This window comes from Coffea arabica, chromosome 8e (assembly GCF_036785885.1).
Source record: "Coffea arabica cultivar ET-39 chromosome 8e, Coffea Arabica ET-39 HiFi, whole genome shotgun sequence".
NCBI classification, from domain to species: Eukaryota; Viridiplantae; Streptophyta; class Magnoliopsida; order Gentianales; family Rubiaceae; genus Coffea; species Coffea arabica.
Genome location: NC_092324.1, coordinates 45,689,895 through 45,834,073, shown reverse-complemented (window position 1 = coordinate 45,834,073; position 144,179 = coordinate 45,689,895). Strand labels below are relative to the sequence as shown.

Below are 144,179 nucleotides of genomic sequence, written 5' to 3'. Positions count from 1 at the left end.
TTGAAGGTTGTTCACTGGATTCATTCACTTGGACGAGTTGATATTGGGGGCTCATTTTTTGCACATCAACTTCCTTTTGAACTGCATCTTTAGATTCGTTTCCTTGAAACTCTTGCAGTTTCATGTCATTTGGCCGGATAATTGCACTCTCATCTTCCTCAATGTTGATGTTGGTCTGTGAGGGCAATTTTTCACAAATATGAGAAGCCAATTGCGTTATCCTGGATGTCAATAGATGCACTTGATCTGCCATCTTGGATGTCAATAGTTGCACTTGATCCACCATGTTACGAATACTCGTTTGTGTCTCCTGATGAAATCGATATGTATTAGCAACTAGTAATTCAATCATTTCTTCAAGAGACATACCTGACATGGATGATGGTTGTTGAGATTCTTGCTGTTAAAAATCCATTGGCCCGTTCGCATAATTAAAATTGAAATTATCCCACCATACTTGATCATATTTATTTGAGTAAGGGTCATACCATGTTTTAAATCGAGGTAAAAAATCTCCAAAAGTATCAATTGGAGCACTTAGATTATCTTGAAATGTAGGGCATGTGTCGGTTGAATAACTTGAGGCAAAATAAGTTCCGCAATTTGCAACAACCCATTGATCATTAGGAAAAACAAGAGTCTTATAACCCCATTCAGGAATAAAGTCCAGTCTATCATCAAAATACGGAATATTAGCAGTCATAAACTATATAAAAAAATAAGAGAAAAATAAATAAAAAATGAAAACACGATGAACTCAAAAAGAAACAAATTAATCTGGCACCAGTCCCCGGTAACGGCGCCAAAAATTGACAAGTTGTCAACCTGTGCAATAATAAAAACCTGCTCAACTAAAGTTAATTTTTGTAAATAGTGGTAAGTAGGGTCGAATCCACAGGGATTGGGTATAACTGTTTCTTTTCAAATTCACAGTAACCAGGGGGTGTTTTTGTGCAGAAGATGACAAACAAAGAAATTCAAATAAAATCTAAGAAGTTACTAAAAATTAAATAACGAGTTACTTAAATCAAATGAGTGATAATTAAGGATCTAACCAAGAAATAACTTCAGCAATGGTTCACCTAATTGATCATCGATGTAAAGCCAATTTCAATTATTTACCAATAAATAGGTTAAAACTGCCAAACAAACGATGACAGTCAACCCCTCCTTACTGTATCGGTGATTAAGGTACGCCCGTTAACCACTATTCTAATTGAGAAATAATCTTAGATACGCCCGTAAGATTTAATTCTCCAATTGCCTTATGTATTAGAAGGGCTCTATTCTAACCAAATAACGCATTACCAGGGTTATTTTAGATTAACTCGCGTATTCCCCTGACACAAATTCAACATGCCAGTTGTCACTATTTCAGGGCAATTAAACAATTACGGATTTAACGCCCTAATTGACAATAGATTACCAAATTAACTAATCATCCAGATCCAAGACAATCAATTAATTGGACAACCATAAGCACTGTAATCAAGGAATATGCGGATACCAATGAATAAAAAGAAAAGATAAAATTAAATCGATCTCACAATTTTTAAGCGAACCAAAGCCTCCGTTGTTCCTTGACTAGAGTGAAGAAATTAGTTCATATTTGATGCGAAACACCCATACAAAATCGAAGCATCAGTCGCGGCCATAGTCTAGAAATTTGGGAAACTTCAATTCGATCGAAGGAATAAAGAAAAGTAAAGTTACAGAGGATGATTTAGTCTTCCCATGGCTCCTGACACACGTAGGAGGCAACCACAAAAGGCCAAAGGGAAAAGTCAAAAGGAAAGCTAAACTAAAGGTTCTAATTACGAAGAAGGAAAAGTTACTCAAGAAAAGTCAAAAACTAAAAACCTCCAAGTAGTGCTAGTTCTCTGCTATTTCTATTTCCAATCTAAGTAGCCTACTGCTACTGTGCGACGGGCCCCCATGAAGTCGAAGACTCCAGCCTTTTCTTCTTTTTCAATGTTGTCTTTCGCAAATTACCAAAAAAGGGTCCAATTTTGATATTCCAAAAATTCCCCTGGGTGTCTGCTACTTGAACTCTTTCCTGATGACTGCCAAATTGGCACTTATTATGATATTTTCTTTCTACTCCCTAAAATAAATGTAAATTGTCAAAAGTGAATAAAATCTAACAATTAATCCACGTCGGGCCAGGTAATATGGAAAATTAATAATAAAATAAATGATAAAATTGCAACCTATCATTACTTCATTTCACTTTTGCAAAAAAAAAAAAACATAGTGATTGTGTACATAATTTTTTAGGTATATCGTTTATATTATATGTTTTTTTTTTTTTTTTTTTTTAAATTGTAGTCTTTTATTGATGAGAATAATTGTTACACACAGAGAAACATCATTTTGAAGTACATGATCGAACTATAAAGACAGCAAATGAACCAGAGATGTTTGGTGCTTTGTTGAAAAGCAAAGTAGCTCCAATTCTCCTTAATCCTCAGCCCTTCATAAGCTTAATTTTCCGAATTGAAGGCATCCCTAATCTGTCGAGGCGAATTGCTCCACGAGCCATAGTTGGGAACATATGGAAGGAGTCGTATAACTTGAGTTGATGCTCTGGATGAGAGACGCCCACATTGGACAATGCATCAGCGACTGTGTTAGCTTCCCTATAACAATGTGAAAAACGATCAGGATCTTCCACGAACTGCCAAATCTGCCTAATCTCTCGTCGAATCTTCCAAGGGCAGTGTATACGTTTCTGAAGAATTCCAATTAATACCAAAGAATCCGATTGAATATAGAGATTTTCAAAACCCCTATGTATGGATGTTTGAATGCCAATAAGAAGAGCCCGGGCCTCTGCACTTAGACATGTAGTTTCTCCAAGATATGCCGAAAAACCAATCAAAGGAATACCATGTGAATCCCGAAGAACCCCACCTCCTCCACCCAAACCTGGATTACCCTTAGAACAGCCATCTGTATTTAGTGTAAAACGACCAGTTTCCTTTGGTTCCCAATAAACAAGTTTGTACGTGAGATAAATGTGAGATGAATATGGCCAATCGTACAAATGATAGAATGAATGAGCCTTGAAAACCTGTTTGAAATAAATTTCCACAATGGTCTGAATTTCCAAGGAAATGGCAAGACAAATGGCGCGCGATCTCATGTGGACATCCTCAAAGATATATATCTCAATGCTTGTCTGGTTACATTTACGCATTACAGTTACCTCTACTGAATTACACTTCTGGCTCTGTCACTGTTATAAAATCATGCATGGCCATTAACGAAACAAAATATTATCTCTTCCCATACATGACTTGGCTAGCCTGAATGATACAATTATTGAGGCAAATAATAAGAGAAGCAAATGACAAGTGTTTATTTCTTTGTAAAACTTACATTTCTCATAACATGAAATTACTCTATTTATAGAGTTTAAACCAACTCCACTAACTATCCCACTAACTCCACTAACTATCCCATTGACTCCACTAACTCCACTAGCAACTCCACTAGCCACTCCACTAATTCCACTAGTTATTCCACTAACTCCACTAATTCCACTAACTCCATAAATAAATATGATTAATTAACAACGGTAAATATTTCTAACAATCCCTCCCTTAAACTGAAAGTTTCTCAAACATTCAGTTTAATAAGACTTATCAGCTGTGCAGACTCCAAGTAGCTTCCTTAATTTCTGAAACGTGGATAACTTCAATGGCTTGGTCATTGTGTCAGCAATCTGATCTTCACTTTTGCAGTAGAGAAAATCAATTATTGCATCCCTTGTGAGCTCCCATAGAAAGTGAAACCTCACGTCTATGTGCTTGGTTCTTCCATGTAAAACTGAATTTTTAGAGAGATTGATGGCAGAACTATTGTTACAATAAATTGTAGTAGCTCCTTCTTACTGAAAATGCAACTCTTCAAGAATATTCCTTAGCCAAATTGCTTGACAGGCACAGGTAGTTGCAGTTACGTACTCTGCTTCAGTTGTTGATAACGTAACAATTGGTTGATTTTTTGAACACCATGAAATAGCTGCTGAACCCATTATGAATACATATCCAGACGTACTCTTTCTATCATCAGAATCGCCTGCATAGTCACTGTCAGTAAAACCAAACAAATCTGATTTTTCTCCATTCTTGTAAAATAATCCATACTCAATGGTTCCCTGCAAGTATTGAAGAATCCTCTTGGCAGCTAGAAGATGTGTCTCCCTTGAATTTTTCATGTATCTACTAATAAGACTTACAGCATGCATAATATCAGGCCTAGTTGCTGTTAAATGCATTAAACTTCCCACAATTTGCTTGTAAAGGGTGCTATCAACCCTCTTTCCTCCTGGGTCTCTGATAAGTTTTAAACCCATTTCAACTGGCGTACTAACAGAATTACAATTCGTCATTTGAAATCTGTTCAGAATTTCTTGCACATATTTTCTTTGAGAGACAAAAATTCCATCAGCAGATTTCACCACTTCAATGCCCAAAAACATAATGCATCTTTCCAAGATCAGACATATCAATTTGGCCATAATAGATTTCTTGAATTTCTCAAACATGGCACTATCATTTCTACTAAAAATAAGATCATCAACATATAAGCAAACAATCAGCAATTTACCTCCATCTCTAATCTTTATGAAAAGTGTATGCTCATATGGACATTTCTTAAATCTCTCCTTAGAAAAATAAGCATCTATACGACTATACCAAGCACGTGGGGCTTGTTTTAACCTGTATATGCTTTCTTGAGTTTCTATACCTTATGTTCACTTCCAACCTTCACATAATCAGGAGGTTGATCAATAAATACCTGTTCCTGTAAATCACCATGTAAAAATGCTAATTTCACATCCAACTGGAAGATAGACCATGAATTTTGTGCTGCCAATGCAATCACCATCCTAATTGTGTCATGCCTTGCGACTGGAGCAAAGATTTCTCCATAATCCACCCCAAACTCTTGCTTATAGCCTTTAACTACCAAACGTGCCTTGTACTTGTCAACTTCTCCATTCTCTTTTAATTTCGTCTTGTACACCCACTTGACATCTATAGATTTTTGTCCTTCTGGAAGATTGGTTAACTCCTATGTGTTATTTCGTTCAATAGCTGCAATTTCTTCATCCATTGCCTTTTGCCACTTCAAATCTTTGATAGCCTCTTCAAAAACTGTAGGATCACAATCGGAAAATAGTGCAAAATATGTAAGTAGGTCTTGAGATTGATCAATTCCAGGTACCTCATAATCAATCATCCGTGCAGGTCTTTTTCTAATACGTTGAGGCCGTCCTTCATCTTCTGCAACTGTTTGGGAATTTGATACATCATCTGGACCATTCGGTGGAATTTGTTCTGTCAACTGCTGCTTGTTGTGGAATTTGTTTTGTCAACTGCTGCCTGTTGTGGAATTTGTTCTGTCAACTGCTGCCTATTTTCTTCATCAACTCCATCAAAATCAGCGGGTATTTGTTGTTTAATAATATTGCTGCTCCATGGCCAAAAATTTTCCTCATCAAAAATTACATCTCGACTGGTGATAATTTTCTTGGTGATAGGATTATAAAGTTTATAGGCTTTTGACTGATCACTAACACCAAGAAAAATGTATTTCTCCCCCTTGTTATCTAATTTTGTCCTCTTTTGCTCTGGAACATGAGCATAGACAATGCATCCAAAAAATTTGAAGTGATCCACTGTTGGTTTTCTTCCGCTCCATGCTTCCTCAGGCGTCATATTTTTAACAGCAAATGTGGGACTTTTGTTCAACATATGAATGCTCCAGTTGACAGTTTCAGGCCAAAAATTTTTTGGAACACCACTTTTTGTCAAAATGCTCCTCACCATGTTCAATATTGTACGATTCTTTCTCTCTGAAACACCATTCTGCTGTGGCATATAAGCTGCTGTAAGCTGCTTCTGAATTCCATACTTCTCACAAAAATTTATAAATTCTTGTGAATTATACTCTCCACCACAATCACTGCGAAAAAATTTTATGGATTTGCCTGCTTCCTTTTCGATAAGAGTCATGAAATTTTTGAACGTTGAAAATGCTTCAGATTTTTTCTGCAAAAAATAGACCCAAGTTTTCTGACTATAATCATCAGTAAACGTCATAAAATAGCGTTTTCCACCATCAGATGACGGATTTATAGGTCCGCATAAATCAGAGTGAACCAGCTCCAAGACGTTTTTTGTTCTCCACTATTTTCCTTTTGGGAAGCTATTCCGATGTTGTTTGCCAATAACACACTCTTCACAAACTTCTGAAAGAGTTGTGATTTGAGGTAAACCAGCTACTATATTTTTCTATTGCAAAGTTTTCAATCCACCAAAATTCAAATGTCCATAACGAAAATGCCATAACCATGCCACATCTTTCGATTTTGCCGAGAGGCATGAATGAGTCAAGTTTTGCAAATAGAATGGGAACATACGATTTGCCGTCATCTTAACTTGAGCAATTAAGCCCAACTTTGCATCTCGAATCTGATATACACCATCTTTGATAAAAATCTCGTACCCTTTTTCAAGCAACTAACCCATGCTAAGCAAATTTGTCTTTAAGTCTGGAACAAAAAAAACATCAGTAATAGTGTAGGTAGAAGAATTTCCTTTGGTTTGGATAATTACCCTTCCTTTTCCCATAACAGAAATTGTAGAGTTATCACCAAACTTGACAGTACTACGGAATGACTCGTCCAACTCAGAGAATGTCTTCTTATCTCCACACATGTGATTGCTGCAACCGGTGTCTAAATACCACATGTTTTGTTGAGTTTCTTTACTCATGTGACACACCATCAAAAGAGACACTTCTTCTTCTTTTTCTGCAAAATTAGTCCTTTCTCCATTTTGTCTATTCAAATTAGTTCGAAATTCGGACTGATAATGGCCATACCTATGACATTTGTAGCATTCAACATTGGACTTGTCTGTTGACTTTGGCCTTTGAGTTGTTGATGGATAGCCTCCTCGTCCTCTTCTTCTTCCTTGAAATTGATTTTCTTGCTGCTGGTATTGTTGTTGTTGGTTGCCACGATCATTATTTCCTCTACCTCTGCCTTCTCTCCATGTTGAGTGACTTTCTGCTGAAGCCTTCAGTGCTTGCACCTCTTTCTCTTGCTGGTTAATTTTTTGCTCATGAACTGACAAAGAACTCTGCAACTCATCAATTGAAATTGCATCAATATCTTTCGATTCCTCTATACAGCATACAACAAAATTAAATTTTGTTGTCATCGATCGAAGAATCTTCTCGACAATAGTGACGTCCTCCAAATTTTCTCCATGGATCCTCATCTTGTTAGCGATTGCCATCGTTCTTGTGAAATAATTAGTGACCGATTCGCTTGACTTCATACGTAAAGTCTCAAATTCGGTCCAAAGAGCTTGAAGCTGCACCTGCTTCGCCTTTGCATTTCCTTGATACTTTTTCTTCATGGAGTCCCAATTTTGTTTGGAGGTATCTTTGCTAAGAATTGTCTCCAAAATGGCTCGATCAATAGCTTGAAATGGATAATTTTTGGCTTTAAGATCTTTCAGTTTCAATGCTTCCAACTCCATTTTCTGCACCTCTGACAATATTTCTCCGGTTGTTGGCTCTGCTACTCCAGATTCGACAACCTGCCAATACTCCTTAGATCTCAAGAAATTCTCCATTAGCATACTCCAATGATCATAATGACCATCAAAGCGAGGAATTGCTGGCTGCACAAAATTGTCGGTGGCCATCGTAATTTTCCAACACAATTCTCACAACTCACTTTTGTTTTCACTCACAAGCCTAACTTTGATACCACTGATACAATTATTGAGGCAAATAATAAGAGAAGCAAATGACAAGTGTTTATTTCTTTGAAAACTTACATTTCTTATAACATGAAATTACTCTATTTATAGAGTTTAAACCAACTCCACTAACTATCCCAATGACTTCACTAACTCCACTAGTTACTCCACTGATTCCACTAGTTATTCCACTAACTCCACTAATTCCACTAACTCCATAAATAAATATGATAATTAACAACGGTAAATATTTCTAACACTGAACACTGTAATTATATTCCAAATACCTTAAGCAAATTCGCATAAGATGACGCTGATATTTTTCTTGCCTACCAGAAGTGATTAATTTTCTTAGGGAGCAAAGATACGTGGAAACAAATGTCAAGAACTAGAGAGTGTACAGGACCTGAAATGCCAAGGCAAGCAATTAAATTTATGGTTTAGAATCTACTCAAATTTTGGTATTCCTGCATAACGTTATAGTAATATTCTTTTTGCCACCTACCCATTGCCTAAATTTCTTTGCGGAGCAAAAGTATGACACATTTCAAGAATTTATGAGTGAAACTGACTTCAAATGCACATGCGAGAAGTGAAACTGGTGGTTAGAATTTACTCGAGGTTACTTGTCGAATCACCTGTGAAAGGGCGAATTTCACATAATATTGCTAAAATTAAAAATCGTCACAAAATTAGTGCTGTTTGATGGAGGGTTCTTAATTAGGGGTTGCCGCAACTCCGATATGCGGTTTCAAATAAAAATAATTTTCATTTTCATTTATTTTGGGTTGCTTCAATTTCCCTTTTTTTTTTAATTCCTTCAAACTATCGCCGCTCAATTGATTAGCGGTGAAGGTTTTTTTTTTTTTAATTTTTTTGCATTGCCGCTCATGAGTTTTTTTTTTGAGATGAGCGGCAATAAGTTTTTTTTTTTTAAATTTTTTTTGCATCGATGCAAAATCTTGTGGTATATATTTCATAGATGGAACAATTCCTATTCATGTAAGGCAATGAGTTGTTCCAAATAATTGTTCCACAATGCAATCAGAGAGGGGGAAATCTGGTGTACATATATTCAAGACGGTTGAAGACGTGGTGCTTTTTCCATTCTGATTTATGTTATATCCTATTTGCCACGTTGAATGAATTATATGAAATGAGGATCTCAGGCTATGTCTTACTTATTGCAGCCTTCATCTTATTCACTTGTGGAACCTGGAAATGATCACAAAAGCATTGCCTTCAAGGCTGGGTTTACTCCTTAGTATGCCGCTTGCGTTTTATTAAAAAAAGAAAAAAAATAAGGAGAAAAAAGGTATTGCCACTCATCTCATGAGCGGCGATGCAAAAAAAAAAATTTAATATGAAAATTTAACTTAGTCAAAAAATTCTTCATGATTAAAAAAAATAAATAAATATGAAAAGAAATCTACATTGTTAAATGCAGAATTTGTCAAAACTTGGAAATTTTTTGAAAAATCTACTGTTTTATATACCGATAAATGTTTATAGTTTGGATAAAAAGATTATTTAGAAACCCTTTTTTGAAATTAATATGTAATACTTTTCTTAAATGTGATATATGAAAGATGAAAATACAGTTATAAATGTGACACTTTTTCTGATGTGATATATAAAAGATGAAAATACAGTCATAAAGGTAACTAATAACGCATTTATATATAATAGAAAAATCTTTGCAAAAAAATATATCGTATGTATAGTGCAAATCTTTCTTGTTTATCTGTTCACTTAACTATAATTATCTAGTACATAAGCTGGTCAAATTTATGATTAACAAGATATAACATTTATTTTTTCACATCATTGTGCGGGACTGCATGACTTGCGTTTAACTTGCAAGTGTTTGATGGCACCTTGGAAGTCCTGTTCCTGAATTTGTACTTTCTTTTGTTTGGCCTCTTTGGCAAATGAAATATATATCTCAATAAAAAAATGAAGAAATATATACCACAAGATTTTGCATCGTGCAAAAAAAAAAAAAAAAAAAACTTCGCCGCTAATCAAATGAGCGGCGATGGTTTGAAGGAATTAAAAAAAAAAGGGAAACTGAAGCAACCCAAAATAAATGAAAATTAAAATTATTTTTACTTGAAACCGCACATCAGAGTTGCGGCGATCCCTAATTAAAAACCCCATTGAATAGCACCAATTTTGTGACGATTTTTAATTTTAGCAATATTATGAGAAATTCGCCGAAGTGAAAGTGATTCGACATAGATGATAGTATGCGATAGATGGTTGGTTCTTACTATTTCCAAACTTAAAGTTTTACTATTGCTATCATTTTATATCCTTTTATAAATTATTTATTCCCTATAAGTACTTAATTTGCCCAGAGTGAATATCATTTGTAGCCACAATTAACAATTTTGTTCATCATGATTCATGCAACTTTTCTTGCTTGAGTCTAATTAGTTAAAGTATACAATGATTATTCTCTTCAAAGTCTCCAAAACCCAACTTGATTTATAGGAATGTTAAGTAGGTAGCCTTCAAGTCCATCGTGCTCATTTGTTAGGCATTTATCTTTCCTCTGCTCTTTGTAAAGTTTACACTCCCTCTTGTGTAATATAAAAAAAAAAATTCTTCTCAAAAGCACCCCTCCTATTTGTATACAGTAAGTAAATTCCTAAAACCCAAATGAAGAAACCTTCATTCTATATTGAATCCTTTCAAAAGTTATCCGATAATAGTTTCATTCCAATAGAAAATAAATGAATTCAAGTTCGTTATCTATAAGGAACATTTCCCCATGATATTTTTAATATTTTTGTATGTTAATTCCATTTTTCATCCTTTTCACATTCAGATTGAATATAATCTTTCTCTTGGTGTTTAACAATTAATCACTAATTTTCTTTCCCAATTTCCTCCTATATAGCAAGAAACCAATAAAACTAAAGGAAAAAAATCCCAATTGTTAAATGATGCAAGAGAATTTAGATGTGCCAATTTATGCATGAGGGGGTCTATGAGTTATTATTAGTATTAAGTGCTAAGGTAATTTGAAGGGAAATTTCAAACTCATAAAGTTGATAACCACTAAATTTGACATAATATGCCTTCTTTGTACTCCTAGAAAAAAACAAAAAAAAAAAAAGAAAATGAAAAGGACACAATGTGTCCTCTAGAGGCTTCTTATACTTCCATTATGCTAATTCTCAACTCTCCAGAACCAAAAACAAATATATAGTACTAGAGCTAGGAATACAACTCAATATACTTGGGCAAATACTAATATCCAAGCGAATGAATAGCTTTATTTGTCATACTATCGATCAGTATTTTAGATTACCATTATAAGTAGGTGGCAGGAACAAAATCTCTAAATTCCTTTTCGTTCACTTTTAGTGTTTAATCTACCTAACATAAAGAATGTATACAATTTCATCTTCTATTTCGTGTAACACAAAAAAAAAGGAAAAAAAGAAAAAGGAACAAAAACGATGAAAGAAGGGAAGAAAAAAAATGAAAGAAACACAAAATGTTTCAGATTTCCTAGTTGAAAAGAACTCTCTTTTGTATTTATATTTAATTTAGAAATTTCTTTGTAAAACAAATTTCGAGTAGAACTCGATTTTATTTCTAAAGTAAAGCCTAAATATTTTTCTAAATCAAATTCAATTGATAAAGTACAACCACAAAGCCGTTATTACAAAAATAATATCAACACAATAAAATTAGGACGTTAGAATTACAAGTACAGCAAAATCGTTAGAATCTCTAATGAGGGTATAATTAGAAAGTAAAAATTAAATCACTAAATCACTAAATTATATTGACACATTTTAATATAGTACAGATATAGATGATCACGGCATTATGCTTTTGCCTACCAGCGACTAAATTTCTTTGAGGAATGTCAAGAACAAAATAGTGGAATGCAAATCTAGCATTGAAAAACTCTTAGATGTCACGTATGATATAAACCTGTGAGGTCATGCTTGACCATTAACGAAGCAAAATATTATCTCTTTCCCACGCATGACTTTGCTTGCCGGGCCACTGTAATTATATTCCAGATCACTTGAGCAAATTCAGCACATGATTATGCTGATATTCTTCTCGCCTACTAGGAGCGCTTAATTTTCTTAGGGAGCATAAGTATATGTGGAACAAATGTCAAAGAACTAAAGAGCGTATGGGAACAGAAATGTCAAGCCAAGCAATTAAATTTAGGTTATGGTACGACACAAGTCAAGAATTGATGAGAGAAACTGACTACAGATGAACATGGGAGCAATGAAGCTTGTGGTTAGAATTTACTCGGTTGTTACCAGTCGATTCACCTACGAAGTGATGATCATTAATGAAAAAACATTAGTTTGCAATAAAAAAAATAATTTAGAGTGACTCTTCTCCTTTTTAGTATCAAGAAAAAAAATCAAAACATTAATCTCTTTCTTCATGGAAATATTATTAATATTGAATAAAAGATAGAAAGATGGGGGGTGGGGGAGGGAGAGGAAGAGAGGGAGCTCAATTATTTTTTTTAAAAATAGAAATAAGAAAGAATTCAATATTTTTATTAGTTTAAAATTACTTTACTATTCTGTTTACCATCCAATTTTAATTCTAATGCCGGCGACATTAAAGTAATATGATAAATATTAGATTCTTTCTTATTTTCTTTCTTTGCAAAAATCTAATTTTCTGTCTCCTTCTCTACTATCTCTTTTCCTTTTTGTTGAATTCAAAGCCAAGCCTCAATTGATGACTTTTTCAAGCCAAAATTGAGGACTTTGAATTCTTTGGCCTAAATTTCTAAATCCCACATCGGTTAAGTTTAACATTTGAGAGGTTGTTTGAGAACTATAAATAGCTCTCAAACAAACCAATTCAAGTACACCAAGCAAGAGCCAATAACTTGCTTTCTTCTCTCTCTTTGTAATATTTCTTCTAGTGAAATATTAAATTGTCGGTAGTGTCCGAGGACGTAGGCAAATTAGCCGAACCTCGTTAAATTCTGGTGTTCTATTTTATTGTCTATTTAGTAGCTATATTTGTAGGTATATTTGTAGTGAGTTATTGTGCAATTAAGTGCATATATAGGTGATTCTGTCTAGGAAATTGGTACTTAAGCAGGCCAGTGTGCCTCACCAAATATTTCCTGGGAATTACCATTTTGCAATTTTAGGTACAATAATTTACTCGTTATACCTTAACTTTGGTAGGGCTTCCGCAACAATTGGTATCAGAGCTCGAGGTTTCTTAGTATGCTCTGTGGTTGCAGCATGGTCTGATCTTCCACATCAGAAAAGATTTCTTGGGCTATTGTTACTCTACATTTAGGAGCTACTAAATATAATTTGTAGAGATGGCCGAAAGTAGATCTTCATCTACAATGCAAGCATCAACAAGCTCGTCATTATCTATTATGGCGAGAAATGTTATGACGAATACAAAATTAAATGTGGAGACATTTGATGGTACCGGTCATTTCGGCATGTGGCAAAGTGAGATTCTAGACGCGCTCTTTAATCAAGGTCTAGACATTGCCATCGAAAAAGAGAAACCAGAAGAGATTGAAGAGAAGGAATGGAGGACGCTAAATCGTTTAGCGTGTGGTACAATTCGATCGTGTCTTTCAAGGGAACAAAAATATGTGTTCTCAAAAGAAACCTCTGCAAATAAATTATGGACTGGATTGGAGGAGAAGTTCTTGAAGAAAAATTGTCAGAACAGGCTCAACATGAAGAAGCGTTTATTTCGCTTCACTTATGTTCCTGGCACAACTCTAAGTGATCACATCACTAATTTCAATCAGTTAATCACTGATCTGATGAATTTAGATGTGACATTTGAAGACGAAGATTTGGCTCTCATGTTGTTGGGATCTCTTCCTGAGGAGTTTGAGCATCTTGAAACAACTCTACTCCATGGGAAAGCTGAGGTGTCCCTCAGTGAAGTTAGCTCTGCCCTGTACAGCTATGAGCTCAGAAGAAAAGACAAGCAAAATAGCAGAGATGGAGCAGCAGAAGCTCTGGTAACTAGAGGACGCTCACAAAACCAGAGAAAGGGGACGAGAAGAAGATCCAAGTCAAGAGCCAGACTAAGTAAAGATGAGTGTGCCTTTTGCAGAGAGAAAGGGCACTGGAAGAAGGACTGTCCAAAACTGAAGGGTAGACCTGACAAAGAAAAAGCTGTTGCGGATTCAAATGTATCTGAGTGCATTGATCAAAACTCAGATTTTTCATTAGCTGTCATGCCTACTGGTCATTCTAGTACATGGCTATTGGACTCAGGTTGTAGCCATCATATGACGTCCAATAGAGAATGGTTCTTTGATTTCAAGGAAAAAGAAGGTGGAGTCGTCTACACGGCAGATGAGACCACATTAGCAACAAATGGGGTTGGTTCAATTCGGCTGAGGAATCAGGATGGATCAATTAAGATTCTAACTGATGTCCGATATGTGCCAGAATTGAAAAAGAACCTCATTTCTGTGGGAGTACTAGAATCAATGGGCTACAAGGTGTCGGCATATAATGGAGTGATGAAAATCATTTCAGGTGCATTGGTGCTGGTGAAAGGAATCCGGAAAAATAATAACTTGTATTACTATCAAGGTAATGCAGTTGTTGGAGTAGCGGCCGTGGCTTCCAGTGATGATCGAGAATTGAAAGTAACCAGATTATGGCATATGCGCTTAGGGCATGCCGGAGAAAAATCTTTGAATCTTCTGATGAATCAAGGACTATTAAAAGGAGCCAGTGTTTGCAAGTTAGATTTTTGCGAGCATTGTGTCAAAGGAAAGCAGACAAGGGTAAAATTTGGCACTGCAATTCACGATACCAAGGGTATTTTGGATTATGTGCACTCTGATGTGTGGGGACCTTCCAAAACAACTTCTTTGGGAGGCAAGAATTATTTTGTTACCTTTGTCGATGACTTCTCTCGAAGAGTATGGGTGTATACTATGAAGGCGAAAAGTGAAGTATTGGGAATTTTCATCAAGTGGAAAAAGATGGTGGAAACTCAAACAGAAAGAAAGATCAAACGCCTTCGAACAGACAACGGAGGTGAATACACTAGTGATCCGTTCATGGAGGTCTGTGAAAATGAAGGCATTGTTCGGCACTTCACAGTCAGAGATACACCACAGCAAAACGGGGTGGCAGAGCGTATGAACCGGACATTGGTGGAGAAAGTTCGGTGTATGTTGTCCAATGCTGAGTTGGGCAGACAATTTTGGGCTGAGGCCTTAGCATATGCAAATCACCTCGTTAATCGCTTACCATCAACTGCTATTGGCGGCAAAACGCCATTAGAGAAATGGTCGGGAAAACCTGCTACAGATTATGATTCCTTACATGTGTTTGGTTCTACTGCATATTATCATGTTAAAGAATCAAAGTTGGATCCAAGGGCGAAGAAGGCGCTCTTTATGGGGATCACAACAGGCATTAAAGGTTATCGCCTTTGGTGTCCCGAAACGAAAAAGATAGTTTTCAGCAGGGATGTCACCTTTGATGAATCTACCATGTTAACAAAGGTAGATGTACAGCAGAATGATAGTACTCCCCAACAGGTGGAGAGCACTCCTAAGCAGATGGAGTTTGAAAGAAGCATTATCAGACCAGCAGTGGATATCGGAGTAGATGAAAGGACTCCTATGGTAGAAGAAGAATCAACTGAAGAAAATGTTCCAGTTGAAGAACTTTCACAGCAACATGAATCAATTGCAACCAGTAGGCCAAAGAGGACAATCAGAAAACCTGCTCGTTTTGCTGATATAGTGGCCTATGCATCCCCAACCATAAATGTTGATATTCCTGCCACTTTCAATGAAGCAGCTCAAAGTTCGGATAAAGAAAAGTGGAGGATTGCAATGGATGAAGAAGTACATTCCCTTCATAAGAATCAAACATGGAGGCTAACCAGTCTTCCAAAGGGAAAGAAGGCAATCGGATGCAAGTGGGTATATGCAAAGAAGGAAGGATTTCCTGACAAGTCTGGTGTTCGCTACAAAGCAAGATTGGTGGCTAAAGGCTACGCTCAGAAGGAGGGAATTGATTACAACGAAGTGTTTTCTCCAGTCGTGAAACATTCCTCCATCAGAATTTTATTGGCTTTGGTAGCACAATTGGATCTGGAACTTGTCCAATTAGATGTAAAAACTGCGTTTTTACATGGTGACTTGGAAGAGGAAATCTACATGACTCAGCCAGAAGGATTCAAAGTTGCTGGTAAAGAAAAGATGGTATGCAAGCTTGACAAATCGTTGTATGGATTGAAGCAGTCTCCAAGACAGTGGTATAAGCGATTTGACAAGTTTATGATGGGGCAAAGGTACACAAGAAGCAAATATGATGATTGTGTATATTTGCGCAAGCTACGAGATGGATCCTACATATATCTTCTTCTTTATGTTGATGATATGTTGATAGCTTCCAAGGATCAAGGTGAGATTGAAAAATTGAAATCTCATTTGAGTCGGGAGTTTGAAATGAAGGATCTCGGCGAAGCCAAGAAAATTCTCGGCATGGAGATAAGTAGAGATAGAAGATTGGGGAGGCTTTATTTGACACAGAAAGAGTATCTTAGTAAAGTATTAAAGAGGTTTGGTATGAATGAAAAGACTAAACCTGTTAGTACTCCACTTGCTCCTCATTTCAAGTTTAGTGCATCGTTATCTCCAAAGAATGATGCAGAACGAGAATATATGGCAAAGGTACCGTATGCAAATGCGGTGGGTAGCTTGATGTATGCTATGGTGTGTACAAGGCCCGACATTTCACAAGCAGTTGGAGTTGTGAGCAGGTACATGCATGATCCTGGCAAGGAGCATTGGCAAGCTGTGAAATGGATTTTACGGTATATTTTGAACACCGTAGATGTTGGATTAGTATTTGAGCGGGATGAGAAGATTGGTCAAGGCGTAGTTGGATATTGTGATTCCGACTACGCAGGAGATCAAGATACACGTCGATCAACGACTGGGTATGTTTTTACACTTGCTAAGGCACCAGTCAGTTGGAGGTCTACCTTACAGTCAACAGTTGCTTTGTCTACTACAGAGGCGGAGTATATGGCAGTTACGGAAGCTGTTAAGGAAGCAATTTGGCTTCATGGATTGCTTGATGAATTGGAAATTGGACAGAAGTCTATCAAAGTTCATTGTGATAGTCAGAGTGCTATTCATTTAGCAAAGAACCAAGTTTATCATGCAAGGACGAAGCATATCGACGTACGGTATCATTTTGTGAGGAAGATTTTGGAAGATAGTACGATACTACTTCAAAAGATTCAGACCAAGGAGAATCCTGCTGATATGCTTACGAAGGTTGTGACAACTATCAAATTCCAACATTGTTTGAATTTGATAAATGTTGTGCACGACTTGAAGATTGGCGCTTGACAACGCATTTGAAGACACCACCGAATTTGAGGGAAAAAAAAATTTGTATTTTTGGTGGGATTAGAAATTATGCCAAGGTGGAGATTTGTTGAATTCAAAGCCAAGCCTCAATTGATGACTTTTTCAAGCCAAAATTGAGGACTTTGAATTCTTTGGCCTAAATTTCTAAATCCCACATCGGTTAAGTTTAACATTTGAGAGGTTGTTTGAGAACTATAAATAGCTCTCAAACAAACCAATTCAAGTACACCAAGCAAGAGCCAATAACTTGCTTTCTTCTCTCTCTTTGTAATATTTCTTCTAGTGAAATATTAAATTGTCGGTAGTGTCCGAGGACGTAGGCAAATTAGCCGAACCTCGTTAAATTCTGGTGTTCTATTTTATTGTCTATTTAGTAGCTATATTTGTAGGTATATTTGTAGTGAGTTATTGTGCAATTAAGTGCATATATAGGTGATTCTGTCTAGGAAATTGGTACTTAAGCAGGCCAGTGTGCCTCACCAAATATTTCCTGGGAATTACCATTTTGCAATTTTAGGTACAATAATTTACTCGTTATACCTTAACTTTGGTAGGGCTTCCGCAACACAACTAAATTTATCTAAATTAGTTGAAGACTTATTGAGGCATCCCACACTGGTGTTGGAAGAGGAAAGGAAAGGCTTAAGTGCTTGGGGCTAATGACTAATTTGAATTAACTATTTTGGATCAATGAATTTCCGTACAAAAATTACTTGGCCCAATCTTTGGACCCAGGTCATAATAGTTTGTGTCAGAACGAACTTCCTTTGTGATAGACAGTCTGGATATAAAGGTAGAGAGAATGAAGTATTCCACGTCATCAATGATGGGAAGAGAAAAGGAAATGTTTAAGTTCTTGAGACCTTGGGCTAATGAATAATTTGGATTAATCATTTTGGGCCAGTGAATTTTGATTCAAAAATTATCTAGGCCAACCCTTGAACCCAAGTTGCAACACTTATAAGCAAAAGTCACGTAGTTGAAATGGTCGGGAAAGTTGAAACTAGGCTTCAGCAGTTAATACATATCAAACTTTTTGGGTTACACCACATTATTCATGGATTGATGAAGCAGATACCCCTTTAGAACGTGGAATTGCACCTCCCGGGATGAAATAAATGGTGTAAGTAGGTACTCAAATTCCGACTATTGTGTAAAGATTTGGGTTCCAGAAAATAGGGAGAAAGGAGAGAAAAAAGAAGGAGAGAGTAATTTGTGAGACTAGAATCAGAATATGCAGAGGAAAGAGGAGAGAATTGTATTATTCAAGAAGAAGGAGATTTTTTACAAGTCAATTCTTGGCTTTTCGACCCATGAGTTTGGGACAGCTGGTAAGCGGGTTGCTAACGTCAACAGGAGGTCGTAAGTTCGACTCCTACAAGTGGCGCCTTGAAAAGTTCTGAGTCAAGCCTTCATCTCCAAATAAGAGCTGGACTCTGCGGGTGCTCCCCAAACTGAATTCGGATTAGCGCCTCACTGAGAGCGGGGATACTGGGTGTTCAAAGCCAAAAAAAAAAAAAAAAAAAACTTGGCTTTTCACTATATAGCTTTTCCTTGGGTCCTTACATATCGCGTGCACCTTATTAATGAGTTTCTAGTACTCGTTTAACCTGCTATCAAAACAATGATATAGATCAAATCGTGTTGGACGATTTTCAACAATTTGTTAATAAATTTGTTTTAATAAAAAAGGAGTTTCAATATGAATTGAAACGATTGAAATGGTTATAAATCATGATGATGACTATGTTTATGCCATATACATTGTATATAGGTTCTCACTCACATATATTGTATGTAGTAACTCAACCCGACTTTTTCAAATGATTAAACATGTGTACGGTGTGAAAAAGAAAGTCACAATACTATGGTATGTTATTGCTGGAAGATCCAGCACGGGAGGCAAGTGGTGCTTGTTGATTGTACGTTGCTCAACACATGTTTTTCATATTTTTCTTAATGATCGTTTATGTCAAGAAAGATAAAGAGTGAGACAAATAGATCAGAAATTGGATTTTAGAATCATGGATTAAAGTATTAGCAAGTGTATTAAGCATTAAGAGATTGCATTCTCCCATGTTGAGTTGTCTAAAGCTCGATTGATTATTTAAATGCTTGTTGGCTTAAGTAGTAACGTTCTTACCATTATTGAGGAAATTGTAAGTTTTAATTTCCAGTGGCTTTTGTCATGAGTTATTTAAGATTCCTTGTATTTGTGAGAGAAAGTTTTTAAGGTATGGCGTCCCACATCTTAAATCCAGCTTATGGACCGCGGGTTCAAAATATGACAAGAGGGCTTGTCAAACTTTCCTTTGAAAAAAGAGATATCAACCATTCTTTGGTAAAATGCCTTTTCCCATTACCTTGCTTACTTCTAAGCAGCTTTTCTCTTGTTTTGTAAACACTTAATGGTGTGATAATGATTTATAAACAATTTGGTATATGCAGCATGTAATGAATTTTTATTAGATTGATGGTGTGTTTTTTGAGTATTTGTATAAAATTATACTATACCTTACTGTAAAATTTGTAGAAAATTTTTTAGTGGAGAATTTTTTTTTAAAATTTTTTTTTATTTTCCTTTTTTCTCTTTATTTTCCTTTCTTCTTCTTTCCTGTCACCACTACTGCTTCAACCACCGTTACCGCTGCCTCCTTTTTTTTTCTGTCTCTGTCTCTGTCTCTCTTCCTTCTTTCCCCTCCTCTTCCCTTCCTTCTCTTCCTCTCCTCTGCTTTCCCCCATTCTCCTCCTTCCCCCGTCACCCCCTTCCCTCTCGCCCTTCACCCCAACTCCTTGATGCTTGTATATTGTTTATATTATATGTAAACGTACATATTTTAATGCTTGTATGGTTATATTTAACCATTACATTTGCTTTCACTGAATTACATTTCTAGCTCCGCCGCTGTAATATAAGATCGTGCATGATGATTAACGAAACAAAATATTATCTCTTCACATGCATGACTTTGCTAGCCTGAGCACTGTAATTATATTCCAAATACCTTAAAAGCAAATTCACATAAGATTACGCTGATATTCTGCCTGCCTACTAGGAGTGCTTAATTTTCTAAGGGACCACAGATACGTGGAAAAAAATGTCAAGAACTAGAGTGTGTAGGACTTGAAATGCCGAGTTAAGCAATTAAATTTATGGTTTAGAATCTACTCAAATTGAGCTAGTCATGCATTATGTTATGGTAATATTCTTTTTGGCAACTATCTAATGTTTACATTTATTCGAGGAGTAAATGTATGACACATGTCAAGAATTAATGAGTGAAACTGACTTCAAATGCAGATGCAAGCAATTAAACTTGTGGTTAGGATTCACTCGAGGTTACGCATCGAATCACCTATAAGGTGATGATCATTAATGAAAAAACATTTAATCTTCACATGCATGATAAGGCAAGCTAAATCATTTAGGTTCTGTTGCTATTTTCTTACTAAGTCCAACATAATTTTATGGTACTTATTCTTTATGCCTATTAGCTCGTGCTTAATTTCTTTGGGGGATCCAACCTACGAGGAAATGGCAAGAACTAGTGTGGAAATGAAACTAAATGCAAAAGCAAGCAATTAAAATTTCATGGTCACTTTCACTTCTTTTTTTTTTGGTTAGGAATCATTTATTGTGTCTACCTGTTACGTGATGACTATAACTAAGAATATTATCTCTACATAGGAAGTAGGACAGAAGATCTGTTGCGCTTTCGTGGAGTAGTTTCCACTTTCCTATCCAAAACGCATCTAGCTTTGTCAATTTAAAAGGCTCCTAATGAAGGACCACTTTCTGATAATCAGACTTTTGACTCTAGCCATTATTTTGACGCCTGCACAATATTGACCGTTAAGAGTTTTCTTAAAAAGTTAGCAAAAAGAAAAAAGGACTAAGTATTATACGATTCACAGATTACAATTACTTGTTTTGCTCAAATATGTGCTTGGATATCTGATTTCAGTGTGAAGCATGCCTTAACATTGATCTCAGAATTTAGAGTTTAAAACCGTTCTTGTAGTCTATTTCTGATAAGAAATTCCTAGCAAACTTGTGAGGTTCTTGCAAATTTCCACGGGGGTAGAATCCCTAAGGTAAAAAAGAAACAGAAAAGAATCATGATTCTTGTTTACTTGAAAAATTCAAAAGAAAATAAAACTAATTAGAAATACTTTAATTGGAGTTGCTTTTTAAATAAGAATCTTAATGGTATTTATTGGACACTCGTTAATATGCATTTCAAGTGTTAAATTTTTAAATAGTTAAGGTTAATTACAAAAAGTGTATAAATGTAAGAGAAGTGACATGTGTTGATTCTATGCAATAATAAAAGTCCTACTCAAGAAAATATAAATTTGCATATAACAGTGAGTAGGGTCATCTTCACAGAGACTAGGGAGAAATTTGCTTCTTTTGAGTGTGAGAATTATAGGGGAATTTTTGAAAATTTAAAAAATAACTAATTAACCAATCATAAAAGCAATTTACACAAATAAACAAGAATTAAATCAATAATAGACTCGACTCTAGCCAAAGATGCAACTTTAGGGATACGATTCGCACAACGAATCATTAATGCAAGAATAGTTCAATCACTCGTTACATTGGTTATATCTATTAACAAACTCTGACAGCCAACTTTTCCTTCTTTTATCGATAGTCAATGTATGACCATTAATTATTTTTCTAAACAAGAAATAATCCTAGATACGACTGTAGGATTTAATTTTCCGATTGCATTAAACACTAGAAAAAGCACAACTCTAGCCAATAAACATGCTACGATGATTTATTTAAATCAGATCATACGTTTCTCTAATATAAAATCAATCATGATAGTTACCACTAGTTTTAACCAATCAAACAATTACGAATTTCACTAATTAATATAGTAGTAGATAATTAGGTTAATTAGAATATCTGGCCCTTGACATTCAAATAACAAAACAATCATAAGAAATTAAATCAAAAAACATATGAATATCAATGAATTAAAAGAAACAATTAAAAATTCAATCTCATAGATGTTTGGGAACCACATCTTCAAGTTGACCTTTGACTAGAAGAGAAAATTAGTTGCTCCTCATGGAGAAAAATTCCAACGCAAAATATAGGAAAATTATAACAAACGTCTCCTCCACAAAAAAAAAAAATACGATGTATATTTCTTGACCTACAAGAAAAGATGGTCAACAGCTAGACGTTCTCTCCTATTCCTTCCTAACTAATTTCCTATTTTATAGCTATCAAGATAAGGAATACTTTCTATTGGAAAAAAGAAAATTCGAAAAAGATAACATAAACAAACGGTTCCTAATATGAATTGGAAACTAGTGTCTTGAAAGAAGAATCACGTTCACACATCAGCCCAAGAATCCCAACTGCTATAGGAACCCCTTTGCAGTAAAAATCCGAGTTTTCCGAATTTGACTGCAGAACTTACTTTGACGTGTCCATGCTAAATTGTACATAGGTCTTTTGGAAATTCACCCTTTACCTTTTTTTTTTTTGCTTTACATTCCTACAATTAATACTATTTACCAAATATGAATAGAATCTACCAATTATTCACAAATTTATTAACAAAATGCACCCCATCAAGAAGGTAATAATTGTTAACATATACATATACATAGTAGGGTGAGTGGATTTTAGGCATGTTAATGAATACCCATTAGATGCCTATTAGATAAACTCTTTAAATAATTATGACATTAAATCCAAATTTGTATAAGAAAGTAAAATTTGTGGTGACACGAAGTTGCAGTCTTCTTATTATCGATCTATACTGTTTTGTTTGGTCACAGATCCCCCAAGCAATTACTTGCACGTTATAAATAAGGAATCAGCAACCCGAAATACATTCTTAGGATAAAATGAAGTATAACTACGAAAGAAAATGCTACCAGAAATGGGGTTTTAAAAAAGTATTTTACCTGAATAATCTATATTCATGTCCAACAGATTTATTCAAGGTGAAATTCAACAGATATTTGATCTTCAGCGGTGTTATACTAACCGAATAATTGACCTTGATTAAGTTACTTAAGTATATGTTGTACTAAATCGAGGAAAACAACCGCCCTCTACTGCAAGTTGAACTTTGTATTTATTATTATACCCAGCAAACCTCTGCAGACAACGATATAGTAATGTCGTTTATTTTTGACCATTCATGCGTATCCCTCTAAGAATATCTTTTCCTTGAAAAAAATTAATAGACTGAATAGACAGTACATTAGCAGAAGCTGCCGAGGATTCTCCAAGAATATGAGCTATTGGTTTAAATTTCCTTGCTCATTTCCCACTTCTTAAGTTTCATTCCTTTCCACTGGAAAAAAAAATTAAAGAATAAAACACTAGCACAAGCCATTGGAAGAAATTTAACAGCATAAACATTTTATATTTCCATTCTACCTTTCGTGAGACAGGAAGAAAATGGTAGTCACTTGAAAAGATCAAGGGCGATCGACATTAATTTTTTTTTGATCATCTGGAGACATTCAACAAAGACGTTTTCTGCCCCTCTCATTTTTTCCCCCTTAATAATAAGGGTAAATATACAACATCTCTCTAACAATGACATTCACTTTTCTAATTTCTTCCTAATTTTTATTAATGTTGTGGATGCTCGTAACGATGTACGTGCATGCCAGCACATAGTATTTCGTAGCATGAAAATGACTTGCCAAAAAAATATTTTTTTTTTAGGCCAAAACTGTGTAATTTTGATTAGGTCAAGAATGAAAATTTTTTTACAAGAAAAAGATTCAAATACATAATGCAATTTCCATCCAGGTACAATGTTCAAGCAACTGAAAGCAGTGGAAAGACAGACCCCATTGAAATGCTAAATTTCAAGTTTCATAATTTTTTGGAATTTTTCCCCAAACTAGCACAGCATGATGCTTGTCTCTTCTTCTTTTTTCTTTTAAAAGAAAGGCATGAATTAAAAAGGGAGGAAAAGAAAAGAAATGCCTGAATTACACTCGTATGCTTGTGATTTAATCTAACTAATAGTCTTCATTTCAAGGTTCTTGCAGAATTAGTCGAACAATCAATTGCTTCTTTCGTAGCGCATACTATTCTTAGTCTCCCTATTAAGTGAATATATCTACCATGTTAACATGTCAAATGTGTAATATGACCACCATTTTTTTTTTCAGTTATCAACATTCTTATCATCGTCATCAAACAAAATGAATTGCTTCCTAAATTAGAATAACTGTCCACCGTTAAGTTATTGCGGCGACCAGGATCTGCATTCCCATAAATACCAATCGTCAAGCTAAACATTTTCACATCATCCCAAAACCAAAGAAATGGAACATTCATATTCATCAGGCACAGTTCCCTTAAGCTCTAGCGCCAGGGGCTGGGTTGATCGAGTCAGCAACATCTTCCGCACAGAATTTGCTATCGACATCGACCATCTCCCTCCCGTTTCTGTTTTTGAAGTCCCCAAAATACTGAAACTTCAAAAACCCGAAGCTTATACTCCTCATCTCATAGCCATGGGGCCTTACCATCATTTACACCCCGAGCTCTATCACATGGAGAGGTACAAGCTCGCCGCCATCAAAGAGATCTCAACCCCAGATCAGCTTTCCAATTTCCAACATGTCGTGATCAACAGGTTGAAGGAGATGGATCCCTCTATCCGGGCTTGTTACAATAAGTTCATGGACTATGATCAAGATACGTTGGCGTGGATCGTAGCAATAGACGGTTGTTTCTTTCTCCACATCTTGCATTCTTATCTTGTGCAAGATGAGAACACGGACAAGAGATTGTTGGACAACACTATTGTCACGAGAGATATCGTGATGCTCGAGAATCAAATCCCATTTGTTCTGTTGAAAAAGATTCGCAAGTCTCTCCAAGTCTCTCCTAACTCTAATGGTCAGGAGGAAGGAGATGATATTGAGCTGACCTTGATGTTATTTCAATTGTGTGAAGCACAATCTCCTGTTAAGTTCTCAAGTGATAAGACCAACCAAGACCGTTACCGTAGACCTCTGCATTTGTTAGATATGATGTATCATCTGATTGTTAATGTCCCAGGTTCTGTCGTGTCTGGATCCTTAGGAAATGGTCTCATTCAAGCCATACCAACTTATACAGAATTCAGGAACTCATTGACCTCTTCATCCTCGTCCTCCTCGACAGATGGGGAAAATCCAGACGTGTTTCGCAATAATAATTTGGGAGCAATCTTGGAATTGGTGGAGACCTTTGGTAACAAGCGTACCCAGGACCTTCTTCGGCCTGTTAAGCTTGTCTCAAGTATTCCGTGGTCAACTATTTCGGGACTGTTCAGAAAAGGCAACGTAGGTACTAAAGAGCAAAATTCAGAAGATGATGAAATCGAAATTCCGTCGGTATCTCATCTCTGGCGCTATGCTAAAGTCCAATGCAAACCCTTCATTGGGAGCATTAAAGAGATCAAGTTCGTGGAAGAGGAAGCCGCTTTGTACCTTCCTGTAATGAATTTGAACGCGAGCTCAGAAGTGATAATGAGGAATCTGGTGGCCTACGAGGCTGCTATGTCTAAGCCAACCCTTGAATTTGCTCGATACGTCAACCTCATGAATGGGATTATAGACACTGCAGAAGACGTGAAGCTGCTGAAGCAAAATGGGGTGATCAAGGGGGGTCTCACGGATGATGAAATTGCTGATCAATTCAACGGTATGAAGAGATGTTATGCTGGCTCAGATCACAAGTCCAACATCGAAGTTGCCGTTGAGAAAGTTAACAAATTCTATGGCAAGAAGCTTTTGGTCAGGACGGTTAGACGGTTAAAGAGGAGTTTGTTTGCTTCATGGAAACATCTGGCCCTGGTTTCCACTGTGGTGCTGCTGGTCGTGCTTAGCTTGCAGACCTTTTGCGAGTTCTATCAGTGCAGCAAAATCTGGAACTTCCACCAGGAACCATCATGATCATCTCAATCAGCACCAGGAATTAAAATGCCTGTTTTCATTAAACAAGAAGTATATGATACATTAATTTATTCTTTTTTCCTTTATTAATTTATTGTTTCTCATGGAGTGTATGCTCTCATCTAGAATTCCAAAAAGGGAAAGAAATGCAAACAAACATATACATGTTTGCTGATTCTGTCTCGTTAATTGTATCTTGTCACTCTATTGTAGTTGCTGTTGGCTCAATAAACAGTTAAACACACACAGCAAAAGTGTATATAATTTGACACCCCTTCCTGGAAAATTTTTAGAGCTACATAATTTTGAACATCCAAATAAATTCGAGGCACAAAATAATGAAGGGAAAATAAGTATTGAAAAGAAAGGAATGGGAGACAAAATGACATCTCTTTTATTACTCAAACCTCATATTACATAATTTTTTTTAACTAACAGCGTTCCAAGTTGGTTTAAACCAACCACTGAAATCGGCCAAATGGTCATGGGAGGGTTCTTATGGTCTTTCCTATTTTCAAGTTCGAAATTCGAATCCTATGCCTAACAGTTAGAGATGGGAAGGGTTTAGGGGAAAAGGTGGAAGGATTAGAAAAAAAAAAAAAAAAAGAAGATCAATTTAAGCCGACTTAGTAGACCCACGTTAGGGATGCCAATGAAAGCAAGTACCTGCTCCGCAAGAGGTGGTGATAGGGGGAAATACCTCGAGAGAGTTCACTAAAGAGCTTAATATATAAGTCAAGAACTCAACTCTAACCCAAAACCTTAAACTATTAGGTCTCAAACCCTTACTTACATATTAACCGCTCTTTCTCTATCTCTTGGACCAAATATGGGACATAACCATTTACTCATGAACCTAACAAATCTCCCCCCTCATGAGTAACCCCCACTTTAAACCCAAATTTACAAGTTCTTTTTCGAACCCACTTTAATACTCAACACAAGCTCACCTTATCACCTAAGGTAACATCTTCTCCCAAATATGGACCTACTCTTTTTCAATATCCAAACTACATTTTGAATCCCTACTAACCTTTGATTCGTTGGTCTAACACCAACCGGACCCCCTGTCAAACCCATGGCGCACCTGATCCAACACTAACCAAACTCGTTGGCACTTCGGTCTGCCATTAAGAAGAGAATTTTCACCGGTCCAATTCTAAGAAGAATCCACTTGCCAATGAGTAGTAGTATAGTCTCACAACCTGAAACTCTGATACCAATTTGATTGGGAAAAATACCTAGAGAGAGTCTACCAAAGAGCCCAACACGTAAGTCACGAACCCAACTCTGACCAAAAAACTTAAACCATTAGGTCTCAGACTCTTCCTTACATACTAACTGCTCTTTCTTTATTTCTCGGATCGAATGTGGAATATAACCCTTTACTCGTAAACCTAACAGGTGGAATAGGACAGGGGAAGAAGGAGGGGGGGGAGGGAAAGGGAAATTCTTCTCCCCCCACCTTAAATGGGAAGGGAGGCGAGATAGCATACCCCTGCCCCATTCCCCGCCTCGCCTCCCGCCTAAATTTTAATATAGTATAACATATATGTATGTTTATATGTATATACTATGAAATAAATGTTATGTATATACTATGAAATAAATGTTATGTTATTGTTATTATATAAATATATTTGTATGAAATAAGTAACATGTGTATATTGTTATGATAAAATGATATAATTTTTTGCTAAAATTTCAAAAGAATGATTAATAAAATCATTATCAGATCTACATAAATAGAAAAAATTAAGTTGAATAAAAAAATAATAATCGTAATGGAGCGGGCCGAATGGCCCTGCGGAGATAGTGGGCAGGCCAGGTGTGTTGGGGGATGCGAGGGACGGAATGGAAGCAGGAGGAACTTTTGTAGAACGGTGCGGGGTGGAAAAAGCTTCCCTCACTCCAAAATAGTTACGTCGCCATCCTTATCCTACTTTGCCGTGATTGAGTCCTAAGACCACAACTTGCAGATTATCTAATCGAATAAACACGCAAAAACATTCATGAAGGAATCAAGTCCGCCTAACATTTAGTTAATTAACTTGCGTCTAATATTTAACTAATAAAATGGTGGCTATTCCAACCAGTCAAAATAGTTTCTTAACAACTAATCCACACAAACTGGTCGTATCTAGGCCTGTCAACGGGTCGGGTCTAGACCCGGATCCGGACCGGATCCGTGAAATTATTGCGGGTACGGGTAGGGATTTAATTCCGTTTCTCGGATCCGGATCCGGATCCGTTTTGTCAAACAAAAAACGGGTCGGATACGGAATATAGTATTCCGACCCGTATTAGACCCGGATCCGGATATAAATAAATTAATAATTTAAAAAATATATATTTATCAATATAATTTGATTAGGGTGATGTATTTTAATAAAGTTAATTTGATTTCTTTTCTTATTTGGTTTTTTCTTTGCATTAGTTAGCAATTAGTTTACAAATATATTTTTTTCTCATTTTTATTAGAAATTATAAATTTTGGTAAATTTGTTCGGGTAGACCCGGATCCGGATCCGGACCCGCCGGATCCGGATCCGGAACATAGGATAAAAGACCCGTCGGGTAAACGGGTCGGATCCGGATCCGGCATAGTAATTCGGGTCCGGGTCCGGAATAATGAATTCCGACCCGGACCCGACCCGTTGACAGCCCTAGTCGTATCTGATTGATAAGAAGAAGCCCACATGAACCAATGGAAATAATTGATTGGAAGACTTGGTTTAATTTTTTCCACACAATCTTGCTAGCGTTTCGATCATATCCCGTAGTTGATGATGTTGTGATTTCTCCAAAGTTCAATTTTTGGTTTGTTTCGTGCTGATTTACGATGTATTAATACATGCAATTTTCCATTTCGTAAAGCAAGAGGAACAAAATATGACTTTAGACGGTATAAAGTCGAGAAAAGCCTAGTATGATACACCAGTACTAAAACGTGGAAATTAATTTTTTTTTTGGTACGGTGGAAGAAAATTTGTGTATTTGTTACTTGTAATTATTAATCAAATTCTGCTCCTCAAAATTGTCATTGTCTTAGTCAACCAACAGCTGAACGTGATTAACATTTCCTTTTACTTTGTGGCGAGTTCTCCAATATGCAGAACATGAAGTAAAGAGAAATATTCATGTCTTTCTCAATTTTGAAACGAATAAATAAATGTACAATTACGAATGCAATATGCAGATGAACACCCTCAGGTGCTTGAGAGGAAGAAAGTTAACATAGCTTAGACAGTGGAGTTGGATGTTAATGGTAAAGGACGAAAAAGAAGTAAAACTCTACAGAATGGGGCTCTTATTTTGTATTTGAGTTGTACAAAATGGAAAATGAAGAGGGTACTGTGAATTAGTTTGATCACAAAAAAAATTGATACACAATATAGAAAACATGACTTAGGGAGCATTTGATAAAATTAAAAATTAAAATCTGAAAGCTAAAACTCAAGTATCGATGTCTGAACTTGTTGTTGAATTCATGAAGTTAAATTTATTTGATAATCTGTTGAATTTGAGCATTGAATTGAAGTATTATATTTTACGTTTATTATAAAGTTCACTACCCATATTTTATTTCACTTTAGATGGAATTAAGTTTTTAACTATTACTTTTTAGTTTTGATAAAATGAAACTAGTATAAAAACTGAATGTTATGTGTATGAAAATGTGTGTATTTGGGGGAATGAAAAGATGCATGTTTTTATTGTATAATAAATGTATGATATTTAGAAAATATGTGTAGGTAATGAAAACGTACGCATTTGTATATGTATGTTGTGAGAGAAAGTGTGTGCGTTGCGCGATTATGTGGCAGAAACATATATGTGTGTGAAAGAGAAAGAGAGCAGTGTATTTGTGTAAAAGAGTGTAGGACTGTGGTGGGAGGAAATAATTTTGAGTGAGTATCATTATACTAATTTGAACATATAGTAAATTAAGTGATAACACTTTCGTTTTAAATTTTGTAGAAAAATTAATTTGATTTTAATATATTCAGATGCAAGGGAATTTTGCTGCCAAACAAGCTTAATAAAACAATATTTCTTAATTTATTGATTTTAAGTACTTAAAGGGATTATCGAGCACCCTTACTAACTAAATAGTAATATTGCCCTTAAGAAATATGAGTAGATTATTTCCTGGAGACCTTCTCACGAAACTACTACGTCCTTTAATTGCTTCAAGTAATGTATAGAGACAAGTCAATATTTTGAACCTGCCGTTTTCACATGAAATTAGCAATTGACGATGAGATTGCTTGCAGTTGATAGAAGGGGCTTTTCTAACAGCTGCCTTACGTCACCTGTTAACACACCTAACATTCACATAAACCTATCGTATATATGCACATACTAACAATTATTATCCTTTCTTGCATTTATATATTTTTTCTATTTAATTTTGTCTACCCTCCCTTGTATTTATTTACTTTTCCTAATTAATCTTATATTTTCAAAAATATAACACCTGAAATATATTTTAACGAGTGCCCATATATAGAGTACCTGTTCCGATGTGTGTGTATTAAATGGAATGGAGTAGCTCATTTGGGGGTTATAATAGTATAATATATTATCACTGCATAATATAATGGGAGAGGTAGGTGTTACTTGCTAATATTATAGTATATAGTTATAATCAATACCTACATTTTCAAATGGTTAAACATGCAATACGGTATGAAAAAACAAAATGTTATAATATTATAATATATTATCACTGCTCCAAAATATAATTGCAATAATATGTTTTGCTTTATTTCCTATCGCACTATGCATATATGCTCCTCTAAGTATGTAGCAGGTGAATTGATTCCATCTTACAAAAGTAGCATTAGGTACGAGAGAAAACTTGTCTGAAGGTGACCTCAACTTGATAGCTGTATCACTTTGCAATTTGATAATCTTTTCGGTACACCGATGATTGTAAAGAAAGAAAAAGGTGGCTCTCAAAGTGACCTCAATTTTTGGTGAAAGGAGTAATAGTTTTTTGTATTCAGTTTTCTCTTGCTTTTATCTATAATGATCAGAAAGAGGTTTGGTGAAAGGAATAATAGATTTTTGTATCCAGTTCTCTCTCTCTCTCTCTCTCTTAACTATAAACAGAAAGAGTTTCGAAATCCATGCGAGAATTGCAAGGTCCAGTTCCAAAGACAAAAATATGATTGTAATTGAAAAATATTACATAATTCAACTTCTCCGGTTAAAAATAGATAAAGAAAAAGGGCGTTTGGTGTTAATTAATTTTACCATTTTACATCACTTCTTAATGTTTTATTTCTGTCGTTATTTAGTGTTTCTTACAACAAATTTACCAAGAATAAAGCATTAACTTATAATGACTTACATATTGTTTTAGTATTAATTTTGTTTAGTTTAATGCATATAAAATGTGCCTTTCCAATTAATTGCAATAAACTTCTAAACGTGTTATGCAAAATGTCAATACTAGTTTACCATAGAAGTAATATATTAGGTACATTTTTAAATTTAATGTTGAAAATGTGACAGATAATAATCGTTCCATATATGTGTGCTTGTGAACCCATATGGACGTTATATAGCCAAAAGACACATAGAAAGTACTTTGAATTTGACATTTTGTTCCAATCTCTATTCAATGCTTATGCTGTTTTAACACAGATGGACAAGAGGAAACCAAAATTGAACAAAACAAAACAAAACAAAATCGTTTTTTCTTTTTTGTGCACAGATTTTCAACTGTTTGTGAGGTTGTAGCTTTCACTTTCCACATGACAATTGTTTCGTCCTTCTCCCAAACTTTATGTAACAAAACCTTATTTTCCTATGCTGCTAGATTAGACCAATTACCAGTTAGATGATGATCAATAATGGGTTTGGGTCCTCTCAACTAGTTAAAGTATTTAAGAATATTCGAGACTTAGAAATCGACTTCCTTACTCCTCAATAAAGCCAAAATAAACTTGATCTCGACAAGTACCAATGAAATTCGTAAGAAATATAGATGATCAATCTTGAAAAGGGAAAAGGCTTTCATGACGTTTACAGCACCAAAAATTAATAATTTTTTACTCTTATTTCACTCTTGTCAAACAAATCACAACGCTAGGATCTAATAAATATTTTATAAAAGTTAAAAGATGAAATAAGCAAGAGTCTGTCCAACGGGTGCCCATCATTAGTATATATTTCAGGTGTTATATTTTTTAAAATATAAGATTAATTAGAAAAAATAAATAAATATAAAGAATGGTAGATAAGATTAAATAAGAAAATTGTATAACTGCAAGGATGGGTACTAATTATTAATATGTGTGTATACATGATAAGTTTTGTAAATTTTAGGAGTGTTAATTAGACACCTATTAGAAAAACTCAATAAATAACATGTAAATATTTTAAGAACTATTGCAGTCATGTACCCATTTTTTTGAGGTCTTTTAACTTTGGACAAGACTTAACTTTTATATTCTTTTGAGGGAAAGCTGACCTATTAACCCAAACTGGTCAAACCAGCTGGTTCTTGGTCACCGGTCCAGTCACCAGTGTTAAAGATAATGTGGCAGTATATATAATTAAAAGCAAATTTCAATCCCCGTCCCAAAAAAATTATGGCCCTTTTCAATATGTGCTAAAGTTTAGGTTTTTCACAACTTCATAGGGCTCAAATACTCGAAATTTAACTCTAATTCCATCTTTTTTCATATGCCTACAATTGGGTTAGGGTAGCCGAGGGTTGTTAATGCTCCTTGCAATAAATGTAGAAATCTTTTTTTTTTTTTTTAAAAAGGAAAACGGATATGCAAGCAAATTGTCCTTACGCGCTTGGGAATTAGCGATTGTCAGATACTACCCAAATTTACGGATTTTACAATCAAAATTAATCTGTACTTTGGTGGCATTGATGGATAATCTTAGGAGTATGTACATTGAAACGAAAATGTACCCAAAATGGATAATTATAGGACTGACGGTGACATTCAATCTTCAGGTCGTGGGTCTCCATGCAATAAGTACTTAACTTTTTCTTGTCTCAATTTCTTATATCTTATGCAGGATATTCTAATTGTTACCCTTCATTTTTGAGGTTTCTTCTAGAAAAAAAATAATAATAGAGGTTTGTTCCATTTGCAGAATTGTGGTCCTTCCTAGCGCAATAAGAAATGGGAATTTGGTTCTCCTGTTTCACTATAGGCTGCTCATAAGTTTATATTGCTGAAGTCGTTGCGAGTTGAGTTAACTGTGAGATTGGATATGGATCCTACTTCACTAGGTGATGTACCCTTGTGTTAAGAATATTCCAAATTTAGAACCCAAGATTCCATTAAAGGTTAATAAGCCAAAAGTAGCTTGATATTAATTATTAATAATTCTATTTTACTAACAGTTATTGAGCATGTCAATATGTAAGATTTAGGTTAGATTCACTTGATTCAAACCTAGTGTAATGCTCCGAGTTGAAAAATTAACAAATTGAAGAAGATGAAGGAAAAAAGAGAAGAAGAAGTAAGGAAGAAGAGAACGGGGAGGATAGGAAAAGATAAGAGTTAAAAAAAGAGCAAAATTCATCTATGAAGGGAGAAGATTACAATTCACATATAAGCTGATCTCATTTACATCCCATGGATCCTATATATAGATTCCTCTAAGTAAATTTCTTCCTGCTGCTAATTGAGCTATTACAAATCCCAACTGCACGTAGCTAACTACTCTAGTAATATATCAAACTTCTTGAAATGATGGTCCGGCTTTGATGATCTCAAGATGAACTTTTGATATTGTAATTATCAGATTTGAGTCATAACACCTAGACCCACTACATCTTTTAATCCCTAGATTCAAACCCTCAAATGGGTTGAAAAAAAAAATCTAGACCCGAACTCTATGAGGCTTAATACCAATCGGTATTCATGAGTAATTCTAAACGTGCAATGGAAATTAAATTCAAAAACAATAAAAATTTATGAAATTCAAAGATAACAGAAATATAATCCAATTATCATTTTCAAATAACAAAATCAACATCTAAGGGTGTTGCATGTAATTGTGAATTCAGAGCATAAGACATTATCAAGTAATTCTATTTGTTTAGAAATTTTTATCTGTATTGAACATTTAAACTTGCATGTATTTATGTTTCTTGGATGGGTCTCAGATTAGGGTCTGAATTTAGGCATGGATTATACAAGATCAAATCCTATTTAAACCCATGATTCTTTTATAGGATTTGAATTTGTATAGGACCTAGATTTTAAAATATGGACTTGATCCAAAAAAAAAAAAAGATATAATGAAGCCGGGTTAGATGCGGATAATATCTTATCCCTTGACATGCATTATTATTGCTTGTCTGATTTAGATTGACAAAGCATTTAGAATTTCTTATGCTGCATACTCGACACCATGTGGCATATACACTTCCCGACAACTAGTTAAAAGATGCCCTCATGTGTTGAAGGCTCATCCCCTCTATAAATCTTCCAGTGAAAAGATTCTAAAAGTAGAAAGAGATTTCTAGCTGAGACATAATTGTAAGAAAGAAATGTCAACTTGTAGTTGTACCTTTAAAGTATGTAGCTCCAGCTCCTCTCACATACCTTCTTCTGTCGGGCACAATTATGACCACTTCAAAGATCGAAGCTCACTTTCGTTTCAGCTTAAGGTAATTCTCACGACTTTTCTCTTTCCTTTTCCTTCTACAACCTTAATTTTCTCAAAGATTCATCAAAAACATACAATTAAATATGTTTCTTTATCTTGTTCATTTACAGCCAATGTTGGGAAAGTTGGAACACATTCTTAAGGATGTAAATCAAACAATGAAGATGATTCCGGTGAAGTTGTTGGATGCTTTTGTCGATATAGCCTTTGAAATCGTTGATCAGCCATTACTCCCTTCTCAGGTACATAAGCTTAATTTCCATGCATGGCTTTGGAGAATATATGCTAAGAACCATGTCTATATATACCAAAAAAAAAACATGTTGAAATATCATGATTTAGCAAAAAAAAAAAAAAAAAAAGGCATCAGTTCGTTAAAAATATAACAAGAAAATAAACATGTTTGAATTGTATTACAAATTGAATGTCCTAAACCATATCCAATCCCAGAATAATTTTGCTCCGGTCGAAGAGTTGGGAGAGGCATTTCGTATCACTGATATTGAAGGGACAATTCCTTATGATTTTCCGGAGGGCGTTTACATAAGAAACGGTATGCATTTCGCTTGAATGTGACGACAATTTTAATATCAATTCGGAAACTCGATTTTTAACCAATAACTTTCTGATGATTTTCTTAATAGATAAGGCACTATCAATCGTCATTTAGTTCCCCACCTGTCAATTTACTCGACAAATCTGATTTAGTCTAAGGAAAAGGCAAAAACTATGGGAGAGAAAGAAAAATAAGATACAAGACATTTGCTCTTGCAATGATTGAAAAAACAAACAAATCACACTTCCATATGCTCCATTTGGATTAGGAAGGGAAACAACGTTGCTATGTCAACTTCGTCAAGAAGTAAGGATGTTAATTTTATCGATGTACGTAGTCTAGGAAATATATTACATATAGTTTACCATGGCTGTTATACTTTAAGGACACAAGATTGTCCCTGAGTCATGTATACTTGAATTTCCGTGATCTATATCTCTTATCATCTCCATTATATTTATCCGGTAGCAATTCACTACTCGGAGTCAAGACCCTAAAGTTAGAAAGTCAAATTTCGATACTACAAGAAATGTAGTAATAGAAGAATTTAAAACTAATGAATACGTCTATCTTAAAAATTTATTGTTTTTATATATAGATATGCTTTCAAGTCTAAATTGTGCTTAAGTTTTGCTGTGAAAATTTCTTCTCCATTGACATCCATATTTAACTTTTGGTAGTTAGGTCTAATACTCTTGTGAAATTTCAATTTTTATGTTGGGGACAATGTATGATACGAAAGAGAATTTAAAAATTTTAGGGGGAGAGAGGGGGGAGGGGGAGAAATAGAAATTTTCTAAGCTTAAAATATAAATTTCTCAAAATTGAGTGGGGATAATTGTAACCTCTCAACATATATGGTTCCGCCACTGACTACTCCTGAATTTTTTTAAAAAACTGCATTTCTTGAACTTTGTGTTACGTGATGAATTAGTAGATTGATATTTTCCTATTTAACTTTCAATAAAAATGATAAATGTTGTATTTATGGAGTCCAATAAATTTCAAGTATGGTATGGAAATAAGGAATGCAATACAATTGTGTAGTTTTCGGTGTTCTTCTCATTAATTCCATTAAATTTTTGTAGGTCCAAACCCTCTATTTGGAGGATATAAATCTGCTATCTCGATATTTGGAAAATCAAGCCACACATGGATAGAAGGAGAAGGAATGCTCCATGCTATGTACTTCAGTAAATCAAACCGAAGCAGCTGGACCATTTTCTACAATAACAGATATGTCGAGTCAGACACATTCAAATTAGAAAAGCAAAGAAGGAAACTGGCATTTCTTCCTGCAGCTGAAGGGGATCCGGCTGCTGTTTTTTCTGCTCATCTGCTAAATTTGGTAAGAAGATCGTATATTGACACTCTAATTGTCATCTTAAGAATTCTTTTTTTTTTTTTTTTTTTTTTGTCATCTTGAGAATTCGACATCAAGTGAAATGTACAGAAACCATAAAACCAGGAAAATTCACAATATGCATTCCCATTTCTTTAAAGTTGGACCTTGGATATGTCCCATTTGACTTGGCTTTGAGATTAATTACTAAGGAAGGCTTCATCATTTTGCTAAAACACATTTTGCTTCCTCATTTCGACATGCATCTTTATTTCCAGTGACCACCATAAGGCATCTCAATTTCCAGGGCCCAAAAAAAAAAAGGAAGATTATTTGGATATAGCACATTGGACGGCTGTACGTTCAGATGTGCACGACTTTTTGTTAGATGCCATATACTAATAAATGAAATTTGTTGATATAGACCAAGCCTACATTGACAAACTCTCACATTAAAGTAAACGGCCTAACATGAATTTCACATATGGAGCCTGCAATTTATGTGAGATGGTTCGTGTAAACTAGTACTTCAAATCTTGCTCTAAGCTTTACTTTTGGATAAAGTACCAAAATAATAGTCGATCTCCTGCATTGTCATTTTCATTTTAATATGTAATCTAATCCAATTGAAGGGGGGTGGGGTGGGGGCGTAGCTGAAATTGATGTTCACATTTTTCCCCCAAAAAATTAGTAAGTCCGTTTGTATAATAGGAATTTGTTATATATCTCACTTATTTGTTAATAATTTTTCCTTTCAGTTGAGATTTGGCATGGTAGACAAGTACCTTAGCAATACTAATGTCTTCGAGCATTCGGGGAGGTTCTACGTGACTGCCGAGAATCATATACCCCAAGAGATTAATATTAAGACACTAGAAACTCTAGGGAAATGGGATGTTGATGGAACTTGGACTCGACCATTCAGTAGCCATGCCAAGGTATACTTTGCACTTGATTCACTGTCCTAGATTATCTTGATGCCCAAGAGGTTAACATCATGTTACGTTAAGTTCATATGAGCCCAAGTTGTATATGGGTTTCTCATGTCACTAGTTTTGAGTGATGCAGAAAGTTCGATCTACTGGAGAACTAGTTACATTTGGGTTTTATCCGCAAAAACCCTATTTTGAAATCGGAATTATCTCAGGTAAACTTTCAGGCCTTGATTGTGATGAAGCATAGGAATTTAGAAACTATTAATCTTTTAACTTAGAATGAAGTACTTATACTGCAAGAATTGAATTTGATTATTTTGCATTTTCATAAACTGAATTCTCTCTCAAAATGGACGTCTTTATTCACTTCATTCGTGGCCTATGGTAACAGCTGCACTTGTGTAATTTTTATCAGCTGATGGCAAGAAAGTAGTTCAGAAAGTTGATCTCAAATTCAAGAGATGTACCCTTAGCCATGAGATTGGCATTACACAGAGGTAGAGTGCAGTTCGATTTTATTAAACAAAACTCAAAATTTTCCCGTGAAGTGTGATTTTCTGGTACCTCAGAGCTTGACATCAACATTTGTTAATCGAGCAGGTACAATGTGATCATGGATTTTCCACTCGTAATAGATATAAATCGACTACTAGCCGGTGGACCGTGAGTGTAGTTATCATATAACGATTATCCTCTAATCCGTGATTAATAAAGTAATGAAAATCAAATTTAACTATTTCTTGGATTTCTCTCTACTAAATTGTAGATTAATAAAGTACGTGAAAAAAGAATACGCAAGAATTGGAGTAATGCCTATATATGGTGATGCTGATTCTATCAAATGGTTCGAGGTTGAACCTGCGGCAGCATTTCATATTGTCAACTGTTTTGAGGATGGTGATGAGGTAATTTATTATCCAGGGCAATGAATTAGCTAATTTAATTAAACTTTTCATAGCTTATATCATGACTATTTTAATTACTTTGATTCATGAAACCAGTAATATAGTACATGACTGTTGGAATTGATTATTGTTCAATACAAAGAACAGGTTGTTGTGATCGCCTGCAAAGCTCGTGAATCAATTATACCAGGACCAGAATTTGGATTGGACAAATATGAGTGGTTTTCTAGCGGTTTCAAGCATATAAAACCAGTACGTAAATCCGATCAAGATTCACAGGACGGAGCATTTTTCACTCGGGTTTATGAGTGGAGATTGAACATGAAATCTGGAGAGGTGAAGGGGAAATATCTCACTGGGACAGAGTTCTCTATGGACTTTCCTATCATAAATGAGAAATTTACTGGAGTTAAGAATAAATATGGATACACACAGGTTATTGATTCTGCAGCAAGCTCGATTTCAGGTACTAATTAGCCTGACAGCGTTAACTTCGGGGGGACTTATTTATCTTGACCAGTATCTTGACCAGCTATGGCTTATTGAAAAATGAAAATTTTCAGGCATGGCAAAATACGGGGGACTAGCGAAGCTTCATCTTGAAGAGAAAACATCTGAATTTTGTCAAGTAAAACAATATGCTTCAACATATATTGCGTTTAACTTTTCTTTTCATATTTGACTATCGAGTACTTATTAGTTTTTGATTTGCTACACTTTTGGCTAGGCGGATCAACAACCTGGGGAAGTGACAAAGATTGAGTATCACAAGTTTCCTGAATGCACATTTTGCTCAGGAGCTACTTTTGTTCCTAAATTTGGAAGTCTAGAAGAGGACGATGGCTGGATTACCGCATTTGTACACAACGAAAAGACTAACATATCTCAGGTATCTATATGTGCTGAAGCTCAAAATTATCGAAATATCCAGCAATACTGAACAAGTTCCTGATATGGCAGAAAAAAACCAAGTTGCTGATATGGTGTACGGCTTTGCTGCAGGTATATATAGTTGATGCCAAGAATATTTCGAGTAAGCCAATTGCCAAGATCAAGCTACCCAGTAGGGTACCGTACGGTTTCCATGGGGCTTTTTTTAGCGACAAACACAGCGACGAAATCAGGATTTTTGGTTAGGGGCAAACTTAGATATGTATAAAATTATCAATCTATACACAAGGGTAAATTTAGAATTTTTGTTTGCTTTTTTTTTTTGAAACCATAATGTCTAAGTACAACTCAAAGTAAAAAGATTTTAATCAGATTTTCATTTTTTTTTCGCCACTAGATCATTTTAACAAAACAATTATAAACTTTGATGCACGAAATACAATAAGAAGCTATGTAAAGCAAAAAGTTATTTATATTGACAATAGAATTTTGTCAAGATTTGTAAAACTCAAAAAAGTTAAACCCCCTCTTATTTTAACATGCATATTATATCGCAACAAAAATAAAAAAGATATTATATACGGCACATTACAAGATTTATATGATGTATATGACATAAAAAAGATTAATACATATTAATTTTCTACATATCCAGTGTTGCCCGGGAAAACATGAAATCAGATACCAATACAATGTGGCGTTGCACGAATATCTGATACTTGACACTAATGGATAGCAATTGCAACTGTTGTGATGAGAAACTATAGAAAATTCAGCGCCAGAGACCAAAGTTATTAATGCTGACCCATGGAAGGCAAGTCTGCGATTTAGAATGTAATCTGCTGTAATGGTATTCACAGGCAAAACGGACAGAAAATTCTAGCAAAAAACGATTTTTGGGTTTGACAACGTTATCATGTCGAAAGTTTCCTAACTTTTGTGCTATATAATTAACTGCTGATAGTTTGATTAGTAAATCTTGTTTCTTAATATTATTTGATTAATGGATTTTTCCTTGATTAAATAATGGAAAATGGTCAAACGTTAGAAAAGAGACCCTAGGAAGAGATGCAAACAGAAAATCCTAGGCATTCTTTAACGGATAACAATTTTTTTCTCTGTTTCTACTTGGAAGAAATCAAGAAATATCTGCTACTTTGATTGGCTTGACAAACATGAAAATGTTCACTCAGGAAATTTTTGAGAATTTTCCCGAACCAATCAATGGTTTGACCAAAACAACTTAATTTTCTCTATCTTCCTGGCAAAACGATGATTAATTCTTTTATTTACTGATATTCGTAAGTTCTCCGATTAAATTTCTTATGGTTATTATATTATTTGAATGTACAGGGCCCGGTATTTGAATTAATTTAATAACCTAGAACTAATTAGATTAGTTAAATCCGTAATTGTTTAATTGCTTTAAAATAGTATTAATTAGCATGATTGGCTTTGTGTCAGGGGGACAAATGGACTAATTTAAAATAACCCTTGTAGCGTGTTATTTGGTTAAAACTAGGCCTGTCAATGGTCCGGGTCTAGATCCGGATCCGGACCGGATCCGTGAAATTATTGCGGGTATAAATAGGGATTTAATTCCGTTACCCGGACCCGGATCCGTTTTGTCAAAAAAAAAAAAAAAGGGTCGGATACGGAATATAGTATTTCGACCCGTATTAGACCCGGATCCGGATATAAATGAATTAATAATTTAAAATATATATTTATCAATATAATTTGATTAGAGTGATGTATTTGAGTAAAGTCAATTTGATTTCTTTTCTTATTTGATTTTTTTTTTATTAGTTAGAAATTAGTTTACAAATATATTTTTTCCTCATTTTTATTAAAAATTGTAAGCTTTAATAAATTTTTTCGGGTAGACCCGACTCGAATCCGAGACCCGTCGGATCCGAATCCGGAACATAGTGTAGAAGACCCGTCGGGTAAACGGGTCGGATCCGGGTCCGTTATAGCATTATTCCGGGCCCGGACCCGGCCCGTTGACAGGTCTAGTTAAAACAGGATTTCTTTAATTCTTAATGCAATTGGGAAGTTGAACTTTAAGGTCATACCTAGGGTTATTTCTTGAGTAGGGTAGTGGTTAAAGGTTGTACCTTAATCACCAATATAGTAAGGAGAAGTTGACTGTCATTACTTGTTTGATAGTTATAACTTGTTTGTCAGTGAATAAATAGAATTATTATTGCATTAAGAATCAATTGAGTGAACTATTTTCGAAGTTATTTCTTGGCTAGAATTTATCTATTATTATTTTAACTTTAGTAAATTTTCATTTAATCATTTTTATTTGAGTTATTTAATTATTCTCAAATTTTATAAAAATTCTCCTTACTCTGTGCTCTAGAAGAAACGAATTTATCCCCAGTTCCTATAGTTTCGACCCTACTTACCGCTATATACAAAATTTGTATTTTATTTGACTAGATATTTATTATTACACAAACTCGACACCTATCATATATTGTTACTGGAGCAGTTAGTTACTTACAGTTGGGATTTGTAATAGCTCAATTATTTGCAAGAAGAAAGTTAATTAGAGGAATCTATATATAGGATCTATTGGATGTAAAAGAGATCAGTTTGTAAGTGAATTGTAATCCTCTATTTTCATCAATGAATCTCACTCTTTTCTGAACTCTTTATCTTTTCCTACCCTCTCTGTTCTCTTCTTCTCTCTCCTTTCCTTCATCTTCCTCAATTTCTTAATTTTTCAACTTTGATCATTACACTAGGTTTGGATCAAGTGAATCTAACCTAAATCTTATCTATTGACATGTTTAATAACAGTTAGTAAAATAGAATTATTAATAATTAATATCAAGCTACTTTTGGCTTATTAACCTTTAATGGAATCTTGGGTCCTAAATTTGGAATATTCTTAACAGAAGGCTACATCACCTAGCGAGTAGGATTCATAGTCAACTCAACTCGTGACGACCTCAGCGATATAAACTTGTAAGCAGCCTACAAAGAAACAGGAGAGCCAAGTTCCTTTTCTTATAGAGCTAGGAAGGACCCCAATTCTGCAAATGGAACAAACCTCTATTTTTTTAGAAGAAACCTCAAAAATGAAGGGTAACAATTAGAATATCCTGCATAAGATATAAGAAATTGAGAAAAGAAAAAGTTAAGTGCTTATTGCATGGAGACCCACGACCTGAAGATTGTCACTGTTACTACTTTTTTTTTTTTAATGAAAACAGAAACCAATATTATTAATAAACTAGCTGATAATTGTTCAGCACGATTTGCTTGATAAAGAAATCTACATTAATGGCAGAAAATACATGCAATATGTCACAGATATATGTGATCTAAAAAATTATTAAATTGAATAGAGTTACAAAAAAATATATATCTTACTAATTTTGATAATTGTCTTTATTGAGGAGTAAGGAAATCGGTTTCTAAGTCTCGAATATTCTTAAATACCTTAACAAGTAGATTGGACCCAAACCCATTATTGATCATCTAATGGGTAATTGGTCTAATGTAGCAACATAGGAAAATAAGGTTATGATACATAAAGTTTGGGAGAAGGACGAAACAATTGTCATGTGGACTTTGAGTACCGCTCCATGCTAGGGTTTGGGGTTGAGTTATGGAAGCCACGGCTGCCCTCCAACAGATAGCTGGAAGGCAATCCACTTCTCCTACCTTCTCCAAGAAATCCTTTTCTGAGCTTTTCTCTACTTTTGTCTCAGACCAACCTTTGTTTAAAGTGAAGGCCATTAGATCTTCACATCGCGGCGAGCCAACTATCACGTTTGCACAGGCTGATCTTGAAGTGTTGTCTGCCCTATTTACGTTTGCTTTGGTTGGCAAATTTTCAAAGGGAAGGGCTGTCATGGACGTTATATGGAAGTTTTTTCTCTCCTTGGATCTCAAGGAAACAGTTTCGGTGGGCTTGTTAGATTCAAGACATGTGCTAATTCGATTGGGGAACGAGATGGACTTTCATAGGATTTGGTCTAGGGGAAACTGGTACATCCATGGAGTGCTGATGAGAGTGTTGAAATGGTCTCCTGCGTTTCATGTGGATCGTGAGCCTTCTGTTGTTCTGGTATGGTTCCAATTGCCGAAATTGATGATTCACTACTTTGCCAAGGAGTGTCTCTTCCAAATAGTGAGTTGCATAGGTAAACCACTGTTTATGGATTCTGCTACAGCTTCTGGTGTTCGCCTTAGTGTAGCTAGGGTTTGTGTAGAGATTGACTTGCTCCAAACTCTTCCTGTGAGGATATGGATTGCTAATAGGGAGCACGGAGGTTTCTGGCAACAGCTTATCTCATAGAGTCTTCCTAAGTATTGCAGCCACTGTTTCAAGCAAGGGCATGACAAGAATAGGTGTCATGTGCTCCATCCAGCACTGAGGATGGAAAGGGTGGAGAAGAAAGCTAATCTAGCAGGGAGTCATCCAAAAGGCCCTCATTTTTATCTGCACTTCTGTAATTCCCGAGGGCTTCATACTGTTGCAAACGACGTCGAACTCTTGCAAGTGCTTGTAGGGCTCCTCACCTTGTAGACCATGAAAAGATGGCAAGAGATGAATTAGACCAGATTTAAGTTCAAAAGGAGTATTATCATTCAAACTTGGGAAAGTAATGCATAAAGGTTGCTGATTTAAATTAGGAGCAGCCAACTCCCTTAGTGTTTGTGCATTCGCCATGGTGACTTCCTCTTGGTCTGAATCACTTGAGTTATCATTACGCAAATCCGTCAACTCAACCTCTGGATCAAGCCCTTGAGGTGCCACACTGGATTGCTCCTCTCTGAGTTGTCTGGTTTCATTCCTCGTTCTACGCGCGATCTTCTCTACTTCAGGATCGAAAATTAATTCGCCTGTACGAGAAGAACGAGGCATAAACTAGAAAAATACCAGAAAATTAGAACAAAATTGAAATTAAAAAGAAACAAATAATTAACGCCAGTCCCCGGCAACGGCGCCTAAAATTGACAGGTGCCGAACCTGTGCAATAATAATAAAAATACATAACTACCACTAAAAGCAGTCAATAATCAATTCTAGGTACTGGAGCAGGGACTCTAGGTGTGCAATGAGTTACTTGATTCACCTTGTTCCCGAAGAGTTTGTTTAATCCGATGTACCAGAATTAATTAATTGACAGACTTTACTAACAAGTAGACAGTGGCAAGCAGGGTCGTCTCCTCAGGAACTGGGGATATTTGTCTCTCTGAGATTCCAATTGGTAAAGGGGGATTTTATCGGAATGAAACTAAAAATAATTAAGCAATTCAACTCAAAATAAATAATTAACTAGCACGAATATAGGCAGGAATTAAATCAAGAATAGATAAATTCTAGCCAAGGATACAACTACTCAGACACAGTCCACTCACCCGATCATTGATGCAAGAGAGGTTCACTTAATTTATTAATAGGCTAGTTATAGTCGCCGACGAACTCTAACGACCAATTTTTTCTTAATTTATTGATAACCAAGGTACGACCATTGATTACCCCTAACCAGAAAATACTCCTAGGTACGACCGTAGGAATCAATTTCCCAATTACATTAAGATTTAGAAAAACCTAACCCCAATCAATAACACGCTACGAGGGTTATTTAAATTAGATTGCACGTTCCCCTAGTGTGTAAACACGCTAGTTGCCACTAATATTAATCAATCAAACAATTACGGATTTAATTGACTAATTTGGCAGGAGATTAATAAGTCACATTGAACATCGGGTGACAGGTCGTCAGCCTGTGCAATTATAAAAACCTGCTCAAACTAAAAATAATTTCTGTAGATAGTGATAAGCAGGGTCGAATCCACAGGGACTGCGAGTAATTGTTTCTTTTCAAATTCACAGTGACAAAGGGGGGTGTTTTTGTGTAGAAGGTGACACTCAAAGAAATCCAAATAAAATCTAAGAAACTACTAAAAAGTAAATAACAAAATATTAAAATCAAATGAATGATAATTAAGGATCTAGCCAAGGAATAACTTCAGCAATGGTTCACCTAATTGATCATCGATAAGCAAAGGCAATTCCAATTATTTACTAATAAATAGGTTATAACTACCAAACAAGCGATGACAGTCAACCCCTCCTTACTGTGTCGATGATTAAGGTACGCCCGTTAATCACTGCTCTAATTGAGAAATAATCCTAGGTACGCCCATAGAATTTAATTCCCCAATTGCCTTACGTATTAGAGGAGCCCTATTCTAACCAAATAACGCACTACCAGGGTTATTTTAGATTAGCCCGCGTATTCCCCTGACACAAACCTAATCATGCCAGTTGCCACTATTTTGAGACAATTAAACAATTACGGATTTAATTTTCCAATTGACAATAGATTATCAAATTAACTAATTATCCGGATCCAAGACAATCAATTAATCAAACAATCATAAGCACTGCAACCAAGGAATATGCGAATACCAATAAATAAAGGAAAAGATAAAATTAAATCGATCTCACAATTTTTAGGCGATCCGAAGCATCCGTTGCTCCTTGACTAGAAAAAGGGAATTAGTTCATTTTGGTGAACAAATCCCACGCAAAATTGAAGAGGAAACTGCAGCCATCAATTGGAAAATGCACAAATTCGATCCGATGGAATACTGACTGAAAAGAAAAGCTACTGGAAGTATCCATTGTTTTTGCTTCTCCTAACATACGGAGAAAGGAAAACTACTCAAGGCTAAAAGGAAAAGTCAAAGCTAAAGCTACCAAAATGCTTCCTGACATGCCAGGGAGACCAAAAGCTAAGCTAAGTTGTCTTTTGCTCCTGCCATGCCCGCAGGAGGTTTTTTTCAAGCCAAAGGCCCCCCCCAAGGGAAAAGTCCAGCCTTTCTCCTTTAAGCTACAGACGAGAGACTCAAGATAAAGCCAGTCGTCAGATGTGCGGCGGCTCTTAGGAGAAAGAAACCCTTCGTCCGTCATTCCTCTGCAGAAATTACCGAAATGGGCGTGACATCTTCTTTTCCAAAAATGCCCCTGGGGCAAGCTCTATCACTTGGGCTCCTTTCCTGCCAAATTGGTACTTATTATCATATTTTTGTTCTACTCCCTGAAATAAATGTAAAATATCAAAAGTAAGTAGAATCTAACAATTAATCCACATTAGGTCAGGTAATAGGAGGAATTAATAATAAAATAAATGGTAAAATTGCAACCTATCAATTCCCCCCACACCTAAACCATGCTTGTCCTCAAGCATGAGAACAGTAAACAAGCACCAATATTTGATAGTGGCTATTGCTCTATCCAACAAATTGCCAAGATACCAAGAAAAATAATAATCAAGCATCAATGGTCAAGTCCAAGAAACATCACTCTGGTTAGCTTCTAAACCACAAACTTCTCTAATTTCATGTTTAACTAATCTAAGAAAAAAGAATGACGCATAACATTTATCAGCAAATGGTCCAACTATTAACCAAAATCTCAACATTAAATCCATAAATCGGCAAGCTGACTTTTATTATACACTAACACAACATTCACTTTTTTTTCACATTTTTCTAACTTTAACTTTTTTCTTTTTTTTTATTCTCTTTTTTTTCAATAGTAACAAAAGACTTAGTCGCTAGCCATTAGAGCCTTTTGACGCGAACTCCAACATTGGCCAGATGAAGGAGCCCGGTTACTCAGCTTCTATCGCCACGTGACCACGTACTCATAGAAATTACTATCTTTTGACGCGAGAATCAACACTTTTAGGTGCAGATCCCCGGTTACTCAGTAGTAACTAATAGCGGAGTACAGTCAAGTTTATTCATAGCTAAAAATCACAAAAACTCAATATAACACAAAAATCAAAAGAAAACTTGCATCAGCTAGCCTCATTTTCAAACATGGAGAACTAAAGTTAATAACCGGACCAATTCACACGAAAATGCCAATAATCATTCCCTATGCCTAGGAAAGTTAACCAAAAATTATAAGAGTAAAACAATCATTGATATTCACCAAAGAGATGTTTTTGGATTCAACCACATTAACTTGGTACCCTTTTATTATTAAAACTTGGCAAAAGTAGAAATAGAGGCAATAATCCAACATCAAACCTTGGTATGCACTTACGAGCCAATCACTAAAAAGAAGAAAATGAAAATGAACGAAAGATACTAGCACCATAACTGCTCCTCCCACACCTAAATCCTACATTGCCCTCAATGGAGGAATTAAAGCAATTAAAGTGAAGAGGACAACGAAACTTCCCTCTTTGAGTGGCCAAGAGGTAGGCGGGGACGGTGGAGGAAACCAATGTGGTGGAAGTACACGCCCAAGTTCTGAGACATCATACTCAATTCAACCAGCAAATGCAAAACTCTGTCCTCCCAAAATCTCAACAAATAGCTCCAGTTGGCCAGTTAATGCCTTAACTCAGAATCAGAAATTTCAACATTGAGAGTTTAGGTATTTGACAATAACAATTCAGTCACAAGTTCTTGGCTGTCAATTAGACAGCCAGTCAGATGGAATTACCAAATCTAGTCAAAATATCCCAACCAGTACCATTGGTGCACCCCACAGATAATGAAACAACTTAAATGGCAAACCCAATCAACAAAATGTACATGTGAGGCACCCAAGGTCTATACAAATATCCCAAAAATACAGCAATTTCAATCAATACTCACGAGTGGCCCCAATTGGGTCAAATGCAGGCAGTCCAAAATCGCAACAAATGCTCTAAAGATTTAGCAATTGAAATCAATAGGTAAAATACTCCCAGCAAGTCAATTAGACGCCACCAACAGCAATAAGCAATGGAAGTGGCACAGTAGCCTTCCAATTCAACAAACAAATGCAGAAAATACCCAACCAAAGGCACTTCAAGGGACGCAAGACAGAAATCAGCAAAGTAGAACCCAAGTGATACCAAAAATAACCTTAACAAAGCAGTGAATTCAACCAATTTGAATACGTAGAATACTGTCAGAAATGCCTCCCAAAGAACAACAAAGAGCGGCAAAACTTGCCCACCCAAAATCTGTCCAAATGGCTCCATTTGGACAAGAAATTGCACAACTCAAACGATCAAAACTTAGCAATTGGGCCAAGCAACAGGCAATGGCAACAACCAATGGTTAGAATTCGAGAACAGTTTAGGCACCAAAACCCAAGAATCAAATAGGCAGGCCAGTACAGAGGATTAAGAAATGGAAAGCAACATTGCAACCAGTACCACTGGTGCACAGACAGGAAAGAATTAAATTCAATGGCAGCAACTCAACCGTAAGAACTTAAACTGAAAAATTAATCAACCAGTACAACTGGTGAGTCACAGGGAAAAATAATCAAGCGGCCAATAATTCAATAAATAACAGAAAATACCCCCACTTATGGCAGCAATTAAACCCAATTCTGTCCAAAAAGCACCCCCAGAATATGCCTAAATCACCCCTGCTATTAGCTATAAAGAAACTCAAACACAGGGTGGACTGGAACGACTCAACCAAAAAAACGCCCAATAGGCACAACTCGCTTAATTAGGCAATCCAGAACACAGGATTATCAGATGTTAAACAACTACCATCACCAGTACCACTGGTGAGTGCATAGGGAGAAATTAAAGCAAATAACCAATCCAGTGAACAAAATAGATTCGAACACCCAAACAGCGCCAAAAATGAGCGGAAATTAAAGCCAGAAGCAATGGTCAACTACCTCCCAAAGTACCCCCAAATATCGCAGCAGTTTAACTCAACTCTACCCAAAATTAGACCAGAAAATGCCCAAAATTACGGCCCGCTGTTTTCCAACAAGAAGCCCAAGCAAATGTGCAAAATTTTGCAATTTAGGGTTCAGAATAAGACAAATTGAGGCAGGAATCGCAATACCTCCACCTGCCAACAATTGACAGGTGGTAACGAGTTGGGGTGGAGCTGGCGGAGATGAGAGCTCACGAGCTGGTGGTGGGCTGCTGGACTTCGTCGACGAGCTGCAGGGGGGAGGAAGCGCGGCTCGCGGCAGGGCGACAGGCAGCGGCGCGCGGGCCTGCTGTGGTGGTGGTTGTGGAGCTTGAGCAGGCGGCGGCGCGCAGTGACGGGTTTTTACTTTAAGTGCAAGTTTAATTCCGAATTTACACCCGTTGGACTGCAAGTATACAGGTCGCAATTGTAGTACGAGATGTGTATCGGGTCGATCCCACGAGGAGCAATTTAAAACACTTATTAGATACTAATTTACTCTATTATTTAGACTCACAATTAATTTGAGCAGAAACTTCAGATTTTAATTCAACTACAAGAGTTCTTAACTAGATAAATGCAATTTCACAATAGGAGTAGAATTCACTAAATATTAAGATCTAGGGATGTAGATTCCACTTATGACACAAAAGATCTAAAATGAATTAATTCAACACTTGTTACTGCTCTTGTTTCACCAAGGATTCATTTCCAGAAATACCAAAATCACATTCTCATGATAATAATGGGTTAAAACAGATTAGTTTTTCCTAATCTCTTGGTAAATACTAAATCTGTTCTTATTCACACATGAAATGCAGATTTCATCCACTTGAATGTATTTCTATTCTCATGAATATACAACTCAAGTTCTACTTGTGTCATTCCATTATTTTTACCATTTCTCAATGAATAAAAATAACTATAAACCTGCTATTGGTGATCAAGCAACAACAAGTAATCCAACATACACAAGTAGATAAGTTAATACAAGACATAACAGGCATGAATAACAATCACTTCATATCATTTGGCCATAAGCTTCATCTACTCCCTAGATAAAGAAAATTAGCTACTCATGAATGATAAAACACTCATAACTTCATTAATGTAAATCATCATGAATTACAAATACAAACAGAGTAAAGAAAATCTTAGCCAAGATATGGTAAAGCCTTCCAAAAATCTCCTTTGTCTTGAACTTAGATGATTACAAGATGAAATCCCAATTGCCCCTTGCAAGTCCTAGGTAGAGAGAATATGTTTTTCTGTAAGAAGCTAAGCTACGAATGGATCTCAGACCTCTCCCCATATTTCTGCATAAAAGGTGGTAGAAATTCCATTCCTCTCACTTCATAATTTCCTCCACTCAGATTTTGTAAAAAGAAGTCAAAGATATGATGTTTCCTTTTGTCCACACTCATTTGGTCTTCTCTTTTATTGCAGAAGCATGTGCACCGAATTCCCTTGCATCTTATAGCTGGAAAGTGGTATGAACACAAGAGAATTGACTGAGTCAAATTGCAGAATTTCGGCTATAAAACGCGCCTACACAAAACGCGGCATAACTCGCGTTTTGTCTACTCGCGTTTTCACTCTGGCCTTATTTCAACTGCAATTTTCTGCATGATTCAGGCCGAACTAGCTTTTGTGCAAAACACAAAAGTTGTAGCCCTTTGAGTTAGCTTTCCAATGCTTTAAGAATCATCCAAATCGGAGCTTTGTGGCCTGAGATATGATCGAAATACTGTCACCTGTTCAAACCTCTGTTTTAACTTCCGACCACAGAATGCAGCTTCTGTATTCCAACGTTTTGCCCATGAAGATGGCAGAAATGGATTTCGATGTCTTCATACGAATTGTAGGTCTCTTTCTTAGCTTTAAAATGGTATAAAGATCACCTCAATCCGATAAGTGTAACTCCAGATATGGTCAAAATACTGAAGAGTGTCAAAACTGACTTGAAGTGCAATTCTTCATTTGAACGTTTTTCACTTCATTTTTCTTTTCACCACTTAATTTCATCACCAAATCTCTATTTTTCATCTCATTTGCCATCCTTTGGTGATTGAGTCATCATTCCTGCATAAAAATGAAGGTTTTACCATTAAAATCACTAAAAATGCAATATTATCCACTTTTACCAAAAATATATAATTTTACCAAAAACCTCTTTATTTTATTTATAAAACTAAATAATCAACTCAAAATTAACTAATAAAATGCACTTAAAAATACGTAAAATAAACTCTTATCAAATACCCCCACACTTGAATCATTGCTTGTCCTCAAGCAATATAAAATTCTAACCATCAATGATCCAAAAAAATTGAAAATAAACATATGTAGTATTTCAACTCCATTTCCTTGAATCAAGGTAAATAACCCTTATGTGATCTTTCCATTAAGTTCAAGTACTCATAATATCAAGCAAAGAAGAGCCAAGTATACCATAATTTTGCCAATTCAACTCAACTTCTTATTTTTATCCAATTTCGCAAGCAAGCAACTCCTATAGTCAATAAAGATGCTAACTAATCTCATGATCAACTTCTTATTTTTCTTAAAGAGGGATTTAATTTACTTTTTATTTATTTATTTATTATTATTTTATTTTTTTTATATTTTAAGGGTTAAATATTACTTAAGTTGTGAAAAATGCCTTTTGACGCGAAGATCAACATTTTTAGATGCAGATCCCCGGTTACTCAACATTTCATATACTCAAGTTGCTTTGCATACTCTTAATTCAAGTACCTTTTTACGCGAATGTCGACATTTGTAGATGCCAACCCCCGGTTACTCGGTATGAGAATCATTGGAGTAGAATAACCCTCTTTTTTTTTTTTTTTTTTTTTGATATATATATATATAATAAAATTCCCTCTAAGAGTAATCATGAGAAGAGTATGACACTTATTAACCATATTAATTTCTTATCTTATAAGATTAGATAAAAAGAAGAATTTTCATCAAATATACAAAATGTAGGCATAATTTTCTCCACTTTACTAGATATACTTTCCTATAGATGTAAAAATTATAATCACATAAAAATCATTTCCAAATTTCATGAGAAAAGAAGTATCAAAACCGCATATATTTATTTTAAAAGGATAAGTGACAAAATTTTATTTAAGGTTTTGGAAAAATTTTGACAGAGTCTCCCCTTAAAAGTGGACTAAAACTCCCTGCCAGCAACCACAAGAAACACCATTTAAGCACAAGAATTATATCAAACACAACTAAAACCACAAGTCTCCCCTTAAAAGTGGACTAAAACTCCCTGCCAGCAACCACAAGAAACACCATTTAAGCACAAGAATTATATCAAACACAACTAAAACCACAAGTCTCCCCTTAAAAGTGGACTAAAACTCCCTGCCAGCAACCACAAGAAACACCATTTAAGCACAAGAATTATATCAAACACAACTAAAACCACAAGTATCACACATATTTCTCCCCCCACACTTAAATTACACATTGTCCTCAATGTGTAGGGAAGAAATGAAACAAAAGAAGAAAAGAAAAGAAAGAAGTACTCCCCAAGTCAATGGCTGAGATCCTTATCAGCCACTAATCACGAACCACTGTCAAAATACAAGTACCTACCACATAGAAAACAGAAAAATAAAATGAAGTTAAACATCTTAAGTTCCACAAGTTAAGATAATTAGGCAAGCAAGTTCATCAACTAAAGATAGCTTCTGCAGTGTGCCAAGTCAGTCATCTCCCTCAGCATCATCGTCATCCTGTGCATCACGATTGGGCGGTGGATGAATGCCCAAATGATCTTCAATTCGGCTTAGACGATTCCTAACGTCAGCGAACTGGAATGCAAAGTCCTCCATATGATCAAAAAGTCGCTGCCAATTAGTTTGTGGTGGAGGAGGAGGTGGTGCTGCAGTAGATGGTCCAGCTCCATCGCGACCATGTCTAGCCTTTTGTCTCCGCTCCTGAACAGGGCGTGGAATGTCTCCCGTGCCAATACCAAGGCGGCGAAGAGTAGTGATAGTCATCTCAGCACGTGGTGGAACATACTCCCGCCGCATGCCTTCCAACGGAACTTCAAAACGGGGGAAGATTAAAGTCAGTAGACGAGGAAATGAAAGTTTGAAGGAAGTTGTCTTACGCCTCGCCGTAGACCTAATGTGGCTGATGATGATGTTAGGCAATGAAATCCGAGCATATGGAGATGTCCGGTTATGGAACATGTAATCCAAGAAGTAGATATCGCTCTTGCGGACGTCCGTGTGCCCCGTCTTCTTTGGGATGACATTGTGAGCCATCATGTAAATGATAAGACGATGACGAGGTTCGAATACATTCGCCAATATGGTCTCCTTTCTGGTAGAGCGAAAAGGTTGGTACTCGAGACCAAACCTAGCCATGGCCAATGAAGGATCCCATCTCCTATTCGGGGGAACAAACTCCTTCTTCAAGTCTACTGGACGTCCGTCATCCATACACCCCAAAATAGCAGCCAAATCTTGCCGTGACAAGGTGATTCGTCTTCCACGCACCCAGGACTCAACTATTTCTCCACTATGGCGCGCCTTACTTTCAATGTTGGCGTAAAACTCGCGCACCAAGTCTGGGTAGTAATGGTTTGGAAGGGTGAGAATCGGAGCCCATCCTAGCTGAGCAAAAGCCTCTGAGATGTTGTACATCATCTCAACTGGTGGACTGACGTGCATCTCAAACAAAAACTCCAAATTAGCACGCGCCTCATGCCACTCCTGATTCCTGCGAGTATTGAACCTAGCACTGTCAAATACCGATTTTTCCGCTCCACGGGAGGTGCCCTCACCAGGTCGACGGTTAACTGGTGGAGGAGAAGGTGAATTCTCCTCTTCAGTCACCTCCATCTCTTCATTAACCTCCCTCTCCTCACTACTAGAGGATGAAAGTACCGCTCTTCTTCCCCTTGGCATAGTACCTAAAAAATATTTCAATTATCCACATGTACTACAACTCATTATTTGGCAACAAAAGTTCAGCATTAATCCAAATAACCTCAAATACAATTGCTCAAGTTCTAATCATTCAATGATCGTACAAGACATATTTTCTGCCTAAAGTTGCCCAAAATCACCAAATTACACAAGATATGTATCAATTATAATTTAATTAGTGAAAATAGGAACAATTATGATTATAACTATTTAGAATTAACAATAATAATATGCTTTTAGCTATAATCATGTTTAGGCAAAAATTAAACTAATTAACTCACCAAATCAACCAAATTACTCACTATACACAATGCACATGCTTAAACATCATCAACTAACCATTTTTAATCATAATTTAACATCACCAATGGCTCAAAAACATCCTAAATCCATTTTCCAATTTCCTCCAAATATAGCAATTGTGAAATTTTTAAAGCAATAATGACCAACAACTTGCTACATTTAAACATGTAAACATACTTAAACAATCTTAATAAGCATGAATAAATTCAAAAATGGTCAAATACATCATCAAATTTTCGACATTAAAAGATGTCAGATAGCTCAGGATAAAAAAAATATGACTTTCTAAAATCAAAAGATTTGATGAAGAAACTTACCTCAATCACGTAGAAGGATGTTTGGTGATGCTAAAAATGTCAAAAGCCCTATGAAACAACCACCAATTGACCTCAAATAGAAGAAATTAGAGTTTAAGAACCCTAACCTTTAATCCGTCAAAAACCTGATTTTAGGTGTTTTTCTTGGATTTTAATCGGTTAAAAAGGGTATATGAAGCTCAAAAGGTGTTGGGGTGATGATTTCTAGCAAGATTATGGAGTATAAATGAAGATTTGTGAGTTGGGTAGAAGAGAAGAAGGAAAAACGCGGCTGGAAAAATTGAGAAGAGAGGAAAAAAAAAAAAATTTGAAGCTGAAATCGCGTTTCTGAAGGCTATATTCAGACACAGAAAACGCGACTAAAAACGCGCCTTCAACTCGCGTTTTTGAAGTCGCGTTTCCTGCACAAATCTTGCAGGACTGAAAACGCGACTGTGTTTGAAAACGCGACTTAGAGTCGCGTTTCCGAAGTCGCGTTTTTGAGTCTTGATCCAGGCTTGAAAACGCGACTTCCATTAAAACGCGAATTTTGGTCGCGTTTTGAAGGCGCGTTTTCTGTTCTGCAGGTGCAGAATTGAAAACGCGATTCTGAGAAACGCGACTTGTAGTCGCGTTTTCTTTGAAAACGCGTTTTCTGCTTCGATTTTTAGCAGAATTTCAACTTTTGAAAAATTACAAAAGGTACCCCAATGACTCAAAATGCATCATAGATCATTTGTTTGCCAATTTTAATGGCTGGAACAAATGTAAAACATTAAAAACATGCATTTTACCCCTTTATAATGAATCAAAAACACCTTTAACGCAAATCGAGGGGTTGAGTTGTTTGATCAAAGTTCGCCTTTTTTGTACTCAATTGGTCATCCTTGCCTTCAATTGCCAACCCTACATTACAAAAACAACAATTTAGCTAAAACATTGATTCAAACCACAAAATCACACCAAGTTAACAAATATAACCTAAATATTGGGTTGCCTCCCAATTAGCGCTTTTGTTTATAGTCGTTGGCTCGACTGAAAAAGTTGAATCACTTTAGAGCATTAGAGAGAGATTTTCTCCCCATGGGTCGAAACTCCCGAACCAATCCACCATGTGGTGAACCATGCATTGATCTTCATAGTCCAATTTCCTCAAATGCCAAGGAGGAATATTAGACTTGTCATAGAGAGGCTCAACTTCACCTTGGAGTGGATTTTGCTTGTCTTTTCTGAATTGGCTCAACTTTTCACCATTTTCTTCATGGAATGGAGAATTTATTAAGCCAACTTCCATCCTTATCTTCTCCTCCTTTGTTCCTACACCATGAAAGTTAGTACCAAGGACATTTATAAATTTAACTTCTTCGATCCTTTCTTGGTTAACCTTTTCATCATATGGCATATTAGAAACAAGAGCAGTAGGCTCTATATTCCCTTCTTTATTATCCAAATTGAATTCCAATTCCTCACCATTAACCCGTAATATAAGCTTACCATTTTCTACATCAATTATAGTTCGTGCAGTGGCTAAAAACGGTCGTCCTAGAATAATTGGCATTCTCACATCTTCTTCAATATCTAAGACAACAAAATCCACAGGTATTATAGATTGTCTTACCTTTATGAGCACATTTTCCAAAATACCCATGGGACGTGTGATTGACCGATCCGCCAATTGCAATGTAATATTGGTAGCTTTTAGCTCTTGAAATCCCAATCTCCGGGCAACCGATAACGGCATAAGTGACACACTTGCACCTAAATCACATAAAGCATTAGAAAAATGCAATTGACCAATAGTGCAAGAAATAGAAAAACTTCCCGGATCTTTCAATTTAGGAGGGAGTTTATTCTTAATCAATGCACTACACTCTTCCGTTAATGCTATCATCTCATTATCTACAATTTTCCTCTTCTTTGACATGATGTCTTTCAAGAAACGTGCATAAGAGGGAATCTGTGTTATAGCATCAATGAAAGGAATGTTAATGTGCAATTGTTTAAACATTTTGAAGAACTTTTCAAACTCCCGATCCTGTCCATCTTTCTTCAACCTGTGAGCAAAAGGTATCACATTAGAATTTAATTTGGGATGAAGTGCATCAATATCAATGATAACATGATCATTTTGACTTTCTTGCTCCCCTTCAATTGCTTGCTTCTTGTCTTTTTCACCACCTGAATTTTCAAAATCGAATCCCTCAACCGTTTTACCGCTTCTAAGAATGATTGCATTGACATGCTCTCTCGGATTCACTTCGGTTTTACTTGATAATTCACCAGGGTTTCTATTGTTGATCACATTGGCAATTTGACCAATTTGAACCTCCAAGTTTCTGTACATCCCAGCTAATTGGTCCAACCGCCCCTCAACTCGCTCGAATCTATCCGAAGTCACCTTAGCAAGTTTTTCCACCGCGATCTCCCAACTTGGTTTAGTTTCAGCCTGTGGTTGCCTTGGTTGAAATCCCGGCGGATTGGTTGGCCTTTGTTGATTGCCTTGATCTTTCCATCCAAAGTTTGGATGATTTCTCCACCCCGGATTGTAAGTATTCGAGTAGGGATTATTTGGAGCATTTCGGTTGTAATTATTGACAAATTGTACCTGCTCAGAATCAATACACTCATTAATATCATGTTCACCTCCACAGAAAGAGCAACAAGCTACGTGTGCATTAGATGAACTTGGACCAACTCCACCTTGTCTACTTAGCAATTTCATCACATCATTCATTTGAGCACTCAGCATATTGAGAGTGTCCATTTCTATCATACCTGCGTGACGTCTCGTATTACCTCTTTCATTGGCCCATTGGTAGTTATTTGCGGCCATTTCTTCTATCAAATTCTGAGCTTCTTGGGGTGATTTACCCATTAAAGCTCCACCTGCGGCTGCATCAATGATAGTTTTAGTGGAGAAAGATAAACCATTATAAAAGGTTTGTATAATCAGCCATTCGGGTAGTCCATGGTGTGGACATTTCCGTAACAAATCTCTAAACCTTTCCCATGCTTCATATAATGATTCTCCTTCCATTTGACTAAAACCAGTGATATCCATTCTTAGCTTAGCAGTCTTACCAGGTGGAAAATACTTATTCAAAAATGCCCTTGATAAATCATCCCATGTGGTAAAAGTGTTAGGAGCATGAGAGTGTAACCACATTTTTGCCTTATCTCTTAATGAAAATGGGAACAACCGTAACCTTACAGCATCATCACTAACTCCATTCATTTTAATTGTATCACATATTTCTAAGAATGTAGCTAAGTGTGAGTTAGGATCTTCTACAGCATTACCTCCAAATTGAGATTGTTGAACCATTTGGATAAGTGATGGCTTAATCTCAAAGTTGTTAGCATTTACCGTAGGCCTTACTATGCTTGTTTGAGATCCTTGTGTTCCCGGTAGAGCAAAATCTCGTAGAACTCGCCTATTTGCTTCATTTTCAGCCATTTCTTCTTCAAATGGTAGTTCTATCAAAATTTCCTCTATCGGTTGCCAAATCTCTTGTTCCTCTTGCTGTTGTGTGTGCCTCCTTTGTCTACGTAGTGTCCTCTCAATTTCTGGATCGAAAGGTGCGACTTCTCGAGACTCCCGGTGCATACACTACAAACGGAAATAAGGGATATTATGCAACTTCAATGGTAAAAAAAAAAAAACTGATTATAATATAAGATTAAATATAATCTAAAAAATAAAGCTGTCTAAATTAATAAATATGATTAGACTCTAATATTGCCGCTCCCCGGCAACGGCGCCAAAAACTTGACGGGTTTTTACTTTAAGTGCAAGTTTAATTCCGAATTTACACCCGTTGGACTGCAAGTATACAGGTCGCAATTGTAGTACGAGATGTGTATCGGGTCGATCCCACGAGGAGCAATTTAAAACACTTATTAGATACTAATTTACTCTATTATTTAGACTCACAATTAATTTGAGCAGAAACTTCAGATTTTAATTCAACTACAAGAGTTCTTAACTAGATAAATGCAATTTCACAATAGGAGTAGAATTCACTAAATATTAAGATCTAGGGATGTAGATTCCACTTATGACACAAAAGATCTAAAATGAATTAATTCAACACTTGTTACTGCTCTTGTTTCACCAAGGATTCATTTCCAGAAATACCAAAATCACATTCTCATGATAATAATGGGTTAAAACAGATTAGTTTTTCCTAATCTCTTGGTAAATACTAAATCTGTTCTTATTCACACATGAAATGCAGATTTCATCCACTTGAATGTATTTCTATTCTCATGAATATACAACTCAAGTTCTACTTGTGTCATTCCATTATTTTTACCATTTCTCAATGAATAAAAATAACTATAAACCTGCTATTGGTGATCAAGCAACAACAAGTAATCCAACATACACAAGTAGATAAGTTAATACAAGACATAACAGGCATGAATAACAATCACTTCATATCATTTGGCCATAAGCTTCATCTACTCCCTAGATAAAGAAAATTAGCTACTCATGAATGATAAAACACTCATAACTTCATTAATGTAAATCATCATGAATTACAAATACAAACAGAGTAAAGAAAATCTTAGCCAAGATATGGTAAAGCCTTCCAAAAATCTCCTTTGTCTTGAACTTAGATGATTACAAGATGAAATCCCAATTGCCCCTTGCAAGTCCTAGGTAGAGAGAATATGTTTTTCTGTAAGAAGCTAAGCTACGAATGGATCTCAGACCTCTCCCCATATTTCTGCATAAAAGGTGGTAGAAATTCCATTCCTCTCACTTCATAATTTCCTCCACTCAGATTTTGTAAAAAGAAGTCAAAGATATGATGTTTCCTTTTGTCCACACTCATTTGGTCTTCTCTTTTATTGCAGAAGCATGTGCACCGAATTCCCTTGCATCTTATAGCTGGAAAGTGGTATGAACACAAGAGAATTGACTGAGTCAAATTGCAGAATTTCGGCTATAAAACGTGCCTACACAAAACGCGGCATAACTCGCGTTTTGTCTACTCGCGTTTTCACTCTGGCCTTATTTCAACTGCAATTTTCTCCATGATTCAGGCCGAACTAGCTTTTGTGCAAAACACAAAAGTTGTAGCCCTTTGAGTTAGCTTTCCAATGCTTTAAGAATCATCCAAATCGGAGCTTTGTGGCCTGAGATATGATCGAAATACTGTCACCTGTTCAAACCTCTGTTTTAACTTCCGACCACAGAATGCAGCTTCTGTATTCCAACGTTTTGCCCATGAAGATGGCAGAAATGGATTTCGATGTCTTCATACGAATTGTAGGTCTCTTTCTTAGCTTTAAAATGGTATAAAGATCACCTCAATCCGATAAGTGTAACTCCAGATATGGTCAAAATACTGAAGAGTGTCAAAACTGACTTGAAGTGCAATTCTTCATTTGAACGTTTTTCACTTCATTTTTCTTTTCACCACTTAATTTCATCACCAAATCTCTATTTTTCATCTCATTTGCCATCCTTTGGTGATTGAGTCATCATTCCTGCATAAAAATGAAGGTTTTACCATTAAAATCACTAAAAATGCAATATTATCCACTTTTACCAAAAATATATAATTTTACCAAAAACCTCTTTATTTTATTTATAAAACTAAATAATCAACTCAAAATTAACTAATAAAATGCACTTAAAAATACGTAAAATAAACTCTTATCAAATACCCCCACACTTGAATCATTGCTTGTCCTCAAGCAATATAAAATTCTAACCATCAATGATCCAAAAAAATTGAAAATAAACATATGTAGTATTTCAACTCCATTTCCTTGAATCAAGGTAAATAACCCTTATGTGATCTTTCCATTAAGTTCAAGTACTCATAATATCAAGCAAAGAAGAGCCAAGTATACCATAATTTTGCCAATTCAACTCAACTTCTTATTTTTATCCAATTTCGCAAGCAAGCAACTCCTATAGTCAATAAAGATGCTAACTAATCTCATGATCAACTTCTTATTTTTCTTAAAGAGGGATTTAATTTACTTTTTATTTATTTATTTATTATTATTTTATTTTTTTTATATTTTAAGGGTTAAATATTACTTAAGTTGTGAAAAATGCCTTTTGACGCGAAGATCAACATTTTTAGATGCAGATCCCCGGTTACTCAACATTTCACATACTCAAGTTGCTTTGCATACTCTTAATTCAAGTACCTTTTTACGCGAATGTCGACATTTGTAGATGCCAACCCCCGGTTACTCGGTATGAGAATCATTGGAGTAGAATAACCCTCTTTTTTTTTTTTGATATATATATATATAATAAAATTCCCTCTAAGAGTAATCATGAGAAGAGTATGACACTTATTAACCATATTAATTTCTTATCTTATAAGATTAGATAAAAAGAAGAATTTTCATCAAATATACAAAATGTAGGCATAATTTTCTCCACTTTACTAGATATACTTTCCTATAGATGTAAAAATTATAATCACATAAAAATCATTTCCAAATTTCATGAGAAAAGAAGTATCAAAACCGCATATATTTATTTTAAAAGGATAAGTGACAAAATTTTATTTAAGGTTTTGGAAAAATTTTGACAGAGTCTCCCCTTAAAAGTGGACTAAAACTCCCTGCCAGCAACCACAAGAAACACCATTTAAGCACAAGAATTATATCAAACACAACTAAAACCACAAGTCTCCCCTTAAAAGTGGACTAAAACTCCCTGCCAGCAACCACAAGAAACACCATTTAAGCACAAGAATTATATCAAACACAACTAAAACCACAAGTCTCCCCTTAAAAGTGGACTAAAACTCCCTGCCAGCAACCACAAGAAACACCATTTAAGCACAAGAATTATATCAAACACAACTAAAACCACAAGTATCACACATATTTCTCCCCCCACACTTAAATTACACATTGTCCTCAATGTGTAGGGAAGAAATGAAACAAAAGAAGAAAAGAAAAGAAAGAAGTACTCCCCAAGTCAATGGCTGAGATCCTTATCAGCCACTAATCACGAACCACTGTCAAAATACAAGTACCTACCACATAGAAAACAGAAAAATAAAATGAAGTTAAACATCTTAAGTTCCACAAGTTAAGATAATTAGGCAAGCAAGTTCATCAACTAAAGATAGCTTCTGCAGTGTGCCAAGTCAGTCATCTCCCTCAGCATCATCGTCATCCTGTGCATCACGATTGGGCGGTGGATGAATGCCCAAATGATCTTCAATTCGGCTTAGACGATTCCTAACGTCAGCGAACTGGAATGCAAAGTCCTCCATATGATCAAAAAGTCGCTGCCAATTAGTTTGTGGTGGAGGAGGAGGTGGTGCTGCAGTAGATGGTCCAGCTCCATCGCGACCATGTCTAGCCTTTTGTCTCCGCTCCTGAACAGGGCGTGGAATGTCTCCCGTGCCAATACCAAGGCGGCGAAGAGTAGTGATAGTCATCTCAGCACGTGGTGGAACATACTCCCGCCGCATGCCTTCCAACGGAACTTCAAAACGGGGGAAGATTAAAGTCAGTAGACGAGGAAATGAAAGTTTGAAGGAAGTTGTCTTACGCCTCGCCGTAGACCTAATGTGGCTGATGATGATGTTAGGCAATGAAATCCGAGCATATGGAGATGTCCGGTTATGGAACATGTAATCCAAGAAGTAGATATCGCTCTTGCGGACGTCCGTGTGCCCCGTCTTCTTTGGGATGACATTGTGAGCCATCATGTAAATGATAAGACGATGACGAGGTTCGAATACATTCGCCAATATGGTCTCCTTTCTGGTAGAGCGAAAAGGTTGGTACTCGAGACCAAACCTAGCCATGGCCAATGAAGGATCCCATCTCCTATTCGGGGGAACAAACTCCTTCTTCAAGTCTACTGGACGTCCGTCATCCATACACCCCAAAATAGCAGCCAAATCTTGCCGTGACAAGGTGATTCGTCTTCCACGCACCCAGGACTCAACTATTTCTCCACTATGGCGCGCCTTACTTTCAATGTTGGCGTAAAACTCGCGCACCAAGTCTGGGTAGTAATGGTTTGGAAGGGTGAGAATCGGAGCCCATCCTAGCTGAGCAAAAGCCTCTGAGATGTTGTACATCATCTCAACTGGTGGACTGACGTGCATCTCAAACAAAAACTCCAAATTAGCACGCGCCTCATGCCACTCCTGATTCCTGCGAGTATTGAACCTAGCACTGTCAAATACCGATTTTTCCGCTCCACGGGAGGTGCCCTCACCAGGTCGACGGTTAACTGGTGGAGGAGAAGGTGAATTCTCCTCTTCAGTCACCTCCATCTCTTCATTAACCTCCCTCTCCTCACTACTAGAGGATGAAAGTACCGCTCTTCTTCCCCTTGGCATAGTACCTAAAAAATATTTCAATTATCCACATGTACTACAACTCATTATTTGGCAACAAAAGTTCAGCATTAATCCAAATAACCTCAAATACAATTGCTCAAGTTCTAATCATTCAATGATCGTACAAGACATATTTTCTGCCTAAAGTTGCCCAAAATCACCAAATTACACAAGATATGTATCAATTATAATTTAATTAGTGAAAATAGGAACAATTATGATTATAACTATTTAGAATTAACAATAATAATATGCTTTTAGCTATAATCATGTTTAGGCAAAAATTAAACTAATTAACTCACCAAATCAACCAAATTACTCACTATACACAATGCACATGCTTAAACATCATCAACTAACCATTTTTAATCATAATTTAACATCACCAATGGCTCAAAAACATCCTAAATCCATTTTCCAATTTCCTCCAAATATAGCAATTGTGAAATTTTTAAAGCAATAATGACCAACAACTTGCTACATTTAAACATGTAAACATACTTAAACAATCTTAATAAGCATGAATAAATTCAAAAATGGTCAAATACATCATCAAATTTTCGACATTAAAAGATGTCAGATAGCTCAGGATAAAAAAAATATGACTTTCTAAAATCAAAAGATTTGATGAAGAAACTTACCTCAATCACGTAGAAGGATGTTTGGTGATGCTAAAAATGTCAAAAGCCCTATGAAACAACCACCAATTGACCTCAAATAGAAGAAATTAGAGTTTAAGAACCCTAACCTTTAATCCGTCAAAAACCTGATTTTAGGTGTTTTTCTTGGATTTTAATCGGTTAAAAAGGGTATATGAAGCTCAAAAGGTGTTGGGGTGATGATTTCTAGCAAGATTATGGAGTATAAATGAAGATTTGTGAGTTGGGTAGAAGAGAAGAAGGAAAAACGCGGCTGGAAAAATTGAGAAGAGAGGAAAAAAAAAAAAATTTGAAGCTGAAATCGCGTTTCTGAAGGCTATATTCAGACACAGAAAACGCGACTAAAAACGCGCCTTCAACTCGCGTTTTTGAAGTCGCGTTTCCTGCACAAATCTTGCAGGACTGAAAACGCGACTGTGTTTGAAAACGCGACTTAGAGTCGCGTTTCCGAAGTCGCGTTTTTGAGTCTTGATCCAGGCTTGAAAACGCGACTTCCATTAAAACGCGAATTTTGGTCGCGTTTTGAAGGCGCGTTTTCTGTTCTGCAGGTGCAGAATTGAAAACGCGATTCTGAGAAACGCGACTTGTAGTCGCGTTTTCTTTGAAAACGCGTTTTCTGCTTCGATTTTTAGCAGAATTTCAACTTTTGAAAAATTACAAAAGGTACCCCAATGACTCAAAATGCATCATAGATCATTTGTTTGCCAATTTTAATGGCTGGAACAAATGTAAAACATTAAAAACATGCATTTTACCCCTTTATAATGAATCAAAAAAACCTTTAACGCAAATCGAGGGGTTGAGTTGTTTGATCAAAGTTCGCCTTTTTTGTACTCAATTGGTCATCCTTGCCTTCAATTGCCAACCCTACATTACAAAAACAACAATTTAGCTAAAACATTGATTCAAACCACAAAATCACACCAAGTTAACAAATATAACCTAAATATTGGGTTGCCTCCCAATTAGCGCTTTTGTTTATAGTCGTTGGCTCGACTGAAAAAGTTGAATCACTTTAGAGCATTAGAGAGAGATTTTCTCCCCATGGGTCGAAACTCCCGAACCAATCCACCATGTGGTGAACCATGCATTGATCTTCATAGTCCAATTTCCTCAAATGCCAAGGAGGAATATTAGACTTGTCATAGAGAGGCTCAACTTCACCTTGGAGTGGATTTTGCTTGTCTTTTCTGAATTGGCTCAACTTTTCACCATTTTCTTCATGGAATGGAGAATTTATTAAGCCAACTTCCATCCTTATCTTCTCCTCCTTTGTTCCTACACCATGAAAGTTAGTACCAAGGACATTTATAAATTTAACTTCTTCGATCCTTTCTTGGTTAACCTTTTCATCATATGGCATATTAGAAACAAGAGCAGTAGGCTCTATATTCCCTTCTTTATTATCCAAATTGAATTCCAATTCCTCACCATTAACCCGTAATATAAGCTTACCATTTTCTACATCAATTATAGTTCGTGCAGTGGCTAAAAACGGTCGTCCTAGAATAATTGGCATTCTCACATCTTCTTCAATATCTAAGACAACAAAATCCACAGGTATTATAGATTGTCTTACCTTTATGAGCACATTTTCCAAAATACCCATGGGACGTGTGATTGACCGATCCGCCAATTGCAATGTAATATTGGTAGCTTTTAGCTCTTGAAATCCCAATCTCCGGGCAACCGATAACGGCATAAGTGACACACTTGCACCTAAATCACATAAAGCATTAGAAAAATGCAATTGACCAATAGTGCAAGAAATAGAAAAACTTCCCGGATCTTTCAATTTAGGAGGGAGTTTATTCTTAATCAATGCACTACACTCTTCCGTTAATGCTATCATCTCATTATCTACAATTTTCCTCTTCTTTGACATGATGTCTTTCAAGAAACGTGCATAAGAGGGAATCTGTGTTATAGCATCAATGAAAGGAATGTTAATGTGCAATTGTTTAAACATTTTGAAGAACTTTTCAAACTCCCGATCCTGTCCATCTTTCTTCAACCTGTGAGCAAAAGGTATCACATTAGAATTTAATTTGGGATGAAGTGCATCAATATCAATGATAACATGATCATTTTGACTTTCTTGCTCCCCTTCAATTGCTTGCTTCTTGTCTTTTTCACCACCTGAATTTTCAAAATCGAATCCCTCAACCGTTTTACCGCTTCTAAGAATGATTGCATTGACATGCTCTCTCGGATTCACTTCGGTTTTACTTGATAATTCACCAGGGTTTCTATTGTTGATCACATTGGCAATTTGACCAATTTGAACCTCCAAGTTTCTGTACATCCCAGCTAATTGGTCCAACCGCCCCTCAACTCGCTCGAATCTATCCGAAGTCACCTTAGCAAGTTTTTCCACCGCGATCTCCCAACTTGGTTTAGTTTCAGCCTGTGGTTGCCTTGGTTGAAATCCCGGCGGATTGGTTGGCCTTTGTTGATTGCCTTGATCTTTCCATCCAAAGTTTGGATGATTTCTCCACCCCGGATTGTAAGTATTCGAGTAGGGATTATTTGGAGCATTTCGGTTGTAATTATTGACAAATTGTACCTGCTCAGAATCAATACACTCATTAATATCATGTTCACCTCCACAGAAAGAGCAACAAGCTACGTGTGCATTAGATGAACTTGGACCAACTCCACCTTGTCTACTTAGCAATTTCATCACATCATTCATTTGAGCACTCAGCATATTGAGAGTGTCCATTTCTATCATACCTGCGTGACGTCTCGTATTACCTCTTTCATTGGCCCATTGGTAGTTATTTGCGGCCATTTCTTCTATCAAATTCTGAGCTTCTTGGGGTGATTTACCCATTAAAGCTCCACCTGCGGCTGCATCAATGATAGTTTTAGTGGAGAAAGATAAACCATTATAAAAGGTTTGTATAATCAGCCATTCGGGTAGTCCATGGTGTGGACATTTCCGTAACAAATCTCTAAACCTTTCCCATGCTTCATATAATGATTCTCCTTCCATTTGACTAAAACCAGTGATATCCATTCTTAGCTTAGCAGTCTTACCAGGTGGAAAATACTTATTCAAAAATGCCCTTGATAAATCATCCCATGTGGTAAAAGTGTTAGGAGCATGAGAGTGTAACCACATTTTTGCCTTATCTCTTAATGAAAATGGGAACAACCGTAACCTTACAGCATCATCACTAACTCCATTCATTTTAATTGTATCACATATTTCTAAGAATGTAGCTAAGTGTGAGTTAGGATCTTCTACAGCATTACCTCCAAATTGAGATTGTTGAACCATTTGGATAAGTGATGGCTTAATCTCAAAGTTGTTAGCATTTACCGTAGGCCTTACTATGCTTGTTTGAGATCCTTGTGTTCCCGGTAGAGCAAAATCTCGTAGAACTCGCCTATTTGCTTCATTTTCAGCCATTTCTTCTTCAAATGGTAGTTCTATCAAAATTTCCTCTATCGGTTGCCAAATCTCTTGTTCCTCTTGCTGTTGTGTGTGCCTCCTTTGTCTACGTAGTGTCCTCTCAATTTCTGGATCGAAAGGTGCGACTTCTCGAGACTCCCGGTGCATACACTACAAACGGAAATAAGGGATATTATGCAACTTCAATGGTAAAAAAAAAAAAACTGATTATAATATAAGATTAAATATAATCTAAAAAATAAAGCTGTCTAAATTAATAAATATGATTAGACTCTAATATTGCCGCTCCCCGGCAACGGCGCCAAAAACTTGACGGGTTTTTACTTTAAGTGCAAGTTTAATTCCGAATTTACACCCGTTGGACTGCAAGTATACAGGTCGCAATTGTAGTACGAGATGTGTATCGGGTCGATCCCACGAGGAGCAATTTAAAACACTTATTAGATACTAATTTACTCTATTATTTAGACTCACAATTAATTTGAGCAGAAACTTCAGATTTTAATTCAACTACAAGAGTTCTTAACTAGATAAATGCAATTTCACAATAGGAGTAGAATTCACTAAATATTAAGATCTAGGGATGTAGATTCCACTTATGACACAAAAGATCTAAAATGAATTAATTCAACACTTGTTACTGCTCTTGTTTCACCAAGGATTCATTTCCAGAAATACCAAAATCACATTCTCATGATAATAATGGGTTAAAACAGATTAGTTTTTCCTAATCTCTTGGTAAATACTAAATCTGTTCTTATTCACACATGAAATGCAGATTTCATCCACTTGAATGTATTTCTATTCTCATGAATATACAACTCAAGTTCTACTTGTGTCATTCCATTATTTTTACCATTTCTCAATGAATAAAAATAACTATAAACCTGCTATTGGTGATCAAGCAACAACAAGTAATCCAACATACACAAGTAGATAAGTTAATACAAGACATAACAGGCATGAATAACAATCACTTCATATCATTTGGCCATAAGCTTCATCTACTCCCTAGATAAAGAAAATTAGCTACTCATGAATGATAAAACACTCATAACTTCATTAATGTAAATCATCATGAATTACAAATACAAACAGAGTAAAGAAAATCTTAGCCAAGATATGGTAAAGCCTTCCAAAAATCTCCTTTGTCTTGAACTTAGATGATTACAAGATGAAATCCCAATTGCCCCTTGCAAGTCCTAGGTAGAGAGAATATGTTTTTCTGTAAGAAGCTAAGCTACGAATGGATCTCAGACCTCTCCCCATATTTCTGCATAAAAGGTGGTAGAAATTCCATTCCTCTCACTTCATAATTTCCTCCACTCAGATTTTGTAAAAAGAAGTCAAAGATATGATGTTTCCTTTTGTCCACACTCATTTGGTCTTCTCTTTTATTGCAGAAGCATGTGCACCGAATTCCCTTGCATCTTATAGCTGGAAAGTGGTATGAACACAAGAGAATTGACTGAGTCAAATTGCAGAATTTCGGCTATAAAACGTGCCTACACAAAACGCGGCATAACTCGCGTTTTGTCTACTCGCGTTTTCACTCTGGCCTTATTTCAACTGCAATTTTCTCCATGATTCAGGCCGAACTAGCTTTTGTGCAAAACACAAAAGTTGTAGCCCTTTGAGTTAGCTTTCCAATGCTTTAAGAATCATCCAAATCGGAGCTTTGTGGCCTGAGATATGATCGAAATACTGTCACCTGTTCAAACCTCTGTTTTAACTTCCGACCACAGAATGCAGCTTCTGTATTCCAACGTTTTGCCCATGAAGATGGCAGAAATGGATTTCGATGTCTTCATACGAATTGTAGGTCTCTTTCTTAGCTTTAAAATGGTATAAAGATCACCTCAATCCGATAAGTGTAACTCCAGATATGGTCAAAATACTGAAGAGTGTCAAAACTGACTTGAAGTGCAATTCTTCATTTGAACGTTTTTCACTTCATTTTTCTTTTCACCACTTAATTTCATCACCAAATCTCTATTTTTCATCTCATTTGCCATCCTTTGGTGATTGAGTCATCATTCCTGCATAAAAATGAAGGTTTTACCATTAAAATCACTAAAAATGCAATATTATCCACTTTTACCAAAAATATATAATTTTACCAAAAACCTCTTTATTTTATTTATAAAACTAAATAATCAACTCAAAATTAACTAATAAAATGCACTTAAAAATACGTAAAATAAACTCTTATCAAATACCCCCACACTTGAATCATTGCTTGTCCTCAAGCAATATAAAATTCTAACCATCAATGATCCAAAAAAATTGAAAATAAACATATGTAGTATTTCAACTCCATTTCCTTGAATCAAGGTAAATAACCCTTATGTGATCTTTCCATTAAGTTCAAGTACTCATAATATCAAGCAAAGAAGAGCCAAGTATACCATAATTTTGCCAATTCAACTCAACTTCTTATTTTTATCCAATTTCGCAAGCAAGCAACTCCTATAGTCAATAAAGATGCTAACTAATCTCATGATCAACTTCTTATTTTTCTTAAAGAGGGATTTAATTTACTTTTTATTTATTTATTTATTATTATTTTATTTTTTTTATATTTTAAGGGTTAAATATTACTTAAGTTGTGAAAAATGCCTTTTGACGCGAAGATCAACATTTTTAGATGCAGATCCCCGGTTACTCAACATTTCACATACTCAAGTTGCTTTGCATACTCTTAATTCAAGTACCTTTTTACGCGAATGTCGACATTTGTAGATGCCAACCCCCGGTTACTCGGTATGAGAATCATTGGAGTAGAATAACCCTCTTTTTTTTTTTTTGATATATATATATATAATAAAATTCCCTCTAAGAGTAATCATGAGAAGAGTATGACACTTATTAACCATATTAATTTCTTATCTTATAAGATTAGATAAAAAGAAGAATTTTCATCAAATATACAAAATGTAGGCATAATTTTCTCCACTTTACTAGATATACTTTCCTATAGATGTAAAAATTATAATCACATAAAAATCATTTCCAAATTTCATGAGAAAAGAAGTATCAAAACCGCATATATTTATTTTAAAAGGATAAGTGACAAAATTTTATTTAAGGTTTTGGAAAAATTTTGACAGAGTCTCCCCTTAAAAGTGGACTAAAACTCCCTGCCAGCAACCACAAGAAACACCATTTAAGCACAAGAATTATATCAAACACAACTAAAACCACAAGTCTCCCCTTAAAAGTGGACTAAAACTCCCTGCCAGCAACCACAAGAAACACCATTTAAGCACAAGAATTATATCAAACACAACTAAAACCACAAGTCTCCCCTTAAAAGTGGACTAAAACTCCCTGCCAGCAACCACAAGAAACACCATTTAAGCACAAGAATTATATCAAACACAACTAAAACCACAAGTATCACACATATTTCTCCCCCCACACTTAAATTACACATTGTCCTCAATGTGTAGGGAAGAAATGAAACAAAAGAAGAAAAGAAAAGAAAGAAGTACTCCCCAAGTCAATGGCTGAGATCCTTATCAGCCACTAATCACGAACCACTGTCAAAATACAAGTACCTACCACATAGAAAACAGAAAAATAAAATGAAGTTAAACATCTTAAGTTCCACAAGTTAAGATAATTAGGCAAGCAAGTTCATCAACTAAAGATAGCTTCTGCAGTGTGCCAAGTCAGTCATCTCCCTCAGCATCATCGTCATCCTGTGCATCACGATTGGGCGGTGGATGAATGCCCAAATGATCTTCAATTCGGCTTAGACGATTCCTAACGTCAGCGAACTGGAATGCAAAGTCCTCCATATGATCAAAAAGTCGCTGCCAATTAGTTTGTGGTGGAGGAGGAGGTGGTGCTGCAGTAGATGGTCCAGCTCCATCGCGACCATGTCTAGCCTTTTGTCTCCGCTCCTGAACAGGGCGTGGAATGTCTCCCGTGCCAATACCAAGGCGGCGAAGAGTAGTGATAGTCATCTCAGCACGTGGTGGAACATACTCCCGCCGCATGCCTTCCAACGGAACTTCAAAACGGGGGAAGATTAAAGTCAGTAGACGAGGAAATGAAAGTTTGAAGGAAGTTGTCTTACGCCTCGCCGTAGACCTAATGTGGCTGATGATGATGTTAGGCAATGAAATCCGAGCATATGGAGATGTCCGGTTATGGAACATGTAATCCAAGAAGTAGATATCGCTCTTGCGGACGTCCGTGTGCCCCGTCTTCTTTGGGATGACATTGTGAGCCATCATGTAAATGATAAGACGATGACGAGGTTCGAATACATTCGCCAATATGGTCTCCTTTCTGGTAGAGCGAAAAGGTTGGTACTCGAGACCAAACCTAGCCATGGCCAATGAAGGATCCCATCTCCTATTCGGGGGAACAAACTCCTTCTTCAAGTCTACTGGACGTCCGTCATCCATACACCCCAAAATAGCAGCCAAATCTTGCCGTGACAAGGTGATTCGTCTTCCACGCACCCAGGACTCAACTATTTCTCCACTATGGCGCGCCTTACTTTCAATGTTGGCGTAAAACTCGCGCACCAAGTCTGGGTAGTAATGGTTTGGAAGGGTGAGAATCGGAGCCCATCCTAGCTGAGCAAAAGCCTCTGAGATGTTGTACATCATCTCAACTGGTGGACTGACGTGCATCTCAAACAAAAACTCCAAATTAGCACGCGCCTCATGCCACTCCTGATTCCTGCGAGTATTGAACCTAGCACTGTCAAATACCGATTTTTCCGCTCCACGGGAGGTGCCCTCACCAGGTCGACGGTTAACTGGTGGAGGAGAAGGTGAATTCTCCTCTTCAGTCACCTCCATCTCTTCATTAACCTCCCTCTCCTCACTACTAGAGGATGAAAGTACCGCTCTTCTTCCCCTTGGCATAGTACCTAAAAAATATTTCAATTATCCACATGTACTACAACTCATTATTTGGCAACAAAAGTTCAGCATTAATCCAAATAACCTCAAATACAATTGCTCAAGTTCTAATCATTCAATGATCGTACAAGACATATTTTCTGCCTAAAGTTGCCCAAAATCACCAAATTACACAAGATATGTATCAATTATAATTTAATTAGTGAAAATAGGAACAATTATGATTATAACTATTTAGAATTAACAATAATAATATGCTTTTAGCTATAATCATGTTTAGGCAAAAATTAAACTAATTAACTCACCAAATCAACCAAATTACTCACTATACACAATGCACATGCTTAAACATCATCAACTAACCATTTTTAATCATAATTTAACATCACCAATGGCTCAAAAACATCCTAAATCCATTTTCCAATTTCCTCCAAATATAGCAATTGTGAAATTTTTAAAGCAATAATGACCAACAACTTGCTACATTTAAACATGTAAACATACTTAAACAATCTTAATAAGCATGAATAAATTCAAAAATGGTCAAATACATCATCAAATTTTCGACATTAAAAGATGTCAGATAGCTCAGGATAAAAAAAATATGACTTTCTAAAATCAAAAGATTTGATGAAGAAACTTACCTCAATCACGTAGAAGGATGTTTGGTGATGCTAAAAATGTCAAAAGCCCTATGAAACAACCACCAATTGACCTCAAATAGAAGAAATTAGAGTTTAAGAACCCTAACCTTTAATCCGTCAAAAACCTGATTTTAGGTGTTTTTCTTGGATTTTAATCGGTTAAAAAGGGTATATGAAGCTCAAAAGGTGTTGGGGTGATGATTTCTAGCAAGATTATGGAGTATAAATGAAGATTTGTGAGTTGGGTAGAAGAGAAGAAGGAAAAACGCGGCTGGAAAAATTGAGAAGAGAGGAAAAAAAAAAAAATTTGAAGCTGAAATCGCGTTTCTGAAGGCTATATTCAGACACAGAAAACGCGACTAAAAACGCGCCTTCAACTCGCGTTTTTGAAGTCGCGTTTCCTGCACAAATCTTGCAGGACTGAAAACGCGACTGTGTTTGAAAACGCGACTTAGAGTCGCGTTTCCGAAGTCGCGTTTTTGAGTCTTGATCCAGGCTTGAAAACGCGACTTCCATTAAAACGCGAATTTTGGTCGCGTTTTGAAGGCGCGTTTTCTGTTCTGCAGGTGCAGAATTGAAAACGCGATTCTGAGAAACGCGACTTGTAGTCGCGTTTTCTTTGAAAACGCGTTTTCTGCTTCGATTTTTAGCAGAATTTCAACTTTTGAAAAATTACAAAAGGTACCCCAATGACTCAAAATGCATCATAGATCATTTGTTTGCCAATTTTAATGGCTGGAACAAATGTAAAACATTAAAAACATGCATTTTACCCCTTTATAATGAATCAAAAAAACCTTTAACGCAAATCGAGGGGTTGAGTTGTTTGATCAAAGTTCGCCTTTTTTGTACTCAATTGGTCATCCTTGCCTTCAATTGCCAACCCTACATTACAAAAACAACAATTTAGCTAAAACATTGATTCAAACCACAAAATCACACCAAGTTAACAAATATAACCTAAATATTGGGTTGCCTCCCAATTAGCGCTTTTGTTTATAGTCGTTGGCTCGACTGAAAAAGTTGAATCACTTTAGAGCATTAGAGAGAGATTTTCTCCCCATGGGTCGAAACTCCCGAACCAATCCACCATGTGGTGAACCATGCATTGATCTTCATAGTCCAATTTCCTCAAATGCCAAGGAGGAATATTAGACTTGTCATAGAGAGGCTCAACTTCACCTTGGAGTGGATTTTGCTTGTCTTTTCTGAATTGGCTCAACTTTTCACCATTTTCTTCATGGAATGGAGAATTTATTAAGCCAACTTCCATCCTTATCTTCTCCTCCTTTGTTCCTACACCATGAAAGTTAGTACCAAGGACATTTATAAATTTAACTTCTTCGATCCTTTCTTGGTTAACCTTTTCATCATATGGCATATTAGAAACAAGAGCAGTAGGCTCTATATTCCCTTCTTTATTATCCAAATTGAATTCCAATTCCTCACCATTAACCCGTAATATAAGCTTACCATTTTCTACATCAATTATAGTTCGTGCAGTGGCTAAAAACGGTCGTCCTAGAATAATTGGCATTCTCACATCTTCTTCAATATCTAAGACAACAAAATCCACAGGTATTATAGATTGTCTTACCTTTATGAGCACATTTTCCAAAATACCCATGGGACGTGTGATTGACCGATCCGCCAATTGCAATGTAATATTGGTAGCTTTTAGCTCTTGAAATCCCAATCTCCGGGCAACCGATAACGGCATAAGTGACACACTTGCACCTAAATCACATAAAGCATTAGAAAAATGCAATTGACCAATAGTGCAAGAAATAGAAAAACTTCCCGGATCTTTCAATTTAGGAGGGAGTTTATTCTTAATCAATGCACTACACTCTTCCGTTAATGCTATCATCTCATTATCTACAATTTTCCTCTTCTTTGACATGATGTCTTTCAAGAAACGTGCATAAGAGGGAATCTGTGTTATAGCATCAATGAAAGGAATGTTAATGTGCAATTGTTTAAACATTTTGAAGAACTTTTCAAACTCCCGATCCTGTCCATCTTTCTTCAACCTGTGAGCAAAAGGTATCACATTAGAATTTAATTTGGGATGAAGTGCATCAATATCAATGATAACATGATCATTTTGACTTTCTTGCTCCCCTTCAATTGCTTGCTTCTTGTCTTTTTCACCACCTGAATTTTCAAAATCGAATCCCTCAACCGTTTTACCGCTTCTAAGAATGATTGCATTGACATGCTCTCTCGGATTCACTTCGGTTTTACTTGATAATTCACCAGGGTTTCTATTGTTGATCACATTGGCAATTTGACCAATTTGAACCTCCAAGTTTCTGTACATCCCAGCTAATTGGTCCAACCGCCCCTCAACTCGCTCGAATCTATCCGAAGTCACCTTAGCAAGTTTTTCCACCGCGATCTCCCAACTTGGTTTAGTTTCAGCCTGTGGTTGCCTTGGTTGAAATCCCGGCGGATTGGTTGGCCTTTGTTGATTGCCTTGATCTTTCCATCCAAAGTTTGGATGATTTCTCCACCCCGGATTGTAAGTATTCGAGTAGGGATTATTTGGAGCATTTCGGTTGTAATTATTGACAAATTGTACCTGCTCAGAATCAATACACTCATTAATATCATGTTCACCTCCACAGAAAGAGCAACAAGCTACGTGTGCATTAGATGAACTTGGACCAACTCCACCTTGTCTACTTAGCAATTTCATCACATCATTCATTTGAGCACTCAGCATATTGAGAGTGTCCATTTCTATCATACCTGCGTGACGTCTCGTATTACCTCTTTCATTGGCCCATTGGTAGTTATTTGCGGCCATTTCTTCTATCAAATTCTGAGCTTCTTGGGGTGATTTACCCATTAAAGCTCCACCTGCGGCTGCATCAATGATAGTTTTAGTGGAGAAAGATAAACCATTATAAAAGGTTTGTATAATCAGCCATTCGGGTAGTCCATGGTGTGGACATTTCCGTAACAAATCTCTAAACCTTTCCCATGCTTCATATAATGATTCTCCTTCCATTTGACTAAAACCAGTGATATCCATTCTTAGCTTAGCAGTCTTACCAGGTGGAAAATACTTATTCAAAAATGCCCTTGATAAATCATCCCATGTGGTAAAAGTGTTAGGAGCATGAGAGTGTAACCACATTTTTGCCTTATCTCTTAATGAAAATGGGAACAACCGTAACCTTACAGCATCATCACTAACTCCATTCATTTTAATTGTATCACATATTTCTAAGAATGTAGCTAAGTGTGAGTTAGGATCTTCTACAGCATTACCTCCAAATTGAGATTGTTGAACCATTTGGATAAGTGATGGCTTAATCTCAAAGTTGTTAGCATTTACCGTAGGCCTTACTATGCTTGTTTGAGATCCTTGTGTTCCCGGTAGAGCAAAATCTCGTAGAACTCGCCTATTTGCTTCATTTTCAGCCATTTCTTCTTCAAATGGTAGTTCTATCAAAATTTCCTCTATCGGTTGCCAAATCTCTTGTTCCTCTTGCTGTTGTGTGTGCCTCCTTTGTCTACGTAGTGTCCTCTCAATTTCTGGATCGAAAGGTGCGACTTCTCGAGACTCCCGGTGCATACACTACAAACGGAAATAAGGGATATTATGCAACTTCAATGGTAAAAAAAAAAAAACTGATTATAATATAAGATTAAATATAATCTAAAAAATAAAGCTGTCTAAATTAATAAATATGATTAGACTCTAATATTGCCGCTCCCCGGCAACGGCGCCAAAAACTTGACGGGTTTTTACTTTAAGTGCAAGTTTAATTCCGAATTTACACCCGTTGGACTGCAAGTATACAGGTCGCAATTGTAGTACGAGATGTGTATCGGGTCGATCCCACGAGGAGCAATTTAAAACACTTATTAGATACTAATTTACTCTATTATTTAGACTCACAATTAATTTGAGCAGAAACTTCAGATTTTAATTCAACTACAAGAGTTCTTAACTAGATAAATGCAATTTCACAATAGGAGTAGAATTCACTAAATATTAAGATCTAGGGATGTAGATTCCACTTATGACACAAAAGATCTAAAATGAATTAATTCAACACTTGTTACTGCTCTTGTTTCACCAAGGATTCATTTCCAGAAATACCAAAATCACATTCTCATGATAATAATGGGTTAAAACAGATTAGTTTTTCCTAATCTCTTGGTAAATACTAAATCTGTTCTTATTCACACATGAAATGCAGATTTCATCCACTTGAATGTATTTCTATTCTCATGAATATACAACTCAAGTTCTACTTGTGTCATTCCATTATTTTTACCATTTCTCAATGAATAAAAATAACTATAAACCTGCTATTGGTGATCAAGCAACAACAAGTAATCCAACATACACAAGTAGATAAGTTAATACAAGACATAACAGGCATGAATAACAATCACTTCATATCATTTGGCCATAAGCTTCATCTACTCCCTAGATAAAGAAAATTAGCTACTCATGAATGATAAAACACTCATAACTTCATTAATGTAAATCATCATGAATTACAAATACAAACAGAGTAAAGAAAATCTTAGCCAAGATATGGTAAAGCCTTCCAAAAATCTCCTTTGTCTTGAACTTAGATGATTACAAGATGAAATCCCAATTGCCCCTTGCAAGTCCTAGGTAGAGAGAATATGTTTTTCTGTAAGAAGCTAAGCTACGAATGGATCTCAGACCTCTCCCCATATTTCTGCATAAAAGGTGGTAGAAATTCCATTCCTCTCACTTCATAATTTCCTCCACTCAGATTTTGTAAAAAGAAGTCAAAGATATGATGTTTCCTTTTGTCCACACTCATTTGGTCTTCTCTTTTATTGCAGAAGCATGTGCACCGAATTCCCTTGCATCTTATAGCTGGAAAGTGGTATGAACACAAGAGAATTGACTGAGTCAAATTGCAGAATTTCGGCTATAAAACGTGCCTACACAAAACGCGGCATAACTCGCGTTTTGTCTACTCGCGTTTTCACTCTGGCCTTATTTCAACTGCAATTTTCTCCATGATTCAGGCCGAACTAGCTTTTGTGCAAAACACAAAAGTTGTAGCCCTTTGAGTTAGCTTTCCAATGCTTTAAGAATCATCCAAATCGGAGCTTTGTGGCCTGAGATATGATCGAAATACTGTCACCTGTTCAAACCTCTGTTTTAACTTCCGACCACAGAATGCAGCTTCTGTATTCCAACGTTTTGCCCATGAAGATGGCAGAAATGGATTTCGATGTCTTCATACGAATTGTAGGTCTCTTTCTTAGCTTTAAAATGGTATAAAGATCACCTCAATCCGATAAGTGTAACTCCAGATATGGTCAAAATACTGAAGAGTGTCAAAACTGACTTGAAGTGCAATTCTTCATTTGAACGTTTTTCACTTCATTTTTCTTTTCACCACTTAATTTCATCACCAAATCTCTATTTTTCATCTCATTTGCCATCCTTTGGTGATTGAGTCATCATTCCTGCATAAAAATGAAGGTTTTACCATTAAAATCACTAAAAATGCAATATTATCCACTTTTACCAAAAATATATAATTTTACCAAAAACCTCTTTATTTTATTTATAAAACTAAATAATCAACTCAAAATTAACTAATAAAATGCACTTAAAAATACGTAAAATAAACTCTTATCAAATACCCCCACACTTGAATCATTGCTTGTCCTCAAGCAATATAAAATTCTAACCATCAATGATCCAAAAAAATTGAAAATAAACATATGTAGTATTTCAACTCCATTTCCTTGAATCAAGGTAAATAACCCTTATGTGATCTTTCCATTAAGTTCAAGTACTCATAATATCAAGCAAAGAAGAGCCAAGTATACCATAATTTTGCCAATTCAACTCAACTTCTTATTTTTATCCAATTTCGCAAGCAAGCAACTCCTATAGTCAATAAAGATGCTAACTAATCTCATGATCAACTTCTTATTTTTCTTAAAGAGGGATTTAATTTACTTTTTATTTATTTATTTATTATTATTTTATTTTTTTTATATTTTAAGGGTTAAATATTACTTAAGTTGTGAAAAATGCCTTTTGACGCGAAGATCAACATTTTTAGATGCAGATCCCCGGTTACTCAACATTTCACATACTCAAGTTGCTTTGCATACTCTTAATTCAAGTACCTTTTTACGCGAATGTCGACATTTGTAGATGCCAACCCCCGGTTACTCGGTATGAGAATCATTGGAGTAGAATAACCCTCTTTTTTTTTTTTGATATATATATATATAATAAAATTCCCTCTAAGAGTAATCATGAGAAGAGTATGACACTTATTAACCATATTAATTTCTTATCTTATAAGATTAGATAAAAAGAAGAATTTTCATCAAATATACAAAATGTAGGCATAATTTTCTCCACTTTACTAGATATACTTTCCTATAGATGTAAAAATTATAATCACATAAAAATCATTTCCAAATTTCATGAGAAAAGAAGTATCAAAACCGCATATATTTATTTTAAAAGGATAAGTGACAAAATTTTATTTAAGGTTTTGGAAAAATTTTGACAGAGTCTCCCCTTAAAAGTGGACTAAAACTCCCTGCCAGCAACCACAAGAAACACCATTTAAGCACAAGAATTATATCAAACACAACTAAAACCACAAGTCTCCCCTTAAAAGTGGACTAAAACTCCCTGCCAGCAACCACAAGAAACACCATTTAAGCACAAGAATTATATCAAACACAACTAAAACCACAAGTCTCCCCTTAAAAGTGGACTAAAACTCCCTGCCAGCAACCACAAGAAACACCATTTAAGCACAAGAATTATATCAAACACAACTAAAACCACAAGTATCACACATATTTCTCCCCCCACACTTAAATTACACATTGTCCTCAATGTGTAGGGAAGAAATGAAACAAAAGAAGAAAAGAAAAGAAAGAAGTACTCCCCAAGTCAATGGCTGAGATCCTTATCAGCCACTAATCACGAACCACTGTCAAAATACAAGTACCTACCACATAGAAAACAGAAAAATAAAATGAAGTTAAACATCTTAAGTTCCACAAGTTAAGATAATTAGGCAAGCAAGTTCATCAACTAAAGATAGCTTCTGCAGTGTGCCAAGTCAGTCATCTCCCTCAGCATCATCGTCATCCTGTGCATCACGATTGGGCGGTGGATGAATGCCCAAATGATCTTCAATTCGGCTTAGACGATTCCTAACGTCAGCGAACTGGAATGCAAAGTCCTCCATATGATCAAAAAGTCGCTGCCAATTAGTTTGTGGTGGAGGAGGAGGTGGTGCTGCAGTAGATGGTCCAGCTCCATCGCGACCATGTCTAGCCTTTTGTCTCCGCTCCTGAACAGGGCGTGGAATGTCTCCCGTGCCAATACCAAGGCGGCGAAGAGTAGTGATAGTCATCTCAGCACGTGGTGGAACATACTCCCGCCGCATGCCTTCCAACGGAACTTCAAAACGGGGGAAGATTAAAGTCAGTAGACGAGGAAATGAAAGTTTGAAGGAAGTTGTCTTACGCCTCGCCGTAGACCTAATGTGGCTGATGATGATGTTAGGCAATGAAATCCGAGCATATGGAGATGTCCGGTTATGGAACATGTAATCCAAGAAGTAGATATCGCTCTTGCGGACGTCCGTGTGCCCCGTCTTCTTTGGGATGACATTGTGAGCCATCATGTAAATGATAAGACGATGACGAGGTTCGAATACATTCGCCAATATGGTCTCCTTTCTGGTAGAGCGAAAAGGTTGGTACTCGAGACCAAACCTAGCCATGGCCAATGAAGGATCCCATCTCCTATTCGGGGGAACAAACTCCTTCTTCAAGTCTACTGGACGTCCGTCATCCATACACCCCAAAATAGCAGCCAAATCTTGCCGTGACAAGGTGATTCGTCTTCCACGCACCCAGGACTCAACTATTTCTCCACTATGGCGCGCCTTACTTTCAATGTTGGCGTAAAACTCGCGCACCAAGTCTGGGTAGTAATGGTTTGGAAGGGTGAGAATCGGAGCCCATCCTAGCTGAGCAAAAGCCTCTGAGATGTTGTACATCATCTCAACTGGTGGACTGACGTGCATCTCAAACAAAAACTCCAAATTAGCACGCGCCTCATGCCACTCCTGATTCCTGCGAGTATTGAACCTAGCACTGTCAAATACCGATTTTTCCGCTCCACGGGAGGTGCCCTCACCAGGTCGACGGTTAACTGGTGGAGGAGAAGGTGAATTCTCCTCTTCAGTCACCTCCATCTCTTCATTAACCTCCCTCTCCTCACTACTAGAGGATGAAAGTACCGCTCTTCTTCCCCTTGGCATAGTACCTAAAAAATATTTCAATTATCCACATGTACTACAACTCATTATTTGGCAACAAAAGTTCAGCATTAATCCAAATAACCTCAAATACAATTGCTCAAGTTCTAATCATTCAATGATCGTACAAGACATATTTTCTGCCTAAAGTTGCCCAAAATCACCAAATTACACAAGATATGTATCAATTATAATTTAATTAGTGAAAATAGGAACAATTATGATTATAACTATTTAGAATTAACAATAATAATATGCTTTTAGCTATAATCATGTTTAGGCAAAAATTAAACTAATTAACTCACCAAATCAACCAAATTACTCACTATACACAATGCACATGCTTAAACATCATCAACTAACCATTTTTAATCATAATTTAACATCACCAATGGCTCAAAAACATCCTAAATCCATTTTCCAATTTCCTCCAAATATAGCAATTGTGAAATTTTTAAAGCAATAATGACCAACAACTTGCTACATTTAAACATGTAAACATACTTAAACAATCTTAATAAGCATGAATAAATTCAAAAATGGTCAAATACATCATCAAATTTTCGACATTAAAAGATGTCAGATAGCTCAGGATAAAAAAAATATGACTTTCTAAAATCAAAAGATTTGATGAAGAAACTTACCTCAATCACGTAGAAGGATGTTTGGTGATGCTAAAAATGTCAAAAGCCCTATGAAACAACCACCAATTGACCTCAAATAGAAGAAATTAGAGTTTAAGAACCCTAACCTTTAATCCGTCAAAAACCTGATTTTAGGTGTTTTTCTTGGATTTTAATCGGTTAAAAAGGGTATATGAAGCTCAAAAGGTGTTGGGGTGATGATTTCTAGCAAGATTATGGAGTATAAATGAAGATTTGTGAGTTGGGTAGAAGAGAAGAAGGAAAAACGCGGCTGGAAAAATTGAGAAGAGAGGAAAAAAAAAAAAATTTGAAGCTGAAATCGCGTTTCTGAAGGCTATATTCAGACACAGAAAACGCGACTAAAAACGCGCCTTCAACTCGCGTTTTTGAAGTCGCGTTTCCTGCACAAATCTTGCAGGACTGAAAACGCGACTGTGTTTGAAAACGCGACTTAGAGTCGCGTTTCCGAAGTCGCGTTTTTGAGTCTTGATCCAGGCTTGAAAACGCGACTTCCATTAAAACGCGAATTTTGGTCGCGTTTTGAAGGCGCGTTTTCTGTTCTGCAGGTGCAGAATTGAAAACGCGATTCTGAGAAACGCGACTTGTAGTCGCGTTTTCTTTGAAAACGCGTTTTCTGCTTCGATTTTTAGCAGAATTTCAACTTTTGAAAAATTACAAAAGGTACCCCAATGACTCAAAATGCATCATAGATCATTTGTTTGCCAATTTTAATGGCTGGAACAAATGTAAAACATTAAAAACATGCATTTTACCCCTTTATAATGAATCAAAAACACCTTTAACGCAAATCGAGGGGTTGAGTTGTTTGATCAAAGTTCGCCTTTTTTGTACTCAATTGGTCATCCTTGCCTTCAATTGCCAACCCTACATTACAAAAACAACAATTTAGCTAAAACATTGATTCAAACCACAAAATCACACCAAGTTAACAAATATAACCTAAATATTGGGTTGCCTCCCAATTAGCGCTTTTGTTTATAGTCGTTGGCTCGACTGAAAAAGTTGAATCACTTTAGAGCATTAGAGAGAGATTTTCTCCCCATGGGTCGAAACTCCCGAACCAATCCACCATGTGGTGAACCATGCATTGATCTTCATAGTCCAATTTCCTCAAATGCCAAGGAGGAATATTAGACTTGTCATAGAGAGGCTCAACTTCACCTTGGAGTGGATTTTGCTTGTCTTTTCTGAATTGGCTCAACTTTTCACCATTTTCTTCATGGAATGGAGAATTTATTAAGCCAACTTCCATCCTTATCTTCTCCTCCTTTGTTCCTACACCATGAAAGTTAGTACCAAGGACATTTATAAATTTAACTTCTTCGATCCTTTCTTGGTTAACCTTTTCATCATATGGCATATTAGAAACAAGAGCAGTAGGCTCTATATTCCCTTCTTTATTATCCAAATTGAATTCCAATTCCTCACCATTAACCCGTAATATAAGCTTACCATTTTCTACATCAATTATAGTTCGTGCAGTGGCTAAAAACGGTCGTCCTAGAATAATTGGCATTCTCACATCTTCTTCAATATCTAAGACAACAAAATCCACAGGTATTATAGATTGTCTTACCTTTATGAGCACATTTTCCAAAATACCCATGGGACGTGTGATTGACCGATCCGCCAATTGCAATGTAATATTGGTAGCTTTTAGCTCTTGAAGTCCCAATCTCCGGGCAACCGATAACGGCATAAGTGACACACTTGCACCTAAATCACATAAAGCATTAGAAAAATGCAATTGACCAATAGTGCAAGAAATAGAAAAACTTCCCGGATCTTTCAATTTAGGAGGGAGTTTATTCTTAATCAATGCACTACACTCTTCCGTTAATGCTATCATCTCATTATCTACAATTTTCCTCTTCTTTGACATGATGTCTTTCAAGAAACGTGCATAAGAGGGAATCTGTGTTATAGCATCAATGAAAGGAATGTTAATGTGCAATTGTTTAAACATTTTGAAGAACTTTTCAAACTCCCGATCCTGTCCATCTTTCTTCAACCTGTGAGCAAAAGGTATCACATTAGAATTTAATTTGGGATGAAGTGCATCAATATCAATGATAACATGATCATTTTGACTTTCTTGCTCCCCTTCAATTGCTTGCTTCTTGTCTTTTTCACCACCTGAATTTTCAAAATCGAATCCCTCAACCGTTTTACCGCTTCTAAGAATGATTGCATTGACATGCTCTCTCGGATTCACTTCGGTTTTACTTGATAATTCACCAGGGTTTCTATTGTTGATCACATTGGCAATTTGACCAATTTGAACCTCCAAGTTTCTGTACATCCCAGCTAATTGGTCCAACCGCCCCTCAACTCGCTCGAATCTATCCGAAGTCACCTTAGCAAGTTTTTCCACCGCGATCTCCCAACTTGGTTTAGTTTCAGCCTGTGGTTGCCTTGGTTGAAATCCCGGCGGATTGGTTGGCCTTTGTTGATTGCCTTGATCTTTCCATCCAAAGTTTGGATGATTTCTCCACCCCGGATTGTAAGTATTCGAGTAGGGATTATTTGGAGCATTTCGGTTGTAATTATTGACAAATTGTACCTGCTCAGAATCAATACACTCATTAATATCATGTTCACCTCCACAGAAAGAGCAACAAGCTACGTGTGCATTAGATGAACTTGGACCAACTCCACCTTGTCTACTTAGCAATTTCATCACATCATTCATTTGAGCACTCAGCATATTGAGAGTGTCCATTTCTATCATACCTGCGTGACGTCTCGTATTACCTCTTTCATTGGCCCATTGGTAGTTATTTGCGGCCATTTCTTCTATCAAATTCTGAGCTTCTTGGGGTGATTTACCCATTAAAGCTCCACCTGCGGCTGCATCAATGATAGTTTTAGTGGAGAAAGATAAACCATTATAAAAGGTTTGTATAATCAGCCATTCGGGTAGTCCATGGTGTGGACATTTCCGTAACAAATCTCTAAACCTTTCCCATGCTTCATATAATGATTCTCCTTCCATTTGACTAAAACCAGTGATATCCATTCTTAGCTTAGCAGTCTTACCAGGTGGAAAATACTTATTCAAAAATGCCCTTGATAAATCATCCCATGTGGTAAAAGTGTTAGGAGCATGAGAGTGTAACCACATTTTTGCCTTATCTCTTAATGAAAATGGGAACAACCGTAACCTTACAGCATCATCACTAACTCCATTCATTTTAATTGTATCACATATTTCTAAGAATGTAGCTAAGTGTGAGTTAGGATCTTCTACAGCATTACCTCCAAATTGAGATTGTTGAACCATTTGGATAAGTGATGGCTTAATCTCAAAGTTGTTAGCATTTACCGTAGGCCTTACTATGCTTGTTTGAGATCCTTGTGTTCCCGGTAGAGCAAAATCTCGTAGAACTCGCCTATTTGCTTCATTTTCAGCCATTTCTTCTTCAAATGGTAGTTCTATCAAAATTTCCTCTATCGGTTGCCAAATCTCTTGTTCCTCTTGCTGTTGTGTGTGCCTCCTTTGTCTACGTAGTGTCCTCTCAATTTCTGGATCGAAAGGTGCGACTTCTCGAGACTCCCGGTGCATACACTACAAACGGAAATAAGGGATATTATGCAACTTCAATGGTAAAAAAAAAAAAACTGATTATAATATAAGATTAAATATAATCTAAAAAATAAAGCTGTCTAAATTAATAAATATGATTAGACTCTAATATTGCCGCTCCCCGGCAACGGCGCCAAAAACTTGACGGGTTTTTACTTTAAGTGCAAGTTTAATTCCGAATTTACACCCGTTGGACTGCAAGTATACAGGTCGCAATTGTAGTACGAGATGTGTATCGGGTCGATCCCACGAGGAGCAATTTAAAACACTTATTAGATACTAATTTACTCTATTATTTAGACTCACAATTAATTTGAGCAGAAACTTCAGATTTTAATTCAACTACAAGAGTTCTTAACTAGATAAATGCAATTTCACAATAGGAGTAGAATTCACTAAATATTAAGATCTAGGGATGTAGATTCCACTTATGACACAAAAGATCTAAAATGAATTAATTCAACACTTGTTACTGCTCTTGTTTCACCAAGGATTCATTTCCAGAAATACCAAAATCACATTCTCATGATAATAATGGGTTAAAACAGATTAGTTTTTCCTAATCTCTTGGTAAATACTAAATCTGTTCTTATTCACACATGAAATGCAGATTTCATCCACTTGAATGTATTTCTATTCTCATGAATATACAACTCAAGTTCTACTTGTGTCATTCCATTATTTTTACCATTTCTCAATGAATAAAAATAACTATAAACCTGCTATTGGTGATCAAGCAACAACAAGTAATCCAACATACACAAGTAGATAAGTTAATACAAGACATAACAGGCATGAATAACAATCACTTCATATCATTTGGCCATAAGCTTCATCTACTCCCTAGATAAAGAAAATTAGCTACTCATGAATGATAAAACACTCATAACTTCATTAATGTAAATCATCATGAATTACAAATACAAACAGAGTAAAGAAAGTCTTAGCCAAGATATGGTAAAGCCTTCCAAAAATCTCCTTTGTCTTGAACTTAGATGATTACAAGATGAAATCCCAATTGCCCCTTGCAAGTCCTAGGTAGAGAGAATATGTTTTTCTGTAAGAAGCTAAGCTACGAATGGATCTCAGACCTCTCCCCATATTTCTGCATAAAAGGTGGTAGAAATTCCATTCCTCTCACTTCATAATTTCCTCCACTCAGATTTTGTAAAAAGAAGTCAAAGATATGATGTTTCCTTTTGTCCACACTCATTTGGTCTTCTCTTTTATTGCAGAAGCATGTGCACCGAATTCCCTTGCATCTTATAGCTGGAAAGTGGTATGAACACAAGAGAATTGACTGAGTCAAATTGCAGAATTTCGGCTATAAAACGCGCCTACACAAAACGCGGCATAACTCGCGTTTTGTCTACTCGCGTTTTCACTCTGGCCTTATTTCAACTGCAATTTTCTCCATGATTCAGGCCGAACTAGCTTTTGTGCAAAACACAAAAGTTGTAGCCCTTTGAGTTAGCTTTCCAATGCTTTAAGAATCATCCAAATCGGAGCTTTGTAGCCTGAGATATGATCGAAATACTGTCACCTGTTCAAACCTCTGTTTTAACTTCCGACCACAGAATGCAGCTTCTGTATTCCAACGTTTTGCCCATGAAGATGGCAGAAATGGATTTCGATGTTTTCATACGAATTGTAGGTCTCTTTCTTAGCTTTAAAATGGTATAAAGATCACCTCAATCCGATAAGTGTAGCTCCAGATATGGTCAAAATACTGAAGAGTGTCAAAACTGACTTGAAGTGCAATTCTTCATTTGAACGTTTTTCACTTCATTTTTCTTTTCACCACTTAATTTCATCACCAAATCTCTATTTTTCACCTCATTTGCCATCCTTTGGTGATTGAGTCATCATTCCTGCATAAAAATGAAGGTTTTACCATTAAAATCACTAAAAATGCAATATTATCCACTTTTACCAAAAATATATAATTTTACCAAAACCTCTTTATTTTATTTATAAAACTAAATAATCAACTCAAAATTAACTAATAAAATGCACTTAAAAATACGTTAAATAAACTCTTATCACGCAGCTCAACGGAGAGGGGCGCCAAGCTGGTGGAGGTGAGCTGAAGTGCAGCTCGTTCGCCAAGTGGAGAGAGAGCAGAGGGGGAGCTGGGTGGCAGTTCGCGGAGCTTGGGCGAACTGTTGGTGGCGCGAGCTCAGGAGGCAGCGAGCGGCGGGAGCGAGCAGCGGCGTCTGGCAGCCTGCGTCGCGTGAGGAAGGGTGGCGGATAGGTGGTGGCGGCGCTGGAGTGAGGTCGAGCTGATGGTGGAGAGAGCGAGGCGCGAAGGAGGCAGCGTCGGCAGGTGGCGACAGTCGTGGCGTGTGGCGAGCGAGGGAGCTTCGGCCGACACAGAGGAGAACAGGGGAGAGGAAAGAAAGAAGAAAGAAGAAGAAAGAAAGAAAGAAAAAGAAAGAAAAGAAAGAAAAGAAAAAGAAGGAAACGAAAAAGGAATTTTTTTTTTTTTTTAGAATCGTGAAGGAAACGCGACATAGAAAAACGCGAGTTGAAGGCGCGTTTTGAGGCGCGTTTTCATTCCTGCAAGATTTGTGAATGAAACGCGACTTCTAAAACGCGAGTTGAAGGCGCGTTTCGATTCCTGCAAGATTTGTGAAGGGAGCGCGACTTCGAAAACGCGAGTTGAAGGCGCGTTTTTAGTGGCTTTCGGCCAATTCTGATCGTGAGCTTCCTGCACGTCATCACGTGGGCGCGTCAAGAGGGAATGTCACCTTCAAATCAGCAAAAATGAAAACTAAAACCCAAAATCAGTCGACTTCACGGAAAACATATTTAAACTATAACACGAAATCAAATAAACAATTAAATGAAACAATTGGGTTGCCTCCCAATGAGCGCCCTTCTTTACTGTCTTTGGCTAGACATTATCACGTTTTGCTCATGGCGGATAAAATCTTGTAGCTCGTCTTAATGCTTCATCCTCTATATAGTCCTGATAACCCTCGTAAATAGAATAATCCTTGAGCACACGAGCTACGGGCTTCCATGGACTAGTGAATGGCGCCAAACGAGTCGATGATAATTTGCATTCTCCATTCACTTCTCCCTCACTTGCATTTATTGGTTCAAGATATCTCGCCATCGCCACTCTTAATTTATTCCTGTCATGAAATTCAAAATTGTCTGGTATAATAAAGTCAATTTCATTAACAGGAATTGAAAAATAAGAGTTAGGAGAATATTGATGAAGGAGTGGAGGGGATGTCACCGCATTTGGAGATTGTTCACTGGATTCATCCACTTGAATGAGTTGATCCTGGAGTCTCATTTTTTTCACTTCAACTTCCTTTTCAACTGCATCTTTAAATCCGTATTCTTGAAACTCTTGCAGTTCCCCGGCAACGGTGCCAAAAATTGACAGGTCGTCAGCCTGTGCAATAATAAAAATCTGCTCAAACTAAAAATAATTTCTGTAGATAGTGATAAGCAGGGTCGAATCCACAGGGACTGGGAGTAATTGTTTCTTTTCAAATTCACAGTGACAAAGGGGGGTGTTTTTGTGTAGAAGGTGACACTCAAAGAAATCCAAATAAAATCTAAGAAACTACTAAAAAGTAAATAACAAAATATTAAAATCAAATGAATGATAATTAAGGATCTAGCCAAGGAATAACTTCAGCAATGGTTCACCTAATTGATCATCGATAAGCAAAGGCAATTCCAATTATTTACTAATAAATAGGTTATAACTACCAAACAAGCGATGACAGTCAACCCCTCCTTACTGTGTCGATGATTAAGGTACGCCCGTTAATCACTGCTCTAATTGAGAAATAATCCTAGGTACGCCCATAGAATTTAATTCCCCAATTGCCTTACGTATTAGAGGAGCCCTATTATAACCAAATAACGCACTATCAGGGTTATTTTAGATTAGCCCGCGTATTCCCCTGACACAAACCTAATCATGCCAGTTGCCACTATTTTGAGACAATTAAACAATTACGGATTTAATTTCCCAATTGACAATAGATTATCAAATTAACTAATTATCCGGATCCAAGACAATCAATTAATCAAACAATCATAAGCACTGCAACCAAGGAATATGCGAATACCAATAAATAAAGGAAAAGATAAAATTAAATCGATCTCACAATTTTTAGGCGATCCGAAGCATCCGTTGCTCCTTGACTAGAAAAAGGGAATTAGTTCATTTTGGTGAACAAATCCCACGCAAAATTGAAGAGGAAACTGCAGCCATCAATTGGAAAATGTACAAATTCGATCCGATGGAATACTGACTGAAAAGAAAAGCTACTGGAAGTATCCATTGTTTTTGCTTCTCCTAACATACGGAGAAAAGAAAACTACTCAAGGCTAAAAGGAAAAGTCAAAGCTAAAGCTACCAAAATGCTTCCTGACATGCCAGGGAGACCAAAAGCTAAGCTAAGTTGTCTTTTGCTCCTGCCATGCCCGCAGGAGGTTTTTTTCGAGCCAAAGGCCCCCCCCCAAGGGAAAAGTCCAGCCTTTCTCCTTTAAGCTACAGACGAGAGACTCAAGATAAAGCCAGCCGTCAGATGTGCGGCGCCTCTTAGGAGAAAGAAACCCTTCGTCCGTCATTCCTCTGCAGAAATTACCGAAATGGGCGTGACATCTTCTTTTCCAAAAATGCCCCTGGGGCAAGCTCTATCACTTGGGCTCCTTTCCTGCCAAATTGGTACTTATTATCATATTTTTGTTCTACTCCCTGAAATAAATGTAAAATATCAAAAGTAAGTAGAATCTAACAATTAATCCACATTAGGTCAGGTAATAGGAGGAATTAATAATAAAATAAATGGTAAAATTGCAACCTATCATCGGGCCCTTGACATCCAATTAACAAAATAATCCCATGAAAGTTCAAATAGTCAATGTGTAAATATTAACAAATTAAGAAACGCGTGAAAACTAATTAGATCTCATAGATATTTGGGACTGCACCGTCGAGTTGATCCTTGACTAGATGAAAGGCTTAGCCACGCCGCATAAATAAATCTCCACGCAAATTAATTGATTGCAAAGGCATCAAGTTTTTCACTAGAAAGCGAGAAATAAAAGATGTTTTTTCCGTTGGAGAATATTGTCGAACAGTAGGCGTACGCCTGACAAGGAAAAAGAAAGAAAACTAAAAACTATGCTAAAGACTAAGCTCTCCAGCCTCTGTACGTTCTTTTCTCTAAAGCAATGACTAGTGCTTTTCTTATCTCCGTGGTCCCCGCTGAATTGAGAGTCAAAGTGCAAGAAGAAAGCTCTCTCGAATTCCACTTTTCTAGTTTCCTCTTGCTAGTCAATGACTCCCCCGTACAAGTCATCTACCTAATACTAAAGTCCACATATCAGCAACCGAAAAAGGCTTCCTTGTAGCACCATATGGGGCCCGACTTGTAGATCTGTTGGAGGTTCTAGTGTGTGAAGCTTTTTTGTCCTCCAGATGGTCTCACTCTTTTTTTCTTTTTATTTTCTTTTGTGTACTTTTCTGCTCCATTCCTGAAATGAGGTCCAAATACCAAATATAAATATATGTTAACAATTAAGCAATATTTGGCAAGGACAAAAGGGAAAATTAACAATAAAATTACTAACAATTAACACCCTATCAGTGTTAATTGTTGGTTATTTTATTATTAATTTCCCCTTTGTCTCTGCCAAATATTGTTTTAATTGTTAATATCTACTTATATTTGGTTATATATGGTATCTGGACTTAATTTCAGGGAATGGAGCAGAAAACTACAAAAAATGAGGGACTTTCTAGAGACAATTGAGACTTCAAACAACCGGGCCCACATGGTGCTACAAACGGAGTGCATTTCCTTTGCTGATTAGGAGATTGGAGTCCTACCAGTAATAGGAAACAAAATAAGAAGGAAAGCCTCGATTGGTGCAGGAAGTTTTTTGGGGTTGTGTTTGTTCCTTATTCGGCGGGGACCACGGAGATAAGAAGCACTAGTCATTGTTTAGAGAAACGTACATAGGCTTGAGAGTAATAGTTTTTTAGCAATAGTTTAGTTTTCTTTCTTTTTCCTTTGAACGCATTCCTGGTGTTCGACAATATTTCCCAACGGAAAAAATATCTTTTACTTCTGCTTTCTAGTGAAAAACGTGATGCATTTGCAATCAATTAATTTGCGTGAAAATTTACTTATGCGGCGTGGCTAAGTTTTCCCTCTAGTCAAGGATCAACACGACGACACAGTCCCGAATATCTGTGAGATCGAATTAATTTTCATGCGTTCCTTAATTTGTTAATATTTGCACGTTACCTGTTTGAATTTCGGTGAGATTATTTTGTTAATTGAATGTCAAGGGCCCAATGTTCAATGTGACTTATTAATCTCTTGCCAAATTAGTCAATTAAATCTGTAATCATTTAATCGATCAAATACCAAATATAAATATATGTTAACAATTAAGCAATATTTGGCAAGGACAAAAGGGAAAATTAACAATAAAATTACTAACAATTAACACCCTATCAGTGTTAATTGTTGGTTATTTTATTATTAATTTCCCCTTTGTCTCTGCCAAATATTGTTTTAATTGTTAATATCTACTTATATTTGGTTATATATGGTATCTGGACTTATTTCAGGGAATGGAGCAGAAAACTACAAAAAATAAGGGACTTTCTAGAGACAATTGAGACTTCAAACAACCGGGCCCACATGGTGCTACAAACGGAGTGCATTTCCTTTGCTGGTTAGGAGATTGGAGTCCTACCAGTAATAGGAAACAAAATAAGAAGGAAAGCCTCGGTTGGTGCAGGAAGTTTTTTGGGGTTGTGCTTGTTCCTTATTCGGCGGGGACCACGGAGATAAGAAGCACTAGTCATTGTTTAGAGAAACGTACATAGGCTTGAGAGTAATAGTTTTTTAGCAATAGTTTAGTTTTCTTTCTTTTTCCTTGAACGCATTCCTGGTGTTCGACAATATTTCCCAACGGGAAAAATATCTTTTACTTCTGCTTTCTAGTGAAAAACGTGATGCATTTGCAATCAATTAATTTGCGTGGAAATTTACTTATGCGGCGTGGCTAAGTTTTCCCTCTAGTCAAGGATCAACACGACGACACAGTTCCGAATATCTGTGAGATCGAATTAATTTTCATGCGTTCCTTAATTTGTTAATATTTGCACGTTACCTGTTTGAATTTCGGTGAGATTATTTTGTTAATTGAATGTCAAGGGCCCAATGTTCAATGTGACTTATTAATCTCTTGCCAAATTAGTCAATTAAATCTGTAATCATTTAATCGATTAATATTAGTAGCAACTGGCGTGTTTACACACTAGGGGAGCATGCAATCTGATTTAAATAACTCTCGTAGCATGTTATTGGTTGGGGTTAGGTTTTCTAGTTCTCTATACAATTGGGGAATTAATTCCCACGGTCGTACCTAGGAGTATTCTCTGGTTAGGGGTAATCAATGGTCGTACCTTGGTTTTCAATAAATTAAGGAAAAATTGGTCGTTAGAGTTCGTCGGCGACTATAACTAACCTATTAATAAATTAAATGAACCTCCCTTGCATCAATGATCGGGTAAGTGGACTGTGTCTAAGTAGTTGTATTCTTGGTTATAATTTATCTATTCTTGATTTAATTCCTGCCTATATTCGTGCTAGTTAATTATTTATTTTTAGTTAAATTACTTAATTGTTTTTAGTTTCATTCCGATAAAATCCCCCCTTACCAATTGGAATCTCAAAGAGACGAATATCCCCAATCCCTGAGGAGATGACCCTGCTTGTCACTATCTACTATTTAGTAAATTCTGTCAACTAATTAATTCTGATATATCGGATTAAGCAAACTCTTCGGGAACATGGTGAATCAAGTAACTCATTGCACACCTAGAGTCTCTGCTCCAGTACTTAGGATTAATTATTGACTGCTTTTAGTGGTAGTTAGGTTCTATTTTTATTATTGCACAGGCTCGACACCTGTCAATTTTTTGTGCCGTTGCCGGGGACTGGTGCCTGATTAATTTGTTTCTTTTTTAGTTCATCTTGTTTTCTTTCTTTTTTTTTTCTCTTATTATTATTGTTTTTATATATAATTTATGGCTGCTAACATTCCGTATTTTGGTGATAGACTGGATTTTATTTCTAGAAGGGGTTATGAGACTCATGCTTTTTCTAATGATCAATTGGCTGTTGCAAATTGTGAAATTTTGCCTTAGATCGTTCAAATGACACATATCGTGCATTTCAAGATGGCATAAGTACTCCAATCGATACTTTTGGAGATTTTTCACCTCAATATCAAACGTGGTATGACCTTTGTTCAAATGGGTATGATCAAGGATGGTGGAATGATTCCAATTTTAATTATGCGACTAGGCCAATGGGTTTTCAACAGCAAGAGTTTCAACAGCCATCACCCATGTCAGGTATGTTTCTTGAAGAAATGATTGAATTACTAGTTGCTAATACATATCGATTTCATCAGGAGACACAAGCGATGGCAGATCAAGTGCATCTGTTGACATCCGGGATGGCGGATCAAGTGCATCTATTGACATCCAGGATAACACAATTAGGTTCTAAGATGTGTGAAGAATTACCCTCACAGACCAACATTGACCTTAAAAAAGATGAGAGCGTAATTACCCAAACAAATGACATGGAACTGCAAGAGTTTCAAGAAAACGGATCTAAAGATGCAGTTGAAAAGGAAGTTGATTTGCAAAAAATGAGACCCCAATATCAACTCGTCCAAGTTAATGAATCCAATGAACAATCTCCAAATGCGGTGACATTTTCTCCATTCCTTAATCAATATTCTCTTGACTCTTATTCTTCAATTCCTGTTAATGAGATTGACTTTATTATACCAGAAAATTTTGAATTTCATGACAGGAATAAGTTAAGAGTAGCAATGGCAAAATATCTTGAACCAATAAATGCGTGTGATGGAGGAGTGAGTGAAGAATCCAGATTATTGTTGACTGGTTTGACGCCATCTACTAGTTCATGGAAGATCGTAACTCGTGTGCTCAAAGATTACTTTATTTACGAGGGCTATCAGGATTATATAGATGATGAAATACTGAAACGAGTCACAAGATTTTATCCTCCCTGAACAAATATGACAACGTCTAACCAAAAACATTAAAGAAAGGCATTTTTTGGGAGGCAACCCAAATATTGATTTTATTGTTTTTCGTTGTTCAATTCTTTTGTTTTGTCGTTTCTCATTTGGGTGGTTGTCGGTTTTAATATTTTTCTCCACTGTGACTAGGAAGTACAATCTTGGCGTGCCCACGCCGTGTCAGTGCCTCCCGAGATCAGTGGACGTTTTATAATCTTGACATGCCCACGCCATGTTGGTAAAATCTCAACATCTCGAGACATTGGCAGGAAGTGTAATCTTGGCGTGCCCATGCCTTGTCAGTGCCTCCCGAGGTCAGTGGACATTTTATAATCTTGGCGTGCCCACACTGTATTTGACAACCCAAAAACAAAGGAAATATTAAAAAAAATTAATTTAATTAAAATAAAATTATTTTCCTTTTTAACCTTCAGTTTTGTTTTTCAAAAATTCAGATTTTGAAATCTGAATTCTTAAAAAAAAAAAAAACCCTTTTCTTTCTTCTTTTCTTTCTTTCTTTCCTTCTTTTTCTTTCTTTCTTCCTCTTTTTTTTCTTCCTTCTTCCCCATTTCTCCCTTTTCTTCTTCGGCCGAAATTCCTAGCGCCGCCACCACCTCGCGTCAACCTCCTGCAACCCAGCCCACGCGACGCACCGTGCGCCGCCAGCTCGCCATCACGAGCCATCTGTCCAGCCGCACCTACCTCGCAGCTCTCCCTCTCGCCAAACCCTCCTCCATTGCCGCCACCTCTTCCCTTCGCCACCTCCCTCGCGCACGACTGCCAAGCGCCGCCACCGCCTCTTGCACTCGTTGTCGCTTCACCAAGCACCATTTCCACCTCACCCACTGCTGTGACCCCGACTTCAGGGAAGTACCGTTGCCCTTCTGCTTGCTCTTACTGTTTATCTGTCACATTGAGGGCAATGTGTCATTTAGGTGTGGGGAGAGGTAAGTTGTAGTGTTAGTTTTTTTCAATTTTTAGTTTCTAGAGGTTTTCTTTTATTTTGTTTTTGCCTATCTTTCATTTATTTTCTTTTCTTTTTTTTTTCTACGCCCATCGTTAAAATATATTCTAGGTGTTATATTTTTGAAACTATAAAATTAATTAGAGAAAGTAAATAAATACAAAGGAGGGTAGGCAAGATTAAATAGGATAAGTATATAAATATAAGGGAGGATAATAATTATTAATATGCGTATATATATGATAGGTTACATAAATGTTAACTGTATTAATGGTAGGCAGGATTAAATAGGACAAGTATATAAATATAAGGGAGAATAATAATTATTAATATGCGTATATATATGATAGATAACATAAATGTTAACTGTATTAACGAGTACTCTAAGGGCAACGGTTAAAAAAACCCCTTCTATCAACTGCAAGCAATCTCATCGTCAATTGCTAATTTCATGTGAAAACGGCAGGCTCAAAATATTGACTTTTCTCTATACATTACTTGAAGCAATTAAAAGACGCAATAGTTTCGTGAGAATGTCTCCAGGAAATAATATACTTATATTCTTAAGAGCAATATTACTGTTTAGTTAGCAAGGAGGTGCTCGATAATCCCTTTAAGTACTAAATATTAACCCTTTAATAAAAGTACTTAAAATCAATGAATTAAAAAATTTTGTTTTATTAAGCTTGTTTGACAGCAAAATTTACTTGCATCTAAATATATTAAAATCAAATTAATTTTTCTACAAAATTCAAAGCGAAAGTGTTATCACTTAATTTACTGTATGTTCAAATTAGTATAATGATACTCACTCAAAATTATTTCCTCCCACCACAGTCATATACTCTTTTACACAAATACACTGCTCTCTTTCTCTTTCACACACATATATGTTTTTGCCACATAGTTGCAAAAAACACACACTTTCTCTCACATCATATATATACAAATGTGTACGTTTTCATTACCTACACATATTTTCTAAACATCATACGTTTATTATACAACGGAAACACACATCTTTTCATTCTCCCAAATACACACATTTTCATACACATAACATTAGTTTTATTAGTTTCATACACACATTTTCATACACATTTTCAATTTTTATATTAGTTTTATTTTATCAAAATTAAAAAGTAATTGTTAAAAAATTAATTCCATCCAAAGTGAAATAACATATTGGTAGTGAACTTTATAATAAACGTAAAATATAATACTTCAATTCAGTGCTAAAATTCAACATATTATCAAACAAATTTAACTTCATGAATTCAACAAGTTCAAACTTCAATACTATATTGCGTATCAATTTTTTTTTTTCTGATGAAACTAATTCACAGTACCTTCTTCATTTTTCACTTTGTACAGCTCAAATACAAAATAAGAGCCCCATTCTGTAGAGTTTTATTTCTTTTTTGTCCTTTACCATTAACATTCAACTCCACTGTTTAAGCTATGTTAACTTTCTTCCTCTCAAGCACGTGAGGGAGTTCATCTGCATATTGCATTCGTAATTGTACATTTATTTATTTTTTCCTTCATGTTCTGCACATTGGAGAACTCGCCACAAAGTTAAAAGAAATGTTAATCGCGTTCAGCTGTTGGTTGACTAAGACAATGACAATTTTAATTAATAATTACAAGTAACAAATACACAAGTTTTCTTCCACCGTACCCAAAAAAAATTGCCACGTTTTAGTGGTGTATCATACTAGGCTTTTCTTCATCAATTACCGGATATAATCGAAACGTTAGAAAGATTGCGTGGAAAAAATTAAACCAAGTCTTCCAATCAATTATTTCTATTGGTTCATGTGGGCTTCTTCTTATCAGATATGACCAAGTTTGTCGTGGATTAGTTGTTAAGAAACTATTTTGACTGGTTGGAATAGTTATTTAATTAAATGTTCGGCTGACTTGATTCCTTCATGAATGTGTTTGCATGTTTATTCGATTAGATAATGTGCAAGTTGGGGTCTAAAGTGGTGATATGTTATCCACGGCAAAGTAGGCTAAGGATGGCAACGTAATGATTTTGGAGCGAGGAAAGCTTTTTCCACCCTGCACCGTTCTACAAAAGTTCCTCCTGCCTCCATTCTGTCCCTCGCTCTCCCAGCGCTTGGCCTGCCCTACAATCCCCGTAGGTTCATGTGCCCCGCTCCATTATGATTATTATTTTTTATTTAATTTAATTTTTTCTATTTATGTAGATCTACTAATGGATTTATTAATTATTCTTTTGAAATTTTAGCAAAAAATTACATCATTTTATCATAACAACATAACATGTTACTTATTTCATTATTAAATATTTATATAATAATAACATAGCATTTATTCCATAGTATATATATAAAAACACACATATGTGTTATACTATATTAAAATTTGGGTAGAAGGCAAGGCGGGGGATGCGGCAGGGGTATGCTCCCTTACCTCCCTTACCATTTAAGGTAGGAGGAAGAAGAATTTCCCTTCCCTCCCCACTCCCCTCTTCGCCAAACCCTTGCCCTATTCCTCCTCCTGCAGGACAGCTACTCGCCTCTATTGTTATCCCTAACGTGGGTCTACTAAACTGGTTTAAATTGATCTTCTTTTTTTTATTATTATTTATCCTTCCACCCTGTCCCCTAAACTCTTTCCATTTCCAACTGTTAGGCATATGATTCGAATTTTGAATTTGAAAATAGGAAAGACCGTAAGAACCCTTCCATGACTATTGGGCCGATTTCAGTGGTTGGCTTAAACCGACTGGGTATGCTATTAGTTAAAAAAAATTATGTAATATGAGGTTTGAGTAATAAAGAAATATCATTTTGTCTCCCATTCCTTTCTTTTCAACTCTTATTTTCCCTTCATTATTTTGTGCTGCGAATTTATTTCGATGTTCAAAATTATGTAGCTCAAAAAATTTTCCAGAAAGGGGTGTTAAATTATATACGCTTTTGCTGTGTGTGTTTATTGAGCCAACAGCAACTACAATAGAGTGATAAGATACAATTAACGAGACAGAATCAGCAAACAAGTATATGCTTGTTTGCATTTCTTTCCCTTTTTGGAATTCTAGATGAGAGCATACAGTCCATGAGAAACAATAAATTGATAAAGGAAAAAAGAATAAATAAATGTATCATATACTTCTCTGTTTAATCAAAACAGACATTTTACTTCCTGGTGCTGATTGAGATGATCATGATGGTTCCTGGTGGAAGTTCCAGATTTTGCTGCACTGATAGAACTCGCAAAAGGTCTGCAAGCTAAGCACGACCAGCAGCACCACAGTGGAAACCAGGGCCAGATGTTTCCATGAAGCAAACAAACTCCTCTTTAACCGTCTAACCGTCCTGACCAAAAGCTTCTTGCCATAGAATTTGTTAACTTTCTCAACGGCAACTTCGATGTTGGACTTGTGATCTGAGCCAGCATAACATCTCTTCATACCGTTGAATTGATCAGCAATTTCATCATCCGTGAGACCCCCCTTGATCACCCCATTTTGCTTCAGCAGCTTCACGTCTTCTGCAGTGTCCATAATCCCATTCATGAGGTTGACGTATCGAGCAAATTCAAGGGTTGGCTTAGACATAGCAGCCTCGTAGGCCACCAGATTCCTCATTATCACTTCTGAGCTCGCGTTCAAATTCATTACAGGAAGGTACAAAGCGGCTTCCTCTTCCACGAACTTGATCTCTTTAATGCTCCCAATGAAGGGTTTGCATTGCACTTTAGCATAGCGCCAGAGATGAGATACCGACGGAATTTCGATTTCATCATCTTCTGAATTTTGCTCTCTAGTGCCTACGTTGCCTTTTCTGAACAGCCCCAAAATAGTTGACCACGGAATACTTGAGACAAGCTTAACAGGCCGAAGAAAGTCCTGGGTACGCTTGTTACCAAAGGTCTCCACCAATTCCAAGATTGCTTCCAAATTATTATTGTGAAACACGTCTGGATTTTCCCTATCTGTCGAGGAGGACGAGGATGAAGTGGTCAATGAGTTCCTGAATTCTGTATAAGTTGGTATGGCTTGAATGAGACCATTTGCTAAGGATCCAGACACGACAGAACCTGGGACATTAACAATCACATGATACATCATATCTAACAAATGCAGAGGTCTACGGTAACGGTCTCGGTTGGTCTTATCACTTGAGAACTTAACAGGAGATTGTGCTTCACACAATTGAAATAATATCAAGATCAGCTCTATATCATCTCCTTCCTCCTGACCATTAGAGTTAGGAGAGACTTGGAGTGACTTGCGAATCTCTTTCAACAGAACAAATGGGATTTGATTCTCGAGCATCATGATATCTCTCGTGACAATAGTGTTGTCCAACAATCTTCTGTCCGCGGTCTCATCTTGCACAAGATAAGAATGCAAGATGTGGAGAAAGAAACAACTGTCTATTGCTACGATCCATGCCAATGTATCTTGATCATAGTCCATGAACTTATTGTAACAAGCCCGGATAGAGGGATCCATCTTCTTCAACCTGTTGATCACGATATGTTGGAAATTGGAAATCTGCTCTGGGTTCGAGATCTCTTTGATGGCGGCGAGCTTGTACCTCTCCATGTGATAGAGCTCGGGGTGTAAATGATGGTAAGGCCCCATTGCTATGAGCTGAGGAGTATAAGCTTCGGGTTTTTGAAGTTTGAGTATTTTGGGGACTTCAAAAACAGAAACGGGAGGAAGATGGTCGATGTCGATAGCAAATTCTCTCTGGAAGATGTTGCTGACTCGATCAACCCAGCCCTTGGCGCTAGAGCTTAAGGGAACTGTGGCTGATGAATATGAATGTTCCATTTCTTTGGTTTTGGGATGATGTGAAAATGTTAAGCTTGACGATTGGTATTTATGGGAATGCAGATCCTGGTCGCCGCAATAACTTAATGTTGGACAGTTATTCTAATTTTTCCACACAATCTTTAGACGGTATAAAGTCGAGAAAAGCCTAGTATGATACACCACTGAAACGTGGAAATTATTTTTTGTTGGTACCGTGGACGAAAATTTGTGTATTTGTTACCTGTAATTATTAATTAAATTATGCTCCTCAAGGTTGTCATTGTCTTAGTCAACCAACAGCTGAACAATTAACATTTCCTTTTACTTTGTGGCGAGTTCTCCAATATGCGGTACAATTATTCATGTCATTGTCAATTTTGAAACGAATAAATAAATGTACAATTACGCATGCAATATGCAGATGAACATCCTCAGGTGCTTGAGAGGAAGAAAGTTAACATAGCTTAAACAGTGGAGTTGAATGTTAAAGGTAAAGGACGAAAAAGAAGTAAAACTCTACAGAATGGAGCTCTTATTTTGTATTTGAGTTGTACAAAATGGAAAATGAAGAGGGTACTGTGTATTAGTTTCATCACAAAAAAAAAAAAAAAAAATTTGATACACAATATAGAAAACATGACTTAGGAAGCATTTGATAAAATTAAAATTTGAAATCTGAAAGCTGAAACTCAAGTATTGAAGTCTGAACTTGTTGAATTCATGAAGTTAAATTTGTTTGATAATCTGTTGAATTTGAGCACTGAATTGAAGTATTATAATTTATGTTTATTAGAATGTTCACTGCCAATATGTTATTTCACTTTAGATGGAATTAATTTTTTAACTATTACTTTTTAATTTTGATAAAACGAAACTAATATAAAAATTGAATGTTATGTGTATGAAAATGTGTGTATTTGGGGGAATGAAAAGATGCATGTTTTCATTGTATAATAATCGTATGATGTTTAGAAAATATGTGTAGGTAATGAAAACGTACGCATTTGTATATGTATGTTGTGAGAGAAAGTGTGTGTATTGCACGACTATGTGGCAGAAATATATATGCGTGTGAAAGAGAAAGAGAGTAGTGTATTTGTGTAAAAGAATGTAGGACTGTGGTGGGAGGAATAATTTTGAGTGAGTATCATTATACTAATTTGACCATACATTAAATTAAGTGATAACACTTTCGCTTTAAATTTTTTAGCAAAATTAATTTGATTTTAATATATTCAGATGCAAGGGAATTTGTCAAACAAGCTTAATAAAACAAAATTTTTTTAATTCATTGATTTTAAGTGCTTTTATTAAAGGATTAATATTTAGTACTTAAAGGGATTATCGAGCATCCCCTTACTAACTAAACAGTAATATTGCTCTTAAGAATATAAATATATTATTTCTTGGTGACCTTCTCACGAAACTATCACGTCCTTTAATTGCTTCAAATAATGTACAGAGAAAAGTCAATATTTTGAACCGGCCGTTTCACATGAAATTAGCAATTGACGATGAGATTGCTTGCAATTGATAGAATGGACAGCAATAACTCACAAGCAAGGGTGACTTAATAGCAGTTGACCTGAACATTCGATTTTCTTGCCTTTTGTGACAGTTTACAGTTTTTTGCGTCCCCTTTTTTTGTGAATTAAATAATGTATCCAAAGATACATGTATCTTTTCCAACTAAATTGGTAAGATTGTCTTGTAAAATAGTAAGTTTTAAGTACTTAACAAATTTACTTTTTTAATATTGAATCTTACCATTTATGTAATGAATTTTACTATATTTTTTGTCAAACTTACTCATTTTAGCAATATGTAAGTTTCTGAAGTAAATTAGTAAGTTTATCCAACAAAATAGCAAATTTCAAAAGTTACATTTTTATTAGTAAAACTTATTATTTATCTAACAAAACTTACTATTATTTTGATTAAACTTAGTAGTTTAGTTGTTTGTAAGTTTTTCAAGTAAAACAATAAGTTTGTGCAATAAAAAATAAATTTCAAAATTTACCTTTTTATTAGCCAAATTTACCATTTATCTGACAAAACTTACTACTAACCTCATTAAACTTACTAATTTAGCTGCATGTAAGTTTATCAAGTAAAATGGTAAGTTTGGACAATAAAGTAGTAAGTTTAGTCATCCATATAAGTTACTTTTTTAATGCACAAACTTTCTATTTATCTTCCAAAACTTACTATAATTGTAAAGAATTTACTAACCTAGCTTTAAGTAAGTTTCACAAATATATTGGTAACTTTGTGCAATGAAGTAGTAAATTTTAGTCACTAATAAAAAAAATACCTTTTTGTTAATAAGACTTATCATTTATCTTTCGAAACTGACTATTATTGTAATTAAATTTACTAATCCAATTTTGCGTAAGTTTCACATATAAAATAGTAACTTTCTTAAGTAAAAATGGTAAGTTTGTGAAATAAAGTAGTAAGTTTGGACAATTCACCAATTTACCATTTTATTTGTGAAACTTACCATTTTTTTAACAAAAACTTACCATTATTTCAATCAAACTTACTAATTATAATTGTTGTAACTTTCTTAAGTAAAATGGTAAGTTTGTGAAATAAAGTAGTAAGTTTGAACAATTCACCTATTTACCATTTTATTTGTAAAACTTATTATTTTTCAACAAAACTTACCATTATTTGAATTAAACTTACTAATTATAATTTCGTTGGAGAAGTAGAAACATTCGATATTTAAAAAGTAAATTTCTTATCACACTTATAATTTACCAATTTTATTACCAAAGTTACCATATTACCATCTGATGTTACTTTGAATATTGGAAACTTGAATGAGCAGTAGTGCAATTGTAGCTAAATATACTAATCTTGGATGTGGGGTCCACTATTAACCGGTTATACCAGTATTTTAATGTAAAATATTCACAAGTTATGATAACGATCGGCACTGTATCATTTTCCTTTCAAAAATTTGGGTTTGATCTTTGTGGTTTTTGCAGTATTTGCTTAAGACTTAGGGAAAATGACCAATTTAGTCCCTATACTTTTTTTTACTGTCAATTTAGTCCTTACATAATTTTTTTGACCAATTTAATCCCTATACTTATTTATCGGTTCCAATTGAGGAACTTGAATATCGGTTCAAAGTTACCATATTACCATCTGATGTTACTTTGAATATTGGAAACTTGAATGAGCAGTAGTGCAATTGTAGCTAAATATACTAATCTTGGATGTGGGGTCCACTATTAACCGGTTATACCAGTATTTTAATGTAAAATATTCACAAGTTATGATAACGATCGGCACTGTATCATTTTCCTTTCAAAAATTTGGGTTTGATCTTTGTGGTTTTTGCAGTATTTGCTTAAGACTTAGGGAAAATGACCAATTTAGTCCCTATACTTTTTTTTACTGTCAATTTAGTCCTTACATAATTTTTTTGACCAATTTAATCCCTATACTTATTTATCGGTTCCAATTGAGGAACTCCGCGGTGGCGCCACCTTGTAATTCCAATCAAACGTCTAATTGAGCACTTAAGCAAGGGTATTTCGGGTACTTCACTGCTGGGGCTCCTTTTCAGAAGTAAAAAACAAAACCAAAAGTTACCGGCACACTTTTATCACCAGTAAAAAAAACCCAAACCTGAAACCTCAACTTTTTCTCGCAAGATTTCAGTCGATTTCAAAGGATGCGGGTGGTCAAGATTGTCTGTTTTTCCCCTTGCATTTGGAAATTTTGGCACAAGCTAGACAAATAGTCAAACGCCCGCACCTTTTCTCTCAATTACTCAATTTATCAATCAAATCAATGGCTGAAAAATTGAAATATGACAATCAATCTAACAGAATAATACCGAACAGATGACTGAAAAATATGGAATAACAATAGCAGTAATGCGAAAATGGTAACAAAAATAAAATAATAGCAAACAATAAAAGTCGTCAATGGTCGCCGGCTAAATCTAATACAAGAAAGCCAAGGCAATCGACAAGAAAGTGAATGGCAACACTGCTACCGCAAAAGATGGAGCAGAGTTTGGTGGAGGAGGAGCTGAGACACCAGCTGGAGAACCAGACGGAGATGGAGTGGTAGAGCCCGAAGGTGACGTGCTAGGAGAGCTAGAGGGTGGTGGGGTGGAAGAGCTGGAAGGTGGAGTTGCGCCGGTCGATGAAGGACCAGGAGCAGAGGCAGGGCTGAATGGAGGCCTGGTGGGGGCCGGAGTTGGTGATGGAGTGGCAGCAGTTCCGGTGACGTTGATGGCTAGCTTTTGGCCGAGTGAGCAGTGTCGAGGGAAGGTGCATATGTAGAAATGTTGACCTGGGGTGGTCAGGGTAATTTTGGTTGGACCGGTGTTCATTGTGGTTCCGGTGGCAGAGGTGTTGCAGGAATGATAGGCTGACTTTGATGTCACCACAGCAACATCATGAGCTCCAGTTGTAAAGTTGAACACTGCATTATTAATGCAATATTGCAAAGTAGATACATGTCAGTAACCAACAGAAAATTTCTTGCAAGATTTCAGTCGATTTCAATCGGTTTTTGCAAGAAAAAGTTGAGGTTTCAGGTGAGTTTTCTCAGTGGTGATAAAAGTGTGCCGGTCACTTTTGGTTTTGATTTTTACTTCTGAAAAGGAGCCCCTGCTGAAGTACCCAAAATACCCCTGCTTAAGTGCTCAATTAGACGTTTGGTCGAAATTATAAGGTGGCGCCACCGCAGAGTTCCTCAATTGGAACCGATAAATAAGTATAGGAATTAAATTGGCTAAAAAAATTATGTAAGGACTAAATTGACAGTAAAAAAAAGTATATGGACTAAATTGGCCATTTTCCCTAAGACTTATTCATAAGTAACATTTTAAATCTCTTTTATTTCTTGCCTCTGAAATTTAAGTAATGTTTTCTTATCTTGGGCAACATGTCCGTATAATTGACCAAAGTTCAAAGGCGAAATCTAAAACATTCCCTACGAAGTTCCTCAGTAAAATATATGCATGTTTTGAAATCTTGGAAGACGGGTACATAGTTATCCTGAATTGGGATTTTGAAGCCAGTCTCGGCATCAATTCAATTCCATATAAAATTAAAAAGGAAAAAGAAAAATTACAGCAAATCCAAGAAAAAAGTACTTCAATGAAAAGACAATTTAATTCAAAACTTCTGGAAGGAAAGACTATACAAATTAACCTGGTTCGTAGGTCCAAATTGTCATCCACTTCATATATAACCACATTAACGCTTGCATACTCCTAAAACAAATCATAGATTTCACGGAGAATATAAATCAAATATAAAATGTTAGAGATTTAATATATACATTAGTCTTTCCTGTACTAATAGTATATACAATGACAAGTTTCATATGTATAAAATTTGAAGTTTAAATTCTAATTTTGATTACTTAGTATGCATTTAGACTTGTTACTGTATACATTTTCAATGTAAAAAAATTAAATAGTATATATCTACATTAGTCTTCCCTGTACTAATAGTATATACAATAACAAGTTTCATATGTATAAAATTTGAAGTTTAAATTCTAATTTTGATTACTTAGTATGCATTTAGACTTGTTACTATATACATTTTCAATGTAAAAAAAAATTAATCCTTAAACTATATCTGTTTGTGTTATTTTTTGTATGTCCATTTGAGCACAAAACTTGTCATTCTGTGAGTTATGTGTCTAAGGAGACAGTATCAAGGGAAAAACCGGACGAATTAGAGAGAACAGGCTAGTTTTTTTTTTTTTTTTCGAACCAATAATAGAAATGGATGGATAGTGTTTCTATACAAGTCATCTTCTTAATTTGACCAGAGCTACGTACACAAAGCCATTTGAAGTTAACCAGTATTTTGTTTTCTTTTTTGGTTCTTTTGTTATAAGATAACAACAAACTCACAATTGTTAGAGCAATACAATCCGAAAACTAACTTTAGATGATGACAGTTACAACTCAAGAACACTACAAATAAACCAATAAATAGTGAGACATGAAATTCAGACATAATGAAAATTGAACTCAAAATTTCTAAATTCTGCAGTCTTAATTTTGATCACTAAATCAAGGTAATTCGCTAAAAATCAAACGATTTGGTCTACTAATTAGATTGAGTCTTAAAATTCCGGGAATGGAAAAGAATATCAAATAAACTCCAGGAAATATTGGTACGTTTCCTGTCTGGCTGCATCATTATTATTATTTTTTCTGATAGAAAATAGAGTTCTCATCAACCTTGAACAAGATCAGCCGATAACAATGGCATAACATTGACAAAGCCTAATTCTTATTGGATTAATTTATCTAGAAAATGGCTCTATTAGGAATATTCCAAATTTAAATATCGCTTCCACGAAGCATAATGCAGCCAAAATCCACTTCAATTTAACAGTTTCCAAGATGTCGGAAGCAAAGAAAACCTTGATCAATTTGCCTATAAAGATGCACTTTCAACATGGCTGTTTCCAAGTTAATCAACATGATGGTCAACATTCAACTGAATTTCTTCTGTAGATAAAACTGAATTTAACAGATGTATACATCCAATTATTCATTTCCGGTGTGTAGCTCTAGCTCATCACAGAGGCCTTCTGTCCCTGTAAAATATGATTTCATCAGCTTTATTGGAACCTCTCTTCCATTTCCATCCAAGGTAATTTTCTCCCTCTATTTCTGGTGTCGTTTCTTTTTCTGTTTTCATTTTTTTTCGAATGTTCCTTGGCCCGTAAATTGTCGCCATTGGTAAAGCCACTGCCGAGAAAGCTGGAGAAAATCTTAACCGGGGTACATGAAACAATCAAGAAGAATACGGTGGAACTGATAGATGCATTTGTTGACTTGGCGTTTGATTTTGTTGATCAGCCATTGCTCCCGTCTCAGGTACATGCCTCCATTTTATTTTTCCCGGGGCATAAATCCGATATGCATCCAGGAACGCTTAATATACGAACAATAAGCACATGATAATTAACCAGAAAAATGATGGGTGCAGGCAAATTTTGCTCCGGTAGAAGAGTTGGAAGGGGCTATTCATGTTGCGGATATAGAAGGGATTATTCCAGACGATTTTCCCGACGGAGTTTACATCAGGAACGGTACGTATATTTCGCACCGGCCTCTGATGTGACTGGCGATCCTTAGTCAGGTTCATGGCACGTGCCTACACTGGCCAAAGATACATTTCATTATTAGTTTTATTTTTCCCTAATTGGAAAGGTTTTGAGCTCAGAATCTCTAAATCTCATATTTCAATATTAGGTATACGATTTCTACAAAAAAGTTGATTGACTTTGTTGATTTATAAATACTTTTTTATATTGGGTTTTAAAACAATTTTTTTTTGTAACTGGATAATTTGTAGAAAATCAATATACATGTGTATCAAAAGTATCACAAAAAATTACTTAACATACATATTTCATCACTTTAATGACGGTTGGAAGCACAAACCCAATGCTTTAAAAGAGTTGTAGGACATTGGTGGTTTTTTTTTTCTTTTTTTCTTTTTTCCTAAGAATAACAATACTTTCCTACTTTTAATTATTTGTAGGGCATTAGTAGGTTTTTTTGGCCTACTCTTGTATGAATTTCCTACTGCTCGATCAAACTTTACTTGATCAGTCACTGTTTGACGATGACACTGTACAAATGGTCATCCTCAAAATCTTCATGAGCCCAGTTCTTCTATTAGCTTCCATTCTTGGAAATTCGATTTGCCATCAGCCATGTTGCTGTTGGAAGTAATGGCGTCCTCCAGAAAGAAAATTATACTTCTAGTTGTAGCCTTTGAGTTTTCTTGTTGTACTACTGTCTTTGGATGCCGTCCACTTTAGGAGCTTATTCAATATGGAGGATATTCTCTAAACCTAACCAAGAGATTTATGAAAACTAGTGGAACTAAGTTGTTGAAACATGATGTTGGCCTGGCCGTATGATCAAGAGCTCAAATGATTCTTGATTTCTGAATTACGGGATGGGAGTGTCTTGAATTAGAAGTCAAGGTTGAGAACTTGTGTTACAATTAGCTCAAAATAAATTGTGTTACAAGGTTGAATTCTTTTACCCTCTTTATTCTAGTTATTTATTATTACTTTTATCTTTATAACACATTTTTCAAAATTTGAAAAAGTTAAGAGAAATCAAGAAGTATTCCCTTGCCCATTATAACCTCCTATTCTTGATCTTTTTCGTGATATTTGTGTAACTTCTGGATTGAGTGTAGTGGTATCAGGACTGTAAGAAATTAACATGTTAAACACTGGGGAAATTTTAATTTAATTACATAAGCGGGCACTAAGGCATAATATATCTTTTCATGATGGTTGGCATAGTGCCAAATTAATGGATTTAACATCCAGCTTATGCAGCCCACTAGATTTCAATAGGTAGGGTTCAGTCTTTCAAAAAAAAAAAAAAAAAAAAAACGAGGGTAGGATCTAGGCCATGCATCCAAAAAAATTTTGATTTTTGTGCAGAGGCTTAGATGATTGCAATGTAATGATACATAATTTATTCTGTTAGACTGTTTCCTACAAAGTAATTTCGTTTGCTTCTGAAATATGTTTCGATATGTAAATAATTGACCACGGAATTATATTTCTGTATTTTACGATGTAAGATTGGCTAATATGGACAGAAACTGCATACCAAATAAATGTTTGTCGCATTTCCAATTAATCAATTACCAACTTAATCATTCCAGACTGAAATCTATGAATTTGCAGGACCGAACCCACTTTTTGGAGGATACAAATCAGCAATTTCTATGTTTGGAAAATCAAGCCATACATGGATAGAAGGAGAAGGAATGCTTCATGCATTATATTTTAGTAAACTGAGCAGCGGCACCAGGACCATTTCATACAAAAACAGATATGTCCAATCAGATACATTCAAATATGAAACAGCAAGAAGAAAGCCTGCTTTCCTTCCAGCAATCGAAGGAGATTCACCAGCTGTTTTTTCTGCTCTTATGCTGAATTTGGTAGGCTGGCATTATTAAAATTCACTTGATTTATTAAATAATAATGTGGGATCATATTTTAGTTACCTGATGATTAATAAGTGTACTTATGATTAAAACGTGTGCCAGCTACAGCTGACTAACACAGCTAGTATTACTGTAGTTGTTAATTATTGCATGGAATCATTATTTCATAAAATTTTTTCTCGAGTCAAAAAGTTTCTTCGATCATTATAGTATATGACTGAAGACTAGGAGGCTAAATTGCATTCATCAGACTAAAGTCTCATTTTCCATTTTACCCATTGATTTTTTTTTTTTTGGGTGTCAATTTAGCTATTGAATTTCTAAGATTGCACATCACATCACAGGAAAGAATATCATATGATTTTGCTTTATACATCAGCGTAATGAAGACACATGATTGGAGGAAGGGACGGGATAATTAAGGCTCCAGAATAGTTAGGAATTTAGGATGGGGCAAATCCTCAAGCCACCTGTTTATTTATGCCTTGTTTATGAAGTGTCTTATCCTTAAGTAGAAGGGCGGCGACAATTTTGGAATATGCATATTAGATTACCAAAAAAGTACCCGAGATTGGTACTTTTTAAAATATTGTTTGAATATTAAATTCTTCATCAAATATTGTTTGAATCCACTTCCTGATTAAGATGCTTGTTTCCTTATCCAAATTAGTACCTTATTTGCACCAGGAAACTACAGAAAATCTGCCAGTCTAGAACATTAATCAAGAAAACAATAACTCTGTCCAAATTAGCACAATAACGATAATGATTGAACTAATTAGTCCCAAGATTAATAACAGGATAGGTAATCCCTTTTAATCCCTGACTGTTGAAACAATTGAGTCCCTAGACTTTCTACACAATGCTGTTGTAGTCACTTTGCTGACAACTTGAGTTTATGTTTCTCGTCACAGTTGAGATTTGGCACTGTTGACAAATTCCTTAGCAATACCAACGTTTTTGAGCATTCTGGGAGATTCTATGCGATTGCTGAGAATCATGCACCTCAAGAAATTGACATCAAGACACTTGAAACTATAGGAAAATGGGATCTTCATGGAGCTTGGGATGGACCCTTTACTAGCCACCCCAAGGCACTCAAACAATTCACATGTATCATGAATGTCATCACTATGGTAACTTTACATATATGAACTGATACGAGTTTTTCATGCTTGCTAAGGGATGCAGAAAGTTTTATTAACAGGAGAACTTGTAGTGTTTGGGGTTAGTGCACAAAGACCATATATGAAGCTGGGAGTCCTATCAGGTAAGGTTTTGTTGCATTTTATCACTGATTAGCCTCCAACAATAGCCGCTGGCTGAGACCTTTTCATCCCTGGACAGCTGACGGGAGGAAAATGAAACATCAAGTGGACCTTGAACTAAAAAGGTGCACTCTTTGCCATGACATAGGGGTTACAGAAAGGTAGTCTATCTTAATCTAGTCGGAGCATGTGTTAGTCCAAAATAACTAATTTAATTATGACACTATCTTCATAAGTTTCAACTCATTTTGCAGCTATAATGTGATCATGGATTTTCCACTAACTATAGACATAAATCGACTGATGACTGGTGGCTCGTATGTACTCCTTAGATCAATATTCGTGTCTTTTAATGAATCTAGATCAGATTTTGGAATATGTTCCAGTCATCTCTTTCATTTGTTGGCTTTGTAGACTAATAAGGTATGAGACAGAAGGATATGCAAGAATTGGAGTAATGCCTCGTTATGGAGATGCTAAGTCCATCAGGTGGTTTGAGGTGGAACCATGCGCTGCACTTCACATGATTAATTGTTTCGAGGATGGTGATGAGGTAATTATTGATTCTTCATCAAATAATCAAGCTAATTTTTACCTGAAAAGATAATTTGTTTCTGTTTTTGGTGCACATGTACCAGTCCTTAAATTGAAAGCTACCTCATCGTTGTAACAACTAACAATTGACACATTTTTGAAGTTATTATTGCACTGAGCAGATTGTAGTGATGGCGTGCAGAGCTCGTGGATCAATTATACCAGGACCTGAATTTGGTTCTAACAAATTTGAGTGGTTTTCCAGAGGTTTTAAGCATATAAGGTCAGTAGATGCATCTCAGAAAGATTTACAGGATGGAGCATTTTTTAGTCGTGTTTATGAGTGGAGATTGAACATTGAATCTGGAGAGGTGAAAGGAAGATATCTTACTGGGACAGAGTTTTCTATGGAATTCCCTGTTATAAACGAGAAATTTACTGGTGTTAAAAATAAATATGGATACACACAGGTTGTTGATTCTGCGGCAAGCTCAAACTCAGGTACCCATGTAACTGCCATCTCTGTAGAGTCTAGACGCAAGTCTTGCACTCTGCCAAGAGCTTTCTTAATTAAAATCGACTGGGTGATTGAAATTCTCAGGGATGGCAAAATATGGTGGACTTGCAAAGCTTTATTTTGAAGAGAAAGCATTTGACCTTTCACTGGTACTGTTTCCTGTGCTATTCTTCTGTGCTTTTCTTGAAGTTTCGAATTCCCCTTCCCTTATTGTTTTCTGAAATACCAAAATCATTGATTCTAGTTGGATTACCAGCCTGAAGAGTTCATGAAGGTTGAGCGTCACAAGTTTCAAGAAAACACATTTTGTTCAGGAGCCACCTTTGTCCCTAACTCTGTTGGTGTTGAAGAGGATGATGGTTGGATCATCGCATTTGTACACAACGAACGGACTAATATATCTCAGGCAAGTTATATCACATTTACTAAGGTAGAGAGTGTGTAGAAGGTATTGTCTATTGATTCCTTAGCAATAAGTTTTACAACTGCCATGCCCTCTATCCAGGTCTATGTCATTGATGCCAAGAAGTTTGCAAGTGAACCAATTGCCAAGATCATGCTTCCAAGTAGAGTGCCGTATGGTTTTCATGGAGCTTTTCTGGCATTATGTTCACAAGGCTAGCAACATCTTTGACGTGAGATCAATGTGGAGTTATATATTGCACATTCAGGGCTAGCACATTCAGAGTTATATATAGTGACGTGAGATCAACATCTTTGATGTTCACAAGGCTAGCAACATCTAGAGGCGTGCTTGTTTGCACATTCAGGGAATACCGAGGTTTCTGTATGGACATTTAGGCAGAGGGTATATTCCTTTTCTTGTGTAAAAGTTCTTCCTTGTCTGAAATATTTACCTATTTTTCGTTTGAAATCTAGTTTTCAGATCTAATATGTGAAAGAAATAACAATCCAGAGCTATCTAGGGTGTTAGATGTGCATGGTTGCCCTCCTTCATTTTTGTCCTTGTGGTATTCTTTATTCTTATATGCTCTTTATTGCTTTAATCTGAAGCAGATGATGGCCGTTCACATTCAAACTTACATGTAAAAAGCAACAAATATGTATATAATTACAAGTTCTAACATGCAGTACCAGATAAACAGCTGAAGCAGCTGGCATCTCTCCACTAATCCTTTGAACAACCAGAAACATGTTCTTAATTTTCAGGGGAAAAAGAAAAATTGATAGTCTGACTGAATCAACCAAAGGTGATGACAGTTCATTTGACAGTACTCATCTTTGGAGACAAAACCTTTGCAGACAAAACCTTATTATTGCCAGATTAGCTGGCTACGCATCTGAATTTCTGAATTGAACTGTGGAACATGCTTGATAGATCAAAGTCTTCATTTGTAGGACAGTTTTGAACAGGCTTTTCAATTACAGATTGCCGCTGTCTTATGCCTTTGAGTGCACAAGTGAAGGAAGTGGCGATTATCTGGAGTCATAAAAATCATTTGTGGCTCTTATCCTCCTTTGTTGTAAATAGCCTCTTTTGTTTAGAGGCTATCGGCAGAGATACCGTTCACCGTACTATAAAATATGAATAGTAGATAGTTTTTTCCCAGCTAACGACGGAACATCTTACTTGTAGATGCTGTTTCAACGTTCAACACAGTGCTAAAAAGAACAACTTTTGGGGTGCTACAATTGTATCTGTGGTTCAAAGTCGCGGTCGCTGTCCGGACCATTCCATATCGGTCTTAGCGAGACGCAAATTTTAAAGCATTTAATATTCTAAAAATTGTGAATAATATTCAAAAATATGCTAAATAAAAATAATTAAAAAATAGCAAAACAGAATCTGTAAAATGTAAATTTGCTAGTTGACTCGGATGACGCGAGCCGACTCGGCCGAGACTATTCGTATCAGAGACTTTTTGATAGGTTGCAATTTTATCATTTATTTTATTATTAATTTCCCCTATTACCTGACCCGATGTGGATTAATTGTTAGATTCTACTCACTTTTGGCAATTAGTATTTATTTCAGGGAGTAGAACGGAAATACCATAACAAGTACCAATTTGGCAATCATCGGGAAAGAGTTCAAGTAGAAGGCATCCAGGGACATTTTTGGAATATCAAGACACGATCTTTCTTGGTAATTTGGCCGAAGACAGCATTAAAAAAGAAAAGGCTGGAGTCTTCTTCCTCTCGCGAGGGGACGCCGCATAGTAGCAGTAGGAACTAGATATTAGATAGCAGACAATTAGACAACTCTGGAGATTACTTTCTTACTTGGTTTTTTACTTTTCCCTCTTTTCGTCTTTTAGTAGTTGTGCTCCCTGCGTATGTCAGGGACAATTAGAAACAAGCAATCACTCTCTGTAGCTTTGTTTTTCTTTTCCTGATTGAAGCGAATTGAATTCTCCCAATTTCCGAGACAATGGCCGCGACTATTGCTTCAGTTTTGTATGGGTTCCCTCATCAACGATGAACTAAACCCTTTTTTCTAGTCAAGAAACAATAGAAACTTTGGTTCGCTTAAAAATTGTGAGATCGATTTAATTTTATCTTTTTCTCTTATTTATTGATATTTGCATATTCTACGATTGCAGTGCTTATGGTTGTTTAATTGATTGATTATCTTTGATCCGAATAGTGAATTGATTTAGTAACCTATTGTCAATTAGGCATTAAATCCGTAATTGTTTAATTGCCATGAAATAGTGACAACTGGCATGATTGGATTTGTGTCGGGGGAATACGCTGGCTAATTTAAAATAATCCTGATAGTGCGTTATTTGGTTAGAATAGGACTCCTCTAATAAGTAAGGTAATTGGGGAAGTAAATCTTACGGGCGTACCTAGGATTATTTCTTAATTAGAGCAGTGATTAACGGGCGTACCTTAATCACCAACACAGTAAGGAGGGATAGACTGTCATCGCTTGTTTGACAGTTATAACCTATTTATTAGTAAATAATTGGAATTGCCTTTGTATCGATGATCAATTAGGTAAACCATTACTGAAGTTATTTCTTGGCTAGACCTTTAGTTATTATTACTCTAATTTTAGTGAATTGTCATTTAATTTCTAATTAGCTATTTATTTTTATTTGAATTCCTTTGATTGTCATCGTTTATACGAAAACACCCCCTTGTTACTGTGGATTTGAAAAGAAACAAAATATCTCCAATTCCTGAGGATACGACCCTACTTGCCATGTATACAAATCAATAATTATTTGTGAAAAAACCATCCCACTCGGGTTTATTGAATCAAGGAAACTCTTCGAAAATAGGGTGAATCAAGTAACCCATTGCACATCTAAAGTCCCTGGTCCAGTATTTGGAATCGAATTTTGGTTAGTTTAATTGACAATTAGGTTTATTTTTATTATTGCACAGGCATCGACAACCTGTCAATTTTTGGCGCCGTTGCTGGGGACTGGCGTTAATTATTTGTTTCTTTTTAAGTGTTATTTTATTTTAATTTTCTGGTATTTTTTCTAGTGTATGCCTCGTTCTTCTCGTACAGGCGAATTGATTTTGATCCTGAAGTAAAGAAGACTGCACGCCGAACTAGGAAAGAAACTAGACAACTCAGAGAGGAGCAATCCAATGCTGCATCTCAGGGACTTAATCTAGAGGTGGAGTCGACAAATTTGTGTCGTGATAATTTGAGTGATTCAGACCAAGAGAAAGTCACTATGGCAAATGCACGAACACTAAGGAAGTTGGCTGCTCCTGATTTAAATTAGCAGCTTTTATGCATTACTTTCCCAAGTTTGAATGATAACACTCTATTTGAATTAAAATCTGGTCTAATTCATCTCTTGTCATCTTTCCATGGTTTACCAGGTGAGGAGCCGTATAAGCACTTGCAAGAGTTTGATGTCGTTTGCAACAGCATAAAACCCCCGAGAATTACAGAAGAGCAGATAAAAATGAGGGCATTCCCCTTCTTCTTGAAGGATTCTGCAAAAGACTGGATGTACTACCTACCACTAGGTAGCATCACCACATGGGACCAGCTGAAGAAAAAGTTTTTGGACAAATATTTTCCTGCGTCTCGAGCTGCAAGTCTAAGGAAGGAGATATGTGGTATCAAGCAGCATTCAGGAGAGTTGCTTTATGATTACTGGGAGCGATTCAAGAAGTTGTGCATCAAGTGCTCTAAGCACCAAATAAGTGAGCAATTGCTCATACAATATTTTTACGAAGGGCTACTCTTCAGCGACAGGAGTATAATTGATGTTGCAAGTGGAGAGATATTGGTGAACAAGACTCCTCGAGAAGCGTGGGAGCTAATTGAAGGAATGGCCGAGAATTCGCAGCAGTTTGGTACGAGGGAGGATGTCCTGACACGCAAAGTGAATGAGGTAGAGACATCTTCTACCCAGCAGTAGTTGACGGAGCTAACATCTTTTATTAGACAATTGGCTGTAGGAAATGCATCACAAGCCAAGGTGTGTGGAATTTGCACTGCTATGGGTCATTCTACAGAGATGTGCCCAATGATTCAAGAAGAAAGTGCGGAGCAAGTGAACATGGCTGGTCACGCGCCCGCGCCAAGAAAACCCTATGACCCGTACTCGAATACGTACAATTCAGATTGGAGAGATCACCCTAATTTCAGCTATGGAGGAAATAGGCAGTTCAATTTTGCACCAAATAAACAGCAAGGGCATCAACAACATTATCAACCTTGGCCGCCGCCACTCCCTTCGAACTCAAGTCCGTCCATGGAGGAGATGATGAAACAATTAATTGCTAATCAACAAAAAACGGATTCTGACCTATAAAGTATGAGGAATCAACTGGGACAAATACAAGCGATGCAGAGTCAGATGAGTCAGATTGCGATAGCAATTAACTGCCTAGAATCCCAAGTCCAAGGTAAATTGCCGTCTCAACCTGAATTGAACCCGAAGAACGTAAGTGCGATGACCCTAAAGAGTGGGAAGGAAATTCAGGGGCCTGAACTCACGATTCCAAAGGACAAGGATCAGGAAAAGATTGAGAACGAGATTGAGAAGGAGGGAAGTAATGGCAAAAATCCAGTGGTACTCCCTGACCCGATCGTTGAGGTCAAAACTCATCCGCCTCCCTTTCCTAGCAGATTGGAGAAATCGAAAAAGCAGGATAAGGAGAAGGAGATCCTGGAGGTGTTCCGCAAGGTAGAGATCCATATTCCCCTGTTAGACGCAATCAAACAAGTGTCGAAGTACGCAAAGTTTTTGAGAGACCTGTTCGTCAATCGAATGAGGCTGAGGGAAGATGAAAGAGTTATCGTGGGGAAGAATGTGTCCGCGGTTCTACAGAGGAAACTCCCACCGAAGTGTGGGAACCCAGGTATGTTTACTATTCCCTGTAAGATAGGTAACACCCAGATTGAAAAAGCCATGTTAGACCTAGAAGCATCGATCAATGTAATACCAAAATCTATCTATGCTTCTCTGAATATAGGTCCATTAAAAGAAATTGGGATAATAATTCAACTAACTGACCGAACTAATGCATACCCTGATGGGTTGGTTGAGAATGTGTTGGTCAAAATTAATGATTTGGTATTCCCAACTGACTTTTATGTATTCGACATGGATGATGATCATTCTCTCGACTCTTCACCTTTGCTATTAGGTAGGCCATTCTTGAGTACTGCCCAAACTAAGATTGATGTTAGTAAGGGTACTCTCACAATGAAATTCGATGGAGAAATAGTCCATTTTAATATTTTTAATACAATAAAACATCCTGTTAACTCTCATTCTGTGTTTGCTACTCATGCTACTAATCTCTCTGTGCAAGAATTTTCTGAGTTTGGTTGTAGGGATAAATTCAAAGTTCCTGCGAACAAGTATCAGGGGATGAAAACAATTTATGAGGTGAAAATGAGCAGAAAATTAAGAAAGAAGGCTACACTCAATGGCTATTTGGATCCCGGAGAAGGGCCATCGATTACAAGGAAAATTGAATTACATCCAGATTGAAGAGCGGTGTTTAACGTCTAGCCAAAGACGTTAAAGAAAGACGCTTATTGGGAGGCAACCCAATTTCTTTTAGTTGTTTGTTCAGTTTTTTTGTTGGCTTAAATATGTTTTCATAGGGTTTAACAGATTTCTGGCTTAAATTTTCATTTTTTTATGATTAGTAGGTATCTGTCTGACATGACGCAACGTGGCACGATGCGACTTCCTAGTGCTTGGTCAGAAGGGTTCTTGCCTTCTTGACGTGCCCGCGTCATGTTCGCGGGAAAGGTAGGCATTTAAATCTCAAAAAATTTCGAGGTCATTTTCATCTCAAATTTTGAATTTCAAAAATACAAAAAAAAAAAAATTTTCGTTTGGCCATAACTTCAAAAATGAAAAAAAAAATGGAAAAAAAACCAAAAACTATTTTATTTTTATTTTTCTCTTTTCTTTTCTTTCTTTCTTTCTTCCTTTCTTTCTCTTTTCTTTCCTTTTTCTCTCCTGTTTCTTCTTTCCCCTCTTGGCCACATCTCAAATTCACGCCGCCGCCTCCTCATCTTCCACCAACGCTGGCCGTCGACACCGCAACCACTCGTGGCCGTCGCCTTCCGCCACCGCCTCTCTCGCTCTCCTCGACGCCTCCGCCTCTCCCTCGCCATCCATCTCTCCCTCTCTCTCTTAGTCAAATTCGCCGCCCCCTTCACCGCCATAGAGCGCCATCGACGCCTCCGCCGTCAGGCGCCGCGCGCCACCACCTCTGTCTTCTTCTCTTCACCGCCATCATTCTCTTCTGCAGATATTGTTTTGCCACTGTCTACGGTGGAGGTATTTGACAATCACTTCCCAATTTCTTTTTGGTATTGTTTGGTGCTGTTGGGTTTTCCAGTGATTTGGATTCTATGGACAATTGACTCGTTTCATTACTATGGGGTGTACCAGTGGTACTGGTTGGGGTATTTTTGACTAGCATTTGTTATTTCTAATTGGTTAGTGATAGAGTAACTATTAGGCACCTTTTGCGCTATTATTTTGTCTTAATTTTGGTTACTTACGGTGCTAAGTGTTGAGATTCTGCTCAAATTTGGTATTTGTGTAAAGTGTAGGTGGTTGGTATAAAAAGTGCTCTCACAAAGCAAATTATCAGAAGACTTTATTTCATGGCGTGCCCACGCCATGAATTGAGGAGATATACCTAAAAGTCTGACACGCGGGATTGGTAGCAGCAGGAGGGCAATTGGGAAATCAAAAGGCTCATGGGCCGCAGAGGTGTAGAGGATAAAAAACTCTAATCCTACAAAGCTTTAAGGACTCTGAAACTTACCTTTCTTTTCGGCGGCTATTGTGAGGGAATTGGCTAATAAAAACAAAGCCAGAATCACGTGTGATAGATTAGATGAGCTTTTAGTTTGCTCTGGCAGACGTTTCTTCCTTTCTTTGCGGCGGTGAATAGAGGAAAGGCCAGAATCACGCGGGCTTAGGAGATTAGCTTTATTTCTTCCTGGAGAACGATTGATGCTGTGTTTTGGCTTTTGTACGAATTTTGTAAGACTTTTGCTTGATTCCTTTTCTTCTCCGGATAGACACGAAGCAAGAAAAGAGACAAAAAGACTTTTCCTTTTGCTTTCTGCGTTATTTTACTTTTTTCAATTCTTTGGCAATTGCGTGGATGTTATCAATCAAATCAAGCGAGAGTGACACGATGAGGAGCGGCTAGGTTTCTCCTCTACCCAAAGGTCGACGCGAAAGCGCGGTCCCCAACATATATGAGATCTAATCGAATTTTCATTATTTCTTCCAATTCGTTACTATTCGTGCATTTTCTGGATTAATTGTTCATGGGTATTTTATTAATTGAGTATCAACGGCCGGATATTTAATTTAATATAATAGCCTACTGCCACGTTAACTGAATTGAATCCGTAATTGTTCGTTTAGTTGACACCTAGTGACAACCACCATAATTGGATTTATGTTGGGGAAACGTAAGATCTAATTTAAATAAACCCTCTTAGCGTGTTTATTGGTTAGGGTTGGGTTCTTCTAGTTTTAATGCAACTGGATAATTAAATTCCTACGGTCGTACCTAGGGTTATTTTCTGGTTAGGGAAGCAGTCAATGGTCGTACCTTGACTGTCGAAAAAGTAAGGAAGAACTGGTTGTCAGAACTTGTTGATAGCTAAACCAACCTAGTGACGGATGAATGAAATATCTTTGCATCGATGATCATTTAATTGGACCGTACCTGAAAAGTTGATCCTTTGAGTAGAATTTCATTAATTGCTATTTTTAGTAAATTGTACTTGTGGAGTTATCTTTTGAATTTTATTTATTTCATTTTCATTTTCATCCCATTAATTATCCCCCAATTTTATTCTATTGACTTGAAAAGAAACACCTTCTTACCCGTTCCCTATAAAATCGACCCTACTTGCCATTGTATGTAAATTTAATATTTTTATAGACAATTCTAGTATATCGGATTAAGCACACTCTTCGAGAATAGGGTGAATCAAGTAACTCATTGCACACTTAGGGTCCCTGCTCCAGTACTTGGATTTGTTCTATAATTAATTGTAGTGGTAACTAGGACTTTTTAGTAATTATTATTGCACAGACTCGGCACCTGTTAGTTAGCTGCCTGATTGAAAAGGGAGAACTTGTAATTGTGAGGTTATTGTCAAATTTCTAAACTACTATTGCTGGAATTGCCGATTTTGAGTTGAAATATTCATTGTCCAATTGGAGACTTTGACGAGATTTTGGATGGACAGAGTTTTGCATTTGCTGGTTGAATTGAGTTGAAATGTCTCAGAACTTGGCCGCGTACTTCCATCACATCGATTTCCCTGCACCGTTCCCGCCTACCTCTTAGCCACTCATGAGAGAAGTTTCCTTGTCCTCTTCACTTTACTTGTTTTCTACTCTCCATTGGGGACAATGTTGGATTTAGATGTGGGGGGATCAGCTGTGGTGCTAGTTTTTCTAGTTTTTAGTTTTCAGATGTTTTTCTTTTATTTTTAGTTTATTATTTGTCTAGTTTTCGTTTACTTTTTTGTCATTTATCTGTCTAGCTCTCCTATGACTGCCAAAGTTTGATATTGAATTGTTGACTCTAATTCTACTATTGCCAAATTTTAATAATAAAAGTGTATCGAGTTAATGTGGTTGATTCCAAGAACATCTCTTTGGTGAATATCGGTGATTGGTTAACTCTTTTGATTTTTTTTTTGTTAACTTTTCTAGATATAGGAAATGATTGTTGGCATTTTCATGTGAATTGATCCAGTTATTAACTTTAGTTCTCTATGTTTGAAGAAATGAGGCTAGCTGCTGCTATTTTTATTTTTTCTTCTGTGTTATTTTGAATTATTGTGCTATCTGACTGTGAATAAGGTTGACTGTACTTCGCTATGTGTTACTACTGAGTAACCGAGGATCTTCACCTAAAGTGTCGATTCTCGCATCAAAAAGTAGTAATTTCTATGAGTACGTAGTCATATAGCGGTAGGAGCTGAGTAACCGGGCTCCTTCATCTGACAAATGTTAGAGTTCGCGTCAAAAAGGCTTCAATGGCTAAAAACTAAGTCTTTTGTTACTATTGAAAAAGAAAAAAAAGAAGAAAAAAAAGAAAAAAATAGAAAACGTGATAAAAAAAAGGTGAAAGTTGTGTCAGTGTGTGATAACAGTCAGCTTGCCGAATCGTGGACTTAATGTTGAGATTTTGATTAATAATTGAATCATTTGCTGATAAATGTTGAACGACCATTCCTTTCTCTTATATTAGTTAACCTGGAATTGAAGGAGTTTGTAGTTTAGAAGCTAACCGGAATGATGTTTCTTGGACTTGGCCATTGATGCTTGATTTCTGTTTTTCTTGGTATCTTGGCAATATAGTAGATGGAGTAATACCCACTGTCGAATATTGGTGTTTGTTTGCTGTTCTGATGCTTGAGAACAAACATGATTTAGGTGTGGGAAGAATTGATAGGTTGCAATTTTATCATTTATTTTATTATTAATTTCCCCTATTACCTGACCGATGTGGATTAATTATTAAATTCTACTCACTTTTGACAATTTGCATTTATGTCAGGGAGTAGAACGAAAATACCATAACAAGTACCAATTTGGCAGTCATCAGGAAAGAGTTCAAGTAGCAGGCATCCAGGGATATTTTTGGAATATCAAGATGCGACCCTTCTTAGTAATTTGGCCGAAAACAGCATTAAAAAAAAAAGGTTGGAGTCTTCTTCCTCTCGCGAGGGGACGCCGCACAGTAGCAGTAGGAACTAGATATTAGATAGCAGACAATTAGACAAACTCTGGAGATTACTTTCTTACTTGGTTTTTGACTTTTCCCTCTTTTCGTCTTTTAGTAGTTGTGCTCCCTGCGTATGTCAAGGACAATTAGAAACAAGCAATCACTCTCTGTAGCTTTGTTTTTCTTTTCCTGATTGAAGCGAATTGAATTCTCCCAATTTCTGAGACAATGGCCGCGACTATTGCTTCAGTTTTGTATGGATTCCCTCATCAACGATGAACTAAACCCCTTTTTCTAGTCAAGAAACAATAGAAACTTTGGTTCGCTTAAAAATTGTGAGATCGATTTAATTTTATCTTTTTCTCTTATTTATTGATATTTGCATATTCTACGATTGCAGTGCTTATGGTTGTTTAATTGATTGATTATCTTGGATCCGAATAGTGAATTGATTTAGTAACCTATTGTCAATTAGGCATTAAATCCGTAATTGTTTAATTGCCTTGAAATAGTGACAACTGGCATGATTGGGTTTGTGTCTGGGGAATACGCGAGCTAATTTAAAATAACCCTGGTAGTGCATTATTTGGTTAGAATAGGGCTCCTCTAATACGTATGGCAATTGGGGAAGTAAATCTTATGGGCGTACTTAAAATTATTTCTCAATTAGAGCAGTAATTAACGGGCGTACCTTAATCACCGACACAGTAAGGAGGGGTTGACTGTCATCGCTTGTTTGACAGTTATAACCTATTTATTAGTAAATAATTGGAATTGTCTTTGCATCGATGATCAATTAGGTGAACCATTGCTAAAGTTATTTCTTAGCTAGATCTTCAATTATTATTACTCTAATTTTAGTGAATTGTCATTTAATTTCTAGTTAGCTATTTATTTTTATTTGAGCTCCTTTGATCGTCATTGTTTATACAAAAACACCCCATTATTACTGTGGATTTGAAAAGAAACGAATTTTCCCCAACCCCTGAGGATACGACCTTACTTGCCCTGTTTACAAATTGATAAGTCCTTGTGAAAAAACAATCACATTCTGGTATATCGGGTTAAGTAAACTCTTCGGAAACAGGGTGAATCAAGTAAGCCATTGCACACCTAGAGTTCCTGCTCCAGTACTTAGAATCAGGTTTTGATATTTTAATTGGCAACTAGGTTTATTTTTATTATTACACAGGCATCGACAACCTGTCACTTCTCAGCCGAGTTCTTGGCGAGTCAAATATTTTAGAGTCATCTCGTCCCGATATCGTATCGAAGGGTCCGTTCCGGTGACAACTCGGCCGAGACTTTGAACCTTTTGTATCTGGCCTGATTTCTTGAACTAGCAAAAATCATCCTTTACATTATATAATCTTTGCTGTCCAAGGCTGCAAAGAAATTTCATGCAATTAGAAGTGGCAATTCTGCTAACGTATGATTTTAGAGGTCCCCAATCTGATTTCTATCGCCTCTGGAGGAGGCCAAACTATTATTTTGATCAGACTATAACCAGCAGAAATGTACCTACCTATGGAGATTATTTTGATGGATTCAGTACACTTTCCTATTAAAGACAGATGGTAATGGATGGTAATCTTTGTCTTAATATTTCTAGCAGATCCTATTAAAGACGGATGAGGCAGCCAGTGAAGACCTTTAAATAAGATGGCAAAGAGGTAGCGAATAAGAGACCAGAGAATCAGATCTTGCACAAGGACAACTTTCATGTACAAAGCTGAGAAGCCATTTGACACCCTTTTGGCCACTGGATTTCCTGGAAAATGAAACAGATAAATGGCAGCCTAGATATCCACTTCTGGAAACCAAGAAGACTGCCAGTTCACTCAATGAATCTTAAGAAGGCATCAATCATAGTTCTGTTCTCAGCGTTACATGTCAAAGCACTAGCTAGCCCCAGTCAGCATCTCCGCAATCCTGTCAATCCAAATCTTGTTGTCATTGTTGGTATTCTTTCAGTAATGTTGCCATTACTTTTTTTGTTGCTGGCATACACCAAATTTTGTCCCTCAGCTCTGTCTAATGACTCAGATGATCAAGAGCAAGAGCCTGAAGGTGTTCTTCGATCAGTATCCGGATTGCAAAAAAGTATAATTGATTCTCTCCCATTTTTCACTTTCTTATCACTTAAGGGCTCAAAAGAAGGCCTAGAATGTGCAGTTTGTTTATCAAAGTTTGAAGACATCGAAGTGCTTCGCTTGTTGCCAAGGTGCAAGCATGCATTCCACATAAATTGTATTGATAAGTGGCTTGAAAGCCACTCTAGCTGCCCTCTTTGCAGGTACAAGTTTGATACAGTGGATCTCAGGAGCTTTTCTTTTACAAATAGTTTAAGGTACCCTCGAAACTCATCCAATCTGTCAGAGGAACCAAATATTGAACTTTTCATCCAAAGAGAGCAAGAACATCACAAGTCATCCAGATTTAATATGGTCAGCAGTCTTCAGAAACTCAGTGTAGGCAGGAAAGAAGATCAGTCAATCCCCAGAGGTAGTAGAGCTGATAAATCAGACAGAGATCTCATGCATAAATTCAAGCACAAAATCTTTGTCTCTGACCTTATTTACAGAAGTAGATGGAGCGATGTCAACTCCTCAAACTTATTGTGCTTAAGGTCTGAAATGCTGAATCTGAACTCAAGTAAAATATTCTCCCCATTTAAGCCTGAACGCCAGAGGTTTGGCAAAGAATTTCTCATGAATGAAAGTATTTTCGAGATCAAAGAAGACATAGAAAGAAAACGATTGTATGTGTCAAAAGTCAGCAAAGTTACAGGACATCCAGTTACAGCATCAAGCCCTCCAATTGCTGCCAACATTGGCCTAAACCAGAAGGTAAACTTGACGCTACTCGATTCAGCTGAGAAGAGATCAAAGTCAGAAATAATCAACTTTCCACGATATGCAGAGTACAGTGCCAGAAACCGGACTAATGAATCATCAGTCTTGTCCAGGAGTGGGAGAAAGGATGAGATAATTAGAAAGCTCTGGCTGTCTATAGCAACAAGGACAGTTCAATGGTTTGCAGACAGAGAAAGAGGTCTAGATTGGAAAAGATCTCCATTGAATGTCTGAAATCTGCCAAGAATTTAATTTGTCCACAACTTTTTGAGGTAAATGTTTAAGAATTACTAGTTCTTTACCAGCCATGTTAATTCTTTATCAAACCATCCTGTATAATCGTTCAAATTGAAAAAATAATTCCATATTGAATTTTAGAGTTACATAGATTGTTAATCATGAGAAGACTTGCCATTCTATGCTATAGAATATCGAAAACTTCCAATAATCCATGTACATTTTATTCTTCTCATGGTTAAGAATTAAAAAGACATAAAATGGGAAAAAATTTTAACTTCTAAAACAAAGTGGATGTCTTTGAGATAATTCTTGTATTTAACTTTTTGTGCCTTATAAATCTGACAGATGGCTCGCCAGATTGGATATGTTTCAACTTCAAGATGGTGACTTCTGGTCTCCTCTGGAAGGATTCTTTGAGCAAATTTCAACGCCAAGAACTCTCTCTCTTTCTCTCTTTTTTAATAAGGGTTCTCTTTTGTTTATAGTAATTGCTGTGTTGCCGCATGAGAATCTCCTTTTGCATTTTAAGTTTTCATCATATTGCAGATTGTCAATCTACACTGAAGAAAACAAATAGCCTCCTTGTGCTTTATTTGTCTTTTCTTTTTGGTTGGCCTGCTTTTGCACCATCATTCGTTTTTTCCTTTAACAGCAATGTAATATTTTTTTTTGTCTCGAGTTAACTTCCCATCCTTCTCTTCTATAATTTTTGGTGGAAAACAAAACAAACAACGAAATTCATGATACAAGGAGGAAAGTCTACTAAGTTCTTAAGTAATCAAATCAAAATTTACGAGGACGAGGCTTTAGTTTCTATTTTTCTCAATAAGTGCTCTTAAAAGAGAAGGTGTTATGAATCTAGTCCCCATAAATCATGACTAGGTAATCGTCATTTTAGGCACATTTCAATTCTTGTCTACTTTTCATTGGCTTAAGATCAATATTCATTGTTTTCAACTTCTGATATGCAACAAGTTTTCTCCAATCTAACTAATGGTGCAAGGATTTGTTTCTGATATGCAACAAGTTTCCTCCAGTCTAGCTAGTTAGCTAAGGATTTGGTTTGTAACTTTATATTGAATTTGTTCTTTGTACATAATAGGTAGATATCACGTGTTTGTGAAAATATTAATTAAGTGAAAGAAGAAATGACTTCATTTCATTTTCTTTCTTATAAAGGTCCTAAGACAAAGTCCTAATCTGATTTTGGTACCCGAACTAGGGAATAATCAACCAATGATGCTATAGATGAAAAGGAATTGGCATGTGGCACCAAGTAACATGAAGCTTCTTTTTTGCTATAGGTAAAGCAATCCAATAAGATCTTGCATCCGAGGGCATTGTATTCCTTAATTAGCCGGATGGTGCCTGGCAAAGTGCAAGACTTGAATATAGGAGCATGCTATATTTTCAGACGAATGATTGAATGGTGACTGTTGAATAGGGCAAAATACACATTACCCCCATGTGATATAGCTATTTTCACATAACCACCTATAGTTTTAAAAGTTATATATAACCCTCTCATAATTTGGATTAAAGTATCAAAGTGACGGAAATTATCATTTATAACGAAACTTATAAAAATATAAAAATTACCCTTGATTAAAAACTAAAATAGCTGAAGTAATCAAAATATATAAATATAATATGCATGAAACTCTAACCCCGTGTGATTTTATGTTTTACCATATAATTCCCTTGTGATTTAGTGCTTTACCATACAACCCCTTTATGATTTTCAAAATATATACATAATTTCCATGTGATTAATAAATAATTTTCAACTTTACGTAGGGGTATTTTTGATATTTTAGTTGACTCCATTATGGATTGCAAATTCCGTCACTTTGACACATTAATCTAAACCATGAGGGGGTTATGTATAACTTTTGAAACTATAGAGGTTATGCAAAAAAGTACTAAATCACAAGGGGTTAAGTGTAATTTGCCCTATTGAATATGGGAGGGGACTAAAGTACAACTATTTTAATTGTGGAGGTGCTACAAATGGATAACCTCACACTTTAAGGGGCTTTGTAAAGTTTTTCCATTTTCAAATATCCTAACAATTATTCGTATTTTCTAACTAAATGTGTAAAATAAATAGTAAGCTTTCCGATTTACATAGTCCATGAATGATATTCTGCTTAGTTACAAAATTTTGGATTTTATTCAAATGAAAATGTGTCTTGTGAGTTATGTGCAGTCTAACAATGGAGTATTATATGTCAAATAAAAATAAAACAAAGAATGGAGTAGTATAAATTATTTAAGCATTTAATATCTCGTAAGCAAAATACAAGTGAAAAGTGATATATAATTAATGTAGCATACTTTTTACTAGTATAACTGTATAAGCATAAAAAGATACACAATTCTGCCCAACTTTATTTTTTTAAATGGCTTTCTTCTCGTACATTTGAAGGAAATTAAAAAAATTAGGAATCATATGTGATTTATGTGAAAGTCCAGAAAATTCACGTTCTATAACTTACTAACTAATCTGTCATACAATAGAATTATATGATTAAAATAATGTATTTTATGAAATGAAGCCAAAGATATGAATTAGAGGTTGTGGGTTCAATTTCCTCCTTTCCGCTTCCTACTTCTTAAATATCACACTTCCTTGCTAAAAAATAAAAATAAAAATCAAAGATAAAGTTAAAAAAATTACTATATGTCAATTGAAGTCTATATAGTCAAGGAGGTTAGGGTTGAGCCTAAAAAATAAAAATAAAAATGATAAAGTTAAAAAATGCTATATGTCAATTGAAATCTATTTCTTTCTATTTTTTAAATCTCACCATTTCCCTGCTAAAAATAATAAAAATAGAAATATAAAATATAAAGTTAAAAAATTACTGTGTCAATTGAAGTCTGTATACTCAAGGAGGTTGAGGCTAGAGAGATCCATCTGACCAGCCAAACATATATAAAAATCTACTATCAAATCCAAAAGTAACAATTCAGCTTGCGGTATCGAAATCCCTAATCAGGTCTGGGCTATATATTGTAGGCTAAAGTAGCTAAAAGATTATTCAAGTTCAATCAAACGAGGGGGAGGGGAGAGGAGGAGTGAGCTGGGAGTACTAGGGGAGGGAGTATAACTGAGAGATTTCGAATTCGAAACATCCCACTTACACTAAAAAATATATACAATCAAACAGCATTAATTTAGAATTGCCTAAACTGAACTAAATGCACCAAAATGACTAATTATTTACGAGTCTATCTAATGTGTGTCCAGTACGTTAATATATATTTCAAGTCTCATATTTTTTAAAATGTAAAATTAATTAGGGAAAGTAAATAAATATAAGGGGTGTGTCCTTTCCGGTCCTCTCGTACTGGGAAAAGGTCCTCTCAATGCTCTAACACCCACACCGGATATGGACCGAACTGTCTCACGACGTTCTGAACCCAGCTCACGTACCGCTTTAATGGGCGAACAACCCAACGCTTTGAACATACTTCAGCCCCAGGTGGCGAAGAGCCGACATCGAAGTGCCAAACGTTTCCATCAATGTGAGCTCTTGGGGAAGATCAGCCTATTATCCCTAGAGTAACTTTTATCCATTGAGCGACGGCCCTTCCACTCGGCACTGTCAAATCACTAAGGTCGACTTTCGTCCCTGCTCGTCGGATGGGTCTTGCAATCAAGCTCCCTTCTGCCTTTGCACTCAAGGGCCAATTTGCATCCGGTCCGAGGAAACCTTTGATGATAAGTAAGATTAAATAGAAAAAGCATATTAATGTAAAAGATAATAATAATTGTTAACATATATATATATACATAATAAGTTGGGAAAATTTTAGGTGTATTAAGGAATGCCCAATAGGCACCCATGCACTCGTTGGAAAATCCCATTATTTACGCAATACTCGCCCATGGTCCATGTTATAAGGCCCACCCACGTAAGGCCCTCATCTGCCCACCTTCTCGGGATCTGTTGTAAATTTTGATTCCAGACCGTCCAAAGAGTAAAATGGAAATATGGGCCAGAGGGGCCGTGCATCGCCCAGAATATAGCCTGGTTTAGCTTAGTTTCGGTATTTCACAGTTTTGCCACGGAAGAATTGGAAATTAAAAATTTTATATACACAATCAGTGCATACATTATCACCGTTGGATGGATGATATATGAACAAATTTTAAATTTTAAATTCAAATTTTACATATGTGTCATATATTTAATGGTGATAGTGTATTTTATATACACTGACAGTATATATAATATTAATTCTTATCTTTTTAACCTTTTTGAAAAGTAACGTCTTTTTTTTTATAAAGAAAAGCAATGTCTTTTAGTTGTTAATGTAAAAAGGAATGAATATTTAATCCTTCAAGCTTTATTCTTATAATATTCCAAAATCATAGTTACCAACAAAGACAGCCTATGCTAGCTTACACAAACAAGCACATTTGGATAGAATTCTTCTGCTCTAAACCTGAATAAAAAGTGGGATCCTTGCCTATACTAAGTTAAACTTTTAATGCCACAACTCATTCATTTAATTCAGAAATAGATCATAAAGTCTGAATATTAGGTCGAGTCAACCCTTTTTTGGTATGCTAATTTTGTACCTATAGGGTAGAAAATATAAAAACCATCCTAGATTAAAGATCACAAGCTTAAAACTAGAGTTAACACTTGAATTTGGGTGATCATATTCTTCAAAGATCAAACTTTGTGTACACCACTATTTTTATAATATCGATTGGCAATTCAAAATTGATCCATATATATACTAGATCGGTCCATATGAATAAGCCGCACGTACCTTGGCAAGAGGATAATTTTACATGAAATTAAGAATTGACTTCTCCTAGTAAACGAAAGAAATTCAAAACAGACTTCATATATAACTCTGAAAAGGTTGGTGGGATTTACACTATTAGCTTGGTTCAAGCATAACTACCAAAGTGAACTAGTACGTGAACTTCAAACCGATCAACTTTAATTCCCTAGAATAATGTCTACTTGTGATGCCGACTAATGTTAAGCTGTTGGGAAAAATATTGAAGGCAGCAGCTACAACTAGCAGCATCTTTAAATTCTTTCTCTGTTACTCATTAAACTCGTCCAACAACTCTATATATATATATATGTATATATATATATATATATATATATACACACACACACACACGCACACAGAGCTTGACATAGTTTAAATGATGGAAATGACATAACAGGTGAACCTGTTCTGGATATATAGGGTTTCCCTATGCACCCCATCTCTTGGTGAAAACTAAAAACTACATGGTCAAAAACTAATTATTTTCATACCAACCACAAAGGTTTAGTAATTCAGAAGAATTAGATATTGAAGAAAGTGCAGTGTATCTCTAATGCCCTTGTAGTTTTCTTCTTTCTAGGGAAAATTGCAGAATGAGCATTGTGACTGGAATTTAATTGAAAAGCTGTGTAATTTAATTGAGCCTAGTGCATTAATCTAGACTAAACCATCACAGATGATCAAGATATTGCAAGATAAATGGTGTCAAGAAAGAGATGGAGAACAAAGAATCGGCCCCATATTTCAATTTTTGGACCTTAGTAGTAATCTTTGTAAATTATTATTCCAAGCTCAATAAATTAACCATATCTTGGAAAAGCTAATATTGGTTGCATTAGTATTTAACTTATTAAAATTATATTCGTGTTCGTCTTTAATTGGTGTACTTTTATTGTTTCGCTTTTGCTTTCCCATGCAGACTTATTTAATAACGATAATAAATGAATATCACAATTATTGGATAAACAAAAAAAAAAAGACAAAACTCTTTTTAGACGAAAAGTTTAAAACTCTGTCGTAGGCATTCACGAAAGTGTCTTTTTTCCTTAAATTTTTAAATGTTGAGTAGGTGAGAATTTCTTTGAGTGATAAATTTGGGGTAAAAATAAATAAATCCGGCATCCAAAATTTAATATCTTTTTCTTTTCCCCTTTTAGCATGTCGTTGTTCTATCTTCACCAATAAGAATTACATGTCATGAACTAGGGCTGCAAACGAATCGAGCCACTCGTTGTTGAAGAAGGAAAAAGTTGAGTCGACTCGTTGTTGAAGGCCAACAACTACAATCATCTATTTTCCATGAGGATGAAACTTTAAAGATTATTTGAATCTGTCAGTCAAGGCTATGAACTCGTTGATTACATATCTGTATAGTACTATGCAGTTCAGAACATTTAAGGACATTACAGACGTATTATTGCCTCAAACTTCTATAGCCTAAAAGGATATAGTGTGTCTAAAAAGCTAGACCGAATAGCTGTGATGGTTCTCTAACATGCCTGATTTTTGGACCTCGCCATTCACAAATATATACCCATTTTTTCTCATACACATGTTGGCTTCTCTAGTTTAATAGGAATAACACAATTATTTGTATAAACTCGATCTACCAGTGTACTTGTATTTTTATAGATTTTCTTACATTATCATAAATCACCTATTATCACTTTTCTTACATCTTCACATCATATGACTATTGCATATGCCACATGACGTGTAAGTAAATTGTAGACTAAGCCTATATAGATATTTTTCTATGAGCGAATTCATTTTTGAACATAACAATCGCCCAAGAAATTTGGTGGTTTTTTGCATCAATGCAGCTACTAAATTTTATCACTTGGAGGCCTTGTTTTCTTCCTATGAAAGTCACGCAGGAACAATTGATCCAATGAAAATGCCTTCCATCACCTCTCATCAAATTAAATACTAATGATTCCTCCAAAGGAAATCCCAGAAGAGCAGGAACAGGATGATTGTTCACGAATCACCATGGAGATTGAACGTTAGGCTATAGCAGGAATTGGCATCACTACTTATTCGGTTGCTGAAGCATATGGGCTATTAGAGATGGTCTTCAACTTGTTCAAAACAATCATTCTCACCTTGTTATAGAATCTGATTCATAGGCTATGTATGGTCTTCTTAATGCTAATCACACTGATAATCATCTTTTGTTTCCGATAGATTGTGGGGTTTTAATCAGTCAACTGACTCAGGTTAATGACCCGACATGGTGCAGAACTGCAGATCAACCATCAGGAGAATGCCTTTTTTTCATCAATCTCCTTTCCTTTCCCTGTTTATTTGTACAGAACTCTACTTAGTTAATTAATGCAACTTCTTTTTCCTACCAAAAAAAAAAAAAGTATTTATTAGTGCAGCAATTAGTTGGGGAAAATGCAAAGAACGAAAATCAAATGTTTTTGTCTTTTTCTTGTACCTTATAGAATCAAGACGCACCAATCTGATCTCGAACCACTACTTAATCAGTTTTTAGCTTGAAGTAATCACAAGGCTGCTACATGATGAATTTTACAGGGACAAGAAAGATAAGATTAGGCAATTTTCCCCTAAAAAATTTAGCATGTCCACCTCAAATCATATTACCAATTTAGCACCAATTACAGAAAGCTTAAATAGATAGAAAATGCTCTAGCATAATAAGGGGTGAATAGCAAATCATCCCCTGTATTTATGAAATACACAGATTACCCTTAAAGGCTAATAGTTAAACACCAACTTTAACCTTCCGCCTATGCAACTAGCAAAAAAATCATCATACCATCGGATAATTTATCTATTTACAATTGTACCCTTTTGACGTCAAAAAGTAAAAATCTCATTCCAAATTTGCTCTTCTAGTGGAGGAAAACTATCATGTGATGGGAAAAAAATGTGCTTCTGCGCAATTCATCTGATATGCATTATTAATGAAAAAGCCATTTTTTTTAATAAATTCTGGTGTTTCATGTGTATTTTACAATTTCCACAAATTCCGGTGCTTCATGTGTATTTTAGTTTTCTTGTTGTTAGCTCTTTTCATGAAAAAAGTGTATGTGCGCATATGGTTCTCAATGTTGAATATCCTTTTTTTTTCTGTATTTATTTGTCTCTTCTTTATGTCATTTTGGTAGTGCCATGCATGTCCTCTTCTTTATGCCATCTTGTCTCTACTTTTTGCTTTTTTTTCCCCTCTAGTGAAAGCCTGAAAACAACCAAACAAAAAGAGATGGCTAACTGTGGAGAGGATAATCAAAAGTTTCTCTTATCATTTGTCCCAATCAATTAAACTAATCTTAAAGTAATACAAAATAAGAATTTGAGAGAATTTTATGTCTGTAATCTTCATAGTGTTTGTGATATGCTTCTAGAATCCATTGCCAAATTTTATTTGTCCCTGCTGCATCTTTCGAGTTTCGGGATCCCTAGCTGAATGTAACATATACACAGTATTGAAATGAAAGAACTAAAATAGATGGTTTGCTTACTATCTTTCAACTACTTTATGAATAACAACACTAGATTACATGATCCTAAAATGAATCGCAAGAACGAAAGAAATCTCTCTTATTTATTGGAAATCCCAACAAAAGCTGTGTAAAATTGATAAAACAACAATGAGAAAAGCTCTAGGATTTGACCTATTTATAAGCTACAGCGTTTATTAGTCAAAAGAACGAAAAAAATAAAACGATGCGACTGATAAAGTCTGATGTGAAGACCGGTTATTGAACCGATGACGATCTTTGAGCTTCAGCAATCCGACAGAAACTAGAATAAGTCGGGCGCCATCTCCCTAAGCCATGCCCGGCCGCCGATGTCAGCTGGTCTTCAACTTCGCCTGCGGCTCTTCTTCGAGCAATCCCACTTGGCCAAAAACTGGTTTGATATGTTTTCTACGTCATCATGACCTCAGCTAAAAAGTTACAAAAGAGAAAAAGAAAACGATTAAAGAGGAATTTTCATCTCTTTTTGCTTTTAATTATTCTTTTTTCACTAATCAAACTATATGACTTTAGAAAATTGTATTACAGAGAATGTACTTCATGAATTAAAAACATGGAATGAAAAAACAAAAAAGGAAACAAAGTAATATAAAATATCAGTAAATTACATTAATCTCCTCTCCAGTTTTTGTAAAAGTTAGGGACTTTTCCTCTTGATTTTGGAATAACAAGAACTTCCTCTCTTTATTGTTAGATAATAAAAACTTTTCCATCATTATTAAGGGAGAAAACTTAGCTATTTTTGTCATAAACTCAATTCAAAGTCCCCAATTTACCCTTGCAATTACATAAGTAATTATTTCCAAGAAAAATTAAGAACAAGAGAGTGGAGCTTTTTTTTTTGAACTTTATAATCATAACCTATTGTTCACATGTAATTGTATAGCCATAAAAGTTGGCCCTTCATCATTTCTTTCTTTTATTTTTAGATTAAGTGTGTGTATTTTCAAAAGTAAGTCCTTTATAATTTTTTTCTACTTTACCATAAATAAGTTGATATCTTGAATCTTTTACGTAATATTTATGTACATAAAACTTGAAATTTCAAAGTATTAATATATTTCATAAAGGTACAATTGTGACACCTCATTTTATTGTAGTCAAGTTTGTTATAGAAGTAGATACACATGCAAATCTATTTATTTTGTTAGGTAAGAACAAAAAATAAAATAAAAAAATATCGGAGCTCTCCAATTTTCATGCATTAAAGTCACTTATTCTTGGTTTTTTATTTTTCTTTTCCGAGAGAACTAATATTCTTTGTTTTGAAATAATTTCTTTTGTTTAATATGAGATAAAATGTAAAAAATTGAAATCAAAACTATTATAAATGTTTGCTTGATAGAAAACATTGATAAAGAATGTTTGTGTCAAAAAAATAATAATAAGGTTTGTGTTATTTTGGCATTAAGAGGAGAGGTCCTTAACTTTCGCAAAATCTAGTGGAGAGATTCACTGGAAATCTCTAAAAGAGCCTCATCAAAGTTTTATACTTTATCCTTATTGTTGTTTCTGTTGAAACATAATAGAAGAAGAATGAAAAAATGGAATGACTAGCTTAGCCCAAGATGCTAGAGATCAAATACATGCACCTACCGTGGTGATTCACGCACTATTGCAGCAAACGGATTGAAGCTTTTGACTACAGGCTAAAACCAAGTTGGTAGCCCAACTTATGGCCAGAGCTGAAATTAATTCATCCTATTATTTGATTTGACATTGATTTCCACTTTATAGAACGATCAAATACTTTTGTGTAGGTACTGTATTAATTAATTAAATAATTCTGAATTTTTTGTTTTTTGTACACAAATGTAAACCTTTTGCATTAATATCTATGAAATTGATCAATATCTGCCTTCTTGTCTGCATAATTTATGTATGTTTGCCAATGAGCTAGCCAACTTTTTGAATGGAATCCAATTATTTAGACAAGTTTGTAGCAGTTTATTCTGATGAATTTCCCTTATATTTTCAAATTCCAACCAACTCTATGAACATATGTCTATATGGTTCTTTTTTTTTCCTTTCCTTTTTGGGTTTTATATGTCTGTATCGTGTATATTAATGCTAGACATCGAAACATATACTACCATATCTCTCTCACTCAGTAACCTCAATCCTACTGAAATCCTCCCGTCTCTCTCTCTGGAAGTCTGGACCAGCCATGGATTACAACACCAGGAAAAGTCTCTGCACCTTCATGGATGAAGAAAGAAAGGCCAAGCAATCCCCTCCCCGTCTCTCCTTTAAATCCTTTGAGCAGATATCTGATCGAGATCTCAATTATAGCCATTCAAGATCTTCATCAACTGCTGCAGGTATGTATTCATTAATGCCACCTCCTAGTCCAGACTCGCCCTGGACACTCTCACCCCTTCAAACACCATCGCCATCTGTCCTCTACCATTGCATCGCCTCGCTCCATCGCCATGAAGGAATCATCTATTCCATTGCCGTTTCGCGAGGGACAGTCTATACTGGCTCCGAGAGTAGCCGGATTCGTGCATGGCGACAGCCGGACTGCACTGAAAGAGGGTACATCAAAGCCAATTGTGGCGAAGTCCGTGCAATATTAGCTTATGGAAACATGCTTTTTACATCACATAAAGATTGCAAAATCCGCATGTGGAATGTAACAGCTTCTGAGAATTTCAGGGCTAAAAAAATAACTACAATGCCAAGGAATAGCTCGATTTTCTTGTTTAATTGGTCGAGTGGACAGCAACATAGAGATTGCGTTTCTTGCATGGGATATTATCATGCAGAAGGACTTTTGTATACTGGATCATGGGATAAAACAGTGAAGGCATGGAGGGTTTCCGACGGTAAATGTGTGGATTCATTTCTTGCTCATGAAGATAGTGTAAACGCAATTGTTATCAATCAAGAAGATGGATGTGTATTCACTTGTTCATCAGATGGTTCTGTGAAGATATGGAGGAGGGTTTATGACCAAAGCTCTCATACTCTCACCATGACATTGAAATTCCAACCATCCCCGGTCAATGCTCTAGCCTTGAGCACCTCACATAGCTTTTGCTTCCTGTATTCAGGATCATCAGATGGATTTATCAACTTCTGGGAGAAGGAGAAAATGTCTAGTCGATTTAATCATGGAGGGTTTCTTCAAGGACATAGGTTTGCTGTTCTTTCTTTGGTTGCTATTGAGAAACTAATATTCAGTGGATCAGAGGACACAACCATCAGGATTTGGAGAAGGGAGGAAGGGAGTTATTATCATGAGTGTCTTGCTGTCTTGGATGCTCATAGGGGGCCAGTCAGATGCCTGGCTGCTTGTTTGGAGGTTGACAAATTAATGGTGATGGGATTTTTGGTTTATAGTGCTGGCTTGGACCAAACTTTCAAGTTGTGGAGAGTGAAGGTTTTGCCTGATGAAAAGAATGTATGCATGGAAGGTACAGGTAGAAGTGATAAGATGAGGATTACAGAGTATGAGATGAGTCCTGTTCTGTCTCCTTCATGGGTTGAAAAAAAGAGGCAAGGTAATCCAACATGATGCAGTATTACTTGTTTCCCCTGAAGACAAGAGAAGGGCTTGACATGCATGCACTGGAACAGTATACTCTAGACTCTACCCTGCTAGTAGAAACAAATATGTATCCTTTTATCTATTTTTTTTTCTTTGGTTGATATCATAAGCATTATTGGTAAGATAATCATTCTCATATCAAAAGAAATCTATAGCATTTCATTACCTTACTCATATATGCTCTCGCATTTCGCCAGGGTTTTCAGGATATGGAATTTTTTGCCACTTTGACCCATGTTAACCATGATCATAATAGCAAATGTTTCATGTTTCATGTAAAGTTGGAAAGGCAACGAGGTATGGGATACTTCAATAGTAGCTAGCTTTAAGAGTCTGGCACTCCTTTTGTCTCAAAATTACAGTCATTTTTGCGCGAATCCAAGTTCTTATAGATGCAAGTAATGATTATAGTGTAGATGAGTGATTGTAAGAAAATTTACAATTTAACCTTGTAATCAAATTATGTGCAGTGCCTTGGTATATGTTAAAGTTAATTTTTCAGTTGCAAAATAGGTGATTAGTGTGTATACACATATGTATATATGAATGCATTTATGTGTGTGTGTGTGTTATGTCTTCAAATATATATATAAAAACATGATTTATGTATTAGAACATCAAAAAAGTAGAAACATGATAGTAACAATGGAGGGAGGAAGTATATAATTGAGACATCTGATCAATGAGACTTGAAACATAATTATCTTCAAGAAGAGTAAGTTAACCACTACTCAAGACACTAAACCAAAGATTTATTTAATAAAAATCTAGACAAAAGCACAGGGAAGAAAGTTAGCAACACTTTTCCTTTTCCTTTTTTTTATGTTGTTCCCTTCCCTCTATATATAAGAATTTAAATATTTTTTCTTACACCCAACCATCAAAATTTGCAAATTTTCCAGATAGTATATCAAGACACCTATAAGCGGTTACATTTTTCAACATCAAAATGGGGCCTTTTTACTTCATCTTACAGAGAACTACTAGTTACATCTCCTATACGCTTTTTCAGCACTCAAACAAAATCAAAAGAACCCTTGGATTCTCTCTTGTGGTAGCTATTAACATGAATCTATGTCAACGTCGTTATCTGCTTTAAAAGGTACTAAAACTGAAGTGAATAAACCTATGGTTTTAGTTGTAGCTAAATTGTATAGATGGTAATGACTTGATAAGAGATTGTTGTTGCCATTTATGAACTGGGAGATGGGCATTTTATTTTTCTTGCATAACTGGGGCCTAGGCCACTATTGCACTAAATTTAGAGATACACATTTAACAGGAATGGATCTTATGCTCTTCACATCCCCAATTGGACATTGAAACAACTGAAATGAGTAGTTATCAAAAATGATGGGGGGAATGGAAAAAAAAAAAAATTTGTGCACTCAACCAAGTAGCACTGTCAAGTAATTGAGGTCGTTGTTGTTATTAATACAACTACTCGAAGCAATTATAACAGGTAGTTTCAGTATTTATTTTCATTGATAATTTTGTCCCTGTATGTGGTTGTGAGCGCAATTCATACTAGTTTTTCTGTGCCCGGTATTGCTTAACTTTTAAAAGATTGGATAGGGCAGACTCATGATTCTGCATGTCAACTTTTTGTTTATTAAAGATAGATATAGGGCAAATACAGTTGTCCTGGATTTCCTTCAACATTTTCAAAAAATTTGAGTTAGGCCTCAAATAATGTCATGTAACTTAGTCCCTGATTTTCAGAATTTAGTTTTAAAGAGCCTTGAAATTAATACTGATGTCACTTATTGTAAACATGTGCAGACAGCTGGATTACTATATTATACAAAAATTGCATCCCATGGAAAATTGACTAATTCAATCAGTAATATTTGCAATGTTAAGGGACTAATAAAAAGACGAACCAAAAGTTCACCAACTTTATGCCTAATTAATTTGTTGTTTACTTTTTATCTTATTCTTGCCCGTGTTAATTTACAAGAAGTGAGATCAATTAGAAGAATTTGTGGACAAATGTCGTTGAAAATTCACCTCCATATTTTGAAGTTTAGGGACCAAATAAGTCCCTATCAAATAAATGTTTAGGGACATATATTTGAGAAGCCAGGAAATCCTGGCATTTGATGCGGGCAAGGTGATTTTGATCCTCCAATCAGTACCTCGAAAGGGACTTAAAGGCCGTCATAGTAGCCACTTGGGTGTGGTAACTCGTTAGAAAAAACCTTGTTATAAAATACCAGCCACAACATATTAGTCATATATAGAGCTGTTAAATGAAACGAGCAGCTCGAAAACTCGATTGAATTCGACTCGATAAGGCTCGAGCTCAACTCGTTAATTGTGGTAAACGAGTCTAGCTCGAGCTCGAGATATGCTTGTTTAATTAACAAGTCGAGTAAGCTCAACTCGATTGTTATCTGAGTAGCTAGATTATACTCGATAAGGAATGATATATATGTCATTTCACAATTCAAAAGCATAAAAATTGAAAATTATAGGTTTTTATTTGGGTTGATTTGTATGAGCTCGAATTCGAGACACATGTCCCATTTGGCGAGTCGAGTTCGAACACATTTCAAAGCTCGTCCACCTAGTCAAGCGAGCTCGAGCTTGGCTCGAGTCGAGCTGGGCAGCCAAATACTCTGCTCGACTTGACTTGATTTACAGCTCTAGTCATATACTTATGAAATGTAATTGCTTGTTTTTTGACCCAACAGAAGCTACTAAGAAACATAGGTTACATATATTTTGTACAATAAGGAGAGGAGAAAATTTAGAATTCACTGAACTTAGATTACATAAAAAAAATTATAACAGATACCTGATAAGCAAAACTCATCAAGGCTAACAGAACAAGTCTGTCCAAGGGCAACATATTACATATAGAGCAGGATTTGGAATCAACTAGAAACAACTTCCACAAGATCAGAAAGTTTCATCATTTGAAAGTGGCACATGAGACCTAACAATGAAGAAATTCTCATAGACAAAGCCTGCAAGCCCACCTCCGATAAGTGGGCCAACCCAGTAAACCCAGTGATCGGTCCAGTTTCCACTCACCAAAGCCGGACCGAACGACCTCGCAGGGTTCATGGAAGCCCCTGAGAAAGCCCCACCTACCATGATGTTTGCACCAACAACTAGCCCAGTAAGAAGTGGGCCCAGCCCATCGAGGTTTCCCTTCTTGGGGTCCACAATTGTAGCATAAACGGTGAAGAGCAGGGAAAATGTCAAAATAATCTCCATTATCACGCCTTGCGTGTAGTCTACCCCACTTGCAAGTGTATGTGGTGGAGTTGTCTGCGGAGAAATCAATGTAGAAACAAATTAAGTCCTATCAAAGTAGGAATCTTGGAACATTTTGCTTTCTTGATTTTGTCATTTTTGCAATTAAAATGCAAAGAGAATGCTAGGATGCTGGTAATAAAATAAAAGGCAAGTAGGAGGGAAAACAAAGATATGGGGAGGATTGGATTCGATAGTAAAAAAGTAGGGATGATAAGCTGAAAGTTTTGAAAAATAATTTATAAACACCGTATAAATAAAATAAAGATTTGCACTTTTCACAAACTACATGGTATAGGGGAGTCCATAAATCAAGTTTGCCTAAATAATTTTTTTTTAAATTAAAATAGCTTAGTTATATGGACAAATTTTTTGGTGGAATAAATAGACGTCATAATTGCTAAGGGACCTTGGTCTATTAATATTTGTTGTCCTTTTGTTTCAACGACAACAATATATTCTTACTTCTTGACTATGGAAAATGAAAAAACCTAACTAGACTTTGTATAGAGGTTGGTGGGAGAGAAAACCTACTTCTAACAGCACAAATTAATGAACCAGAACTACTACACTTTTTGAATTTTGTTAAAGAAAGGGAAGTATTATGCTCTCTCTTAATGTATTAGATGAAATATGAACCTCTGACCTAGTATATGAGAAATCTCTAAGAAGTTCTCTCTGACTATTGGATCAAAGTCCAATGTTTCTGAGTCTATTAATCAAGATTAAGAGGTCGTAGGGCAACTCTCATCAAATTGTAAGTTATTCTAACGTAGACCTAGTAATTCACGAAGTCAAATACCAAATTACAAAATGAGTGCAACTGTACTTACAAGTCCTCCGGTGAGATACTTGAGCAAAGCACAAGCAGCTGCAGAAGCTAAACACTGATCAATCCAGTAAAGAATTGATCGGACAACGGTGATATGGCCACCGACACAAAGGCCAAGAGTGACAGCAGGGTTGAGATGGCCACCGGAAATGCGGAAGCCAGCTGAGATCATCACAGCCACCACCAAAGTGTGCGCCAATGCCACGAAAAACAGCCCCGTCAGCGGACTCCCACTCAGTTTATCTGCCCAATAAAATCAATGTACAAGGCATATGTATACTTTGAGTTTCTTGATTGACAATAATCATTCAGGAGTTTGATCTTGGGTTCCTAAAAATCTTATCAAATTTTAATCTTTACATTTTGAAACCAAATATCAAAAGAAAAAATTCATGTCATGAGTCAATTTGAACATGTTTCAACGTTGTTTTGTCAAGCCCACACCGTGTGCAAAGAAATCGAGATCATACCTGCAGTCATGGCTGATCCAACACCAGCAAAAACAAAGAGAAAGGTGACAATGAACTCAACAACCAGAGCTTGAAAGACATCAGGCTGGATTGCCTCCCGGCCGTTTCCAAGAGCGATTTTGGCCATGATCTGAGTCACCGAAAAAAAAAAATGGTGGCCTAAGCTCAATGCTCGGTGCTCGTGCCTAATGACTAGTGAGTCAGAAGTGAGTATTAGTGAGTAGACACCCGTGGAGAAAGATATTGAGGATTATATAAAGGACAAGGAGTGAGATTAAGATTCCATTATTGCACCACTTGCCATCACGTTCAAAATTTGGATGGTTGTGGCATGTTATGAATTATTACGTTGATGGTGTCCAATTACATGTTTGTCCGCTGACTTCAGCTCAAATTCTTTGCATTGCCATTCTCCATCAAAAGCTACATTTACTGTTAATCATGCATTGAGGGATTAATTAAGGTAGAGTAAAAAATCTGGGGAGTCCTTAAATTATTACTTTTAGTTCCTCATCTAAATTTCATTTTTTACTGATCCTTAAATAATTAAAAATACATACTTTAAGACTTCCCATAAATTTAGGCATGAATGTGACAGAATTTAAAGGGCATTTTCGTCCGTTCATATTTGAAACACCGGCACCTGCAACTACTCATTTTGTCCGTTCATGTTCATGCAAGCTTTTTTTTGGGACCAAAGCTACCTTCGCCAACCCTTGCCAAGGCTTCACCTCCTTCCTCCAAGGCGCCACCTGCAACAACGGCCGCATTTACAAACTCTCCCTAAAGGGCTCCATCTCCCCCAATATCTCCAGCTGTACTAATCTCCAAGCACTCGACCTCTCCCACAACGCCATCTCTGGCCCCATCCTCCCTGACCTCCAATACCTCGTCAATCTCGCTGTCCTGAACCTCTCCTCTAACCGCCTTTTCGGCCCAATCCCGCAACAGCTCATTCTCTGCGCCTACCTTAATGTGATTGATCTCCACGATAATCAACTTTCCTGGCTCATCCCTCAGCAGCTGGGATTGCTGGCACGCCTCTTGGTTTCCGATGTTTTGAATAACAAGTTATCGGGTCCGATATCTCGTCCTTAGGAAATAGGAACGGGAACCTGCCAGGTTTAATGCGAGCTCCTACAAGGGAAATAACGATCTGTACGGGTACCCATTGCCGCCAATGACGAGCAAAGGGCTATCTATTCTGGCCCTTGTGGGGATCGGATTGGGAAGTGGGTTGTTGAGTCTGGTGCTGAGCTCTACAGCTACTTGCGTACAGTGGAAAATTTCGGAGCAAAAAATGGCTGCTAAAAAAGGCAAAATTAGTCAACTTATGCCGGATTACTGATTCAGCCTTTTTTTTCCTCTCTTCAATTCTTCTTTTTTTTATATATATTATTACTGGAGTTGCCACTAAGAATTAATGGCTGGATAGGATTGGATGGAACTAGGGCTGTTTCGCGAATCGAGCCGCTCGCGATCGGCTCCACTAAGAATTAATGGCTGGATAGGATTGGATGGAACTAGGGCTGTTTCGCGAATCGAGCCGCTCGCGAGCCGATCGCGAGCGGCTCGAATACGAGCTCGACTCGAGCTCGTCAATATCGAGCTCGAGTCGAGCTCGAGCTAATTAAGCCGATCTCGAGCTCGAGCTCGAGCTCAAAAACATTAAGCTCGTTGGCTCGCGAGCGGCTCGCGAGCTCAATTATATATTTTTTTTTATTTTTTATTTTTTATTTTAATAGTAAAATTACATATATATCCCTAATATTTTATTATTTGTTAAAAAAATTATTGTTTTATTCATTTTTTTTTTAAAATTATTTTTTATTTTTAAAAAATAAAATAATAATAATTATTTTTTTTTATTTTTTAAGCTCGAGCTCGAGCTCGAGCTCGACTCGAATTTGACTCGAGCTCGAGCTCGAGCTTGATATTTTGAGCTCGTCGAGCTCGAGCTCGAGTTCGAGCTTCACAAAATTAACTCGAGCTCGGCTCGATTAGCCAAAGCTCGACTCGAGCTCGGCTCGTTTGCACCCCTAGATGGAACTCACCGGTATGTTTAGGGAGATGGTGTTAGTATTGGTAGTAGATTAGTAGTAGTAGTAGTAAATTTTACTAGTGATGAATGTGATGGGCATCTGGATTGGAGTTCCATGTTGTTGGCTTTTTGCTAAAATTTGGGGGCATTTTCCTATTTCATTTTCCTATGCTGGTCCAGTTGCTAGTCCCAAAACTGGTTCTTAAATGAGTAGTTGCTGGTCTAATGCTTCAAACATGAATGGACAATAATGCCCTTTAATTTCGGCTGCATTTGTGCCTAAATTCATCGAAAGTCCATAAAGTATGTATTTTTAATTGTTTAAGGGCCAATCGAAAACAAAATTTAAATGAAGAGCCAAGAGTTGACAACGGTAATAATTTAAGGACTCCCTAAGTATTTTACCAATTAAGGTAATTGGCTTAATTGGGTTTTAAGCAACTTTTTTTATGAACTTTCTTTTTTTTTTTATAAAAGTCACAATTTCACTCATGAGATCCATATTAATGGCAGAATTACATCATAGGCACGTCATAAAAACAACAAATCCGAAGGATCAATAAATATATCAGATTTAAGCAACTGTAGTTAACATCTTGTAGTTCTGCTAATGTAATTGCATGCAAATGCTAACCAGCTGTGTCATCTCCCTCTTGAATTGATACATGCTCTTACATACGAGCCAACTAAACTTTTGTGTTAGTCTGATAAGTACAGAGTCATAGACTCGTAAGTACTGAGATTCATATGCTCAAATTTGCACCTTAGTTCTAAACTGTCTGACAACTTGATTTTTATTTATTATTGAAGAAGGAGAAGTTAATCAAACCTCCTCTTATGAGCATTGGTGATCAATCAATTCTACTATTCTAAAGTTTTGCACACACAAGAACACTGTATTTATCCAATTAACATTATTATGCTTCAACTTCAGCATACATGTTCAAGTTGAATACGATGTATTGCCACAAAGTGTTCTTCGTGTCCGACCAAACCAAAGGTTGAATGGTAACCATCAGTCATATAGAAAGGGTTT

General features: G+C 36.2%; 10 protein-coding genes, 4 non-coding genes and 1 pseudogene across 14 annotated transcripts; 12 read left to right on the top strand and 3 right to left on the bottom strand.

Annotated features, from left to right (window-relative positions):
* Positions 1-5,351: 5,351 nt before the first annotated feature.
* Positions 5,352-7,730, bottom strand: LOC140012815 (uncharacterized). The gene is made up of 2 exons (XM_072061132.1): positions 6,630-7,730; positions 5,352-6,062 (listed from the first exon to the last, which is right to left on the bottom strand). The coding sequence occupies exons 1-2, from the start codon at positions 7,728-7,730 to the stop codon at positions 5,352-5,354; spliced, it is 1,812 nt and encodes a 603-aa protein (XP_071917233.1).
* A 16,786-nt stretch (positions 7,731-24,516) lies between these two features.
* On the top strand, positions 24,517-26,136 carry LOC113704902 (putative UPF0481 protein At3g02645). The gene has a single exon (XM_027226769.2). It carries the CDS (start codon positions 24,517-24,519, stop codon positions 26,134-26,136), a length of 1,620 nt encoding a protein of 539 aa, XP_027082570.2.
* Positions 26,137-34,609: 8,473 nt separating this feature from the next.
* On the top strand, positions 34,610-39,722 carry LOC113704901 (carotenoid 9,10(9',10')-cleavage dioxygenase 1-like). Its single transcript, XM_027226767.2, has 13 exons — positions 34,610-34,792; positions 34,902-35,033; positions 35,242-35,344; positions 36,436-36,695; positions 37,448-37,627; positions 37,758-37,836; positions 38,040-38,121; positions 38,225-38,287; positions 38,391-38,529; positions 38,677-38,995; positions 39,093-39,157; positions 39,257-39,418; positions 39,532-39,722. The coding sequence occupies exons 1-13, from the start codon at positions 34,673-34,675 to the stop codon at positions 39,664-39,666; spliced, it is 1,839 nt and encodes a 612-aa protein (XP_027082568.1). The 5' UTR covers positions 34,610-34,672; the 3' UTR covers positions 39,667-39,722.
* A 3,326-nt stretch (positions 39,723-43,048) lies between these two features.
* LOC140012814 (uncharacterized) lies at positions 43,049-43,741 on the top strand. Its single transcript, XM_072061131.1, has one exon. The coding sequence runs from the start codon at positions 43,049-43,051 to the stop codon at positions 43,739-43,741; it is 693 nt and encodes a 230-aa protein (XP_071917232.1).
* Positions 43,742-57,645: 13,904 nt separating this feature from the next.
* LOC113705166 (small nucleolar RNA R71) lies at positions 57,646-57,752 on the top strand. Its single transcript, XR_003451813.1, has one exon. It is a non-coding gene; the product is annotated as a small nucleolar RNA R71 (small nucleolar RNA).
* Positions 57,753-66,610: 8,858 nt separating this feature from the next.
* Positions 66,611-66,717, top strand: LOC140013156 (small nucleolar RNA R71). The gene has a single exon (XR_011820225.1). It is a non-coding gene; the product is annotated as a small nucleolar RNA R71 (small nucleolar RNA).
* An 8,859-nt stretch (positions 66,718-75,576) lies between these two features.
* Positions 75,577-75,683, top strand: LOC113705165 (small nucleolar RNA R71). The gene has a single exon (XR_003451812.1). It is a non-coding gene; the product is annotated as a small nucleolar RNA R71 (small nucleolar RNA).
* Positions 75,684-84,541: 8,858 nt separating this feature from the next.
* On the top strand, positions 84,542-84,648 carry LOC113705164 (small nucleolar RNA R71). Its single transcript, XR_003451811.1, has one exon. It is a non-coding gene; the product is annotated as a small nucleolar RNA R71 (small nucleolar RNA).
* Positions 84,649-98,480: 13,832 nt separating this feature from the next.
* On the bottom strand, positions 98,481-100,100 carry LOC113704899 (putative UPF0481 protein At3g02645). Its single transcript, XM_027226765.1, has one exon. It carries the CDS (start codon positions 100,098-100,100, stop codon positions 98,481-98,483), a length of 1,620 nt encoding a protein of 539 aa, XP_027082566.1.
* Positions 100,101-106,568: 6,468 nt separating this feature from the next.
* On the top strand, positions 106,569-112,335 carry LOC113704896 (carotenoid 9,10(9',10')-cleavage dioxygenase 1-like). The gene is made up of 13 exons (XM_072062088.1): positions 106,569-106,735; positions 106,831-106,962; positions 107,075-107,177; positions 108,807-109,066; positions 109,987-110,166; positions 110,264-110,342; positions 110,420-110,501; positions 110,595-110,657; positions 110,755-110,893; positions 111,057-111,375; positions 111,476-111,540; positions 111,636-111,797; positions 111,897-112,335. The coding sequence occupies exons 1-13, from the start codon at positions 106,616-106,618 to the stop codon at positions 112,011-112,013; spliced, it is 1,821 nt and encodes a 606-aa protein (XP_071918189.1). The 5' UTR covers positions 106,569-106,615; the 3' UTR covers positions 112,014-112,335.
* Positions 112,336-116,148: 3,813 nt separating this feature from the next.
* Positions 116,149-117,333, top strand: LOC113704895 (uncharacterized). Its single transcript, XM_027226762.1, has one exon. It carries the CDS (start codon positions 116,149-116,151, stop codon positions 117,331-117,333), a length of 1,185 nt encoding a protein of 394 aa, XP_027082563.1.
* A 6,018-nt stretch (positions 117,334-123,351) lies between these two features.
* Positions 123,352-125,164, top strand: LOC113704894 (E3 ubiquitin-protein ligase ATL42-like). The gene is made up of 2 exons (XM_027226761.2): positions 123,352-124,700; positions 125,014-125,164. Exon 1 carries the CDS (start codon positions 123,352-123,354, stop codon positions 124,660-124,662), a length of 1,311 nt encoding a protein of 436 aa, XP_027082562.1. The 3' UTR covers positions 124,663-124,700; positions 125,014-125,164.
* A 9,986-nt stretch (positions 125,165-135,150) lies between these two features.
* On the top strand, positions 135,151-136,503 carry LOC113703536 (protein JINGUBANG-like). The gene has a single exon (XM_027224933.2). It carries the CDS (start codon positions 135,151-135,153, stop codon positions 136,501-136,503), a length of 1,353 nt encoding a protein of 450 aa, XP_027080734.1.
* Positions 136,504-139,287: 2,784 nt separating this feature from the next.
* Positions 139,288-141,335, bottom strand: LOC113703960 (aquaporin TIP4-1). Its single transcript, XM_027225507.2, has 3 exons — positions 141,103-141,335; positions 140,634-140,875; positions 139,288-139,815 (listed from the first exon to the last, which is right to left on the bottom strand). Exons 1-3 carry the CDS (start codon positions 141,227-141,229, stop codon positions 139,441-139,443), a joined length of 744 nt encoding a protein of 247 aa, XP_027081308.1. The 5' UTR covers positions 141,230-141,335; the 3' UTR covers positions 139,288-139,440.
* A 352-nt stretch (positions 141,336-141,687) lies between these two features.
* On the top strand, positions 141,688-142,450 carry LOC113704893 (receptor-like protein 44; annotated as a pseudogene).
* Positions 142,451-144,179: the final 1,729 nt, after the last annotated feature.

Coding starts and splice junctions, on each gene's coding strand:
- LOC113704894 (XM_027226761.2), top strand. CDS start 123,352: ATGAAACAGATAAATGGCAGCCTAGATATCCACTTCTGGAAACCAAGA.
- LOC140012815 (XM_072061132.1), bottom strand. CDS start 7,730: ATGGCCACCGACAATTTTGTGCAGCCAGCAATTCCTCGCTTTGATGGT. Junction 6,063..6,629: donor CTGTTATGGGAAAAGGAAGG/GTAATTATCCAA, acceptor TATTTTTTGCAG/AAAAAATCTGAAGCATTTTC.
- LOC113704901 (XM_027226767.2), top strand. CDS start 34,673: ATGTCAACTTGTAGTTGTACCTTTAAAGTATGTAGCTCCAGCTCCTCT. Junction 35,034..35,241: donor AGCCATTACTCCCTTCTCAG/GTACATAAGCTT, acceptor ATCCAATCCCAG/AATAATTTTGCTCCGGTCGA. Junction 39,158..39,256: donor AAACATCTGAATTTTGTCAA/GTAAAACAATAT, acceptor ACTTTTGGCTAG/GCGGATCAACAACCTGGGGA.
- LOC113703536 (XM_027224933.2), top strand. CDS start 135,151: ATGGATTACAACACCAGGAAAAGTCTCTGCACCTTCATGGATGAAGAA.
- LOC113703960 (XM_027225507.2), bottom strand. CDS start 141,229: ATGGCCAAAATCGCTCTTGGAAACGGCCGGGAGGCAATCCAGCCTGAT. Junction 140,876..141,102: donor TGGATCAGCCATGACTGCAG/GTATGATCTCGA, acceptor TTTATTGGGCAG/ATAAACTGAGTGGGAGTCCG. Junction 139,816..140,633: donor AGTATCTCACCGGAGGACTT/GTAAGTACAGTT, acceptor ATTTCTCCGCAG/ACAACTCCACCACATACACT.
- LOC140012814 (XM_072061131.1), top strand. CDS start 43,049: ATGGAAGCCACGGCTGCCCTCCAACAGATAGCTGGAAGGCAATCCACT.
- LOC113704899 (XM_027226765.1), bottom strand. CDS start 100,100: ATGGAACATTCATATTCATCAGCCACAGTTCCCTTAAGCTCTAGCGCC.
- LOC113704895 (XM_027226762.1), top strand. CDS start 116,149: ATGAGGAATCAACTGGGACAAATACAAGCGATGCAGAGTCAGATGAGT.
- LOC113704896 (XM_072062088.1), top strand. CDS start 106,616: ATGTATACATCCAATTATTCATTTCCGGTGTGTAGCTCTAGCTCATCA. Junction 109,067..109,986: donor CTGCTCTTATGCTGAATTTG/GTAGGCTGGCAT, acceptor TTCTCGTCACAG/TTGAGATTTGGCACTGTTGA. Junction 110,167..110,263: donor CCTTTACTAGCCACCCCAAG/GCACTCAAACAA, acceptor TAAGGGATGCAG/AAAGTTTTATTAACAGGAGA.
- LOC113704902 (XM_027226769.2), top strand. CDS start 24,517: ATGGAACATTCATATTCATCAGGCACAGTTCCCTTAAGCTCTAGCGCC.